A 119,708-nucleotide genomic window follows, 5' to 3' on the forward strand; every position below is an offset into this window, starting at 1 on the left:
ACTGATAAAAAAACTAAAAAGTAATAAAAAGCGTGTTTTTTGAATTAAATACTATAACTTTGTAAAAAAAAATCATAATGAAAGCTTGCTGTAAGAAAATAGTTCCACCCAATGTGTAAGAAATATCTCACTAGTATAAAGAACTCATTTTTTTTTACAGCTTGTTTTATAAACTTTCCGTACAACTTTTAAGCTAATGAGTTTAATTTAGTTTATTGATGATTATAATAATAAAACTGGTTTTACTGTTAAACTTAAATGTTTTATACAAACATTATTTGAAACAATACTATGGACTTTGAATAATTATCTTAAATATAACAAGCTAAGTATAGTTGTCTTTCCTTCGGGTTAAAACAGACAAAATATTCGTACTGAATAATTTCTAGTCTATTTGTTATGAACGCTTGTTTATTTCTGTCAAAAGTAATTTATTTCACAAAACTAACTAAAATTGTCTAAAATATTATATATACTATCATAAAGAACATCTTTATATTTTAGCTTTAAATTGCTTTTAAACTTTTAAACTGAAAGATGTACTTTCAAATTAATAAAAAAAATTAACAAACTTTAAAATCCAAATCATAAGCTTAGTAAATGTTTATTTCAATTAGTATTATTTTTAAAAGATTGCCACCGGTTTAAGTACTTTAAGTAAAAAATGCTGTTCAATTTGAATATTAAGTCGTTTTAGTATAAAGTTTTTGATAAAAACAGGTATTGAATAGGTTTTTCATAATCAACTTCCCTCAAAAGTTTTCCTCATTTTCCTCATTACCATTCGCCTTTTATATTAAATGAGGAGATCATTAGTTCTGGTTTTTAACTGTAAATTCTAATACTATTATTGTAAGTTTCTACATTTTTTTTTTGTTTAGTTTTATCAAACACAGACATAGTTTAATAAAAACCGTCTTAGCCATTCAAATTATTTACTGACTTGGTTTTTTTCAATTCAAAAAGTTTAAAAGTTGCACTTTAAACGTTTTTTTTATAAGATTTTTCATTAACGGTAAGCGTGTGCCAGAAAAGTATGTACTTAGGAGGAAGATATAGCTTCACAGAAATTTATATTTATTAGTTAATACTCGATTCAAAGTTTGTTTAAACTTTTTTAATGTATGTATTTAGTTATGCCGTTATAGTTTTAACGTCAGTTTGCAACTTAAAATTATTTTTTTTATGATTTTAATTTTATACAAGTTTAAAATAATCGATATAGAATTGCTTAAAGCTTTGATAAAGCATTCTATAAAACTAAATATAGTTATAGTTATTTTTTTTTAATTAAATCACCTAAATTAATTAGAAAACATATGCTGTTTGAGTATAAACGTTTTTATTTAATTTTATTACATAACAAATTAGTTTAACAAAAAATGATTCATATAAACAAATTAAACTACAGATTATTACAATAAAGTTTTAGTTTTACAAAAAAAAACAGATAACACTTGGTAAAACGGTTTTTAATAAATATCTTTAATTATATGTTTTATATGTTGTTAATTCCAGGTACTTATTTTTTAAAGACTTATTCAAAACAATAATTCTATTAGATAGTTAATAAAAAGTACTAACAGAGTTTTATTACTTCTTAATAGCTTCGAATACGTTTTATTATATAAGTGAAACATGGTAGAGTTAATTGCAACTTAATGATAAACTCATTTTGAGAATTGAAAGATTTCGAGAGCTACACACTGAAGGGGCTATACAGATAAAACTAAATCAAAAGTTCTATTTAGTTTATTGCTTTACAATGGTTTCTTGCTTGCGCGATGATCACAAGCAAATAAACTAATAAGTAGCAATGGATAAACTTTACATATAGTTTTAGCTTGGAAATTAGGTGAATTACAGAATTATTTGATTTTAAGTAATTTTAAGTTAAGTTAACTAACGATAACATAAAAAAACAACAATAAAAAAGGGCAGTATATAAAAACCAAAAGTATTAAACTAAGTTATACAAAAATGTATAAAAAAAAAATAGGTAAATTATAAATAGAGCTAAACAATTAAAATTTCAAAAAAAACTTCGTAAAGTGCCTACACTTTTCAACCAGTTCAGATTCTCAAATTTAAAAGTTTATTAGACGGTTATTCAAAGTGACACAAAGAAGGAAAACACAAGACTAAGTAGGTACATCCACGAAATCAAAAATGATAGTATTGATCGGAAAAAGTAACACTGACCTTGGGGGTAAAATTTAAATACAATCAAAACTGTTGCTGATGTTAAACATTCTGTTCCACAAAATCTTTATGAAGTAAACAAACTACCACAAATGAAATTAGGCCGAAAACGCCTTGAAACTTCTTTTATTAAAAATGAAGCTTGTGTGTTTGGTGTAATGTCTAGTAAAAACCGAAAATTTTACAATCAGTCAAAAAGTACTCACCTTCTACTAACAAACGATCTGAACATTCTTATCGAAAGTGTGTGATATGAAAAAATATCGTAGCAATGTTTCAAACTGTTCCTTTACGAATGAAAACCTAATGTTTTGAAGGTTTCACAGCAATATTCATTAAATTTATAACCGAAAGCCTTCAGCAAAAAAATATATCCAAAATTAACGTAGCATGGAGGTTTACGACTTCTACAGTATATGAAAGAAGAATCGTCGTACATAATAATGCTGTTTTAAACTATGTTGAATCATATGATCAAGTAGATCATACGTGGTCGAATTTGCAAAACATTAATTTTAGAAGGTTAGGTCACAAAATAGCTGCCGTAAATACCAAATGTTTCGTCGTTCATTCTAGTGCTTACAAATTTACTTCCTAAAAACAACCTTCACTGACTTTTAGAACTTGTTTGCATAACCTTTGAAAGTAATCACAGTTGGCAGCTATTTGTTGCTTTTCACATCAAATGTACAATTAGTTAGTTTACGACTTGGACAACGATGATTGATCAAAAAAAAAACATGTGAAGCAACGAAAAGTTTAGTATTGTTTTCGAGCGTTAAATTAGATTTAGATACATTTGAAGAAAAAAGATAAATTTTATTTGAAAACCAGCAGTGAGATGTTAACATTTTCATTTCGTTCTTTGATTTTTATTAATATTAATTCAGTTATTTGTACAGTTTGTGTGTATTTTAGGTGCTTAAGTTAAAAGTTTTTAGTAGGGTACCGGTGCTATTTTCAGTAAAAATTTATTTTAAAGACTTATTTATATTAATTTTTATTTTTCTGGTCTTTTTATAAAAATAGAAAATTTCAAAAGCATTTAAAACATTTGTGCAATGCTCAATGTTTAAAAGAAACGTTATAGTAGAACATAAATAAAACTTATGAAGTATTGGTTGTACAACATATTGTTGCATTTTAAATGATCAGTTGACAAGAGGGAAAATTTTGTTTATTTATAGAAAACTATGGACTACTAATTTTTAATTTAAAAATAAAAAGTTTTAAGTTGCTTGTTCATGCTTAAGTTTTGTTATATATAAAACGTTCTATACTGCTGAATGAATGCCACATAAGTAAAAACTAGAAGCAAAGATCAAGTCAAATATACGTATTTCAGTAATTTTTTCTGCAATTACATCAGCTTCATATATAAACAGCTGTAGATTGCTACTATAATAGATGTTAATAAATATTGTAATTTAGGCTAGCTATAGATATAATTTATTACATTACTTTCACTGTGAATTTTGACGTGAAGTCACTACGCAAGATTCACTGCATTTAACAAATAACACTTTGATAGTTATGTTATTTCTAAAAATTATAAAGTTTATTTATTAAAAGATTAATATAGTTTAAAGGGGCAACTAAAAAACTTAATTACTAGATTACTGATTATTTTCGATTTTGATTAAAGCATATAAAATAGATGTGTACTTACTGGTTCTGTTCTTTAATTTTTATAATTTTTAAGTCATTTTAAGTTATGGTTTAATTTATTTTGTTACAAACTTTTATAAAGACTTAAGTTTATTTTTATTAAAGAAAACTCAAAAGTATACCATACTATAAACTTAAAACTGTACATGAGTTTTTTTTTCTACCTTTTTATAAACTAGTTTAATATTACTATTAATAATATTTAAAATCAGTTCAAGTATGGAAATTAGTATTATTAATTACTTAACGTCTTAGTGATTTCTAAAACTGCAACATTTGATACATATTCATTGTTTTCAAGTACGTAAATCTATATAAGTTCTAGTAATATGTTTTTTTTTAGACTTAAGGTTAAAAATAAACTATCATATTTGATATATGATTTTAAAATTTGTTATGTGATATTTTTTACTAGTAGTTTAAAAACTTGTGCTTAATATATTACCATAAGTTAAAACTTTTGCAACACTTTAAGTATATTAAAATGTTTTTAACATTTATCTTACGTTAAAGAAAACCATACATTTTAGTGTCAAATAATACTATCTAGTTTGTTATAGGGTTAGACTTAAAAATATTTGAATTAAAAAATCAGCGTGAGTTTATAAACAAAAATTAAATAAAAGAACTTAAAGTACGGTACTTAAGTTGTACTTCTAATCAAGTCAAATACTAAACTTCTATTTTTGTAAAAAGAGAAGGATGATTAACTGTTTAATAAGATCTAATTGATAAAAAAAACAGTTTAAATTTAATAAACTGTTCCGAAATTTACGAAACAATGTTAAAATTAGCCTATGTTTTACAAAAACCCAAATTATATTTCATAATAATCTGATTGTATGAAATTTATGGCTTAAATTTAAGCAGACAATTAATTTAGGTCTACATAATGTTAAATATTCGTATACAAAATTTTAATCAAGTTTAAAAATCTATCACTTTTGGTTTGCAGTTAAATTTGTTTGAATAAAATTATTATAAAGTGTTTTCCAAACAAAAGTTGAGTAACACCACAAAGTTGATTTATAGTTCGGCTACTAAACATTTAATTTTCTAGATTTTTTTTAATCTCAATAATAAAATACTTAATCAAATACTAAAATATTTTAAAACACTAGCACTTAACACTGGCATTTATTAAAGGTAGCTCTTATTTTTATAACATTGAAAAATAAATGTGTATACCGATACTTATTGATTCAAAAACTCTCAGTGCATAGGATAACAACAAGTGAGCTTGACACTCTTTCTATCACTTGAGTATTGCTTTTATTGGTTATAATCAATAAAAAAAGTCAGAAAAAATATACGTTTTAGAACTTTTGAATAAAGAAATACTAAGTACATTCACATTTTAAGCTTAAAATTGCTAAACTCATATTGTAAACCCAAGTATGGCTGTTAACATCATATGAAAACTTTAAAAGCATTTAACCATCCGTGGCTAGAGGTAGCAGTGTAAGTAAAAAAAAAAAAATTACCCGTGCAAAATTGTTTGCTCGTACAATTTTATCTTCGTGCAATTTTATCCTCTCGTGCAAAAGTATCTTCGTGGAATTTTGTCCCCTCGTGCATATCCGATAGCTACCCGAAATATTTAGCGTGCTTGTAACATCTATTGTGCTGCAAAAACAGTTAAACCTTGTGCACGCTCTGCAAACAGAAGCTAACGGAGCGTTTAATCGAAGTAAAATTTTTGCTTGCCTCGACGATTATAAGATGCAAATAAATGAATAAAATTATTCGCTTTTTACTGCGGAATTTTGAAGGTATTTTAAATTAGAAATATGCTGTATCATGCCATTTGTTTTTAAATTTGTTCAAACGTTTACTTTAAACTCGATAAAGCACACAATGAAAACTTATTTAAAGTTTGTCAAAAACAACTTGATGATTATATCTGATTATTTAAATACATACGTAAATTGGAAAGTTACTTTACTTAGTTCGTTTAGGACTTTGAACAAGCAAATAAATATAAACAGAGATAAATATTCTATGAAAACAAGTAATTTTTACAAATAACTATGGTCTTGCACCCTAATTTTAAACTTATAAATTTTTCTCTATATTTTTTGGTATCTACGTTTTCATTTGAATACTGTTTTAATTAAGTTTAGTAGTTTCTTTACTAAAGACTTTGAAAACATTTAAAATTAAGTTGGTTTAAAAAGTTTGTAAATATTATTAAAATAGCATTTACCAATAAAGAATCAAAAAAAGTTTATGATTAAAATAAGTTTGATCTAAAAAATGAACTTATTAATTATTATAAAAAATCTTTTTGACGTCTATCTCAAAGGGTTGTTCATTATTTTAAAAGTGTGTCAAAGGTTTGAGTTAAGTTTAGAATGAACAGTATAACAAGTATGTAAAATGAAAACATTATGCAAAAGTTTAATGATTCTAAAATTAGCTGTAGTTATTTTTTTTTCAAATAGATTATAATAAAATATTTCTTAAAAATAAAGTAATCTACAATGATAGTTTCACAAGTAAAAAGCTTGTAAATAGAAAAATTAAGATTTAAGATAAATAATGAAAATATTATAAATATTTAAAACATTTTTAGAATTTGTCTGTTTAATAAAAAATGTAAAATTACAGCTTTTAAGTTAAATAAAACTAAACTTAAAATATTGTAAGTGTTAGAAAAAAGTTAAAGCCTTAAGCTTGCTTATGAATAAGTATGATAGTGTCTATGATTCTAAATACTACGGAACAAAGTTTTTTAAATAAAGTTTAATAGTCATTAAGATGAATGAACACATTATAATTTAAATAATTATTAAAGTTAAAAAAATTAAGAGGAGCGATTTATAAATATAACTAAAAATAAAGTAATTAAATAAAGTTTAAAAAAATACAATGGTAATAAAAATCTATAAGTTTTTTAAGGAAGGAATCTGGTGTGTCTCATACTTTTTGATGACGTCATAATAGCTCGGAAGGGGAATTTGTTTGCTTTTTCGCTCCATCGTGATGCTATACGGAGGAGAATTTTTTGCTGTAAATTCAGCTTTTTCTTCTGTTAAAAACGGTAAAGAAAAACTTTTCAAATAGTTTAAATATCAAAAAATACACCCATACAAACTCAACATAGAAAAAATAGAAAAAAGCTTGCTTATCAGTTTAAACTAAGTACATGCTGCTTTTTATTTTATTTTATATTTTGTTTTTTATTGGCATTTGTTAGATGGAAAAGTATATTTTTTAAACCATACTTAAAGATAATCTAATTTAAGTTTTACTAGCTGCCAAAGTCTAAGTTCACTAACGTTTTACAACATTTAAAAGCACGATATTCAAAACAAGCTTACTTTCAAGCTTCCGTTTTACTATTTTCAACTGCAGCACAAGTACAACCGAAAACAAAACGAATATGAATGCAGCAACTGAAAATATTGCCGCTCTTTCGAAATCAACGTGGGATTCGTACCTGAAATTTGATTTGATAAAAAATATAATGAGTACCGTTTAAATAGTAATGTAGTAAGTTTATACAAGTTTGATTTATATAACTTATTTTTTCAAATAGATTACTTAGTCATTAATAGTTATAGTAATGTTCTTAGAAATTTGTATAAACATAAAATTATTGTTTATGTTTATGCCTTTTTTTTAAATATAAGATTTTAAAGTTTAAGTAATGTAAGGCAACTACATAAAATGCATTTTTTTTCGTTTACAGTAGCTCGGGATGATTTTTGTTTTTGATTTATCTTTGAAAAAAAAAAAAAAAACATGACATTCATGTTTTATAAAGCTTCGTAAAACTTTTAAATATTATCGATGTTACTTTTTAAGTCGTTCGTAAAGTTTATTTAAAACCTTTTTTTAACATAAAAAGAAAAAAAAAATTCAATAAATCTATTATCTTAGTACGTTTTTAAATTTTATATTTGTTCTAAAGTTGTTTAGGCAAGATGTATTTGGTAAAATATTAGTTTGAAACGAAATACTTTTACCTTTTTAAAGTTATTATTGAGTTTGTAAATAAAGTTACTAAATTATAAATTAATATAAATAAATGTTTGTTATTTGTCAAAATACTGATAAAAGTAGTGGAAATTAGATTACCATTAAAAACTCTTTTATAATATTTTAGTTTAGCAAAAAATGGAAATAGTTATGTGTATCAAACAAATATAAAACTTAACAAACATGTTGTCAATATTTTCATTGCTGGCTAAAGTGGAAGTATTACTTTCCTGCCCCATTTTTTTTTTTAAAACTAAGTTTGTAAATTATAGTTTTTTAAAACAAAATATTGTTTTTTTAATAAAATAAGAAATATTAATATTTTTGTCTTTGTACATGTGTGTCTGTGTAGCTGTTTTTTTTTCATAAAAACTAGTTTTATTCTTCTGTAGATTATAGATAATAAATTCAAAATTTTGTTTTTTATTAAAACTTTAAAAATAAATTAAATTCTATTTTAACTAAACTAAATTAATTTACAGATAAAAAAGGAAACATTTAAAACAAAACTAAGCTGTCATGAAAAAAGTATTCAAACAACAAAAATATAAAGCTTAAAAGCCTATAAAATATTAATTGCATCTTTAGTTAATGTTAAATTATGAATAACTCTTTAAAAAAAGTACTTAAACAAGTTTTAATTTGAATGAAATACTTTGATTCCCTTAATGCACATATCCAACTAAAACTCTTCATGACTTTTTAAATATCATAGAAATAAAACAACTTGAAACAAAATATTTTTCTGTTTAACGTGTTGTTTTTAAACCAAACGTCTATAAAGAGATTTCGTTTTATACTGATAGATTAAAAAGTTGTGGTTCACTGTTGTAATTTACTCTTTGATATTTCCTCTTTTTTTTTTTTTTGATGATAAAGCGTGCAGTATATTGCATGCTTTCTATTCATGAGAAAAAAAAGGAAACTCAAAACTGAAAATTACAAAAATGCGTTGTATCTTGTAAGGCGTTCAATTTTTTTTACGAACAATTGATAAACTCATTTGAAACTTTTATATCTAAATTGCAAAACCAAGTATATACATTTTTCTCTAACATTTAATCTATTGTATTTTCGTATAATTCTTTTAAATATAAAAACAACAAATAGTTCAAAGAAATCAAATCTAAGACACTTTTGCGAACAGTTTTCTACCATACAAAGTTATTGTCTTGCAGAAACAATTAAACTTTATTTTTATTATAAACTACCAGGGTATCTATCTTCGGCTATCTTGAGCAGAATCGAGGTGTAACAGAGGTGTAATAAGCATTAGTATGTACTGCGTAACCATGAACTCGCTTGTTTATTGAACCGTTGGATTGTTGTTGGTGGTGGTGTGGTAATACACATGTTGAAAATAACACTTTACTAAGTTGTGTTTTTCTTTTCTATCGTTTCGTAAATTTAATAGTCGTTTTTTGTATCTTTTAAGGAAAATAAATGTTTTACAATTACATCAACTAAAAAGTTTTTAAAGATATTCTTATTAGCAAAACTGACAGTGTAAAACAATTAAGTTCATTCAATCTAAAGTTCAACTGAGCGTAGATTTATGCATTGAACACGGCAGTTGAAAAGTTTCAAAGCTAAATACATTGTTTTTATAGAGAAGTAATTACTTAAAAAAAGTTTTACCTTTTTTAGACTTGAATACTAGCATATAAACTTCTCTAATAATGATTTGTCTTTTAAAGTTTGGCTTAATGTTAAATGTGTTTTTTTTTCATAGTCGTTGAGTAAAAACTTCAGACGTGGTAAAGATAAAAAGTGTTTTAAACTAACTAAAATTTATTGTTTTAACAGTACCTCTAGAGCTTAACAGTACCAAATTATTTTATTTACTTATTTCAAACTGTTTTTTATGGGAAAATATACTTATTACCTACTATAAAAAAATAAATATCTAAGATAGAACACTAAAAAAAATACTATACGGATGTACAAGTAAAATTCAAACTAAGCAAGCACTGCAAATTCGTTTCTATGCAGATAGTTTTACGGTTTTTCAGTTTTTCTTTGTAATGCTTTGCTTTCAAGTATTTTGCAGTAATAAAATTTTAAGAACTTTAGTATCACAAAAAAAGTTTTTACCAAAGCTAAAAAGTAAAAAAAAAAGTTTTTTAATAAGATTATTTTGGTTTAAACTAGTAAATTCAGCTTAAAAAAAAAACTAATTTAAATAATATTAATAAGTAGCTATTTGAAGTAGCTTGAAGTTTATAAGTTAATTGGACTTTGACAAAGGATTAAAAAAAAAATATTTTGTTTTGAGTATAACAAAAATTCTGTTTTCAGTTGCAAAGTTAAATGAACTGGAGAAGTCGGTTGTTGAGGAGCAACAGAAAAAATTTAAAAAAACTTTATGGTGTTTTTGACGACTCACAATAATAAATAAAAGATCATTTTTATATACTATTTGGTCTAATTTGAAAGAAATTTTAATATCTTTGACTACTATTTTTAATTACTAAAAAAAAAATTAATACTTTTTGTTAGTTTTACTTACATTCAGTTTTGGTGATTAGATATCAAGCTTTTATTACAAATTTAATTTTAATGAAAACTTTTAAACAAAATTCAGTTTTGGTGATTAGATATCAAGCTTTTATTACAAATTTAATTTTAATGAAAACTTTTAAATTAAAATAAAAGAAGATAAACTATTTTACATTACTTTATATATTTAAAGTAAAATGTTAACGAAAATATAACTTCTTATAAAACTTTTATTTTGGCAAAACTTAATTTTTTCTTACGATTTTACTAAACCAACGATCGTTCCTTTTCTAATTCTAAAACTAAAATTAAACTGATTTTATACAATTTTATTCTAAAAACTTATACAGAAATTGTTTAGATACTTTAAAGTTATAAACTTTGTTATAGTAAATTATCAATTTAAAATATATTAAACTAATTAATACAAACTAAAGCTTAGTTTGAGCTTTGAATGTATAAAACACGTTCATTCATTTGAAAGTTAAAGAATAATTTGTTAAATGTTCAAACTACGATGTTTTAGTGTTATACATACATGAGACACTATACACAAAAACTAAGCATATTTCAATATTGTACATTCAAAATTGTGTAGAAGCTTTAATCTTTGATAAAATTTAAACAAATAAAACCTGTTATAAAATTTTTACTTATCTTATATGGAGGCTACCTGTGTCTTTATAGAAAACCTACCCTTACGTAGGAAAAACCTGATTATAGTGTTTCTTTACTTAATGTTTTTTTTGGTGTTTATACTTAATTGATTTTTATCATAATAAGTATTTTGATTATATACTTTTTTAGCAAACTTTGTATGTAATTAAGAATTGTTTATTTTGATTAGATTCAAAATACAAGTTGAAATTTACTCATTCATACTTTGTAATTAATGACGAAAATAAGGTGGAATATATTTGATTTAATATTTTGAGTGTCTTTTATACACTGTTTTAAGAGACAACTGGACTTAAAATCTTTGCATTGTTATTGTACTTTATCAATATGCTAAACTTAAAAACTTAATAGTAGTGAAAACTAGGAGCTGAATTTTTTTTTAGATTATGAGTTGTTACTGTGTTTTGATTAATGTTTCTTTTTATTTCTACAATACTATACGAAATTGAACCAGGATTTAAAAAAGTATTTGATTTGTTTATTTATAGTCGTTCATAGTAGTATTATCATTAAAAAATTTTACAATTAATTTCTCGAAAACTTATATAAAACTTTCTAAAACTTAACCTATTTCAAAATTAATCTAAACAATTAAGATTGTCATGAAAAATATATGCCTTATAAGATTTGCTTAATATAGCACTGAAGGTTATAAACTTCAGTTTTGAATTAGTGTTTTTATAACTAATTATGATTCAAAATTTTTGAAGTTGCTTCATAAAACAATATTATTTATTTTGCAAAACATTCAGACTCAAAAATAAAGATCGCATATAAATTAAAATGAATTTCAAGCGACTTTTAAAATGTTTTTCATTAAAGCAGCTACAAATTAAATAAGTTGATTTTATGAAAGTGTTTAAGTTACTTATATAAAAAAGAAAAAAATCATAAAAGCACACAAAATTTGTCACAACACTCAAGGGATGAGGCTTAGGAAGCAGGAAGGGTTGGAGTAGGGGATTGTTTGTCCCAGGTAGGTGAAACTTTGAGAGGCCATTTGGTGAATTAGGTAGGCCTGGCACAGGGACGCCGAAGCTTCGTCGGTTGACGCGACGACGAACTCGATTTCAGTTTGAGAACCTGTAAGCAACTTGTTGGTTAACTTTTTAATGGTGATTCAGTATAAAAAAATGCTTTGAGGTTTGTAGTTTAGAAATCAAAAAACGCAAAATGTTATCTTTTGAGAATATTATACCATACAGAATAAAAATAACTTTTCACTTTTATTTAACACAAGCTTTTAATAAAAACCTATTTGAAATTAAATAATAAAACGTACCGGATGTGGTGGCAGTGACGCTGTCAACTTGAGAATTTTCAGAAATTTCCGGGGACATCATACCGACGACGAAGTTATTGTACGAGGACGCCAATATTTCTTCTTCTTGACTGCTGTCTACCGACCTCCTGTGACGGCTTCTGCCCGTTCTCAAGTTTGTTCTGTGTTGTTTGGGCTAATGTTAATTAATGTTTAGAGCTATCTGTTGTATTTATAGCTGCCTGTTTTTAACCGCATGCGAATATATAAGTAGAAGTTTACTTAAAACTTAATTATAATTTAAAGGTTAATAATTGTTGCGCTTTTTATAATAGAAAAAAAGTTATTACTATTTTTACCTGTAAGTTCTTTTGACTGCAGTGGTTTCATTTACGTTGTTTTCTGCAGACATCACCTGAATTGTTTTCATTGATTATGTTTATAAACTATTTAAAACAGGTGAGAAGTTTTTCAATCTGCATTTTCTTAAAAAAATAGTTAGGTTATTTTTTTTTACTTTGTGAATATACTGAGGCAAAGAAAAAGTTTACTTTTGAATCCTAGAAATAAAATCATTTAATCTTGTTATATTTCAACAACAGCCTAAAACAATACTCACTTAGATAATAAAATAAATACTAAGTGATTATAAAACATTTTTATACAAAAGAAACAAACTTTAAAAGTTGGGGGGTAAATGACCATGGACGGGTAGATGTTGGGTTCGGTTGCTATGGTAACCTTGAAGTTGTACCTGAAACCCTCCTTGGTGTCCGCCACCCTCATACCCGTGGTAACCGTAGTAGCCATGGTGAAATTATACGAGTCCCCGTCGAGTATCGCCTCTCCGGAATTCCCCGGATCTGCAAACTCAACTTTCACCGACCAACCGTTGCCCTGGTGATTGTTGTTCGGTAAAGTATTATTTGGTTGAATGTTTTTTATTCCAAGGTTGATTTATTTTTAAAATATGGTTTATTGAATATTACAAAGTTATTTGTTAAATTTTCCAGTTATAGTAAATACTTGGTTAAATATTTATTTATTTTAATTAGTTTTTGTATTAAATATTAGAAAGTTTCCATTTTTTTATCAACTAAGGTGTGTATAAATTAAAGGATGAACAGAAATAAAAACGTGCTTTTCTACAACTTTGCTTTTATTTGTTTAAGCGTAAAGTTCTAAAAGACGATTTTTTGTTGTCAACAAACACTTACTATAGTTAGAAAAAGCTTTTATTTTAAAATAAAAATCAAAAACGATAACCTTGTAGCCCATATTAGCGAGTTCTTGACCTTCCGCGTCGACAAGCAGCAGTTCCAGTGTTACATTCGCGTCTTTTCCTATCAAGCTGCTGTTTTTCAAACTGTCTTCGTTGCTCAGTATTGCTCTGACTGTTCTTTCAATCACTGTTATTGGCAAATCGACTTCGCCGAGGTTTATAGTCGTTGGCTCAATTATCTTCAAATTAAGTATATCATTTTTTTAGTATAGCATGTAAATTTAGAGACTTTTAGTAAAACATATTTTCTTCATACTACCAACGCAGTATTAGGTTTTTTACTTTATTTATTAAAAACAATTTGCAAAATTAAAAAATATTAAGGTTAATAAAAAACTAAATCAACTGTTTTTCAAAGTAATTGAAACTTTTTTCATCTGAAATTTTTCAAACTAACATTAAACTTCAACGTGTGGTTTCCTGGGTGTGATATCGCTAGTTGCTTGAAGTCTGCGTATCCCTGATAAAACATATTTAAACTACACGATTGTCAACTTGTTTCAAAAATATTAAGTTGCTTTTTAGTTAAAAAATTTTTAGTTACTTATGAATAACTCTTAACTTTTTGGAGTTTTACTTAAATAATGCCTTATGTCTTTTAGATATACATTCAAAAGAGTATCAAAAAAATTAATAAACTATCACAGCGTTTTTGTTCAAAAAAAGATTTTTTATCTTGTAGCTGGTTGCTGTAGTATGTTGCCAACATATCGTACCTAAATAACTTTTTCAGCAAACACTCACATTTTCGAAAATGACGGTTGTGGGTCCGACCAGTGACGCTGGTACCCCTGTTTCAGGTTCAAGCGACATCTCAGCTTTCCACGTTCCGCCCAACCTAGTAATTTCTGAGTCCTGTAAAAATTTAGATCACCAAATATTGTTATACAAAGATTACATTATGAAAAATTGTTCAAAAGTGGTGTTACTTTGTGATTTAAATCTTTTTTTAGAAAGCGTTTATTGGGCTTATTCAATATGGACCTTATAAAAAAACTTAAGTGTATACTATTAGTTGAGTGTGAAACAAAGAGAAATAAATACAGCATTTTTCTCCACAAACCTCATTATCGAATATGGAAACTCTCGACAGGAAGTTGTTGTTCAGCTCCTCAATGGTCTCCTTCATGTTTTCCACCTGCTGCTTTGCCGGCATCAGAATTTTCGTCTGCACTTCCACGACGTCGCTCGCTGCAATTTGTTATTTCAAACCCTGCTTAATCTTTAACTCATGATTTTCAACTAACAGTTTACAGTTTAACACGGTAGTTGACTATTTGAAAGGCTAGTTCAATCATTTTAAACACTATTGTCAATAACTGTTTAAATAAAGTTATATCATTAAAATTCATGATTAATTTGGTTGTTTTAGTTACAAACACTTCCAATTGTTTTTAATATTGTTATAGGTAACTGTTTTAGTCAATTTTTTCATTTAAAATTTATGACTAATTTATTAATCACAGTAACTATTTGTATAAAAAACAAACCATTGGCAGGAGGAAGGACATCAGCGGTGGACTTTGTTGCTTCTAACTGCAATGAGGACACGTTGAGGGCGTTTGCCAGTTCTCCCGTCTGAAAGTCCTGGATCAGCTGTGGACAAATTTAATGTACATAAAAGTGTTGAAGTTGTGCAAAGGTTACAAAGTACTACAATGTGAAACACATAAAAATGACTTAGTAGTTTACTTTGTCAACTATAAAATGTTGTTATTTAATGAAGGATCTATACATCATTTAAATGTGTAATATAAACAAATAATAGCTTCAAAAATGCTACCGTTTAGAAGTCCTCAATCAGCTGTAATTGCACAAATTAAGTTTGACGTATCGTTCATGAAAGTGCAAAGTTATATTATTAATAGGTGACCAACTACTGCAAATAAGCAATAGACAAAATTGGTTTGGTAAACTAACTTGGCATATTGAAAAAAAAATGAAGAATCTATACACCAATAATGTGTTGTATATAAACAGATAACAGCTTTGAAATGCTACCTGGCTTGTTTTATTATTAAGTTCTTCTGCGATGGACATTCTGTGTTCTTTCGACGAGTTAGTGGTTACATCGCCGGGACTTTTTATAATAGATTCGTCCAAAGTAAATGAAAACTCAACTGTGCCATTTGTTGACCTTGAAACAATTGTATTTATTTTTTGTTTAACTAATTTAAGAAAAAAGTTTAACGGTATTACATTACACGTAAAACTTTTTATTGTAAGTATGATATAATAGTAGAATGTATAACTTAAAGTATAAAGAAAAGTAGTAAGTTTTCTAATATTTTATTAGGAAAAATTATATTGTCTTAAAACTAAACTTGCAAACTTTTTATTAAAAAAAAACAATGTAAGTACCAGGGGCGTCGCGTGGGGTGTTGCACTGCCGCAACTGCACCACCTTGAAATTTTGTAAGAAAAAAATAAGTATCTGTAACGATTTCGTTATTTTTAGAACGAAATCTCTTTTAAAACTCCAATTTTGAAAACGACCATTTTGCCCACTTCACTGCCGCAAACTCTTAGCTGACTGCCGCAAATGAACTCAAAAAAGCAAAATTTCTTCAAGAATTACCGCAAAATCAATATCTTGCGGTAAGTAAACTAAGTTGAAAATTCCCTAAATCAGGACATGCATAAGTATCATCTACAAGCTATTGTAAACATATAATAAAAACAAAGCTAAGCTACTGCAAAGGATTAAACTTGAGTTTATGTACCCACATGATTTTTTTAAATTTAACAGATCACTTCTATTAAAACTGGACAATAAAAGAACAAAACTTGTCATAAATTAAATATTTTGAAAAAAAAAGATAAAAACCTTAAATCATCTTAGTCTAAGAAATTTGATTTTTTATTTTAATCTGCATACATAAACTTAACTATAATTGATCATTGTTATCATAAATTTAATAAAATATTTAATTAAATTATATTTAAATGTAAACTTTAAGTTCTGAAAAAAAAAATTAAGAAAATTATAATAAACTTCTAGTTCACTCTTACAGAAAAATAATCTAGATTTATATTAAATGGAATTTAGTATTATTGAAACAGTCACATATTTAAAAAAAGTAATTAGCCTTAACTTAGAAACTTTGATTACTTAGAGTAGTTTAACATTTTATGAAAATTTATTAAATTTTATATGACTTTTGGTTTAAGTTTTTCATAAACAAAACAAAAATTTTAGATAAAATTGTTGAAATATGGTTGCCTTGCCTCATAATCAGGATAACATAGAAATGTTAAAAACTCAAGATGACCCAAAATAAATTAAAACAGACCAAATTATAAAAATATTCAGGCTGACTAAAGCAGTATTAGTTTTTTACTCTGAAAATAACAAGCTTATTTATAATTAAAAAACAAGTGTTTTACCCCTATGGCCACATGAAAACTAACTAACCAATTTTTTACTGCTATAATGGTTACATATTTATTAATAATCTTTTAAATTCTTGAAAAGTTTAACAGCCTCACCAACTAAACTTTAAAAAGTTGAGCTCCTGAGAAAAATACTGTCATCAAAATGAAAAACATATTAAAATTAAATAAAGAAAAGATACCTACAAAAAACATATTAAAAAACTAAACCTCCAACAATCTTAATCTTAATAAAAATCTTAATGTTTGTAAAAAAAATTGTGCAAAATAGTGAGGGTAAGAGGGGGGGGGGGTATAAGCATTTTTTTACATGTTGTTCTTATTTTAACTTTTTCAGAAAGCTAATAGTTACTCTTTAATAAACTTGAAATTTCCAATTAAACTTTTAGTTACAAGTGGTCAAAGCCAGAGAGTACAATAATTTATTATACAAGGAGCAAACCAAAACAGCAAAAAAATACAATTTTACTTAAAACCTATATTCTCCATCATTCTTAAAGCAATTTTTATCAAACTTTTTCATCCAAAGTTTTATAAAATTTTATACTTTTGTTGAAGAGAAGTTTTAAATTTTTAAGTATCAATATATTTTTATATATACAAAAAAAAATTACTTTTGTTATAACATTTTTTTTCTCAAGTGTTTTAAATATCTATTTTAGCAAACTGTTTTGTTTTATAAAAGAAACATCTAAAGACTTTGAGTCCAACTTATATAAAATTTCTAAAATTTTTTTACTAAGTAATGTAAGTTGTTCTCTTGCAGTTTGTAATAATAATTTGCGAAATAAACTTGCAGTTTGTATATAACATTTTTTTTTGTTTTTAGACTTTTTAATTTCCTTGCCAAGTCTAATAAGACATTTATTATTTTGTTAAGTTAATTATTAATAAAATAACCATTCTTAGTATGATGTTTAATCAAATATTTTTAAATAAAGTTGAGACAAAATAAAGAACTATTAAAGTTGCTGTATTTTTCAATATAATAAAAATTTGTTTTGTCTAATTTTTTTCTACTGTTTAATATTTTCTACTTCTTAAAAATTAATACTCATGAGTGAGCTAACATTTTTAAGTCTTTTAAATTACTTAATTTTTTTTTATATTCCTATATTTGCTTTAATTTTTTAGAGTATTTACCTTTTTTTTTAAAGTTATTTTTTTAAATAATTTTTTGTTTAAAAATAAAACATTTATTTTTAAACAAAATTTCCCAAGTTACATTAGCAATTTAATGTAATTGTTATAGAAAAAAGTCTTTATTTAAGATGAAAAAGAGTTTTAAAGTAGGGTTTTTTTTTTAATTCTGCACCACCTAAAAAAAATACCACGCGACGCCACTGGTAAGTACGTAATAATGTGTATCAGGGACGTGGCTTGGTACGTTTCTGCAAATCTACAGAAACGTATACTTATGTGCGAAAAAACTTGCTTTTGTTTCAGCTTAGCTTGAAAAGACTCTGCTTTCTTAGCTTTTAGTATTCATTTATGCTTAGTTTGCACTCCTGAGAGATAATTTTGACATATATGTACTCTTTAGCATTTTTTGTGTCGTAAAAAAATTGAACAAATTAAATACATCCAAATTGTAACATTTAGCGCGTTAAAGCTTTGTTTTGTCAAAAATCTACAATGCAAAATTAAACCTATTGGAAGCTGTAGCTTCAAAAATCAAAATCATACAATTTTATGTTACAAAAACTTGCATAACTTGTTGTTACTATTGACTACGTTAAATGTTTGATTTTATACGTTTAAATGTTTGAATGAAAACAATATTAATGTTTTTGAGTTAAATTGTGATTTTTTTTAATGAATGTTTTCTGGGTTTACACAAGTGGCATGACATAAATAGTCATATGGGGTGTGGAGCAAAATAAATTGCCTTGTATACAGTTATCACTCGTACTTCAACATTCAATTTTTGATGTATTAGCATAACTGCGTATTTTCAGATTAAATTCAATAATATTAGAGGTAGTTTAAATTGCTTTGTTACCGCTAGGACGTATTATTTCAGATGCTTTAGGTTTTGCAGATTCGTAACTTTTTTGAGCTAGCTACGTCCCTGATGTGTATTAAAAAAAAAACCTCTTATATCTTCCATCTTCACGAACTATTTCGACCACTTTAATTTTATGTTCAGGGATTTCCAAATACCTGCAAAATTTTAAAGTTATATTTAAAACCAACTATTTATTAATAATCTAATTCGCGATAGAGCAAAAAGATGGTTTTTCTAACAGAATTGTTTTTCTTATGAAGCTGAAGCTTTAATTTTGTAAAAAGATATATATAATAACTTAACTAAAAGTAACAATTGATTGAAATATTATACTTCGAAAAATATTTCGTATACTTTTGTGCTATATTACAATCGACTCTTAAAATTTACCTTACTATATAAATCTTACACATAATCATCATGCACTTCAGTAAAAAAACAATTATTTTTAATAATTACTGACATTTAATCTACAATTTAATTTTTTACATTCTATAAATAAAACAAACGAACAGAGCGAGGTTTTTGACCAAATTGGCGCCGAAGAACTCGTCGACCGTGACGGCGGGAAATCCGAACGTGATGACGATGAGGGCGGAAGTTTTGATGTCGATTGCGTCCGAACCCCTAACCACCACGTACAAAATGTCGTTGGCCATGTCCATAAAGTTCGCTCCCGTTGATCCTGTGTATTGTTTTCAGGGTTATTTGGAATTAATGATTTTTTTATTGTTTTTAGCATATAAAGATATTCGTACAACACATTTTAAAACATTTAAATAAACTTATTAAAAAAAAATTTATAAACATATAAAACTGTGATACTTTAAAAGTTAAGTTGTTTATTTTATTGCAAAAACGATGCATAGTTATTTTTATTTTTATATAAGATTTATTGCAGGTATACTTTATTTTATGGCAAACTATATATACACATGTTTATGTATAATATTTTTATTTGAATATATAATAAAATTACCTGCTGAAAGGTCTGGGATTTCGCTTTCGTTTGGTTCAAAGTAATTATCTGCTTTGTATACATCTAACTTTTCTGGTTTCGGGTAGCTATTTAAGAAAAACGTATTAGTCGTACATAAATACAAGAGCATGTTAAATAATCTAAATCTATACTATTTTAACATAAAACTCTACATTTTAGATAAAAAAAAGGTGTAAAACACAATTTATTAACTAGATTCAAATTAAATTAAATGATTTTAGCTATTTTCAGACATATATGACATAAAAATTGATTAAAAATATATTTAAACGTACAAGCATAACTTTAAAACTTGTAAAAAACTAATTGCTCAAAAATACATCTCAAAATAGGTTATCTCTGTTGTTGCTAAAAATTATTTGTTCGTAGTAAGTAGAAATATCTGTTAATTAGACAAACTAAGAAGTCATGCATTCAAACTGACTAAATTCCCAATCTGACGGCTTGAGTTTCATCGGCGTTGATGAGATGGAGCCTGAGGTCGCGCGGCGGGTACCCGGTGAAGTAGAGGTCGTAGTGGGTGTCGGTCGCTATCAGCGCGAAGAAGGTCGACAGCCGCTTCTGGCACGTGTAGCCCGCGCACCAGCCGTGGTCTTGCGGTCCTGAAGGTTGTCAACTTGTTCAAATTAAAAGTTCAGGGAGGTATGAAGTTTTGCAAGCAAATTGCTTTACACCTGCGGTTCTTAACCGTTTTATCATGTTTCACCCCTTTTTGGGAAGATTGTTACCATGTTTACCCATTTTTGGAAAACAACTACCAAGTTTACGTTCAATATACAAAATAGTGTTTAATTTCAGGATTTAAAGGATTTTTTGAACTTTAAGCTTATTAAATATATAAAGTCGTAAAATTTAAAAAGTCTGTTTAATTAAAAAAAAATTACAGTAAGATACTAACTTTAAAACTAAAAATAAATTAATAACTTTTTATTCACATAACTTGTAAAAAAGAAAACTTTACCCATAAAGCAAGAGAATTTACCCCCAGGGGTAAATTTACCCCTGGTTAAGAATCACTGCTTTAGACTATACATTTATTTATTTAGTGCACCAACCATTGGTCCTATGAAAGAAACAAATTAAATATGTTTGTAGTACCAACGGATGTTTTGAAAAGTTAAAATTGTGTTTTTTAGCTTTAGTTTTGTAATTTTTTGTATTTGTGTCAATAGGTGCAAGGCTGTTATTTTTCAAAAACCAACTGTTTCTAAAGCTATCAACAACCCAGGCAACTGACCATTGTTGAGATCGATGTAGCGGTTACCGAGCAACGCCACCGGAGAAAGCCTCCTCAGTTCAGTGTCTTCGTCCATGCTTTCGATCACCAGCATCGTGTAGTCCTTGCCGTTTCCGCTGCAGTCGAACGCCTGCCACTTTTCCTTGTACGTGCAGTTTCCAGTGTTCACTATGCCTGTTGAATTTTGAATGGGCTCAATTGAGCTTTGGTATTAACGTTTCCGCAACTTGATATGTACAGCAATTTTTTGAGACATGTTTGGCAAGTGCAATGGTGGTGCTTAAATTTTACGAGGTTCAAAAATCCTAAAAAACAAATTTTTAAAGTATAAAAAGCATGAAAGCTACATAGAGTTTCAACTTAATTTAAGCAATTAAAAAAATTACATTTTACTAAAAAATTAAAGAAAGAAGCTATTTTACGTTCATCGTTTAAAAACAAAATATAAGGCAACAACTGTTTTAACATACCTCTGTGATCAATTATATCTTCCACGGGTATTCTGCTCCCGTTTGTTCTCGTCAGCATCGTCTTTGGAATCCTGTAATCTCCCAAACCCCTCTGCTTCATCGAATTGTCGTCCCAACCGTATGCGGCCTTTATAACATTAATATTTTTAGATAGTTTTTTTTTGAACTGTATGCAACCCTTAAATTTTATTATCGATTATACAATTGCAGAAAATCATTTACTGCATTAGTGAACGTAAAATAATAAACGTCATTTTCGTGGTAATCTGTAGTTAACAAGACTCTTTTAACACTCATTGATAAAAAAACACCATACTTTTATAACCAACAGCAACCAATAGTAGTCAATAAAAATAGTATGTGCTAACATCGGGAATGATTGATCCCGGTGATCCGAGCAGGGATCCGTCGGTGTCTTTGATCAGGACGTTTTTGTGGGCGTCGCACTCCATGTCCACGCAATCAGACGGATTTATCTTGCTGGGTAAATGCAAGGACGTTATAAGTAGTTTTATGAAACTGTTCAACATTTACAAATAAAGTATTTGTTTAACTTATTTCTATAAAAAGTAATGTAAAAGCGCCTTACTAATGTTTTTATGTAAATGCTAGTTGTCAAGAGCATCAAAATTACAAATAGTCCAATAAATTAAAACTAAATTGTTTTGATTACATTAACAAAAAATTGTTCACAGTCTTTCTACAGTAGTTCACTACTTGTTTAAAAAGGAACGATTTTGATGAAATTATTGTTTAACTAAATTATTCGACAATTAATTAAGACTTACCCAAGACTGGGTCGCAAGTACAGCACGATGGAGTCATCTTCGACGTTTTCCAGTGTTATTTGTGACAAGTAGGTCGGAGGGTAAGCGTCTTCGTTGGATTTGCTCGACTGGAACACCAGGTCCCTAGAACTTTCGGAGTTCTTATTGAAACCGTAGAACGTAGAGTCTGAATAAATAAATGTCTTTGTTTAGGGAATATAAGTAAGTGGAAAGTATATAACTTTTCGTCAAGTAGCTAAACGTCTACTTGAACAATTTAATGAAATTAATCAATTATATAATGAAAAATGGTTATATTTGATAAAAAATGACCAGTTCAGTTGTTCTAATTGATAAATATTTTCTTTCAAATTATTTTTCAAATAACATAAACAAAATATCAAAGTTATCAAAATGAAACATATAGAGTTATAGCACTCGTGAATATTTTCTTATTCTAACACAACACCAACTGTGTATTTCCAGTTTTCCCCTGATTGCCGGGTAGTTCATGTTTTTCAACCAGCCCTTGTCGGGCGCGCCCGTCAGCCCGCTCTGAAACAACGGCAGCAATATTCCTACCTTGCCTCCTGTTTGCGACCTCGGTGGCTTCTTGCTCGCCGTCCTATGAAGTACAATTAATTAATAACAGTTAACTAAATAGTTATTTTTATATAAGTTCTTTTTCAATTTTTAGATAAATAAGTAAAACTTGAACGTTTGAAACTTATTTAATTAAAAGTTTAAGTTCTTTGTCTAGTTTGTGTTTCGATTAATCATTTGTATAATCATGTTTTTGTATTTTTTAGGAATTGAAGTATCAATTTGAACATTTGCAACTTATCTAATTATAATTTAAAGTTTTGAAACAGTTAAACTATTTACTCCAGGGTTTCCCAAAGTGGGCGATATCGCCCCCCTGGGGGCGATTTTAGTATTTCGGGGGGCGATAATTAGCAAGGGGGCGAAAGGGTGGGCGATAACTAGTAAGGGGGCGAAAAGGGGGCGATTTTAAAATTTTGGGTTGTCATAAAATTTTTACTTTTTATTTTGCTATTTTACTAATTTTAGATTGCTATTAAATATTTGACCCTGTGGTAAAACTTAAACAAAAAAGTTTATTGTGTTTATGTAAAATATAGAGAAAAAATCAAGTACTTATGACTCCTGCTTTCAAGTTAATTACATATTTTCAATTATATATTTTTTTAACACTTACATAGATCATAGACGATCGGAACTCATTTAACTATTTTTTAACCTTACATATATGTAATTTAGGATCATAAATGGCTTTTAAAAAACTATGTTTTCTACTCATGATATTTCCAATTGTTTTTTGAAAAGTCATTAAGTGAGACTAAGAAATAAAACTATACAGCCAATTTACCTAGAAAAACCTGGAATTTGACAATTTAGGCAAAAAAAAATTTTAACTTGGAATTTTTAACAATTTCAACATATTAAGTAGTAAAATTTGGATTTGACACAAAAAAGCTATCATATAGATAAAAATATGGATCCCTTCGTGGCAGATCTTTTTAAAGTAAACGACTCACAGAAAACCTTCTCTGACTTACAAACTGGCCTTGAACTTAAAGTAATTTTTTCCAAACAACGAAATGAAAGCTTTTGGACTCAACAAAAACTAAGGCAAAAGTATCCAATCATTTGAGAGGAATTTAGATTGTTGTGTATAGTTTTTCCTTCTAGCTATGTTGTTAAGAAAGCTTTCAGTTTAGTTATCAACATCTTGAGCAAAATATCTAATCTAGATATTTATAAAAGAGGTGACTTAAGGCTCTATTTGACTGATTTAGAATCAGATTAGAAAAACTTGCAAGCATTCATGAACCTCATCCTTCGCATTATATTAGAATTCAGTAGCAGATATTATTTTATGAAGGTTTATTTATTTAATTGATCTTTTAAAATACTTCTTGTTTAACCTGGTTTGTATAGTATTTAAGTAGTCTTTTTATATTAAAATTTTTTTTTAAGTTATTTATTCTATAACAGGTTTGCATAATGTCTAATAAATATTAGTTACGGTAGACTTCCTCTTGAGTTCGCACTTTTTACCCAAAAAAAGTGCAAACTTATACTTTCTTAAACATAACTTAAATAAAGTCTATTACTAATTAAAAATTATTAAAACAAAAAATACACAATATTTAATAGCTTATATAAATCTTTTTTTTTATGAATGTTTGTTTTATGTTTTAGTTGATTTCATGTTCATTCATAACGTTATTGCATATAACATATTTAATTTTATCATTTTGTAAAAAAAATGGTAATAATTTTTGAGTTTACACTTTTTTATTTTGTTCAAAGTTCGAATTGAAGAGGAAGTCTACTGTATTTATAAAATGTTTTATGTTTTAAATATGTTAATAGCTTGATTTGACCTGGTTAATTTTGTAGTTTATATTTGTCGATTTACATTACACTAAAAGTTTTTATAGCATAGTGGTTAAAGTATTTGTTTAAAAGAAATTTATTTGACATATTTTTGTTATTACTTGTTTAATCTGTAGCAATAAAAAAACTTTGATAACCATTAAAGTTTTTATTTCAAAAATTATTTTTGGTTTTAAAAGAGTATAGATTTGATGTCTCTATTTGAAATGACTTAAAATTTTTCATTTAAAAGATATTTAAACTCAAATTTATTTTCTAACTTGATTTATTACTGTTAATAAATCTATATATTAAATAATTTTAAACTATTAATTCAACTTTTTTTGTTTTATTTAATTTTTATATATAAGCAATTAAAATATGTTATTTATTTTAATAGTTGAACACTAGCTTTTAGTTTTTCACTATTTTCTTCTGGTAAGTTATAATAGGCTAATAACTAGAGAAAAAATAAAATTAAACGGTATTAAATAAGCAATCAAAAAGACTGCTACAGTTACAAAAGAAAGCTTAACACAACTAAAAGATTTTTTTAATCAATTACTTTCTGTTCACAAAGTTAACTGTAAAACATTTGATTTTTTTTGAATTTAAATGAAGAAAAAAAAATTAAAATTAAGGTTTAGTTTCTTGAAGGTTATTTTAAGTCAAATACTATTTAATGGTATTCTACTAGAAAACATATAGTTTAAAAAGTTTAGAATTGAATTTTTAATTTTTCAACTTACTTGCTTATAATATATCTCAGCATTGAAATTAATAATTTTACTGCATTAACAGAAGCTATTTATAAACACACTTTTCAAGTGAGATAATCAACCAGTCGGTCAAACTTCCTAAAACTGGATCAGCAATAATGTTTTAATATCTATTTCATTATGTTTAAAAAAATCTGTTCATTCTTTTATAGTTTTTGAATCTCTGATATAGATAATTTAGAATATACCTATTTATTATACCTATTTAATAATTATAAAATAATTTAAGTATTTTGTGCGGCTTAAATAAGTTACTTAGTATTCACTCAAAATGTCCGAAATTCGTTAATTGAGAGATAGTTATAATGTCAGGTTTCAGTTAAGATTTCAGATGGGTAACTTACGGTCCAGATCCAATCAAATTTCGACCCGCCAAGTAACTTGGAACTACTTGTGCAAAATAAACAAAATTTAGTTTTTTGATGCTTATGATTTTGAAATACACTTTCAATTTGATTTTCAGTTACTTTAGTATTTCCTAGATCACAATAATAGTAAATCATAAATCATTTTATCTTAATTATGCTCGAGTTTTTTAGTTTTCTATATGTTATTTTTTTAAGTTATGCAGCCCGCAATTACATTTTTTTAACGAGTTGAAACAAGAAAAGATTTTTTAGTAAATATGAATTGCTGACTACAAAAGTTGTCCACCACTACCCTAAAAGTTTCATTAGTTACAAAACAATTCATATTTAAACAGGATTGATTACTTATTACACAAGGCTTTTTAATATTTAAGTATTTTAATACACTTTACTGGGCTTATAAGAAAACAACAGTACCTTATTTTCTTAAGCCCTGGAAACTACTTTGAACACAGCCCAAAAGTGCGTGTATAAGAAATACCAGACTAAATTACATTTCGAACACAACTTTTTTGGCTCAAAAGTTTGTACTTAAGAGAAAAACTACTTTTTAAAATCGTGGGGGGCGATTATTATTCAAATTTCTGAAAAGGGGGCGATTTAGTAAATGAGTTTGGGAAACCCTGATTTACTCTAACATGTTATAATAACCCTAAAGTTCAAACCTTCAAGAAAAGTTAAATTTTAAATCTTTAGACATATACTTAAGTATATGGTTGCTTTTCTAGTCAAATAGTGTATATTACTAAAACAAGTTTTTATGAAAGCCTTATAACTCAATTTGAAATTTTAAACTAACATTTCGTATACTAAATATACTTAAAATATTGATAATTTTCAAGTCTAAAAGCTTTTACATAGTATAATTCATTTTTTGAAATACCAGATGGTTTTCTTTTAAACACGTCAACTTGTTTTTCGACTCAACAACGCCAACTAACGGTGAAACGTGGCGGATTAATAAACTTCTGTCCGTGCTTTCGTCCATGGTGTCCACGCTCTCGTCGAAATGGTCGCTTCGCCCGATCAGCAGCAAGTTTTCCACTCGAGCGTACTTGTCCTCGTACAGGTGGGAAAGAGACGGAGGTCCGTACACCAGTGGCGTGTAGTCCATGTGCTGTTGGAAATTTTCATTGTTTTTAATTTGAATTTTGACTTATATAGCTTACAGTTAGTGTGTTGTCCTTTATACGGTTTTCAAGTTTGTTAAAGGTTCATACCTTTGGTTTTATAAATGACTTTAAGAAACAACGATTGCTCTATAACTGTATTCTATGGAAGGGTTAGTAGAAAGCTATTAAAAATTTAAATATAAAAACTAATCAAAACCAACTACAAAACTTAAATATTTATTTTGTTAATATATTTTAAAAGTACCAATTTATCTACGAAACTTTACCACACAAAATCTCACCCATGAATCTGCGATGATGGTGTCTTTCAGCACGACGTTGGACGGCGTCTGGTGGTAAACGCCAAAGTCCCAGTTCTTGTAAACTGTGAATCCGTTCAAAATGACGCACTTCATGCTCTCATCCCCCTTGAATATGTGGATTCCGTGCAAGCACCCGTGCGCAACGTTTCCTGTAAAAAGTTTTTTTATTATCAAGTTTGTTAATTATTATTTACCTTTCTTATTATGAACTTTATTGGTTTCTTTGATACATTTGTATTAACTTCTTTTATTTGTTGATAAAAGTGTTTTTTTATTGATATATTTACAAGAATTGAAATTATTTGTCCAATGAAGATCGAAAATTTTAATTTTTGAGTATAATGACTTTTAAAAAAACCGACCGCTCCATTTAGTTTCGGCGTCGCAGTCCTGCCCGTTGGTCCTGTACCCGAGCCTTTCTGACCCGGCCGCCACGTTGTTAACAAGCGTCGTGTTCCTGCCCTCTACCAGCTTGAAGCTCGCGTGCCAATCCTGAATGAAATTCGTGATTAGTGTAAAAATTCTATAATTATGACTGAGTCCAGTTTAAAGTCATTTTTGAAAATCTTGTACAACTCTCAAGTATTTTTACCAGGTTGTTTCTATTTTCGAACCGGTCCCAGTAAGCTCCCCTCAGCATGGCTTGAGCCACCAGGTTGTGCTCCACGACAATGTCATCCCCTCCTATCCTTATACCTGTATCAAAACAACACTAGTCATCTTTTATAACAAATTATATTTAAATTTAAAAGTACTTAGATGTTTTTTTTTGTTATTTCATCGCACTATAGTGTATAACATGCTTAAAAACAACAATTAAGCTATAAAATTAAATCTTGTAAAACAACGAAACAAGTTTTAGCTCAAACCGTCGTGAATCGGCCTGTGTACGATGTTGTTCCTCACTTCGATCCCTTGCGCCCCGAAAACACCGATACCCGTGGAATAGCTGTCGTGGAAACTGCACCCCTCGACGAACGAGGGCCTCGCGCCGAGCACGGGTCCCGTGTTAACCCACGACAACGCGAATCTGGGGTCGTAGGTTTCGGTGAAACCCTCCTGGCCGGCCCTGTGAAACTCCACGTTGGTGAAGCGGCCCCAACCTAAAGTACAAAAAAAGCACCTAATAAACATTATTAATCATTTTAAATATTTCATTAATTATTATACTACTTAAGTTGACTAAAATTTTAAAAATAATGTTCAAAATTCATGAGCTAATATCGCAATTTTTATTTCATGAGGCAAAACTTACATCGAAATTTATTTTTTACTGTTAATCTACATAACGTGAAATTTGTCCTAGTAGCTATTTATATTTAATTATAACAACAAACCAAAGATATCTGTAGCAGCAGGAATAAATCCCACCAAAACGCGAGCTCCAAACGCGTCTTTGTCTATCGTGTCGTATTCTTTTCCTAAAATTTATTATGGTGACGTAATATTTATAAAAAATTAAAATCCATATTTTTGATAACTTTGTAGATAATATTTTAGCGTTTTTTTATGTTCTTTATATTAGAAAAATTAAAAAAATTTAAACTTTCTAGTAATTTATTTAAAATTTTAGAGATATCAAAATAACTACATGTTTCAAGTTAAAGCTGTTTGTATAAAAATTAGCATTTCTATAACAAAAAACTAAAAACAAAATTTAATCAAAACAAAGTATTGTAAATGTATTGTTAGCATGTTTCCGATTATAACTTCAACAAAATGAGACTATTTAGCAAGCTTACTAAAATTTATACGCCCATTGAAAATTATCACCTTCTTCAAAGTAAATTTCTTTCATTAATAAAGCAACCTCTTTTTTCTCAACAAATCAAACTAAACAACTAACCAACAATCTTGATGTTTCTGGTAAGCAGGCCGACTTCAGCTCTCATGTCAAATGTCCTGCCGTTAATAGTGTAAGTTTCTCCCATATGCCTGTGCTCCAACGCCGAGTCCAGTCCCAACACTGCACCCGACTTCGACACGATCACCCGCTTCTCAGTTTGGTTTGACCTTATTCAAATAAATTTATTTGCTTCTTTGTCGTATTAAAAAAATCTATAGAAATTTTTAGTAAGGCTCTCTTTAACTGTTTTAACACAAGACACAAAAGCAGTCAAAAAGCATATAATTAGTTTACTGTAACGTATCAAAAAAAAAATCAGAAAAGTTTAAGTTATAGTTTCCTTAGTTCATATTAAATTTTCACTTGCTTATTCACAGTCTTTGAAATTTGAAAGCTTCGTGTAAATGCATTCAAACAAAACTTAAAATTTGAGTATTTAAATATTGCAATTAAATAGTTTCAACAAATATCTACAGGTAAAAACAGAACAGTTGAATGACTACATCAGCTTATATTTACAAAACAGTAAGAACATACACTTGTGCGATTAACAAAACTAACGCGTAGCTCGTAGTGGTTATAACAATTTCGTCTCCCACGTTCCATTCCACTTCTTCCGTCAGCTTGATGCTGGCACTTCCCGCCTCAACTGTCTCCTCCAGGTTCGTCCAATGAACGTTGTGGTGGATCCCGTGGAAATCGCACCCTCCGAAGCAACCGATCGCTTTCCTGCCCAGTGTTACTCCTGTTGAAATTAATATACTATCAGTGCATATTGTAGAATGTTACTCTTATACTTTTATACTGTTATACAGATAACAGTATAAAAGTATATCAAAGTATAATAAAAGTATAAGAGTAACATTCTACAAACATACTCGTAAGGGTTAAACCTGTGAAAATGCATTTAATTTAAAATGACTAATTATCTTTGATCAGTATGCCTCTGATATTACGAATATGTCTGAACGTCTATCAATTGAAGATACGAAATAACATTTAAATTTATTATTATAACTAAAAAAGAAGAAAATTATATATCATTTAATATAACGGCTATAATTGTACTAATTAAATTTAACATTAACTTAAAATACCAAGCACAAGATATGTATAAAGTATTCTTTTTTTTTTATTAGACACATGTTCAACTGACCTGTGAAGTCGACTTCTTCAACTGTATCAGACCTTTCTCCCGCCAAATTAATTGTCAGCTTTTTCAGGAAAGGATCTTCAGGCACGTGACCGGCAATTAGTCGACCACCCTGGTAGAAAAAACGTTTTATATATTTACATTTGTAGCACTTTAAACACCTCAACCAGAAAACTTATCTTAAAGTTTAATAACGCCTTTTAGGTGTTATTGAGTTAATCAATAAAATTTATCTAATTTTTTAGGAAAATTTGAAAAACATTATTCTTCGTATACGATCAAACTGGTATAAACAGTTGTAGTTTAATCGTTGTAATACTTGACTAACACTTGTTTAATTGAACTGTTTTCAACCAAAATAATAACAAAAATTACACTCAAAAATAAACACTACTAACGGCTCTTTTTCAATAAAAATATTTCAGAAAACAAATTGTAAACACTTCTCACAATTACCGCAATAAAAATTTAATAAAACTAAAAAAAAATAAAAGGTTGACTAACGATAACTTGTATGGTGGTGGCGTTGAAAGTGAACTGTTCGAAGTCGACATCCGGTTTGAACTGGACCACCCCCTTGACGACCAGATGGGTCAGTTCGACCGTTGCCACGTCAACCAGGCACCAGCAAAGGTCGATGCCATCTGCAGACCTGAGGATTTCAACCGTCAACGAGTCTCCATCCGTCTGTGTGAATATAAAAATCGTTTTGAATAACTCAAACGTAAAATAAAACGCAAACTTTTGGACAATACTTTGACTCAGTTATTTATGTACAACTATGTAAAGTTTAAATTTAAGTGGAATAAAAATCTAAAACTATGTACCTTCCTTGTATTGAACACCTGCATATAGTTTGTATTTTTAAACTATGTAATATGTGCTTAGTTAAAAAATAACATAAAAATTTAACAAATCAAGCTAAACTGACGGTAATTTCAACGCACGGGTGTCCCAACTCCCTCTTATTTCTGCCACTGGAGGGAAACGTTATGTTGCTCCAGTTGAACGCGTTCTCGGGGGTTTCCCTTCCCGGCGGCACCGCGTCGCCTCCCACGTCCGGCACGCATCCCGCGTTCTTGCAACTGAAATATTTGTATTTAAATTTGTACTAAACGTAAAAAGAACTTTTCGATTGGAAAGTTCTTCCAGCAAAAGGTCACTGAACAAAAGGTTTAAAAAATGACCCGTTTAACAGTTTAATAATGCAAATAAGTTATGCAAACAAGTTACTAAAACAAACTTTCCGTTACTGAAAATCAAACTTTATAATTTTCACCGACTTATATATAATACAACTGACCGGTAAATGTTTGGTACGACTGCAACGTGCTTTATATTGTCATCGACAACTTCCAAAGCTCTTTTCTCTTTCTTGCCCCCTTCCGTGTTGCCCACCTTGTAGTCCAGGTTCTTCGTCAGCGGGTCGAAGTAGAAGTCCAAGTTTTCGCTGTCGGTCGTCAGTGGCACCGTGTCACCCACTTCCACAGCTGCCGGGCCCAAATCCACTCTAATATTTTGTTATGTATTCTATGATAACAATGTTAATTTTCTTTTCAGTTATACTTTTTTGAGGCTTCTTTCATTTGAACAGAGCTGCGTTGAGGTTTAATATGGTTTCAAATTTGTTTTTCAACTTGTTAGTAATATTTTGCACTATACTATTTTTCAACTTAACAAATACCAATTACATAATAAACTAACACGTCAGGAGCGGATTCGAGTTCATGCCTCATTATGACGTAATCGCCCGGCATGAAGTCGTAGTACTTGGCAGTGTAAGAAATATTGGTGAACCCGTCCGCGCCCCTCCAGTTTATTTCGTGCAACTTTTTACTGTACAACAACGCCATCCAACCTTTAAAAAAATTTTCAATTTTAATTAAATTATTCGATTTTGAAATTATTTCAATTTTTACAAATAATTTTTTAACAGTTTTAAAAATTGTTCTAAACAATTTGCATAAATATTTTATCGTTTCATTTGTTAATATCAAACCTGGTTTGTGGGTCATTCTTTTGGGGGCGTAGGTGACCGAGGAGGTGCCGAACTCGTTAGTTAGGAGAAGATCCTTGGTGAGAAGCGATCTTGGGATGGTCCCCATCATGGCCAGCCTGTGAAATCTTGTCTCTGGAGGGCAGAGTAGAGAAGAGAAACTGCCCCCTGAAAACTCGACACCCTCAAGTTTCTGTTAGAAAAAAATACATCAACATAGAATATTTTGAGCATAGCGCTTATTACTTTTCACATGTTTATTCACTATTCATTTAACCATTTTTTTATTTTTATTTCCTTACATTTCACCTATAAATGTATACACTTTTTTTTTTTTTGAAATTTAAGCAAAACACATTACTAGCCGTTCCAACAAAGCTTATAACAATTGACAAAAAAACATCAAAAAAGAAGTGAAGCGCAAGTAAATGAGCTATGATTCAACAAACCGTGCAGTCGGAAGAGTTGACGATGCCGCTGAGCGGTACCAGCTTGGATCCTGGCGCGGATCCCGTCAGAGATCCATCTTCGTCCTGAAGAACGCCCTCGTGATCAAACTTCCAATGAACTTTTTTGTTCACGTTCGTCCATGATAACCCTGATATTTTAATGAACATTAAGATAGATTATAGGCTAGTTGAAAAAGTTTGCATGATAGGTTGGAAAGTTTTAACAATGAAAGCAGCCATGCTTAGATAAACAAACCTGTATTCATTTTTAAGTCAGTAAACAATCTTTTTGTAAAAACTTTCTAAAACAGCTTATTTTAACCAGTTATACTAAACAGGTGGTGCTTAGTAAAATAATTGGTTCAGTTTAGGCGATTCGACATAAACTCTATAGCTTTGAAAACGATTTTTACAAAACATAAACAATAAAACCTTTCATGACGTAGTAGAAACCGCCGCACAGTTCAGTGCAAGTACCGTCAATTGTTGTCATTTGGAAAGCCACACCTCCCCTGTTGAAGTTGTGAAATTCCACGTCTTCTACCGTCAACCCCGGTGACAGCGGCAACCTCTGTTGTTAAAAGTAATTTTTTCGTTTATTGATTCTGAGCAAAAAAACAATGGATAGGTAGAGAGTTTTAGCTTTTATAAACAAACTCGAATAAAATAGCAAAAGAGTAAATCAAATAAAATCAATTAATAATACTTGAAAAATAAACAATAATTATCGTTTATAAAACAATACATCTTCACATAAAAACTTTCAACCAACACGCCTTTGCAACTTTAAAAGATCATTTTTCAATTTTTTTTTAGTTTTAATAATTTTAAGAACTTAAAGTTTGCTGAAACTTAAAGTAGACAAAACTGTGAGTTCTCAAGCTCACCATGGCAACGCGGGTTTCAAACCCGCTGGGAGAAATGGAGGCGTGGCCCACCATCAGCCCCCCTTTCACCATCGCCCCTTTCTCGTAACCGTACCCGGTGCCCTTGATGAACTTCATGTCGATGGAGGCGGCCTCGTTGTTGACCATGACGAAGTCGTGGAACTGCATGGCGCTGCAGTCCACCCACTCGGCCCCCTTCTCGCTGTTCCAAGTCGTCAGGGAGTGGAACCTGGCCGGTGAGGGGACCGTTCCCGAGCAGCTGAATGGAAAATGGTTAATCAAAATAAGTGATTTTATAATTGTTGAGTTTATTTAACCGTTCCAGAGCAGCTGTGTGACGGAACTTGATCATGTATTGTTAGTATTTTTATGATTCTACTTTTTTTACCCAACACGACTTTAACGATCGAAAAAGCATTAATGAAGCGTGGATTTTGTATTTAAACTTACTTTAAGTTGATATTGAAATTTGAAAAGATTATAAACTTAATTTCAAGGCACCTAAATAGAAGTTTTTTATACAAAAATACAATGAAAGTGTTTTATTTTGGATGATATCTCTTAGGATTTTGTGAAGGTTTAAAAGTTAAAGTGTAATGTAGACATTGATTTTTATCTTTTTGAAATAAGTTGGCAGTAAACTTTATGTTTTAGGTGGTTTCGTCATTGCGCTGCTAAAAAATACGTTCAGGAGTCAAAGTTCTTATTTTATGTTGGTACTTCAAGCAATCATAACTTTTAACCTTAATCTCCTTACAGTGAACATACACGAAACGCTAAATACACTTTTTTCAACGAACAACCAGCCTTTCTCTTGTTCAAACAACAATTACTTCAAACCTGCTGCCGACCACGGGAAAGTACGATTGGAACACCCACAGCCCGAACCACCCGTGCGAGTGTACCGTGTTGTTCCTGAAAATACCAAGTTCCACCTTCTGCTGGCAGACGTCAGGGGTGTAGGAGGGTCCGTCCGGGTTCCTGTGCATCCGGTACCAGAACCCGAAGTGGGTTCCGCCGGCCGCGTGGTTGCCGACTACCGTGTTGTTGGGGTTGGTGACCCAGTACGCGGCTGTTAGGGAGTTATTCAAGTTATTTAACATTTCTTGTATATATAAATGAGTTTTTCAGTTGACAGTTTTGGATGGCAACATTTGTTCGTTTTAAATTAAGACTTTGAAATTAACGTTGCTGCTTTATGATTAGAACAGTTAAAGTCACGATTTTTAGTAAAATATTTAAATGCTTGTCTATGATTATGTTTATTGATTAACGTTTGTTTTATTTGTCGAAACTATTTTTGTTGCAATACTAAATGTTTTAACCATATAACTTTTGAAAAAACTATTTTTACAAAAACCAATTCCGGCAGCCACAATTTTAATTATCATTTTTTTTAAATAAGAAACGCAACAAACCAGGTGTCACGTCATCATTCAATAAAGAAGTGCTCTGCCTGCAGAAAATGGCCAGGTTGAACTGCATCACAATGCCCGTTTCAATTCCGTCCTCGATGAAGAAAGCTCCGCCCATGACGTCGTATATCACCGTTCTGTCTATTAGCAAGTTGTCCGTTCCTGTGAAAATAAAATGCATAAAAACAAAGCCTTGAAGCACTGGTTTAATGACTGCATGTTGTGTGTTTTCATATGCAGTCATGTGTAGCATCAATTAGTGTTTAGAGTGTAGAAAAGTATTGTATCGTTAAAATGCTAAAGAGTTGCAAATATATTAAACAAGGTATAATTAACTTAACACGAACCGTGTATGGCAACAGCCCGATTGAAAGTCTTGTGAATGGCACATCCTCTCACGTACATGCCAGTCACATCCCCCATCAGATGAAAGTGAATTGGGTACCTGCCAGATTGAGCAATAGTTACAAAACTTTAAATTGAAACAAAGTGTTCAAATAAAATAGAAGATCAGATTTGTTTTGAGAATTTTAACTTTAATTTTCATTTCAATGGTTCTACTTATGTTTACAAAGAATAAAAGTTCTTCTCAAAAAGTGTGTATAAAAGACATTGAATGCAACAATTCAAGGTATTCTCGTCATTGGATAAGTAGCAATAAATAAGAGATAAATTTAAAGTTATGTAGTAATAGTAGTAATTGTAATAATATACAATACTATACAGCGTTAACCAAAATAATATATTTAAAATAACTAAAAATTAACAAATTTTGGTCAAGTTTCAATTTACCTTCCCAGCCTGAAAGCCTGCCCGACGTAGGTGAGTTCAACGTATTCGATCCTGGCAACAGCTTCGAAGGAGTTCGCTTCTTTCGCGTGGATCATTACCGACGCTCCGAACTGATCCGAACCCACTTCCTCCCCGAATCTTCCCTGAATTATAAAATATTGTCAGTTGATATAAAAGTTTCTACAAAAATGTCTTCGTCGCAGCAACGCGAAATCGTACGTTGAACTTGCATGAGAATGTTTAGAAATTTAAACTTGTCAAAATGGTTCAGTTAACTAATTAAGCTAGTTTATCATATATCTAATTAATTTATATTATAGTATGTATAATATTTATAATGAAACCATAATTGTGCAAACAAAAATAATTTGATTACAAAGTGTCTTTATTTACTTAAATTATCCATTTTGTTTTCCATTTGTTTCAATAGTATTTTAGTATAAATATTGATTACTTTACACTGACCATTTATTGCGCTAATTACTTTCTTAGTTTTAACTTTTTTTGCTTTTGGGAAATAAATTATTAATAATTTTATGTTTTGTTCTACTGTAAGTTTCTGATGAAAAGTAGAGAAATACGTATCTAACTGTCACAAAAAACTTCAGAGAGTGTTTTATAATTGTTACGTATTTACTTAAAATCTAATAATGTTTAAAAAATATCTTATTAGTTATATAATTGTTATCACTTAACTTACAGATTCACGTTCAGACCACGTACCATACTACAAACTTTAAAACTGTTTTACCTCAGCTTTCCTAAATATTAACAACAGGCTAAGAAGATAAAAAATAGGAAAACATACAGAATGGTAAAAATATCTTTGTTAAAGATATAAAAAAAAACATTACACTATATAGTAAATAAAATGATAATGTGAAAAATTTTCATCGCATTAAGATAAGCTGAAAGATACAAACTCGGCTATAATAAATTATATTAAAACATTGTCAACTCATGCAACAAATAACCTGGAAGCAAGTTTGTGTGGCAAACTCCCCCGTGTCGAAACCTTCCTCGCACGCGGGAACGTCATCCTGCCAAGCAGGGTCGTTCGAGCCCCTGACGACAATGTTCCTTGACAACAGTCCGACCTCGGCTGAAAAAAAAAATTGATGAAAACATTGTTTCTCACCCCAGTGTAGATAAGTAAGCGGGTTATTTTTTACCTCTGAACTCTACGGTGTGTGTCCCGAACGTTTCGTCGATTCCCAAGTGCTCGTATTCCAACGGCTCGTCCAACGTTAAAGTTCTTTTATCTACCGTAAAATGTTGAAATATAAGGTCGTTCAAAGTTTTAATGTGGATGTTGTGTGAAAACTAAACTTTTGAACATCTTCAAAATTTAAATAGCTTATACTTAAAAAAGTTGTTTGTTTGCAAACACGTCTAAACAAGTCAATGTGATAATTTAAAAGCTGCTATTCAGTAAACGTCGACTAGTGAAACAACGCACCGGACGATATTGCTGTTATTTTTCTCTTCTCGTTTTCTATTTGCGAGTGCCTGTGACCGGTCGACGCTATCGCAATTTCGTCACCCACTCGCCAGTTGACAGGGTGCTGAATCGTTATCTGGAAAATATTAAAAAGTTTAACTTTACTAAAAATGTGTAGAAACAAACTGCCAATCAAGACACGTTAAAATTTTCAAACATGGGTTTTTAAATAAATTGAGACGACACAAAGCAGTTATAGTTTCTTCGTAGCGAACATAATATATAAAAATTAAGTGCTTTGTTTAAATATCAACCAATCAAAGTAGAAAACGAATTAACTATATGTGTCCTAGAAGATAAACGCCTAGTTGCGTTTTTTACGCAAAACAAAACTACTCTGCTTAGATTAAGCTTTTGTGCTTGAAATGATTTTAAAGCAAGACTCATAATATAATTTTAGAGATGAGCTTGCCAACAAGTCCGCATTTGAACGCCACACAACCTACATGTTTCAAAAAAGTAAAAGCAAAGATGTCAGTAACTCAAAACAAGCTAAATAAATTAGAAAAAAAAAAGTACAACTTGTAATTGTTTTTCATCATAACACAAAATTTTAAAATCTAGCGTTTTTGTATGAACATCGAACAAAAGCATAAAACTATGCTTTTGTTCGATGTTAAGAACCACATTGTTAAAAAATGTAACTCATACCTGGCTGCTTCCCTTCGCCGCCGTCTCGTCCAGCTTGGACCACGTGAACGGAATGTGCCGGCCGTGCAAGTCCAAAACGCCGTCCCTCACTCCCAGCGTCTTCGCTCCGTATATGGGAAGCTCCGGCGATCTCAGCTGGCCGTACAGCACGATCTCCGTGTTCCTCTCGTAAGGCTCGTCTTCCGTCCCAACCTGAAAGTTTGAAAGTCTTTTTTTTTTCTTTGACTGTGATCGTTTTGAATTGGTTGTTGTAGAGGCTTTAGAGAATTGTAAATTTATAGATTTCGTAAAGGGTTAAATACGCTAAAAACTAAATGTAAAACTTGCAGCTCTTAAAAAATAGTTATAATAATAGAAAATGGTGGCTTTTAAAGAAAGAAATTACGAAACAGCTAACTACCACAAAGCCTTTAAACTTAGCTCAGTTGTCAAACAAACATCAAACCTGCAAGACTCCCCCGTTGGTGATCAGGATGTTTTCTGCGTGCAGCGAAACGTCGTTTTCGTCGTCGAAAATCAACTTTCCTCCGTCAATGAGCAGCATCACCAGAACTTCAGTGTGCGTGTCGAGCAGTACTGTTTTGCCCTGCAAAAATATCACTGCTTGAGTAAACTAAATATATTTTATTTTTGGCCGAACTTTCAATTCAAATTTTATGTCAAAATGAGGAACTTACTTTTTAAAAAAAAATACTTTTTCATTTTAATACTTTTTATTTTTTTTTTAATTTATGGTTGTATAACACCATGGCTTATTATTTTATTATTAATTAGCAGTAACAGCTTTGTCTCTCATTTAAGTATATTTTGCATTAATTTTAGTCTCTAAAACATAGGCTAGTTTATGTTTACATTCAAAAGCTTTAGTATAACATACCAGCCAAACAGACTTTAAATTAATGTCGATAAACTATACTTGTTTGTTAAGTATAAGACTGTATAGCCAATGTGCTACTTATATGATTAAACACTTCACTTTTTTTTTAGAAACTTTCAAATAATGATAATAGTTATACTATGAGTCACAATAACTTTGCATACTTATGCATTTATCAAAAAAACCTATCATTTATTTAATAGACCTATCATTTTTAATTTGTTTTACTGTTGAAGTTAAAAAAACATTTAGCAATTTTTATTTTTCACAACTACATTACAATTATAGGGATGACAAACAAAACAAAAAGCCACTAATCAGCTGAAAACTTATTTCAATTCACTCATTGACTCTGAAACAGCTGAAACGAACTTTAGGAATGACAACGAAGTCTTTGGTGGTTGGCACGGGCGTTCCTCCCCAAGTGAAGGTCGACGACCACGTGTCTATGTAGTAGAAGTAGGCCGAATCCTGCCTCGCTATCCCCGTACCTGACAACATCACTTCCACCTATGTTCGTTTCATTATTTTTCATTGTACGAAAAATTTAAATGTAGGTTTAAACACCTTTTTGTTTCTAACACTCGCTAAGAGCTCGGTATGCTTTAACCAAAAAAATTGCATTCATCCGAGTTAACTTTTTTACAAGCAATCGTTGGTAATCAAAACAACTGCACTAATTTCTTATGTACCGTTGAAACAAAAGTGGTCGCTACTTACTTGAGTTTCAATGGTTCCCTGCTCTCTGGCTCCAGTAATGCACGTGATTTCAGTATCTGAACTTGACTCAATTTCGCAATTAACTCCTCCGATTGTTACGTCGGCTTCCATGGGTGCAGATCTAATAACATAATGTTAAAATTTTTATAAAATGCTGGTGAACTTGTTTTTAAATTTCAAGGTTGAAAAAGTGTACTAAAAGTTGATTTGAACGGATAAAATAACCAAATACTAATGTTTCTTACGTCTAGAAATAGTGCTTTTCATAATTTTCTTTTAGTGAAATTTATCTATCTTACCTATTTTCAATCAAAATCAGTCAAAACACCATCACTTAGTATTAAATAAATTTTATTAACTGCCATTCATTAAATGCAACGATGCAAAACTTTTTAGAACATAAAAATAGCATTTTACTTAAAAACACTTCAACTTTTTTGAACAACGACAAACAGTCCGAAGTTGGTCCCTGTTATAGTGACCCTGGTCCCGCCGCCGGTGCCGCCCCTCTGAGGAGAAACCGCCGTCACCACCGCCGTTTTGTCCTGGTCGTACACGAAAGAGGCTACCGCTGTCAGGTTTCCCGGGCTCGTTACAACGACTTCAGCTTCCACGGATTCTGTTGTTTTTGTATCGGTATGTTTGTGTTAGTGAATAGCTAAAAGTTTAATTTCTATTTTCAAGCTGCCGAACTGTGATTTCAATCACGTTTGTTTTTGTTAAAAAAAAATTTTGCAGCTACTTGATTTCACGCAAAAGTTAAAGCCGCACTATTTTGCCCGCTAAAACTTTCTTGTGAAACTCAGCCCACAAAGTTCTAATGAGCTCGTTGTAAACAAAAACTATCAAAACAGCTCACGAGCCGATTGGTCGTTGCTCATGGCCGGGGTCAGACATGTGATGTACCCGTAAGTGACGCTGGTTATTTCGCACATCCGGCCTCCGATTGTGACGACGGTGTGTTCCGAAAAACCGTCGCCGATCACCGTCACCTCCAGATTGCCTCCGAAACTTCCTGCGAAGCGTTATTTGTTTAAAATTAGTTTGAAAAAAACCTTAGGTAGTGCCTTATAAAAATGTAAAAAGTTTTCAAGTATTTATAATTAATATGTGTTCTACTTCCTATAGAATAATAATCAATTTTGATAATCTTTTTATCAATAGTAGCTGAACATGTTTACAAAATCAAACAGCATATACGCTTATGATAGTTTTGATGGAAAACATTTTAAAGTAAGCATTAAATTATGTACTTTGTAACAGATGTTAAACTATTAATTTTAAAGTTTTTAAAAAAAAGGTAACCGGTATCAGGTGTGATCATGATAATTTTCAGTGTATAGGTGAAAGCAACGTCGACCGAGGCAAGTCCTTTTGACGGTATGTACATCTAAAAAGTTAACAATTAAGCTCGTGCAGACCGTTTTAAATAAACACTAAACGAATTCGAGAAAAACTAAAACAATTTTTTTCTAGTCCCCTATCGCGTCTGCTGCGGCCCAAGGCAGAGTTTCGCAACTTGCCAAAACAACCAAAGCTTTCTCACCCGAACGTCTAGCGGACCAGCTTCGTACTCCTTCAAGGTGGCGACGATGTGCGTGTCGTTGATCGTGGTAATTTTGGCGAAGGGGATTCCCGGTTTGTCGTTGGTCGACAGCACGACGCCGGTCGAGTCGTTGCCGAAGTTGGCGCCGACGATCGTTATCTCGTCAAGCTGGATCCCTGTTTTGTTGAAAACAAAAACGTTTAAGATTAAAGGCAATGAAATATTTTGTTTCAGTCATTGCTATTAGTTTTGCTTTGGTGTAATTTTCTTCAACAATATAACTATGATCGTATGAACATTTTACAATCATACAAACTATGTTGTTATACAACAGCACTTTCAATCAATAGATTAAACGCGAAACACGATACCATCATTGCAACATGAAAGTAATGTTTGAATACCTGACGAGGGTTGGATGCTGGTAACGGCGGGAGTTTCGGAGTCGGAGTAAGTGAACCTGGGCAGCTCGTTGTACCTGATCCCGTTCGAACTCACCTGCACGTTGCCCACCATCTGAGGGGATTTCCCCGTGACGCAAACAATTGTGTCGAGGGTGACGGACTTCACGTGGCAGTCGACGTACTTTATTTTCACCCAGAACCCGTCGTCCTGAACGAATCCGTTTCCTGAAATATATATATATGTACATTTTGTGTGAATTTTTTATGTTGGTTTATCGAGTGGCAGGAAAATATTAATAGATAACGCTCTATAACAAACTGTTGAAAACTAGCTGGCGCTCATTTTTAGCGTAAATTAAACTTTTAAAAAGATAACTATGTATGAGTTGCTAGAAATTTTTTTTTTATGAAAGTATAGAAGATACATTTTTGACAAATTTTTTTTTTCTATTTTAAAGTAAAAAGTCGATTAGCAAAACTGACTGAACTAAGATGATGATAATCACTAATTATTACACCCGAACCTTTTATGATGATTTCGAATTTAGTTTTCATCGGCCTTTGAAAGAACTTTATAAGCTAACTAGCGCTCATTCATTAGTGTAAGCTAACAAACATATTAAACGAAAGTCTTGAAACAGTTATCAGTTTTTAAAACTCATCAAAAATTTATGTTCAAAACCCATTGTTTTATTTTCCGCAACAAGCAAAGATCGAGCTGAAACAGCATTGAGCGCGTTCAAGCGTTGCACCCAAACCTTTTATGGTGATTTCGGTCCCTCCCTCCACGCTGCCCGTGTCCGGCTCCACCGAAAGTATGTCGTTCCTGCTCACCACCTCCTCGCTCAACCCGTCCTCGAACTCCGCCAGACCTGAGTGAGACAATGGGTTCAAAAATTCAAACAAGCTAATGTGTGATACGTGACATTGATTGAAAATACACACGTGATACGTTTGGTACAGTTTTCAATAAAGGCTTGGGTCGTTTAAATTTACAAGAAAAAGAATAAAAAAAATTGAAAGTTTTTTTTCGTAAATTTTAAATATACCTTTTCCTATGATGTGAACTTTTAAGTTATGTGATCCAACTGGCAGTAATGAGTTCAGAGTGCAAACAAAATTTCCATTCGTTACTGCGGCCGGTGTGCACTCATGGTCTTCGCCAATGTGCACCCTTATGTTTGTAGGATCTTCGCCAAAACCTTATTAAAACAACTAGTATAAATAAAAAATGAGTTCAAGCTTTTGTCACTGGTGTTTAAGAATTAAGCGTAGATGGAACAATTTAAAGTTCTGTTTTTATTCTACAGTGTTAGAGAAAATACAACAACTAAATTTTTTAAGTCACTGACTTATAAACTTTGTGAAGTACTACATAAACAAAAATGTAACTTTATTAAGTTAATTATAATTTAAGTTTATAAATGTTTGCTTATGAAGTTTTTTTTACTTATTTAATATGTAGCATTTTATCGCTACCTTATGACTTAACTACAAAAACATATTAACACATGATAAAAAATCAAAGCCGTTCGTAAACACTAAAGGAAAATCTTTAATACCAAAGTGAGCAATTCAACGTCAGCTGTTACAGTAAAAAAAAAGTTTTAATTTTTTACTTTTAATGTTTAAACTTCATACCTGTGCCAGTGACGTTTATCGAGTATGAGACGTAATCGTCCGTCACAATGACGTCGGTGACTTTGGGCGTGGACGAATCTGAATATTCGAACTTTTGATCAGTGTTGTTCACCTGTACTCCGCTGATGAAATGTAGAAACGTTTAAACAATCTTATAACGTTGACTTTTGTTGTATGGATGTTTAGTGTATAGTTTTCAATCTCACAGCAAGTTTATTATTGTAAACTAAACAGTTCTAAGTTTGAAAGTGTAGTGAAGCTTTTAAAAACTAATAAGTCAACAACAGAAAAGCCGAATAATTAAACTAAAACTTTTTATTATATAAACTTTAAAAATAAAATATAGGTTAAAGATTTTAGAATCATAAGTTAAACACAGCTTTAAAATCAAAATATTAAAACTCTCCAGAGACAAAATTGTTAATTTGAATTTAAAAGCAACTGAAAAAAAAATTTTTTTTTTTATTTTCTCACCTCTCAACGACAAAAACATCGAAGGTCTTTTCTCCCGCGAACTCGGGTGTCTCGCATTCAATAGTGTCGTATGAAGCTTGCAGCACGCGACATTCCAACAGGGAACCGATCAACACCCGGCTTCCAGCTGAGAATCCCGAACCCTGACGTTTTTGTTCACTTTTTAGTCATGTTTATATACTAGAAGGTTAGTTTGTTATTATTTTTATAAGAACTTGTTTTAAACAGCCATTTTGCCCGGTTGTTGGAGCACAAATACTGCAAGCAATAGAGCTAACTGTAAAGTTTTAACTGTTTGCATCTTGGCAAAAACCAACAAAATGTTTCAAAAACGGGAAAGCCCACGAACCTGTATGGACAAAACGGTTCCGCCCACTTGCGAACCCTGGCTAGGCAAAACTGTGTCGACTCTGGGGTGAACGACGACGCTCCTCCTCTCCAATTCTCTCGCTCGTATCAGGGAATTTCCCTTTGGTGTGCTCACCACCACCTCGTGCCGGCCTGTGTGACGTCACAACAGAGTTTAAAACAATAAGTTCTTTACTGATAATAGTTTTTTTTTTAAGCTGTTGTTGTTGCTGTAAAAACTTAAAAAGCCCCGTTAGTAAACCATGTTGACTTTAGAATGTTCTGTGAAGTAAGTAAAGAAGATAAAAATTACTGCTGGATAAAAGTTAATGATAATTTTCACTCTAAGTATTAAATATGTCATTTAGTGATCTCTATTTTAAATTCTAAGTTAATTTATTTTCAAGTTATACTTCGTTTTAAAACTAAAAAGTAGTTTTTCATAAGTTCAAAACTAAGCGTGCGCTGGTATTTCAAGAAACAATTTTTTTTTAATACATTTGAAGTCATTTTTTAAAGACAGGAAACAAGTCATTGTTGAAAACGTTTAAAGTTGTAACAAAAAACCCACCAACAGCCAGTTGACTGTCAGAAGGCAGCTGGCACTTGAAACTGTCAATGTATCCCGTCCAAGGTCCACCTTGCACCCGCACCTCAGATCCGCACACCAAGTCCACGCCCCCCACCGTCACGCTCGGACTCTCGTCGATGTTTTCAACTGGTGACATGAAATTTAAGTGTTGCATTTAGTGAATATTATGCTTCAAGTATACATATTATTTATTGCATAGTCTATTTTCAGCACAATTTGTTTTGAAAAATGCTAGTTTAATATGATCTCTCAAAACTAATTTAGTAACGGCAGGGTAGTTTAATGTAACTAGTCAAGGTTTAAAAAGCTTTTGTACCTTCGAACGTGATCTCAGTTTGGCGATCAACAGTTAATGGTGATATAGAGGTTATGATTCCAGTTTGTTCCATGCTAGACTCCACAGTGATATTCTGTAGTTTTATAAACATATATTTTACTTAAAATTTGTAACATATAAATGAAATTTAAAGTTCAAAGCCATGATTAGGTTTTTAATCTTTGATTAGTTTTTTTTTGACATACAGTATTTTAAAATGTTAGTCTCACAACAACCTAGTTTTCTTGAAGCCTTCAAACATTTGTTTTAAGTAAAAAATAAGGTATATGTATTATATATATGTTTTTTCGACTTAATCTTTGTTACAACATACTTTACCTAGAATACTACTTAATAACAACTCTTTAACCAAATATTTCGGTTATAGAACAATACTTCACGTATTATCAGATTATCAGAGATCTTCAGTTGTAGTTAAACTTTAGAAATATAAAGTAATAAATATAGACATCAAGGGTTAAACTAAACTTAAAACTAAATATTTGACGAAGCCATTTTACTATTTATTGTAAAACTCAAACGCAAAACGAACCCCGATCTTCTCAGCTTCGGGGTTTACCCAAACAGTGACGTCATAGCTGATTGGCTGTCGCTCGGTGACGACGATGCTGCCGCCCATTTCGCTCCAGTCCCAAATGAGCGACTTGTAGTAGATGGTGCCCGGCTCCGTCACCCTGTACTTGAACGAACCTGAAAACAATTCATTGTGAGTCGTTTGTTTCTTTTAGTCATCTGACGCTCAATGCAGTTAGCTATTTATCCTAAGGATTTTGGAACTTTGATGTATGTTTTGCTCACATCAACTTTAAGTAAAACCCTACTTTTCTATGTTTGTGCTCAGCAACAACTGCAACCAAAGGTTAATTGTTCAACTGCAATTTAGCTTCAAACGTTTTTACAACAAAAAGCTGAAACGCTTAAGCGCACCGGGCAGTTCAAGCAAAGGCACGAGATTCGGTATTATAAATTTTCAAACCTTTCCTGGTGGGCGGCACGTTGAACCCGTTTCCGTCGTGCTCCTGGGTGACGGGGTCGGAAGTGGTGAAGGGCCCGATGACGACGTACTGGATGCCTTGGGGCAGCTCCCACGCGAACTCGATCTCGTCGCCCACCTGGGCGCGGGTGACCTGCGGGTTCCACGCGAACCCCAGCCCGTAACCTGCGAAAATTCGTTGTTACGCAAGTTTTGTGTAGCAACAAAAAAAGGTTTGGGTTTTGAACTAGAGTTGTTGTTGTTCTATGACAGCGGCTGTCTTTATTCAAATTAGACTATTTTTGAGACAATTGTAGCTTTTTTAAGCAACACAAAGAAACTCTTATGCTAACCGATTTCTTTACTAAACGCGTTTCCAGTCTCAAAACAGCTTTAAATTAGTAAAAATTTACCAAAAGTGTGGCAAACTACTGAGATTGTGACTAACTTTTGTGTGACCCCTGGTTGTCGACTCGGTGGGTTTTGGTGGCGGGCGAAGTAGTGCACTTTGCGATGCCGCTTCCCACGCTGTACAGCTCGCACGGGGAATCCCCTACTTTTACTTGCACGTCATCGGCGAGACCTTCGCCCCAAATTGTCAGCAGCGCCCCGCCCATCACCGACTGCTTCTTCGGCTCCACGTCAGTTATCCTGAACGGGTACTCGATGAGGTCCCTGAAAAGCAGCGTTTTAATTTTTTTTTTTTCATAAAGCTTTTATGCTGAGCAACAACAAAAAAAAAACAATCTAAACCTTTTCTTTTTTATTTTTGTCTTTCTTCAAACAAAATAAAAACTCACTTGGCGACGTGCGGACAGCCGTCGCCGTCTACGTTGACGACGAGCTCGTGGTTGCCTGGCAGCAGCTTTGGGGTGCTCAGCACGATCTCGTCGGCGCTCCAAGTGGTGACATTTGCCGGGACGCCGCCCACCGTCACCGTTCCGTTTGCGCCCAAGTTTTCACCGGATATCGTTATGGTGGTGCCTACAGTGAGTTAAAGTAAAATACTGTTTAAGTTACAGTTAAGCCTATAAAAAATAATTGTTTAAAAATGCGCCCGTGAAAGTTAGTAACACGCACACTGGTTCAAAAGTTAAAAAATTTATAAACAGTTTATTAACTAATACTTCTAACATATTTTTTTTTACATTTCACGAACCCCCTGATCTGGCAGACACTTTCGGATTCACGCCGATCAGTTTCGCGCCCGAGCCGCTGAAATCAGTAATTGGAGGCACTTCCGTTTGCAGGTGGATCCGACCCGCTGAAATAATTTCAATGAACGTGGGATCGGGCAGCGCGCTGACGTCACCCATTATGACGCAGGTCACTTCCGAGAAGTTTTTTGCTATGACGTCACAATCGAACACGTCGCCCACCCGCACGGTGACGTTGCCTTCTGGCGGCACGAGACCTGAAACGTGTTTGTGACGTAACAATGCAGGCCAAATTAGCTGGCATTTAACTTGCGAGCAAAGTTTACTTGTTTAATGATTATTGATCTTTCAACTTAAATTTTAAAAGCTGTCTGTTAGCATTTAAAAGAAAGCCAACATGTTTAAAATCTAAAAATACCAGCATCAGTTTTCATTGAAAAACTTTATTTAATTTTTTCTCTATTCTAAGATGTCTACAAAGAGCATTACTAAAAGTTGTAAACAAAAAAACAATTATTTCATAACTAAAAACATCATTTATAAGTACTTTAAATAAATATCAAACCCTTTCCAGTAATAAAAAGCAAGGTTTGACACCCGTTGCCTGCATCGACTGATTGAATGAATTCTATTCCTCCGGTAACGTTTACTTTGTCGCTGACGGTAAATGTTGCTCTTCCTAAGTTTAAAAACTTAGTGTTAACGACAAGTTATCATTAGTTTTCAATAGAATATTAGTTTTTCTTGATTTTCAGCGTTGGAATAGAAACTCAACTATAAGGCATCAACAAAACATTTATTTGATATAAAAATGGTATAAGTGAAACTGATTGTATTTTTAAAGCTTGTTCTACTGGTCTGCACATCTAACAACAGAAAAATTTGAAAGTTAAGGTTAATTTTTCCGCGTTGCTTGTTTAAACAGGACGCACAGAAGACAAATAAATAGGCTGAGCAAAAAACCTTTTCCCTCGACCGTGAAAACGATCTCTTGGTCGTCTCCGAGCGGGCTATTCATAACTCTGAAATGCAAAAGAGTTTTGTTCCCTTCAGGATTCATTTGCAATAGCAGCAGCTCAACCCCGCCGATAGTGGTCGAAACCGTGTCGGATGTGGTGAATCCAGTGCCTTGAAAGTTGTGTTTTTTTTTAAACTGATTTGTTTAAAAAATCTTTTTCTAATAGATAAAGTTTTAGCTGCTTCAATAAACTAAAAGTTTTTTTTTTCATTTGCGCTAAAAACAAGTGATCACGTTTTACGATTCAATTAGTTCGTCTTTATCAAAACAACGTAACGAAATTTTATTTTTACCTAGCATTCTTAACGAGTCGCCGTACTCAACTTGCCCGTCCGTCCCGTTGTAGTAAGTAACTCTTTCAATTTTGGGGGTCTCCGCTTCCAGCCATTCGAATTGGCACGACGCAGAGTTTTCTCCGTCATGGTCGGCTGAGCACGAAGAAGGAATGTTGTTGATGAAGACTTGCACCTTTGCGATTTTTCGGTTGTTTTTTGTTTAATAGATACAGTAAATAATAAATTTATTTTTTAAAGATCTTGTGAACATGTGCAATCTAACGTTTCTTTTGAAGAAAGATGTTGTGGGCTTTTTAAGTAAATACCTTAAAAAAAAATTAATTGTTTAATATATGCAATCATTTTACTTATGTTAGTAGATGAAATCGTTATAGACAATGAGCAAGTCAATAAACTAATAAAACTCTAAACTCTATAAAAATTACTAGTTTAAAAGTTTTTTTTTTTTGCTTTGTGCGAAACAAAAAGACTTGAAAATACATTATATGTCTATGAGATTTCTTTTTAGAAATGTTATGCATTTGCAGCAGAAAACCTTCAACTAAATCAGCACTTTGACTGTCGTAAATATAGATCATAACAGTATAAACACGTTATAAGTCTAAACTCAAACGCAGCCATATGCTTCTTTTTTACTTATACTACAAAATATTTCAAATACCGTACAAAGCATTTTAACAATAATAACAAGAATCCATCTTAGTAGCAAAAGAGACAAGACAAACCAGTCAGGCTTTATTAACAGCTCAAACGGCTCTGTTCAAACACCGATCAGGCTTTAAACACTGTTGGCGTGAGAACTTGACTGAAACAAAAACCTGCGGCTTGTCGTGGGCGGTTCTGAGGAAGTCGCCGGCGATGGGGGCCAGCCTCAAGTGCCCCCTCTGGTGCTTGTACGTGGACGTTTGCACGTTGTTGCCCGTCAGCCCGCTCCCGTCCACCGCGATCATTTCCTTCCACCCTCCCGGCGACACTATGTTCATCGAGTAGGTGTACCTGTTGGTTGGTCGATGAAAATATCTCGAACTTACTACTGTTCAAGGTAAATGAACACTTACTGAAAAGCGTCGTGTTTGATACTTGAGTTTTAAACGTTTGTTTTCACTTGATAACTGAGTTTTGTTTTCAGGTTTAAAAGCGGTTTGATATTATTGCATATATGTTTAGCTGAAAAGGCTAAACAATTTTCAAACTATGCTTTCTCGTTTATTAATTTACTTTCTAATTTATTACAGTCATTAGTGTTACAATATTGCTGACTTTGGAATCTTTGTATTAAGTTGCTATACAAATTTTTTTAAGTAGCTTAAAAGATTCTTTTTTTTCGTATTTTGTTTATAATGTTGTAAAATTGGCTAAAAAAATTTAAAACACTATGAATACATTTAAAAAGTTAAAACTAGTTTGTTAACAAATCAACTAAGTTTTAACAAAAACATCAACTTTTTGCTACTCTAAAATAAATTATAATTGTTATAAAATTTTAATGTCGTGTTTAAGCTACAAAGTGAAAAGTTTTACTGATTTTTAACCTCAAACTTCAAGCTTTTTATTTTGAAACATTTTTATTTTTATTTCATTTTACAGTTTTGTCAAACAACCTTAGCATTTTATGAGTGCAACTTAGTGTGTTGTTTAAATAAGTAAAATTAAAAGATAACAATTTTTTAGCAAACCCGTAGCAATTGCCCCATCTCCAGTTTTCAACCTTCTCAATTCCGTCCACGTTGTAGACCAGCGTGTGAAAATCTTGGCGGGAAATGTTGGCGGGAATGTTGAGTATCGGCGCAAACTGGTCGTTTTCGAAAGTGACGTCGAAGGTTCCGCCCATGGGAGGGCTCGCCGCTGAAGTACGGGTCACAGTGGCCTGAGCGTTTTTGTTAGAATTAGATTAAACAGTTTATTAAATGGAAAAAATCCTTAATTATGAAAACAGCGGTTAGTGTAAAGAAATATATTGTTGTGCATTCAAGCAAGCTGTTAGGTAATGTTTTAAACAAGAGTTTTCTTGTAAACTTATTAAATACGTAAGTAGCATTGGTTTACTTAAACTTTAATGAATATACGATTCAGTGTATCCAAATCAAGCACATTTTTTATCTTTTCGCCTTTAGTTTGTTTACAAACCCGATATAAACGTTATTACACTTTTTGCGACTGTAAAATTTATCTTTAACCATATTTAATCATACTAATGATAACATTACAAAAACAAACAATATTATCTTACTTACTATAAGTTACAACTATAACTAACTTGGTGTTCAAATAAATAAATCTATTAAAATTATTTAATTAAGTTTAATGTTAACTTTTAAAAGATTAGTTGAGAAAACCATTTATGATTTGCTATTAAAATTGAGGTAGCTTTCTTAATTCAAAACAAGCTATTTGATAGGTTTATTTTCAGAACATATTTTTTTAACTGACAATAAATAACTATTTAAATAAACGTTTGTTCTCTATAAAACATTACTTACACTGTTATTACTGTTTTCATTTCTGTATCCGATTGTCGATGCCTCTTCCGTTTTGTCTCCGAGAAAAGCCAGTTCTTCAAAAAAAGTGTTAGTTTTACTAGTTAGCTGTTTTAATGTATTAGTCGTCTATTAACTTAACTAAAGCAACATTAATAGTATAGCATCAAATATAATTAATTCAGTCTACCTTAAACATTTTTAAATATTGTTTTACAAGCGTGGAAATAAGGTTAATAAATTATTTATATAAAAACAGGAAAACTGTGATTCAAATTGCAAGCCATGGTTAAAAAGTAGATTGTAAACTCGTCAAAACTAAAAAAAAATGCCAAAATACAAATATGCTTATTAAGACAGCAGTTTTCAGTTTCGTGAAAACTGGTACTCACCAAGCAACGGGAAGTTGTAGCCGCAGTCGTGGCTCTTCATGGTGATTTGGAAGAAATTTTCAACTGCGTTGTTCACCACAACTTCCTTCAGCTTCACGTGGGGTATTGCCGGCGGTGATCTTTCGCCCAAAAGTTCTTAATATACAAAACTTAGTTGATTGAAAGAGTAAAAATTTCTATTTTACTTTATCATTGCGTTAGCAAAATATTAAAGTCATTGTTGTTTTGAGATGTTGTACTTTACTTTAAACATGTTTTCTTAATAATGATTTCAACAAACAAAGTTACTCTTTTATCTTTTGGGTAATTTATATAATAACAATGAAAAAAAAAAGTTGAACGATATAAACCTTGAATGGTCGCTTCGTCAGGTGCTTTTCTACCGAAGAAGAGGTTATCCACGTATATGTCTCCCGACCTCTCCAAGATAAACCTTCCAATTCTAAAATCTCTAGCCTCGGTGTACTCTAAAAATTTAATACAACTTATTGTCTTTGAACAAGACCATTTAATCTTTGAAACCATCTTTTTAAACTACACAACAAAAGTAAAAAATTGTATTAATTACAATTAAAGATCACTTACTTCATAAATTAATCACATCCTCAATATTTGTCATTTACTAAAAGTAAATTCTCAAACACTTTTTATAAACTTAAATCGGCAATACACAGCACAATGCTCAACGAATCTCATTATTCAGCGAAATGAACAAATACAGTGACACAAAACAAACGCAACACGCATTTAATACAACAAAACTAAGAACAAAAAAAGCTAATAAAAATGATAGCTAATTTATATTAATTAAAGCTTAATTAAAAAAAGTCACTAATTCACAAATAGTATGAAAGCATGTACAATAGGTTCATGCGCAAACAATCGCTGAAAACACCACTGACTTTCCTCTAAAATTTCTCCAAGGTCCCAGCAAGCGTAAGTCCAGTCTTCTCTTTCCTGCAAACCGGGTAATGTAACGTGCACGTTCTTGTCAAACTCCTGCTGATTCCCCCCTACGCCCTCCTTCATGTTAAACTCCATTCTCACGTAAGACCTTATTTTCCCTCTGTACGCCATGCAGAACTGTGAACAATACTTTATTAGAACATAAGTTAGTTTTTTTGGTCGCTATATATAAAAATCATTGAAGTCTGTAAAAACTTTATTTGTATTTGTTTTTAGTTTACTTCATGAAGACTTTTCAGTTTTTTTTTTGTTTCCAACGTCGTAAATTTTTCATTGTGTTTTCATTGGTATATCTTTTAATTAACATTATCATAAAAATGTTAAAGTATTATACCTTTAAAACAAAACAAACACCTATTATTTTTTAGATATGGTTTATCACAGTTATTCTTACCTTCAATGTCGTATACATTGATTGAAACTTAAAGTAAATGAAAAAGCTGCAGGCCGCTTACAACTTAATACAAGTGTGAAACAAACGTCTTTGTAAATGCTGGTTCTGATTGGTTCATCGTCGTCGTGGAACACCTCCCACAGGTTCCTCGCCGAGTACGTGCCGCAAAAAGAATTTTCCACGACCACCGATCCCTTGCGCGTTTCCTCCGTCTCCTGGTCGCTGTGACGTCATAATACAACTGATAACATGCGTTCAACAACGCAGTTTAGTGCTACTTTTAACTTCAAGTACACAAAACCCAAATAAAGTAACCATCAACTCACTAGAACAGAAACTTGTCTTTTTTCACTCCTTCCAAAGTGAACTCTAGGGGGCAGTGCGGTTCGTAGAGGTACGAAACTGCGTCAATTATTTCCTGCTCCGTGGCGCCATCCACCGGCACTGGCTTTGAAAGGACGCCCTGGTGTTCGAAAGTGATCGTTTTGTAATCGGGGATTCCCGCAACGAGGTTTTCGACGTCGAGGTCTGAAACTCCGGCGGAAGCCGAAACGTTTAGGTAGCGATACCAGTTACCTTAAGATTTAAAAACAATGAAAACTTTCTTTTTTGTAACTAAAATAGTATCTAAATCTAAAATAAATCTAAATGACAGGTTAGCTGAAAATCAGTTTGTTTTTGTATAAAAACGTAAGTTATTATAAGCAATTAGACCACGGTTTCCCAAGTGGGCGATATCGCCCCCCTGGGGGCGACTTTAGTAATTTGGGGGGCGATAATTAGTAAGGGGGCGAAAGGGTGGGCGATAACTAGTAAGGGGGCGAAAAGGGGGCGATTTTAAAATTTTGGGCTGTTATGAGATTTTTACTTTTTTTCTTGCTGTTTTACTAATTTTAGCTTGCTATTAATTATTTGACCCTGAGGTAAAACTTAAACAAAAAAGTTTATTTCATTAATGTAAAAAATAGAAAAAAATCAAGTCCTTATGACTCTTACTTTCAAGTAAATACTGTATTTTCATTCATATATTTCCTTGTTTAACAATTACATATATCATAGATGATTGAAATCCTTCTCACTATTTTATAACCTGACATATATGTTATTTGGGATCATAAATGGTTTGTAATAATCTATGTTATTTTTTATTAACTATCACCTCATGATATTTCCATTTGTTTTTTGAAAAGTCACCAAGTTAGACTAAGAAATAAAACTATACAGGGTTGCCAATTTACCTAGAAACCTGGAAAAACCTGGAACTTGACAAGTTCGGCAAAAAAAAAACCTGGAAAAAATCTGGAATTTTTAACGATTTTAACATATTAAGTAGTAAAATTTAGATTTGACACAAAAAAGCTATCATATAGATTAAAATATGGATCCCTTCGAGGCAGATACTTTTGAAATAAACGACATACAGGAAACCTTCTCAGACTTACAAACTGACCTTAAACTTAAAGTAAATTCTTCCAAAGAACGATATGAAAGCTTTTAAATTCAACAAAAACTAAGGCAAAAGTATCCAATCATTTAAGAGGAATTTAAATTGTTGTTTATAGCTTTTCCTTCTAGCTATGTTGTTGAGAAAGCTTTCAGTTCAGTTATCAACATCTTGAGCAAAAGATCTAATCTAAATATTATAAAGGAGGTGACTTAAGGCTCTATTTTACTGATTAAGAATCAGATTAGAAAAACTTGCAAGCAGTCATGAACCTCATCATTCACATTATATTAGACTTCAGTAGCAGACATTATTTTATGAAAATTTTTTAATTTGATTTGATCTTTTGAAAATTTCTTATTTAACCTGGTTTGTATTGTACTTAATTAGTCGTTTTATAATAACAACTTTATTAAGCTATTTATTCTACAACAGGTTTGCATAATGCCTAATAAATCTTAATTACGGTGGACTTTCTCTTGAGTTCGCACTTTTTACCCAAACAAAAAGAGCAAATTTATATTTTCTTATATATAACTAAAATAAAGTCTATTACTAATCTATTACTAACCAAATATTAATAAAACAAAATATATATAGTATTTGTTAGCTTATATAGATTTGTTTTATTTTGATGAAAGTTTGTTTTATGTTTTAGTGGATTTCATGTGTATTCATTACATTATTGCATATAACATATTGAAATTTGTCATTTTGTAAAAAAAACTGTGGTAATAATTTTTTTAGTTTGCGCTTTTTAATTTTTTTCAAAGTGCGAACTTAAGCGGAAGTCTACTATGTTTATTTAATGATTTATGTTTTAAAGTTGTTAATAGTTTTATTTTGACCTGGTTAATTTTGTAGTTCATATTCGTCGTTTTACATTACACTAAAAGTTTTTATAGCATAGTGATTAATATATTTTTGTTTAAAAAACCTTTATTTGACAGGTTTTTGTTATTACTTGTTTAATCTGTATATAACTTATATAACTATATAACTATTATCTGATTGTAAAATTTTGATAACCATTAAAGTTTTAAATTGTAAAAGATTTTTTTGGTTTTAAAAGAGTATAAATTTGAGATCTCTATTTTAAATGACTTCTACTCTTTCATTTAAAAGTTTCTTAAACTCAATTTTAATTTCTAACTTGATTTATTATTGTTTAAAAAGTTATTATTATATAAGGAATTTTAGACTATTAATACAACTGTTTTTTGTTTTTTCTTAATTCAATTATATTAGCAATTAGAACATACTTAGTTTATTTTAATACTTCAACACTAGCTTTTAGTTTTTCACTATTTTCCTCTTTTAAATTATTATAGGCTAATAGCTAGAAAAAAAAACTTTTTAAACAAAATTAAATAAGCCATCAAAAAGACTGCTACAGTTACAAAACAAAATTTTAACCAAGTTAATTTTTTTTTAATTGATTACTTTCTGTTCACAGAATTAAGTGTAGAACATTGGATTTTTTTTTTAAATTAAATAAAGAAAAAGAATTGTTAGAATTAAGGTTTAGTTCCCTAAATATTATTCCAAGTCAAGTACTATTTCACGGTATTCTACTACGATACAAATAGTTTAAAAAGTTTAAAATAAAATTTTTAATATTACAACTAACTTGCTTACAATATATCTTAGTATTGAAATTAATAAATTTACTGCATTAACTAAAGCTGTTGATGAAACCACTTTTCATGTGAGAAAATCAACCAGTTGGTCAAACTTCCTCAAACTAGATCAGAAATTAACTTTTAATTTTTTTTTTATTATGTGTATAATAAACTGTTCATTTTTTAGTTTTTTTAATCTCTGGTATAGTTATTTTAGAATATGCCTATTTATAAAATAATTTAAGTATTTTGTGCGGCTTAAATAAGTTACTTAGTATTAAATTCTAAATGTCCAAAATTTGTTGTATGAGATATTATTATAATGTCAGGTTTCAGTTAAGATTTCAGTTAGGTAACGTAAGGCTCAGATCCAGTCGCAGGTCCAGTCGAATTTCGACCCGCTAAGTAAATTGAAAACTACTTGTGCATAATAAATAAAATTTAGTTTTTTTATACTTAACATTTTGAAATACGCTTTTATTTCGTTTTCAGTTCACAATATTATTTCCTAGATCACAATAATAGTACATGAGTTTATTACAATTTTGCTCGAGTTTTTTAATTTTCTTATTTGTTATTTTTTTAAAATCATGCAGCCCGCTATTACATATTTTTAACGAGTTGAAACTAGAAAAGATTTTTTTAGTAAATATGAATTGCTGACTACAAAAATTGTCCACCACTGACCTAAAAGTTTCATTAGTTTCAAAACAGTTCATTTTTAAACAGGATATGATTACAGATAACACAAGGCTTTTAAATAATTAAGTATTTTAATACACTTTACTGGGCTTCTAAGAAAATAACTGTAAATTATTTTCTCAAGCCCTGTAAACTACTTTGAACACAAAAGTGCGTGCATAAGAAGTACCAGACTAAATTACATTTCGAACACAATTTTTTTTAGCTCAAAAGTTTGTACTCAAAAGAAAAACTACTTTGTGAAATCAGGGGGGGGGGGGCGATTTTTTTTCAACTTACTGAAAAGGGGGCGATTTAGTAAATGAGTTTGGGAAACCCTGAATTAGACTATGAAAAAAAGACAGTTTTTTTAACATGGCTACCTATATCAGTTTCCTGAAGAAACTTTATTTTCAAAAGTTTAAACAAATGTTATAAAGTGCTTCTGTAAAAAATTGTTTCTTATAGTGACAGTAAGTTATTGATTTATTTGTTTTTACCACTGTAAAATTTAAGCACATTTTTACTGTGGCTGAAATTATCTAACCGTTTTGTACTAATACTATACAACATGTGACAAACCTCTTTTAGATTTAAAAGTAATTGTGTATTCAACTTGCGTTCCATTTACTTCGTTTAATAAAACTTCCACTATTTCGTTGCTCTCAGTGTCTAAAACTTCCAAAGCCTCAATTTTATCTTTCACGAAGTCCTGAGCCAGCCCAACTTCCATCCAGTCTTTAAAAGTGACAAGTTCAACATGCTACCAAACAAAACACTCAAAGCATTAAAAACAGAACACTTATAAAATTTGGCAAAAAAAAAACTGTAGAAAAGCGTCAAAAACTGCCGTGTTTTTACTGGAGACCACTTGCTCTATTTAACTTAAAAGAAAAACATCAAAAGACAACAAACATCTCACAAATCAACAGACCTGTTTGCTTGCCCCCCAGCTCCACTCTGAACAACTCGTTGGAGCAGCCTCCGGTGCAGTTCATGCCGACCTTCACCTGGTCTTCGACGGACGTGCTGTTTTGCTGCCACTCCTCCAGCCGTACCTCCTGCACTTCGTCGTCGACCGTGGAAGACAGGTAGATCGACATCTTGTCCTTCTGCGAAGCGTCTGTGGCGTTGCGTTGTGTAGTTTGTTTAAAACCGCATAAAAAACTATAAAAGTTTTGGATCATTTAGGATAGTCTTATGCACTTTTGGTTGAAATGTTTTGATAGCTTGCACGTTTTGATAAAAATATCAAACTTCTAAATAACTAATATGTTTACCAAAATATGTTTTATTTTACAAATCATAATCCTTCCTAGTATGAGGTGGTGGTTCAACAAATACTTTATTTCAAGCAAATCAACTGACCAAGCTGGTCTTCGGTGAACACCGTGTCGTCTATCCTGACGTTCAGTTCTATTTTCTCGTCGCAGTCGCCACCGGGGGACGCGCTCGCCACGAAATAGTATCCAATATTGGCTGTGAGGTCCATGAAGTCCGACTTCTTTTCTTCTTTTGTGACCTCAACCTAAACAAACGAAAAAAAAATCAGGTATGAAAAAAAAGGTTTTTTAAATAAGCTTTAAACTCTTAGTAGCTTACTTTATACTTTATGTGTCAAACGATAAACAAAACAGATCATGTTATTTAAGAATTTACGAGTCCGGATCCGGTGTCCATGTGCAGTTTGCAGGACGCGCAGTCGCCGGTCGATGAGAAGTAGAACCTGTACTTGGAAGTGGTGGTGGGCCTGAAGAAGCCTGAAGCCCTCGTCATCACAACCCCCGTCACGTTTTCTTGGTGACACAGCTTCGCCTCGTCCGAACGGTATGAGTGGTAGTCTGGTTAGTGAAAAAATGGTTTTATTTTTTGTTTTAACGAGGCATATGTGTGCTCTAAGCAGCAGTCTTGAGAGCTTGATGTAAAGAAGTTCAAGTAAAAAACATGTTGACCTTATGATTAAAATTCAGTCAAAAAACAAAACCGCTTTAAAGCTGTTTAAACTAATCAGCTGCTTATTAACAGTGTGTAAAACTGTTTTAACTTTTTTAAAACAAACGTGACAAACATTCAGAGTCGGTTTCGTTGTACAGCGTGTTCACGTCGGTCAGAATCTCGACCAAAACTCCCCTGCCGCCCATGCGAAGCGTCTGATTGGCCGAATCGGGTTTGGCGGGAGAAACGCAGGTTATTTGCTCGTCCGTGACCTCTGTGACGTCACAAATCTCGCCTCCGACCAACACCTGGTTCGTTGTTTAATTTTTTCAATAATTTAGTTTTTATCATTTCCGCAATAAAATTTACATATTTTTGTTCCGTGCAAATAAAAAAAATATTTGTCAATTGTCCTCAGACTATACCTATCAAAGCATTTTTTAAGCTAACTTTTGCTTTAATACCAGAGTTGTCATCAAAGTACTTTCCTTTAATTGTTAGTTCGAGTCCTCCCGCAGTGCTACCGACATTAGGTTCTACATTTTCCACAACTGGAAAAAAGATAAAAAGTTTAACAAAAACTCCGCATTTGTTTGTAATGATTATGCTTACAAGGGATTAAATAGTCTTTGATTGTATGTTGAGTATCTTATCTTTAGATACTATATTGAACTATAAACCCTATATTTCATAATAATGAAACTACTTAAATTTTAAAATTCAATTGATTTAAAAAAACTTAAAACCTAAAACTAGACTTCAGTCAACCGCGTATAATCAACTGAGAAGTATGGTATCTGTTTGAAAAGTTCAAACTTGTGTAAAGTCGTTACTTCGCTTCTGACAAAACCAATAACCAACGTTTACTATCAAGTTAAACCCAAATAAAAAATCTCAAAAAAAGTGTTCAATTAACCAGCGTGCGTTTTGAACGTGTGTTTCTTGTTAAAACAAACTCAATTAACCCGCATGGGATTGGAACGTGTATATCTTGTTAAAATAAATTCAATTAACCGGCATGGGTTTGGAACGTGTATATCTTGTTATCGGCGCTGACCCTCTTAATCATCTTGTCGAGCCTCGATCTTCCGTACCCACCTACTATGAAGGAGACGTTCTGGTTACCAACGTAGGAAGACTCGATCTTGCACTTGATGAATCCGTCGTTCGAATTCTCACCGTCCAGTTGCAACCCGTAGCTGAAAGTTGTATTCGCAATAAAAAATCTTATTTTTATTTTATTTTTGTTTTTTTCTTCGTAAACTTTAGCCGAGCTCTCACTACTTAGTGCAATAGAAGTAGAGCTTTAATATTATTTTAAATTTTTCTGTCTCAGTAATAGGCATTATTTTTAAATATATTTTTATATATTTTTGTTTTATTAACGTAATCTTATGCTTTCTTGCTGGTTAATTGTAAACCAAGTTTTTGTCAAAATTAAATGTTTAACTTGTCTTTAAATTTTACATGTATAAATCTCGATCTTGGTTGTTATTTCTAGGATAGTGATCATATGAAATTTAGATTAAGAATTTTGTTTAAATGGAATATAATTAATAAAACTGTAGATTAGTTATATAACTAAAAAAAAGCAAACTTAGTTTGTATTGTTTTTCATTTATACTTTTTTATAACTTCATCAAAACTTATTAGCTAAACTATTAATAAAATTTTTACAAATGAAATTTTTACAAATGCTAGGTAAGGAATAGAAAAAAAAATGTCATGCATTTTATACAATGAAACGGAAGTAACTTACACGTATCTTATTCATTCTATTGTGTTTTTAAATGCAAGGCAGAGTTAGGAAATAAACACAGTTAAAAATTGTTTTTCTTTTGTACCTTATAACCGCAAATTTTATGTATTAACTTGTATTGCAGTTTTAGATGTGCATTTCTAAAATTATCTTTTTTTATTTTAAAGATGCAGCAGAAACAGCTGGGAGCTCGACAACGCAACTTGAACAGAAATGTCGCCAGAAGTTAAAATAAAAAAATAACGTTTTAGTAAACGTTAGCATTTCAAGTAACATTTTTAACAGTTCTAACTATAAAACACTTGTTCATAGTACAACAAGCAACTAACAACTCGTCCACCCCTTTATACAGGTTGCAGTCGCCCGAGGTGAGGTAGACCCTGTTCAGCGTCTCCTCGTTGCCGTTGGTGGCGGTGGCGTTGCTGCTCGCTATGATGTCGGTGAAGATCTTCCCGTTGATCCGCAGCACGGACTCGGGGAGCATCGAGTGGGATGACAGGGACCTGACGTACGGCGACTTGTCGTCTTTCACCTTTTAAATTTCACAATAATGTTTATCGAACTAGTTTTACTACTTGCATGCCAATCAACTAACTGCATGTCTGACCGTTATTGAACTCTGCGAACGGCAGTTAAACAGTATTAAATCGTTCACTTATATTCTCTATCAGGGGCATTAGCTAATCAGGGAACGAAAAAGTAAATGGGCAATTAACTACTAAAAAGGCGACATCTAACAAAGGGGGCGACTGTTTTAAAACTTTTGTCATGTGGACAATAATTGAAATGAGCTTGGTGAACCGTGCTTTAAACAAACATTTTTTTTACAAAATCATACTTAATATTTCTACGCTGCTTTCAGCTAACCAGCTTTTTGTTCAATCGTATTTCTACGCGGCTTTCAAACAATATACGCGCTGAAACTGACTTGGAACTTGCAGGTGTGGTGGTTCCACCTGCCCCTGCAAAGCTGCCTGTTCTCCAGCCGGTACCCGTCCACTTCCATCTGTATGTAGTAGGTGTCCTGCCTCATGTTGGGCCTGTATAAGGTTTTTGTGAGCTTTATTCCCAAAGGTGATTGAAAGTTAATAAAAAAAAAGTTATAAATATTAAATATATATAATGTAAATTAGGTTTTTGTAAGTTGTGTTTAAAAGGCTGATTTAAATTGATACATTTATAAACTTAAAATATTTAAGGACAGTTTAATGTAAACTAGGTTTTTAAAGTTGTGCGACCTTTAAAAGTTAAAATAAAAACATATAATAAGTAAATAAGTGTTTATAAAATAAGTCTGTTTAATACATATATTAACGTATTTTGAATTGCACTAAAATGCTAAAAAAGTTTTTTTTTTTTAATTTTTAATGTAATTTTATCTATAGCAACTAATTTTATCATTTCAACGTAAAAGCTGTCAAGTAAGGAAACATAGAAAAACAGTCATGCAGCTAATACAATGGAACGGAAGTAACTTGCACGTATGTTGTTCTTTCTATCGTTTTTTAAATGCAACACAGATCTAGTGATACTTATAGTTTAAAACTAGCACAATTTTGTAATTTATTACAAATGCTAAGTAAGGAAACATAGAAAAATAGTCATGCAGTTAAACAATGGAACGGAAGTAACTTGCACGTACCTTATTTATTCTATTGTTTTTTAAATGCAAGACACAACCTAAAACTAAAATTTCATTAAAAAAAAAATATTTTAATTTTTATTTCGTGAATGTGCATTTTATAAGATTTAAAATCGTATTTTGAAGATGCAGCTCATACAGCAAGCAGTTCAATCAGAAACTCGATGAAAAAGTTTGAGTAAAAAATAAAGCAATATTTTAATTTTCCGTATAACAAACATTTATATTAAGTTCAATTAGTTTAATAAGAGAGCAATGTTAACCTTCTTTAGCTTATCACACGGTCTGGCAAACTGTGGCATGGAAATCATAAACCTGCACCCAGCGATATAATTTTAAGCTAACTCGGATATTTTTATTAAATATTACAGTGTTTTTAGTTCTGTATTGTACTTTAAATTAAGAAAAATAGTACTATTCTTATAAATCGATAACGCTTGTTAAGTGTTTTATGTAGTGCTCTTTAATTTAGATCTAAATAGCAACGTACTTTAGGTTGTAGTCGCATGATTTGTTTTTTGAATCAAAATATCATTTATAAAGTGTTAGGCATTGAGTTGTTAGATTTTAAAATTAAGAAGAGTAAAAAAACTTACTTTTGTTTTGCAAGTAGGCCAGTTAATTTTAAGCTTATTTTTTAACTGTTTGTCATTTAGTAATTTATAGTTGCTGTAACATATTAATAAACCCATTTTATCATTGTGTTTTGATACTATCGCTAACAAGTTTAGACAAGTTGTTTTTGAATGAAGTTCACTCAATCAAAACGTCCAGCTGCACTAAACAACTGCTAACAACGTGAAATTATTATATATATATATAATACTAATAAGTTAAAATTCATATTATGTTGAAACTAACACGGTGTAGCAGACTGCCTGCTGTTCGTCGCTCGCCTCCTGGTGGAACTCGCAGGGATACTCCCTCAACGCCGACACCAGGAACATCTTCGTGCGGGGAGCGTTCGATCCCCAATCCAGCTCCGCGTCGAAATCTGGAATGATGAGTTCTTTTATTTTATACAATCAGTTTGTTTTTATTAGTCCCACAAAAAAATCTTTTTTTTTTCTGAACGTGATAATTAATCTATGATGTAAACATCGAAATCTGAGTGAAAAATGCTTATCTATCGAGTTTTTTGCTCGCCATTCATGTTTGTTAATAATAGTTTTGTGCGATAGAATTATTAGTACAAAATTTTGGTAAAAAATTCTTTGTAAGTTAAAGTGCTACAAAAATCAACAAACAGTTTCAAAACAGCTAGATATAGTTTAATATTTGTGAGAACAAACTTTCTTGTCAAAAAACCGTTAGTTAGCATCTAGAAAATCATTTCTAAGTTAAGAAGTTAAAAAATTAACCATGAACCTTCTCGACAAACGCTTACTGAACCAGCTAGTAGATGTAAAACCTCAAAGCATACAATAGCTTCTAATGTAAAAATTGTTAGTTGTATAGACACTTGTAACTCTCAAAATAAAATACAACAATGTTTTATCTACTCAAAAAAGATTGTACATTGTTAGTTAATAAGACTTTAAAGTCTTACCTTTTTTTTCGATTTGAACATGTTAGCCTTTTGTTTTTGTTTGCTGTAACTAAACACCTTGTTATGTTTAAACTAAGTACCATGTTGATAAAGAGATAACTTTTTAAGTTCTGACTAAAAATATAAAAAAAAAAAACAGTTTGATTAGTTGCTTTTCTTACCTACATTTCACAATTTTAAAGTCTGTAATTACAAATCGTAAATTGTAAAAAACCACCAATAGAGTTTGTTTACTAAAAACTTTTAAATCCAATTCAAAAAATAACTTTTACGTTTAAATATTTTTTTTTAGGTATTTAACTTTTTATTTTGTGTTATAGCACAGGCAGCACTTCACAGCAATTTTTTAAAGAAACACGTCCATAAAAGCTCTAGCACAGTTTTTATTTGAATAAACACGAAGTTTTTTATAAAAAAACAGCATACACAAGTTTATCTGCATTTAAACATATAAATAAGCTATCAAAAATTAAGTGTTATCTTAATATCAAACATAAATATTTATTAATATTAATAAAAAACAAACTGTTTCCGAAAGCGATTATTTTGACTCCTCCGCCATTACCGCCCTCGTGCGGCTCGATGTTGTTTATTTTGATATCTGTGAAAAAATATTAAAAATTAGTTTTATTTTGTTATCTGAGAAAAAAACATTAAAAATTAGTTGAATTTTGATATCTGTGAACAAAATATTAAAAATTAGTTTTATTTTGTTATCTGTAAAAAAAGTATTAAAAATTAGTTGTATTTTGTTATCTGTGAAAAAAATATTAAAAAATTAGTTGTATTTTGTTATCTGTGTAAAAAGTATTAAAAATTAGTTTCATTTTGTTATCTGTGAAAAAAACATTAGAAATTAGTTTTATTTTGTTGTCTGTGAAAAAATATTAAAAATATATGTTTTATTTTCAAATCTGTAAAAAATATTTAGTTTATGTTCTATTTTGTTACCTGTGAAAAAAATTTAAGGTATTGTGTTAGCTGAATAGACAAATAACCATATGTATATGATAAAAAAAGTCTGAATATTGTTTTCTCCAACAAAAAATATATAACTTTTGTAAAAACGATAGTATATTAAGTACGTAAATATAGTGTTTTGAAAAGATTTTCATTTTTTGTTAGTTCAAAACATAGTTGTAAATACATAAACAAACACTAATTGCTTAAACTTACAATTATTTTCCCAATCTAGGCAACACATTTAAAGTTTGAAAAGTTACTTTTTTTTAATTATACTGTATAAAATTGTAAATAAATTTTCTCAACAATCATTTTAGCTTTATTGAATAGGACTATTGTTAATTACATTTGAAAAGGTAACAGTTATTTATAAACCGTCATTTCATTAATAGTTTTAAAATTAAAGCATGAATGGTATTCTTTTTCTGATTTCAATTACCAAATAAACATGAAGCAGTATTTTAAAAAGTTAAAGACAATTGAACTTTTTGTTAATTTTGCTGAAACTTTAATTCTAGCATCTTTTTATACCAAGATTTTATCATGCTTCACAGTATTTTTGTTAAGCGGATATTATTTTGATTTTACTACAAATGAGTAAAAAATTATGCTTGTACACTTGGTACTTTTAGTTATAAACCTAATTGAAGTTCATAAATTGTTTACTAAACCTATTGCTTAAACGAACTATGTTTACAACTTACGAATTTATTAATCAAATCATAAACAGATAGATTTTGTAATAAGTCTTCTAGATAACAGTTTTTATTTGTATTATACTTTAAAATTGAGTAACTCGAAAAGCTCTAAGTTATAAATAAGATAACTTAAAAAAAGAAAAATGTGTAATTTTAAGTTATAAATGATCAACAACAAAACTACTTCCAACAATTAACAAAAACGTTGTTTTTATAAAGTCATATACAAGCATTTATTATGCGGTAAGAAGTTTCCGTTAAAGAATGAATTTTAAGACATTAAAAATAAACGTTAAACAAAACTTTGTTTAACTCTTTTGATTTAATCTTTACTTAAAGCACTAAAGTGATTTTATTTTGAAAACTGTATTAAACTCAATCTTTTATCATAACTCTACAAAATATTAATATAATTTTTTTATTAATGAACAAAACTTTTAATTAAAATTCAACACATAGTTAAACATACTTTTTTGTTGTTTATATAAATTTATCAAAGTCCAGACAGCAGTCAATTTTTCTTTTTTACCAAAAAAAATTTTTTTTTATTGCTTATAACAAAACAAATTAATATTTAAACATATTTCCTAAACAAAACTGACCTGAATATTTTTCTTCCGCAACAGCTTGTAGTGCACAAAAGCAAAGTGCAAGAGTTGAAATTCCTGCTGATATCCAAGCCTTCATTTTATTTCATTTATACTTTTTCGAACGCAAAATAGTTTTTATTTGATATCTATAAAGAACTTGTTCGTCGCTAAACACACAACTAGTTTACAAGCCAAAGTAGCAAAACTTGTAGACAGTTTGAAATGATTATGTTACTTCAGCAATCAAAGCTTGAAAGATTATAAACAACAGCAAGTTTTATGCATTGAGCTTGTGTTGAGTTTATACCAGGAAATACGGATGTATAATTCACTTTTCCGGTGCTGTTGTTGTGTTTTAAACGTTAAATGTAAATTTTGCAGAGATAATTTCAACAGCTTGTATTATTTGTAAAAGTTTTTTAGAGTTGTTAGTAACAGCGTTTTGTCTATGATAGACGTATAAAACATTTTAGGCATAGTGGTTTTAGTTTTTTCAGTGGTTTAAGTTTATTTTAATTAAAAAATATAAAACGTAGTTTGGAGTTTTATGTTTTGTTTATTAATGTATGGTAACTAGATTTTTTGTTTTAGCAAAACAAAACTTTTTGATGTTTTTAAGTTATGCAAGTTATTTAAACAACAGTTAATAAAGTTTTTAATATCATAATCTACTTAAGACTGTAGTTAATTTAAACTGTATCTAAATGGCTTTAGCTAACCAAAAGCATTAATTTTATAATACAAAGTTAAAAAAATGAGTATGATAAAATATCTTAAACAAATAAATTAATGCAGAATATTTTACAAAATAGATAAGAATTGATGTGCAAGTATTTAGTGGTCATATGTGTGCTTCTGACTACACTTTCTACTTGTAGTGGTGAGTAAATGATAATAACTATGTATTTTGGTTTATATTTTAACTTACTAATACAAAAAAAAAATTAGCTCTATTTTACTTTTTTTACTTATAAATACTGAAATCTTCTGATATAATAATTATAAGTTAAAAATTTTTAAAAGGTCAAAATATCACTGCAATTTGTGGAAACAACATCACTATAAGGTATACAATTTTTCCACAATAAGAAAAAACACAATATTATATTAAATATTTGTAAAAATGTTTTATATAAAAACACGTATGTGCATAAAAATTCCTATAAACGTAAAGTTGATTTTAAAAGTATGAAAAAGTATCAAAAAAATACCAATATAATCTTGTTTTTGTTTTGTTCATCTACAAGTAGTTGCTAAAGCATATAAAAACGCAGTGTCATTGGTGATAGCGATTTCCCTGTAGAAAGCTCCGATGTGAGAGCGAACGCATCGGGTCTTGTACTGGGGTATACAGAGTATTGCGACGACAACGGAGTGGCACCTGATTCAAAATGCACGTTTGCTAGAACTTCGCCGGACACTTTCGAAATTGAAATTGACGACTTCAACTCTTGCGGTATTTCAACAGTGTACAAAAGTTATGCAAATTACGTTAGTTTGAATTTAGCTTAACCATTATTACTATGATACTTAAAAAAGTTTAGTAAATTTTCATATTCTTCTAACTTTGAAAGTAGTATTTTTTCAAACTTTATACTAATTGAAACTTTCAGACCGAAGTGACTGTGCTGGTTTCGAGAATTCCGTACTTGGAATCGAGCTCGATCAGAAGGTCAGAGTGTGGGAGGGTCGCAGTGATATGCCGATATGCAAAGACACTGCTGAACGTTACTTACGACAAATCAATTTGTTTAGCTACACAGTAAGGATTTAAGTAGTTGAATTTTTTTATTTAAAGCTAAAAAGAAATGTCACTTTTAAATACCTACTTATTACTTGACTTAAAAACAGTTTGAGACCTGTGTAAACACAGTATTTCTGGTTTAAAAAAACTTATCACATCAAAAAACTAAAATTTGGCCAAATTTTTTTTACAAAATTTTTTCTAGTGTTGTTTTTTGTATAAATAACTCCCACTTAAAGTAAAAAAAAAAAAATTATACACATAAGAATGTTTATGTAAAAATTTATAACTAATTTAAAGTTGAAAAAAAAGTTCTATTTTTTTTACGTGTAATCATGATATCTTTTAAGGTGATTTTAGATATATAATAAAACAAGTTTTTTTTTTTAATTAACAAAATTTATTTTAACCTGACTATGTCAGAGATTTTAATATTTTTAACATGAAACTTCTCTTTACAATATTCAATTTAAAAATTAGTTTTATTTAAGTTTATCTGCTGGGTGTAATTTTTTTTAAATAAACAGATGCTTTCTGCACAGTTCTAAGTGCCAATATCTTACTTTTTATTTTAACAGTGACCTCATAGGAGCAAACGTAACATCAAGCGCAAATATAAGTGACATTGGCCTGTACTTAATTGAGGGTCCAGGAACTGGTTCTGCTGCAGGTACCGACGTATCCGCCGGTAAAGTTTACAGTCTGACAGATACAGTTTACGTTGAGGCGAGAATAGCAAATCATACGGACAAATTCGTGTCAACGGTTAGTGCACATAAGACTTGAATTTTTTCGTCAATGTTTAATTTCAATTATTTCTAGTTGTACAACTGCTTCGCATCTGAAACAGACAATTACGACGATAACTACGAGCTGATTGGAAGTAACGGGTAAGAAATGCTTTTGAGACAAGTCGCGTTAATCCTATTAAACTTTACTTCAATAAGCTTTGATGTAGTTTTGTTGCGAGTATTAAAACGCTTATTTTTAGGTTCTGTACCAACTTTTCTTTTTAATTTTGCACTGTTTTCTTTGTTCTGTAAACAAAACTTTCCGCACCAGCTGCGGCAACGTCGCGGACGGCACGGTGCAAGTCGACAACGGCACGACCCCGACCACCCCCAGGTACTTCCCCTACTTCAGCTTCGAGGCTTTCGTGTGGACGAGTTTTGAAACGGAAATTTACGTCCATTGCGAGGTCGACGTGTGCTTGGAGGGCGACAGCGCCTGCGTGGCTGACATGACAGTGAGTTACTAACTTGTGGTAAACTTTCTTATAAAGTAGTAGCATTTGTTTGTTAAACGATAAAACAAAAACTCATTGATTTCAGGCTCTACAAATACACCATTTAAACTGTCAGAATACATTACGATTGCTTTAACTTGCAGCATTTTACCAAGCAACAAAGTTTTAAAAAAATTCCGCGATAATTAAATAACAAGACTTATAGATTTCAAAACGAACTTAACTTAATATTTACCGCGCAATGTTGCTTTTATGTTCAGAATACACTTATTATTTATAATACAATTCGAACCGTTAGCTGTTGTAACCTATTTTATACAGTTATGATAAAAACTTAAACTACAATAAGTATAAATTAAATTTTATAAGTTTTTTTCTTAACTTACAGACATGTCCTACTCTGATGAGTCGCTACCGAAGGGAAGCTAGCAGTTTAAAAACAATGTCACTAAGGTCGGGACCAATCAGAGTAAGGAGGGCCAATGCTGTGAAAAATACACTTATCGGTGAAATGTCTATCAATATATAAATCACTAAGTTAAATTTGTATTTTATGCAATAAATATTTAAAATAGCTTAATAAAAATATTTTAAAAATTTGCTCTTGCTTTTTGATAAACTCAGTTTTGCAAAACTAATGTTTAATTTAAACTACGGCAATATAAAACAAAAACAAATTAAAGTTTAACTGTTGTACAATTTATAGTTAACTTAAATTTATTTTAAAAACTCATGCTTTAATTGATAACAACATTTATGTCATGTTAAATTTTTAAAAGTTTTTAGAGCATGTATGCACTTGTTGACTTTTCATGTTCAACTATGTTAACCACTTTTATAATATTTAATAAATATAAATTGAAGAATTTTTTTGTTTTGATTTTTTATTATATGCTGTATTTAAAGTTGTAAATCAGCAAACTTTAAATTGTTTTTTTTTTTTGTTTTTAAAACTTTTAATTTTAATTTGTATTAAAATAGTGCAAAAACAAAAAAAAACAAATTTGCACAACAGTATATAGTAATCATTTAGAAACCTTAAATAATTACACCAAGAAGTATAACACAAGTATAAAATATTTTAATAAAGCTTCTTTGTTTTTATGTGTATTTTTTTTTCTTCGTTTTTAAACGCATACTATGTAAACTTTTTTGGATGAAAAAAAAGTTTTAGTTAAACAGTTAAATTCTACTTAGTTTCAAATAAAAACATTTAGTCAAAATCAACAGAATTAGTTGCTTTTATTCACAAAGTATTTTTATTTTATTAAATCTATGAAAGTAAACGTACAAGTTTGTATTCTTTAAATAAAAAAACTGAAATATTGACAATTAATTTAATAATAACTAGCTTATAACTTTTTAGACTTTTACTTTTTTAAATACTTTAAATTCAAAACAGTATCGGCTAGTGTCTACCAACTATTAAGTAATATTTTATTAGTATTAGTAAACTTGATATAGCAAAAAGTACAATTGAATTATACAAAAATACGCACTTTAAGAGACCGCGTAAGGTACAAATTTAGTCTTAAAATGCGTGGGATAAAAATTTTTGATGAAAAAAAACTTGATTATAAGAAGACAAAAGTATAAAATTTTTTCGCAACAATCCTATAAAGTGAACTAGAATAAATCGTATTTTTGTTGAAAATAAGATTATATTAGCTACTATTCGTTGTGAAAAGGGTAACATTTTCAAATCTTAGTGATACGCACTTTTGCCTGGGTCTAAGGTTTATACCTTATCGATGTCCAAAATGTGTGTTAAATAGCTTAATTTATTTAAAAAGTGTTAAGTATTTTTATTTAACATTTTTTACATTCCCAAATTATAAAAGTAAACTATTTAACATTTATTTTGAATAAAAACTAATGTTTTCAACTTATAATCTACTTTAAATTCCCTGGGACGTAGTAAAATAAACAACAACTGAAAAACGATGATAAGAAATTCTAGTTAAATAATAATAAACTTCAATATTAAGATCTTTTTAACGAATTTGTAATACCAAGAGCTTTTTGCATTATAATAGAAGATAGTGTTAATAGTTTTGAAGTCAAATGTGTTATTAAAAAGGTAGGGGCTGATTTATACACATAAAAGTATTTTTTTTTAATACAGAATGAACAATTTATAACTGTCAATAAAAAAAAAAGAAAGTCATCTACATAAATTCATTTTAATAATTTATTTTTATAAAAGTAAAATTTAAATTAGAATTTAGTTTTATATCATCTTAAAACTTTCGGATAAATTAAGTTTATGTAAGCCAAGCTTTAAAAAAAAATATTTTTTTTAACTTGTTGTAGTAAGTCGTCAAAAAATTTAAAGTTCTATTAAGTAAGACAAAAAAAATGTTTTTTTTTTCTTTATTGTAAGTCATCAAAAACATCATAAACATTTTTAAATTTTCTCCTTTGCTCCTTAACAACAAACTTCTCCAGCTCGGTTTCTTCGCTCCGGTCCCTTCTCAAGTGCATCTCGCTCCAATACACTTCTTCCAGCTGCCAAAACCTCGCGTTGGACCAGCTGGTCAGCGGCCTTTCAAGGCAATTCGTTCGGTCGAACCACCAGCCGGCCTTGTGGTGACCGGCGCAGTCCCAACTCCCAAAACCGTCCACGTCCAAGTAGGGAGTGCTGAAGGAGGAATTGTTCGGTATCAGTTCGGTCGAGAACAAATAATTATAAATCTTCGGCTTCACCGAATCGTATGTGATCTTGTGGAAAGGCGACCTGCCCACTTTCACGCCCCGAAAGTAAAAGTAGCGGGTGTACCGCGTTCCGAACCACAGGGCGTTCACGCTCAGCCTCAGCGTGTACTTTCTCCCGTCGACCGCCGTCACCTGGTTCATTCTCCTCAGCCCGAGCCAGTACTCGCCTCGCTTGTTGCCGAAGCCCGTCTGGTAATCGGCGTGCGCGCGGAAGCGGTCCCTGTCGAAGACGTTTTCTCCATAAAATCCCTCCCGCTTCTTGCGCATCACCAGCAAGTACTCGTCTTTATTGCAATTAACTATGACGTCACTTTTGGCGAACGTCACGTGGTAGTCGCCTCCAGCGTAACTGCTCTCGTTCAGCCCGCGGTACTTCAGCTTGATCGGACTTTCTCCCTCGGTTACGTCATTCGACACGTAGAGCATCTGCTCGTTCCTGTTCGTCACAAAGTCTCTGACGTCGCTGCAGTCGCGCGCCTCCTCCCCGAAAAAGCTCTCGTCGTTGTAGCCCGCGTAGCAGAAAGCTTTTCTCCCCGCTCTCCCGTCGCCCTTGTACAGCGTCTGCGCTCCTCCTCCCTGCGTCATCGGATGCATCAGCGCGCTTTCCCGGCAGCTCCTCAGTTTTTTCCCGCTTCCCAGCTCGTCTTTCGTCAGCGTGCGCTCGATGCTCTTCGCCGCGCGCATCGCGTACGAGTTTTTAGTGAAGAAAAGTTTTTCCGAAATTCTCTTGTTCGTCTGCTGCGTCGTTTCGAAGATGTTTTGAGCTGAACCATGAATGGCAAATAAAAATAAGAAAAATATTTGAATTAAACTCATTTTGAAGAAACAAAACTCTGCTTAGCTTTTACAAAAGTCTGTTTAAATCAGTTTTTAGAACTTTTTTATAGGTTAAGTTTAGCAAACGAAATCTAAATGCCTTTTTTTTTGTTATTATTTCTACTTTAATTAACGTTATCTTATTTTATATTACATACAATGCATAGTTCACATTATGAGAATAGCTTTGTACTGAAAACTAGTTTGTATTAAACACATATAAACTATCATTGTCTAAAAAGCTATACAGCAACAATAAGCTTACTTTAATAAATTGAAACTAAGCTAATATATTAGCAAATTTGTGTAACTCAATAAAAAACTACTTTTGTTTGGTACATTTGTAATACTTACTACTTAACTATTATTACTTTAACTATAACTTAGCTTAAGTTGTATTTAAGTTTGTTTACGCTAAAACTAGACTTATTTTTGTAATTAACTTATATTTTAAAATATTCTGGTAAAAGATGTTTAAAAAAAAAAACTTACAACAACTATACCAAAATCAAATGTTTGGTTTATGTTTAAGAGTACTTAGGTATTTACTACAAAAAATACATAGACTTATTATGCCCATAAACTGTTTTAAACTTAATAAAACAAGAACTCGTTCAGTTTTTTTATATATCCTATTCTTGCAATTTAACAATTGTCAACAGTAAAAGAAGGAAAAGAACTATAATTTTGAGACGTTTATTATAATAAACAAATTCAAAACAAAAGGATTTAAAAACTGTAAGAATATTTTTAATTTTTAAAGCACCGTATTATAACAATATAACCTTGAAATTGAAACCACAGTTTAATTTAAGTTAATCCTAAGCACACTTTTAAACTTTTATTCCAATATATTTTCGTTTTTATTTGTTTAGTACACAAATAAAATTTAGTCGCTAGCTAAGTTGTTAATTGCATAACTATTTCACTTAAAAGAAAAATAAATTAATCATTTGACAAAATATAAACTGTTGCAATATATCAACCACAAGAAATATTCCTAGTTATTGAGAAGCTGTGTATTAGAATAAATTGAAAACTGATGACTTATTTAGAAATAGTCTCCTTCTATGATATACAGTGAGGATTACACGACTGAAGATCTAAATCGTAAAAATACGTACTTTTACTAAATATGTACTGTTTATATGAACTCAAATGAATTTAAATGAACTTGTTTTGTTTTAAGTTCTAAAAATTGTTAGTATATATTCATTAAACTGTAAACAAAATTTGTGTTAAACTAAAGAAAATATGAAAATAAACATTTTTGGTTCTTTAATAAAGTTCAAACTAGTTACAAAATTTAAGCTACTTCGAATAACCGTTTATTAATATTAAACTAGCTCACCTTTTTTTGTTAAGTATCATTGCAAGTTTAAACCTAAGTAGTCTTACTTAAAATTTTTTTTTTATTTTTTAGCTTCTTTAAGTTTTTTTTTTTAGTTTTCTTAGTAGTACTAACGATAAGGTAGTTTTACTACCGCAATAAACTTTAAAGCAGTGCTCTACAAAGAAAAAATGAAAATGTCTAGTTACATGAGTTTAAACTCTAATTCTTTTGATTATACTGATGTTCTGATCTATCAATGCTTTTCATTAACAAGGCATAAAAAGTTAAAAAAAATTTTTAGATAGTATAATTTCTAAACCTAACAAATCAAAAATGAATTCTGGTGGACAAAAGGTTAAACTGTATCCGTGGATTATGACGCGATAACCGAAAGGATTTTCCGTACACTAGATTTTTGAACAAAAGTTGCTATTTAATAAACTTATAAGTTTAAAGCGAAAAATTTCAAATTTTCAATAATTAAGTTTTTTACAAACTCTATTATTTTATAATTACTTAAAAGTATTAAATTTTAAAGTAAAAACGAAATTTTTAGTCTATAATAAAAAAAATACTTATTTATTTTTGACTTTAAGAAAAAAGTGTATGTTTATAGTTTTTGTAAACCTTCTAACTAACAAAAAAATGGCTTGTAAATTAATTTGTAGAAAACTCAGTTTTGTAACTCATAGTTTGTATCCGCTGACATTTAATACTTTATCACGTTTTAGCTCGTTGCCACTACACAACTTGATCAATCGACACTTACCTGTTACCTTTGCAATTTTCTGATTGTGCTACTTAATTAAAAGCTAACTACGTTTTAAGTTAAAACTCAATTAAGCTTTTAAAATAGTGACAGTACGTATGTAGATTATCATTTGAAGTTTAAGTTCACTTACTATAAAGAAATTAAAAGAATAAAGTCTAAATTAAAAATTTCTGACAGTTGTAAGAAAGTATTTTAATATTTATCATTTTAGTCAAAAAGATACGTATATTTAACTCTTAAACGTATTTAAGAGATAGTTACTGATAATGAAACTATTTTACATCAAACTACTATTTGTTGCGGTTTTCAGTCATAATGTTGATTGACTTTCACATTTATTTTATTCATTTCACATTTGTTTTGTAGAAAAAAAGTTTATAAATGTAGAAATTAAAAATAAATAGATTCATCTAAAAGTAGTAATGAACACACATTCTTTATTTTTAAATGTTAAAAAAAGTAATGATTAATATAAAAACTTGTTTGTTATTAAGTTTTATTTTAGTAAACAATCCAATCATTTAAAATTTCTATTGCTTTAATAGAAAAAGTTTTTATGTAAATAATTTTTTAAGGTGTTTTTTGATCATATGTAAACATTAGAAGTTTATGATAACATAGTTAGTTTAGGTTTGATGTTTGAAAAGTACGCAATTTGGTTGAACTTATAATTTAAGCTAATTTTAAAGTATGTAAACACACGGAAAACTTATGTGGTTGTCATAGCAAATATTATCATGTTTTGTAAAACTGTTTTAAGCTTCAGACCAAGTCATAACAACCAAATCTAAATAAGGTAAAACCTTATAACTAGTTATTAAAACAAAGTAACAAGGCCTTTTATTCAACATTGAATTACATTAAAGCTTTAATCTTTTCATTGTTAACTTTTTTTAGGCAGTAATTTGAGTAACTACAAGCTATGTTCGATGAACAAAAACACTTTATAAACTTTGATAATATTTATATTAAATTAACTTCCAAAAAAGCTTTTTACTAGAACAAAACAAAATACTAACTTCATATTTACTTTTTATGAAAGTTACTAAATTTTAACTTGATATGCAAAACAGTTTTCTTTATGAAAAACTAAATTATCTATAACTTGTTATCAAGATTTTCTTTCAAAAAACTAGTTGATAAACAATTTCTTTTTAAACCGAAGTGAAGTTTTAAAGCTAAAAATATATTTGTATACAAACCCATTAAAAAAAAATTTTTAGTGTGTTGTGAGCTCGTAACTTCAGTTAGTTTGTCTGTAAATACAGTGTTTACTTTTTAGAAACATAAAGTCTTTTATGGTTATTTAAAATTACAAGCATTTTTTAACCCAAAGTATAGTTTAAATATATGTTTGAAATGATAAACATTTTTTACAAATTGTTTAACAAACACTTTTTCTTATTATTATCAAAGTATTTTCTTATCACAGTTATATCAGTGAACTAAAATAAAACAACCCAAGTAATATACTTTAGGTTTTTCATTAAGATTAATTTAATTTTTGTTTTTCAACGTATGCAAGTATATCTTACCGTTACAAACTAAAAACTTTAATGCTAAATATTCTTATTGTTTAGTAGTTTGCTATATTTTTAAACAATTTGTATCGATATACTAAATTGTTTTTCCTCTTAGATAAAATATGTTTTTATATAATTTTCGACATATTAAAAGACTAGAAGCTAAATTTTTATGTTGTTGTAAACTTAAGTACAACATTTTTTTCATAAACATGCTTTAACGCATGTGAAAATTTCTGGTTTAAATCTAAATTAGCGCTTTCACCATGGGTAGTTTAAAAATAAAAAAGCTTTAGTGTGCTAAGTATTTTAATTACTTTTCAAAGAAAAAACATAGTATAGTTGTTTAAACTTGATAACATTTTTTTAGACATGTACTATAATAAGTAAAAATGTTGCAATAACACTTTCAAAATTAATATCTAAAAAACTAAGCCGAAACTCCAAGGTCGTTTAAAACCAATTAATAAAAACTACAAGCAGCGAAGTTTTAAGGTGGCTTTTTCAAAATCCGAGAAAGTCAAGGGCTGGTGCGAACAATGGAAAGTTGAGAGAGAGCAGAAGAAAGCGCAAGGGTCTGGTTGGCAAGCCAAGTGGAAAAGCACAACGAATAATAATCACTCTTGAAGAGTTTTTTTCCAAGTACGAACAAGAAGACAAATTTGTTTTGTTTTTTTAGTTGGTAAATAAAACAATATACTGATAAGAAGATTTTTTGTAGAAGACATGATTTTAGGCAGCAGAACGTTTTCGATTTTGTTCGTTCTGGCTTTTGCCTTCAGCTCGACTTATGGTCAAGGTTAGTTTTGGTTATTTTTATTTGACTAGAATGTAATAATTTATATGTTTTAGTATTTTGTTTATCAGAAAACTTTAGGAAAAAATATCAACTAGCTTCTAATTTTTATTTTTGTTAATTTAAATTATTAATTTGTATACTTTTGTTATAATTCCTCAAAAACTCTTTACTTTAAGTTATGTAAAATAATTTTAAAACTAATATAACAAAAAGTAATGAAAAATTATAGTTTATGAATTTGAAATATTTTGCTTATCTAGTGCTTATATTTGAATATACGTAAACTTTAACTGTAAAGCTGTGTTTTTTTTTTTTATTATTAAAACATTAAAATTAAGTATAAAAATATGCTTAAACAAAGTTTTTCTCCATATTAGTACTCGTTGTAGTTATGGAAACCAATATTTGCTGTTACTTTGTTTCTGCACCCTACGTAATAATGATACGACAAATTTTCTTTATTCACCCTACCTTTATAAATCTAATTTTCTTTTAACGAACACAAAACGAATGAACAAACTTTGTTTTCTTAAACAACAAAAGCGCAAGAAATAAATGTACATAGGCTTGGTTCTATTGTGTTGCAAAATGTTTTTTGTTATGTTATTTGTTTACTTGTGAATAATGTGTTTCTAGTATAAGGGCTAAGTCATTGTACGTATAACTTTTCAAAAACTTATAAAAATAATTTAAAGGTATACAACATATAAATTAAAAAAATTTAAAACTTGAACCCGTTAATTATATAAGTTTGTTTTTAAAATCAGGCTAAAAAAGTAAACTCGAATATTATCCAAAAATTTTAAATGTTACATACAAATTAAATGTCAAGAGTATATAGGTTGTATACTGAAAACGATCATAAACTTTAAAACCAATTTTAAAATGTTATTGTGTTTGAGAAAAAAAATTTTTGTAGTTATACATCATAAGGCAGAAAACTAAATACAAGTTTTTATTTTCTAATGTAAAGAAAATTAACCATTTGTATAAAATCTAAAGTCAAAAACCTTAATTTGGCAACGATTGCAATATGCATTTAAATTTTATGAAACAAATAACATTATTCTATAACTAAAGCAAAACATAAGAAATAAATTTTGCACTGCTTAGCTTTTAGTTAGTAAATTACTTATTAGTTTTATGAAAGTATTTTTATAGTACTTAAAGTATTTCAAATAACTCGTCTACAAAACGAAAGCTCTTAAGTTTTTTTTTTATGTTACTAAAGTATCGAAAACAATTTACATTTTTTTTTAAACTCTTGTTCGTTTGTCCTTTGAATTGTTTAATTAACATGTAAAAACTGCTGACCCGAAAACTTTCTTTAAGACAACTTAAAGTTTTTAAAAAACACTTCTAACGGAAGTAGATCATAAATTAATTTAATTTCAAAAAGCAAATCAACTATAATATGAACAAGTATCAAATGTTTTTCAAGTGTTCTAATTACATAATTAAGAAAAAAAAACTATTATCTGTTTCACTTTGTGCAATAATTTAAATAAAATAGTATATCGTTATATACACTTAAGTTTTTCGAAAAACATTGAAAAGTAGTTTTAAGGTATGAAAAGTTTCAAAAAAATTGTCATTACACAAACATTTCCCAGCTTTAGTATCTTATTACATAAATATTGTTAAAACAGTTTATAAACTTAAACAACTTAAACAAAAGTATACATGTTAATTTTAATGACATCTTTAGTTTTCGTTTGCTTACTAAAACTTAAAACAGAAACTTAATTAACACAAAACTTTTTAAACTCAAAGTCAGTTACTTACTGGTCGAACGCTTTCATATTATTTTTTGAAACAGTCACTAGTTTAACCTAATTTTAAGCAATTTCAAACAACCAATAACATATTATAAAACAGTTTAGGCAAACTAATAACTGATAGCATTATATTTTAACAGTAAACAGTGGAAGCAACAGCGTGGTGCTGGTTGTGGATCAGTGCGATTCGACTTGTCTGCAGCAAGTGCTCAACCTACTCAACCAGGCAGCCAATGAAACCGATAGCAACTTCACTATAGCTGGTTAGATTGCACGCGTTTGCTGCAACAACTAAAACTGTTTTGTATAAGTGCTGTCATGTATCATTAATCAGTGTAGAGTAAAATTTCAAGTTTAATTTTTCTAGTTTAAAATTTATTCGTGTTTTATAAATGCAAACTCCTGTAATTGTGTTGTAAAAAAGTTGAGAAACTAGAACTACTTAAAAGTTGTAATTAAAACAGAAGTTACGACAAAATTTTAGTTTCAAACCATACTCTACTTATATTTTGAACAATTTAGACTAAGAAAAATATACTTTATTTAATAAAAGCTTTTTTTTAAAGTATACTCAATTACAAACAACATAACTTAATAGATAATGTAGTTCCGTAAAATTGTTTTATTTTTTTAATTGATACTGTATGTGAGTTATCTAATTTAATTGCTAACAACCTAAAAAATTAATCCTTAAAAAGTTTTTATCAAACTATAAGTTCAAAGAACTAAAAATAATGTTTTATAAAACTTTATGTACCTTAGTAATTTTTTTATATGCCTTAAAGTTCTAAGGTACAAAAGTAGTTAAATACACAATTTTTTTTTATTCTTTCATAAATTTACACTATTAAAATGTTTTCGATAATTAAGAAAATTAAAGTATTAAAAAGAATGATTACTTATAAAAAAGTTCCCTTATCTCAAAAACAAAATTTTAAAACATTTTTATACTGTAAGCAGATCTAAATTGCAATAAAAAACTTTATTCTCACATTAGATACTTTTTTTTTCTAAACGATTAACAATGTGGAATGTGCAATGAAATAAGTATAACATAAAATGTTGCAAAATAAGCAAAACGTGAGTGTTCGAATGAAAAGAAAACTATTAATCAAATATTTAAAGACAACTCAAATTTGGATGTGTAAAATGAATAAAAAAATATATAATGTAAAACACCTACAAATGTTGCAAAAAATGATTCATGTGTATGAAAAAGTGATGTCAATTTTTATGTACAGTACAAATTACTTAGATTTGAATAAGTTTAAAGTGTTGCAAAGAAATATTGATCTGTATGAAAAAATGCATTAACAACTAAAAAAGTGATATTAACATTGTTTCGACGCTTGAAAAACCGTCAGATTTGGATGAGTGCGCTTTCGTTGAGCGCGGAAACTGCTCGGAGTTCGCCCACTGCAACAACACTTTCTCAACTTACTTTTGCGAGTGCAAGGCAGGGTTCACTGACACGAGCGAAGACGTTGTCAACTTGCCGGGAAGAAACTGCACTGGTGCGCATGTTTTGTTTGTATGAATAAGTTGTATGTGTTAAATTAACGTTGGTTAAAATTAAAGCTTGTTAACTGTTTGATAAGTTTGCATGCATATAACTGTATTAATCAGGATACTTCTATGATTTTATTATGTTAAATTTTTGTTTAAAGTAATGTTAACCATTTGTTTTAATAAGACAAAATTAAAAAAACAAATATTTTTGTTGGTAAAAGAAATTTAATGTATTCAATGTATTTAAATGCATAAAAGTATTGAAACTATAGTAACTTAAAAATAAAATATATGAAATTATTAAGTTGAAATTCTTGTTTTTATTTCCATTGAGTTGTTGAAGAAATTAAACACTTTTGAATCTAACGTTATATGTTTTAATGCATGCGCACAAATTTTGAAACCAAAAAATAATAAAAAAGAGCTCTGAAGATTTTAAATGATTCCTGTAACGACCGCAGAACCAAAATAAATAAAAAACTGCTTGAACATTAAAAATTTGTAAAGTTATTTTTAATCGCTTCAACTTATACAAAGATATCAACGAGTGCCTGTCCAGCCCGTGCTTGAACGATGACCGATTGTGCGTGAACACCAACGGATCTTACGAGTGCGTGTGTCCCCAGGGATTCCAGGACCTCGTCCCTGGCGATCCTACTTCGGATTGCGTTGACACCGACGAGTGCCTGGATAACACAAGGTATTAAGAGTTTTTTATTTTATATTTATTTTATGATTTTTTTTTTTCAAAATAACCGGAACAAAAAAGTAGGCAATATTAGGTATTAAGTTTTAATGGTGAATGTTAGTTCAAAACTGTACAAGCGTTAAAGATTTTAAACATTTTAATTTTTTCAGGAAAAACAATATACAAACAAGTCAATGAGTAACTTTAGGTTTTTCAGTTAAAAATTAGTATCAGTTAATTGTGTAAGCTACTTCAACTTAACTAGTCTAGAGCTATTCTGCAGAGCTTCTATTTTAATTTACAGCAAAATTATATTACTTCAAAAATATAAGCTGTTAAAAAAGTCAGTTGAACTATCTATTAGAAAATGAATTAAAACAATTTCACAGCTGCGTCGCCAACTCAACCTGCCAGAACTCGATCGGCAGCTACAGTTGCGAGTGCGACGACGGTTACCATGGCGACGGGGTGCAGCAGTGCGATGACGTGGACGAGTGCAGCAGCCAGCAGGGGGCGTGCGTGGGCACCAACGAAGTTTGCACTAACACTCCGGGGTCGTTCGAATGCGTCTGTGACCAGGGATACGACCGAGTCGAGGTGAACGGAACTTTCAGCTGCGTGAACGTGAACGAGTGTGAGTTGGGTAGGGATGATTGCAACAGGACCACTGAGGTTTGCGTCGACGTCCAAGGAGGATTCAGATGCGAGTCAGTTTGGATTTATTGTTTTAGGACAAGTACTTTGTAGTTATAGGAAATTTCGGCGCCATTGTGAAATTATTAAGTTTTGAGTTAGTCTGTTAAATGTCAGTCTTTTCAAGCGTTGAAAATACAAAATTTAGTTTGATACTTGTCAATTTAGGTTGAGCCGTAAAATTGTAATTTTGTTACAATGTTATACCTTTTTTGCTTGAAATTCAAAATATTGTTATTGAAACGGATATTTTAAATTTATATTAAACACTTTTTCTTAAAATTTTAAAGTATCATGTTTCTAAATTTAGATATAATTATTTTTTGTGAAACATGTGTAGTTGAAAATAATTGTTTATATGTCTTAACATTATTATCTATAGATATAGTTTACATGTTTTTAATAAAATAATTTCAAACATTTTTTAAGCTACCACACCTATCTGCTGCCACGCTTCAGTAAAACTGCGTATAATGAAATAATTCCACGCCCTGATGAACATATATGCCAAAATATCATTTTCTAAATTTAAATTTAGCGCACTGTCACGTAAAAGCAAACTCTGAAATTTTAATTCAAGTATGAGTTTAACGTTTTTTTGAAGTAACCTTTCGTAAAAATAAGTAAAACAAATACACAAAAGTTTCAAATTTTGTTAATTAGCATTTGACAAGCTACATACAAATGAAGATGTAGTTTAAGAAAGTAGACAATTGTTACAAATATAGCTTCTTAAATGTTAATTTACTAAATTTAGAAAACTTTGTTGAACTTGTTTGCTTTTATTTAACTTTAAAACAGGAACCACCAAGCAACCCATTAAAACCAAATAAAATATATATTAAAAGATGATATGTTATTGCAAATTTATTAATAAAAAAACGATCGTATAGATTAATGATTTATGTAAAATATAAACTGTTGGTTTAAATATTTATCACTTTAATCTTATTCCAACAATTTTTTACCTAAAAAGCAAATAGTTTGAATCTTAGTGAGTTAAATATTATAATATACTAAAATAAAATAACAACGAATAAACAGGTTTGCCGACGGCTTCTCGTTTCTACAATTATTTTTTTTTAAATTTATATACTTTTATTTTCTTCCATTTTTTCATTAAATGTTTTTTCAATAATATTCGTCTAATTATTAAAAAACATTAAGAGAAACGTAAAAAATTTAAGGCATTACTTGTTCCCAACAGGTGTGCCGACAGCTTCTCCAAAAAGCTGAAAATTCTTATATCATAATACTAGTAATCATTTTTGTCGAATTTTAATTTAAATTCTTCGTTTTTTTTAACAAAAAGCCTATTGCAAGTCATCGTTTTTCTAAAAATGAAACTCATACAACAATGCATCATCTATGTTTTGTACGACACGATAACGCAAAGGTTCTTTCGTGCACCAGCTCCTTAAACCGAACTTTTTTGAGCGCTTTGCCATTTTTGTCGTTAATTATGCAATACTTATACTTCAATTATACATTTTAAATAACAACACCATTTAACACTCTACTTCAAACAGGTGTGCCGACGGTTTCTCCTCGCTCACCAGGGAGCTGTGCGTCGACATCGACGAGTGCGAGATGGGGGGATTCTGCCCTCCGACCCACGCGTGCGTCAACGCCTTCGGCTCGTTCGACTGCGTCTGCAACTCCACCGACTGCGACAACTCGACCCACGCGTGCGACCTCGCCGACACGTGCGCCGGCAACTCGGTGTGCGTCAGGGTGGGAGCCGGACACAAGTGCGCGTGCTTGGAAGGTAAATTGTTTTAATTGATATATTTTTCTTTAGATTTTTTTGACAAAATTTAAATAATTTATAAATTTTATTTAATTTTTCTTCGCAGTTTGGTTTGATCATCTATAAAATAGTTTAAAAGCCAAGTATATTAGAAAAAATATAACTTATTTCAAACATTTAAGTTATGATCTAACCAAACTAGCTTTAAAAAAATTGACATCAGCGTATTTGAAAGCTAATAAAAAAATTCAAGTTATTGTGATTCATCCACACACTAATCAAAAATTTAAATTATCAAAATCAGCCCTTAATCCTCCGTTTCAAACCCACAGGTTACGCGCTGAACGTGAGCGGCGGATGCGAGAACATCGACGAGTGCAACGCCCAGCTCTCCTTGTGCTCCAGCGCGGCCAACTGCACCGACACCGACGGTTCATACACGTGCGAGTGTCGGGACGGGTACACGGGTGACGGGTTCAACTGCGAGGATTTGGACGAGTGCCAGGGAAATCCCTGCGGCGAGAACGCCACCTGTATTAACCTATCAGGCAGCTTCGTGTGCGACTGCCGGCCCGGGTTTGAGGGAGACGGGTACAACTGTTTCGGTTTGTTTTTTTATTGAAATTTTGTTTTTTTTGAATTTAAACGCTAAATGAATAAACAGAGAGAAACGAGTGCGAGGTCGACCCTTGCGACAACGGTGCCACTTGCGTAGACAGAATAAGTTCTTACGAATGCCTTTGCCCGCCTGGTTTCAGCGGACAAAATTGCTCTGAAGGTAAGTTAACAAACCCTGTTTTTTTTGAACACTTTAAAACTTCTACTATTTTTCAGAACTAGTCTGCCAGCAAGAGTGCCATTGCAACGCTCGTTGCGTGTTAGGAGAAGACAACCGGCCCAAGTGCGAGTGCATCCCCGGCTTCTGCGGAAACGGTACTTCGTGCAAAGGTATTAAAAGTTCTAACCTAAATTTTCAGCTATTTTTTCCACACTAACTAAAACTTAATGCATTTTTACTTTAATAGCCGACATCCCTCTTCCGATGATACTCGCCCCGCCTTTCCCTGTCGACTTCGATGAAGGCAGCAGCCCCCCACCCGCCATGCTTCCTCCATTCCCGGACTTCGACGACGCAATCACAGCACCGCCGCCCATCACTCTCCCGCCTCCGTTCCCCGAAGACATGGATGAAGGTGGTGAACCCGTTCCACCTATACTGCCTCCGCCCTTCCCCGAAGACGATGGCGAAAGCGAGAACGCTGGACCTGTTCCTCCCATCCTTCCACCTCCGATGCCCGAGGACGATGTACTGAGTGATAACAGTGGCCCGGTGCCACCAATATTGCCACCACCGATGCCAGAAGAAGAAGTTGAGGACTCGAAAGACACTCCGCCGCCGATCATTCTTCTGCCACCACCATTCCCAGATGATGAACCGTCAAGCGATAACAGCGGACCGGTTCCACCTATACTACCACCACCCATGCCAGAGGACGAAGTTGAAGAATCCAAGGATCAGCCTCCACCAGTGATCTTACTACCACCTCCCTTCCCTGAAGACTTGGGAGAGAGCCAGACCAGCGGCCCAGTACCACCAATCCTGCCACCACCCATGCCAGAGGACGAACCGGAAGAGTCTAAGGATCAACTACCACCAGTGATCTTACTACCACCTCCCTTCCCTGAAGACCTAGGTGAAAGCCAAAACAACGGTCCTACTCCTCCTATTTTGCCACCACCCATGCCTGAGGAAGAACCTGAAGACTCTAAGGATCAACCTCCTCCGATCATTCTTCTACCACCTCCGTTCCCAGAGGACTTAGGAGAGAGTGAGAACAATGGACCAGTTCCTCCTATTCTGCCACCTCCTATGCCTGAAGATCAATCTGAGGAGTCCAACGATCAACCTCCACCGGTTATCTTGTTACCACCTCCGTTTCCTGAAGACCTAGGAGAAAATGAAAATAGCGGCCCTGTACCACCAATACTGCCTCCTCCTATGCCTGAGGATCAACCTGAAGACTCTAAAGACACTCCACCACCAGTGATTTTGTTACCACCACCCTTCCCTGAAGACATAGGAGAAAGTGAGAACAACGGCCCAGTACCACCAATATTGCCACCACCGATGCCTGAGGATGAAACCGAAGAGTCCACAGGGCCACCACCAGTGATCTTGTTGCCACCTCCGTTCCCTGAGGATTTGGACGACGGCCAGAACAACGGTCCAGTACCACCGATCCTACCACCACCCATGCCGGAGGACGAAGTTGAAGGATCCAAGGATGAGCCACCACCGATTATTTTGTTGCCGCCACCGTTCCCAGAAGAGTTGGAAGACAGCAGCAGCGTCGCGCCTCCGCTTGTGCCACCACCACCTCCCCAGGAGGACGAGGAAGACGAACCACTTCCGCCCTTCCTGCCGCCGCCTCCGTTCCCCGAAGACGCATTCGTGGTTTGTGCTTTAAGTTGTTGGTTTCTGAGAAATAAGAAAGCATAACTGGAAATGTTAAAAACTTTCAAGTGTAGTTTAAACAGTTTTTCGAGATTCATACAATGTGAACTTGTTTCACATACTCACTTATAAGCATTAATATAAATATAAACTGTTTTATCGGTTTTTCAGTGTGAAGACGGTGAAATCTTCGACGACAACATGTGCAAATGTATAGGTAAGAGAGCGTTTATTAAGTTAACACATTTAAAACGAACTTTGTCAAATTAAATCAGCTTTTGTTATATTTTCAAACCACCATTGCCGTGTTCATCTAAACTCTTTTATATTCAGTTGTCGACGGTTGCCTGGCCCAAGGTGAACCTTGCAACGACGATGAGGTCTGCGTGGAAAGTTCTGGAAACTTCACTTGCGAGTGTCAATCTAACTTTGTTAAGTTCAATGGAACCTGCACTGGTAAGTTCGACCTGCGTTCAGTTTTTATGCATAAATTGACTGATTGCATATAGTTTTTTTTAATATATTGCTTTTTTCTTATTAGTTTTTGTCAAAATACTTTTACTGGATTTAAAATAACTAATTTATAAAAAAAAAACTGTTTAATATAATCTTGCTTGAATAGTTTAAATCATCCTAACAAACTGTTAGTAATATGTTGTTTAAGTCTTAACTCTTAATCTTTTAGTACAAAGCTACATTTGGTTTCAGTTTAACTAAGCAAATAATTTAAAAATGTAGAAGTTAGCTGTTTGACGCACCCTGATGCTTGCAATGAAAATGAACAATGCGCTTTGAGTCTTGAAAGTGGAAACTATACTTGCGTCTGTCCTCAAGGGTTCACCAATGCCAGCGGAAACTGTAACCGTAAGTAAAGCTTACCATGCAGTAGAGTACTTTGAAATACAATTGTTTATAAAAAGACTGCTCTATGCGTTTTAAAAATTTTCAAATCAGGGTTTTAACTTTTAACTTATATCCAGCTACATGCGCTGAGCTGAGTTGCACGGCAGTTGAAGAATGCTTCGACACTCAAATCGGCGGTCAGTGCGAATGCCAGCCCGGCTACGAACGAGACGAGAACAAAATATGCCAGCGTGAGTGATAAAACGTTTTTTTTTTGTAAAACCGAGAGATTTCCTTTTTGTATACAATAAAGCTTTTATAAGCCTTCTAAAAGTGTCTATGAGTTCGAGTGGGATATCACATTATAAACAACATTATTCCTTTTTTTCTTGCAAAACTAAAGTTAAGTTAAAAAAATATAGTTTTTGTTTTGTTTACTTTTATGAGCGCTGTTTAAATGGAAGTTAATGAGTAAAATGTTTTGGTTTTACATAGATTGTTTACGATAACTAAGCTAAGAGACTGAAATAAATTAGTTGTCGATGGATGCGTTGCAAACGGTCTTGAGTGCAGAGAAGATCAAATTTGTGTTGGAAACCAAATATCTGGAAATTACACTTGTTCATGCAGATCTAACTTTGTTGAATTTGAAGGAGTTTGCACTCGTAAGTTAATACTATTTTAGTTTTTAATTGTACTTTTATTAAAAATACTTTAAATTTCAGCTGTGAGTTGTCAGACACAGCCTGATGCTTGTAATGCAAACGAAGAATGTTTTTTGAATATTGAAAGTGGAAATTATACTTGTGTTTGCCCGCAAGGATTTACTACCTTTAATGGAATTTGTAACCGTAAGTAAAATTTCGATACAGTAAAAAAAAATGTTTTAATTCATCTAAAAAAAAAATTAAACACATAAATGTATAACAATACAAGTTTTGCTTATATTTTGTTTAATAACATAGTTATTATGTATTAAGAGAAACTAAATGAGTATTTTGCTGTTTGAGCTATAAATGTAGTTAACATTTGTTTAAACATTATTAGCAGTAAACATTTTTTAAACACTTTAATATAAAGATACGCTATTTATTTTAACAACAAAACACTTAAGTTTTTAGCGATCATCATATAACTGTTTTAAATTGATCAAAAAGGTTTATAGTTGATAATTTTACAGCAACTTGCTTGAATGTGAATTGTTCCACAAATGAAAATTGTGTTGATCTTGAAAATGGTGGACAATGTCAATGTAACGATGGTTACGAAAAAGATGAAGCTAATATCTGTCAAAGTTGGTTTTTTAAATTTTTCTAAACTTTACAGTATATAAGTTTTAAAGTTTTAGTTTGATTTAAAACAAAAACAAACAAATACTATAAAAGTTTTTGTTTTTGGCAAACCTGAAGTATGTATAGCTAAATCTAGATACTGTTAAACGTTTTATGAGTTTTTTAAAAACACTAATTACATTTTAAAGTTAAAAATTAAAAAAATAATAAAAACTATACTAAATACTCCTTAGTATAGGAAGCAAACATTCCATACACTTTGAACTTTTGTTACATAAACTATTTTAAAGCAGATATTAGTTTTATCTACAAAATTTTATTTTTATTAAGCTCTTATCTTAATGTATCATAAATTGACACGTTTTATAACTTTATAACTTTAGTTCATATGTATGTACTAATTTATGATGCAACCAATAAAAGTTAATATATTCATCATCTCCAGTTGTTGACGGATGCGTTGCAGACGGTCTTGAATGCAGACAAGATCAGATTTGTATTGGAAACCAAATATCTGGATACAACTGTTCATGCAGACCCAACTTTGTTGAATTTGAAGGAGTTTGCACTCGTAAGTTAATATTATTTTAGTTTTTAATTGTACTTCTATTAAAAATATTCTTAATTTCAGCTGTGAGTTGTCAGACACATCCTGATGCTTGTAACGCAAATGAAGAATGTATTTTGAATATTGAAAGTGGAAATTATACTTGTGTTTGCCCGCAAGGATTTACTACCTTCAATGGAAACTGTAACCGTAAGTTAAACAAAAATATAGAACTTTTACAGCTAATGTAGTGAGTTTTAAATTCATGAGTTTTTATTTATGTTAACACAAAGTTATACTCTGATAATCGTACTAAGTGCCTTTCAAGCTTAGATTATAAACATATTTTCTTGTAGTTAGTTTTGTTTGTTAGTAAATCACATGAATGCTATATCTGTTTTAAAAGAAAATTGAGTTCAAAATTATATAAAAATGATGTGTTTCCAATTGATTACTTCTGTGTAATAGCAACAATATTTTTACAGCAACTTGCTTGAATGTGAACTGTTCTACAAATGAAAATTGTGTTGATATTGAAAATGGTGGACAATGTCAATGTAACGATGGTTACGAAAAAGATGAAGCTAATATCTGTCAAAGTTGGTTTTTAAAAATATTGGGCTCTCTAGCTTAAATTTAGCTGTAGCTTTTAGTTTAATTCTTAAGGAACAAAAAATGTTTTCAAGACTTCTTAATATTTAATCAATCCAAAATTTAACTCACAAACTATAAATCAATAAATATACACTTATAGATAATATAAGTTTTGTTTTGTACTTTAATATTAATGTAACACTGACTATATCAAAACAGTTGTTGACGGATGTGTTGCGTTTGGACTGGAATGCAGACAAGATCAGATTTGTGTTGGAAACCAAATATCTGGATACAATTGTTCATGCAGATCCAACTTTGTTGAATTTGAAGGAGTTTGCACTCGTAAGTTAATATTATTTTTCATTCTTAATTGTACTTCTATTAAAAATGTTCTAAATTTCAGCTGTGAGTTGTCAGACACATCCTGATGCTTGTAACGCAAACGAAGAATGTATTTTGAATATTGAAAGTGGAAATTATACTTGTGTTTGCCCGCAAGGATTTACTACCTTTAACGGAAACTGTAACCGTAAGTTAAACAAAAATATGGAACTTTTACAGCTAATGTTGTGTGTTTAAAACTAATGAGTCTATATTTATGTCAACACTAAGTTATACTTTGATAAGTTTCTTTCAAGCTTAAATTATAAAAATATTTTCTTGTAGTTAGTTTTGTTTGTTAGTTAATCACATGAATGCTATATCTGTTGTAAAAGAAAATTGAATTCAAAATTGTATAAAAATGATGTGTTTCCAATTGATTACTTCTGTGTAATAGCAATAATATTTTTACAGCAACTTGCTTGAATGTGAATTGTTCCACAAATGAAAATTGTGTTGATCTTGAAAATGGTGGACAATGTCAATGTAACGATGGATACGAAAAAGATGAAGCTAATATCTGTCAAAGTTTGTTTTTAATTTTTTTAAATTTATAAGTTTTTAAATTTTAGTTTTATTTAACAAAACGAGATTTTTTTTATGGCAAACCTGAAAAATATAAATCTCAGTTTAGATACTGTTTAACGTTTTATGAGTTTGTTAACTTAAGTTAGTTTTTATAGTTTTATATAGAAAATTAACTACATTAGTAAAATAAAAAATGACTTAGATTAAATAACAATCCTAAATATGTAAAGTAATATTTATACACTTTAACTTTCAGTTCGTGAACTACTTTATAACAAGTGTAAGCTTTATCTATATAATTAGTTTTTCCTGCAAAACTTTTCATTTAATTAAAAAAAGCTATTTCTTTAACTTATTTACCTTAGTAAACATGTATTAACTGATTTTTTTATGCAACCTACTAAAGTTGTGCTGTATCTTATCTTCTCCAGTTGTTGATGGATGCGTTGCAAACGGTCTTGAATGCAGAGAAGATCAGATTTGTATTGGAAACCTAATATCTGGATACAACTGTTCATGCAGATCCAACTTTGTTGAATTTGAAGGAGCATGTACTCGTAAGTTAATGCTGTTTTTCGTATAGTACTTTTATATAGTTGTAGTTTTTAAGCATGCAGGTAATTTTTAATTGAGTCATAATTTAAAACTAGTTAACTTTTCAAAAAAATGCATTAGAAAATTAAACCTTTAGTTTAATTGTAAGTTATATGTAGTTGAGAGCTGCCAGACCAACGTCGAAGCTTGCAACATGAATGAAATTTGCGAATTGGTAGATGAAAGTTACACATGCGTCTGCCCACAAGGATTCATTGTTGTCGACGAAAGCTGTGTCGGTGAGTAACACCTTCCAATGTAATTACAATGTCTTATTGCATCTAAAAAACTATTATAATTTCATTCAACCTTATTTTATGAAATAGTTTATAATTTTGTTTACCTTTTAAAATCGACAACTAGAGTTCTCAGCTTTAATTCAAATGTATAAAAACTAATCTAATGTTTCAAAGTATACCGTTGTAAAGTTCTGTAACGATACTCTTTGTAACTTTTAGAAGTCTATATAACAATTTGATTTTTGATAGCAACAGATTAATACTAACATAACTTTTTTAAGTATACAGTTATAAAATTCTGTAATATAATTCTTTTAATTTAAAAACGTATAAACAACAAACATGTTTTGATAGCAACATGCGCAAAGACGAACTGCTCTTCAGTAGAAACTTGTGAAGACACTTCAACTGGAGCGCAATGTGTCTGCAACGACGGTTACACCCGCAACCAAACTTCTGGCCTTTGTCAAAGTGAGTTGACAAGCTATGGCTGTGTTCAAAAATAACTTAGATTTTTATGTACTTAGTATATTATCTGTACTTAAGTTTTGATGCTAAACAAACTTTAAACGAATTTTAATTGTCTTGTATTTCTAACTTTTTTTGTTTCAATTATATACATTGTATTTCATTAACGTTTTTTCTTAAATTTATATTTAACAAAGGAATTGTAAAAGTTTCAAAGTCGTTTTTCAGTTTTGGTTTAAAAGTTCATTTGAAATTCGTGCGTGGTTTTACGCAAAAATAACTAACTATTTAAAAACGATTTTTCATTATTGTATTCGTTTTTGTCAAGTAAAATATTTTAAACGGTAAAAATGTAACTACTTTTTAAAAAAAAAATAACTTTCTTCAATAAACTAAAGCTAACTAAAACTCTTGAATCGGTGGTTACAACATTTTCGGACAAACTTAAAATGTAACTACTTCTTATAAGGTGAAAATACTTAATTTTTAGTATCTGACGGCTGTGTTGCCGGTGGGTTCCCATGCGGAACCAACCAGGTTTGCACCGAACAACAAGCAGGAGTTTACACTTGCGAGTGCCAGCAAGGATTCCTGCGCGGTGACAACGACACCTGCATTGGTTTGTGATAGCTTTCCTTGAGAAATAATACTAGTTCTAAATATATTAACTAATAAAAGATTTTTGTTTTTACTTTCTAACTATTTCAATTATCAAAAAAGCGGAACTATCAAACAGCTTAAAAAGTACACGGCTGTCAGTTATAGAACTAGTGTTTTTATATTAGCTTTTGCAAATTGAAATTAAAAATTTCAAGAAATCATATCTTGCAACGAGCTGAACTGCGAGAGCCTGGCAAACGAGGAGTGTGTTGAGAACAGCGACGGTCAGGGCAGGTGCGTTTGTTCGAGCGGCTACGAAAGAAATCAGCTCGGTGGCGCTTGTACCGGTGAGTTTTTAATTATTATCAAAAAAATTGTTATGTATTTTCTATTTACGTGCAGTAAAACTAAAAAGCGTTGAAAATCAGTTTGAATTTAGTTTTGTTTCTTTACTCTTGCAAATGCATACAAAGCTTTTTCAAACAAGCCACTAACGAGGGCCGCCTCAAGTTTTCAAACTTTTATGCTTACATGCCAAACTTTCTAACCGAAAACCTATTTTTGAAACAACAATTTTATTGTTTTACAATGTTATTTTATAACGAACAGACATAGACGAGTGCAACGATCAGATACTGAACACTTGCGACCAGTTAGCGACTTGCGTCAACAAGGCAGGCTCCTTCTCTTGCCAGTGTCCCTGCGGATACGTTGACGAGTTTGGAAACGGAACTAGCTGCTGTTAGTATGAAACAAAATATTTATTTTAAGTATACATATTATAAATATATGCTAATTAAACAAAAATAAAAGCAGTTTATATTGAAAACCATCAATAGTACGTTAAGTAGTTCTAACAGTATTTTTAGACAGTATTTTTTTAAGTTAACTTGCATCTGTACTACATTAAAACAATTATTCATAAATTTTAACTTATACCTATCGCAGATGAAAACAGTTGCTTGAGTGCTGGGGATGTTTGCGACCACACATGCGTTCCTTTCAACGGCGGGTTCAATTGTGAGTGCGACGAGCATTTCGACCTTGTTGGAAACGGAACGTGCCAACGTGAGTGATTGTTGCTTATAAGTATGAAGGGTGTAAAAATTTGATATATTTAATAAGTTCAAAGCTGCAAACGATTTTATTGACGTCACAATTCCCTATGAGCTTTCTCTTTAAAACTTTGAGCTTTTTGCATACTTGGGATCTTTAATGTAGTTTATTAAGGTTAAGCTGCAGATATTTAATAAATTAAATAGTTTCTCAAAACTGCATAAGGTTACTATAAAAATGGTTTACTAAAGAATTAAACAGACTTTAACTTGTTGTTAATCAACTACATCTACCAGCATTAAGAAGTTCACTTTATACTGTAAACGTCACGAGAAGAAAATAAAATCAGAAATTCAATAAATAATAAACCACCAGGTGTTAATTTGAATCTTAAGCTCGGTGTTTTAGATAGTATAAAACAAAAAACGTGAAAATTTATTAGTATAAACCACAAAAAAAACTATTTAGTTTTACTAACTGTAGATAGTATTTAGTATTTAAAAGACTTAATGATTTGTTTAAATTACTGGTTTTAAAAGAGTTAAGAATAATACAACTTAGTAATAAAAATTTCAAAAAAAAAGAAAAATTTTAAACCCAAGTTTTGATTAACACTGATGTTTTACTGACAATCGCTCTGTTGTGTTGGTACTCACAACTCATCTGACCAAAAACTGTAACTTTTCACAGCGGTCAACCCATGCTCCGAAGTGTCGGCTGCGATGTGCACCAACAGCGACTGCTACCTTCTACCCGATGACTCGCCCCAGTGCAGGTGCAGGCCGGGGTACCAGGAATCCGAAGTTCCCGGGTTGTGCGTCGAACAAGACGGGTGCGTTGCCAACAGCTTCTGCGACGAGTCTTCATCCGTGAGTTGATAAAAAAGAATATTTTTGTTAAATTTTCTTCTAAACTAGCTTTGAAAAAGCAAGTTTTATAGATGCATCACCAAAAGTAGTTACTTGTTATTGCTTGACAAACGGAGTATCTAAAAAACTTCTTGCATTCAAAAAATTGAATATTCAAAAACACTCAAACACCAAATGCTAAATACAACAGGTTTGCGAAGACACGGACTCGGGTTTCGAGTGCCAGTGCCGACCCGGTTTCGTCCCCACGCTCGCGGCGCCGAACTACTGCTGCGTGCCGGGCGCCAACCCCTGCCTGGACTCCCCGTGCGGCAACGGAACCTGCCAGTTCTCCTTCAGCAACGCGAACATGTACGAGTGCACCTGCGACGACGGGTACCAGGGAGACAACTGCGAACGGGGTCGGTCCGACAGTTTTGTTTTCAACGAGCGTTTTGTTTAAAAGCTAGCTTGAGAAAAAAATAAAAGAAATTTTTAGTAGATGCTGTCGTCAATGCTATCATTATAGTTTGACATAAGTTATCAAAAAAAATGATTCCTAGTCCATTTATTTTATTTAATGTTTTAGAAGTTTTTTCGAACATGTTGATATTTTTATTTTATTTAACTCAATATTAGGATTTAATTCTTTGTTCCTAATTTTGTTGTTAATTATTCAGATATTGATGAGTGCTCCCAACTGCAGTCGACTGAAATAAGAATTTGTGGAGAGTACGGTGAATGCATGAACACGATTGGTTCATACTTCTGCTCTTGTCAAGACGGCATCACTGGTGAAAACTGCGAGGTAGCTTTGGTTTTCAAATTATTTTTTTATTTAGATGACTGAATCTTTGAAATCCTCTTTTTACAATGTAATCAGTATTTAAGAACCACACCATCCTTAGTTATTAAAAATAAAAAAGTTTAAGGAAACAAAAGATATCGTTTTGAGTAAATCATTGATGGCTAAAAAAAATTCCTAACCCTTTTTTTATATTAACAGGAAGACATCAACGAATGTTTGGACGATTCGCTGAACAACTGTTCCGAGTTTGCCGTTTGTAACAACACGACCCCAGGGTTCACTTGCTCGTGTATTGACATGTACCAAGTGCCCAGCAATGGTCCTTTCGACGGATCAGTCTGCCAACGTTAGTTTGTTTACTTAAGTAGGTAACAATGGAAACACAATATATGGATTTAGAAAAGTGTATCTGTTAAATAACTTTCTTGTCAATTTCATAGTCGAGTAAGCTAGTTTAGGTTTTTGACTTAAACTGTACTAAATATGGTCAAGTTTCTAGTTTAGACTTAAATAGTTATACTTCGGTCGTTATTATTGTTCTTAATAACGCATGCACTTTGAAAAAATAATTTATGATATTATTGCAGCCATCGAACTGCAGCCATTCGGACCAATGTTCGGCGATATTTTGCTCGCCAAAGGAGCCTTCAGTCCCGATGCTTTGACGCCCTTGTTCGTCAGTCAGACCGGAATACCCGTTGGTTCAACTACCTATGAGAGGTGAAAATAAAAATATAAATTTGTTACGCGTTATTAAAACTTTTATCTACTACATCTTTTATTTCAAACAAAATTGAAATCTTTTTTTGAGGTTTAGAGTTTTTAAATACTGGAACATAAGTGACCAGCAGTTATACAATAAGATAGTAATAAAACTAGATATATTTCGAGCAATTCTCATCAGTAGAATATAAAGCAAACAAGATATAAGACTTTACTAACTTATATAGTAACCAAGTAATCATAAAGTAATTAAGGATTAACAAAAGACAAAAGCAATTAGTAGCAGCTAAAATCATTTAAGTTTACTTACGTTTTAATTAATCTACATTGAAACTAAACTAAAGTTTAGTTGTTGTTACTGTTTTTGTTTGGTAATATCTTATGTTATTTTAACCTTTTAAACAATCAAGTTGCTTTTCTTTGTCATACGTTTTTTAGTAAAAACATTATTATTTTATCTATACAATAATATTTTTCAAACGCTATCTTTTATTGATCAAACAAAACTTATCATTTAAACAATACGAATGCTTTATTATGTCGTTAAGCCGACATTGTATAGCTGGCCTATAAACTTAAAACTAAGTTTATATTTTAAACTATCAAACATTTTCCTATAAATATAAATTCTTATAAACAGTAACAACAAAAATTAAAAATGTCAAATTAAAAAAAAAATTAAAGGTTGTATTTTTCGTTAATCTATTTATTTAAAACAAACAGGATTTACTTCTCATCGAACGGGTTGTTCGTGCTCCAGCCGGCCATCACCTCCACCGCCCAGTTCACCTACTTCGGCCCTCCCGCCGTCTTCTCGAGCGTGCAGGAGTTCAGGGACTTCGTTCCGACCAACCAGAACGCCCTGGTCGCTCCCTTCTGGTTCAGCATGGACTACTCGGGTCAGGACAGCAGGATCTACTACCAGTTCATACAGAGGGGCAGCGCCGACCAAGGTAGTGACTTTATATTTACTCTTGATAAAGTTTTCAAACTAATGACAAGGTAGTATTTTACAGTCAGTGCTAACTCTGTCAAGAAAAACTATGTGTTCTAAAAAGATTAAAATGTCAAGATGATACTTGAGTAAAACATATATTTTAAAACTAGCAAATAACAACTTGTTAATACTTTGTTTAATTTTAGTTGAAAAAGTTTTATGGATTCCGCTCTACTCTTTTTAAGTTATATACAGTAAAAACAATTAATTTAACATGTGAGTACACTAAGACTAAATAATTTAAAGTTACAAAGACAAAAAAAAAACTTTTATTGTAGCCGCTTTAACTCTGATGGATAATCTCAGAGACACTATTCGATTGAGCGCTGAAAATGAGACTTCATTGTTGAACTTTATTCCTCTTGAAGTTTTCAAGATCACAGTTGAGAAACTTTCTTACTTCTCCGATGACTTCCGACTACCAACCGACACTGTAAGTTTTATAAAGAAACTTTAAAGGTTAAAAATAATTTAAGTGTGCTACTAAACTTAGTTTAATATAAAATTTAGCACAATGTATAAGTGTATGTAAAAAACAGTAAAACGTATAAAATTAAAACAGAAAACTGCAAATTATTCTAATACTTCTTATTACCCAGGGTATAACCTACCAAGCGTTCCTTGTGACCGACGGACAACGCTCGTTCATGATAACCAGGTACTTGGACATGAACGCGAACAACATCTTCAACAAGCAGGCCTCCATCGGTTACGTCACTCCGAACAGCAACGAACTGCACCCTGCCGCTTTGACTTCAATCATCAACAGACCCGACCTTTTCACAGAGGAAAGCACAGGTAATGATATTCATTGTAATAATTAGACATATTAATAATCTATCTAGTAGCAATTATATCGGAAAAAAAAACAACTTCAAATTTTTTCATTATTGTTTTCAATTCATTATAAAAAATACATCAATCACAGGTGTCAAGGGAAGGATCGTTCTGAGGTTGGACAGCTTGGGCGACGTCGTCCAGGAAAGTCCCGAGCAAAGATGCCAGAGGTGGTTCGAGTCAGAACCCGATCCGTCAGAATGGCTTTTTGAGAGAACCGTAAGTTTGATGTTTGACTAAAACTGTTTCCTTAATTTTATTGTTTACCTTTTTCTAGAGATAGTCATTGCTGCTTTATAAGTTAGTTCAAATTAATGGCTGCAAAAAAGAACTACATTTAAAATATTAAAAACGGAAAGTTTTTGTACATGACAAACAAAACAGTTTTAAATTTTGTTCTGTTTTGAAGTTATAAGTATATACTTTGTGTTCTTATTGTAAATAAAAAAACCTTAAAGTATATTTTAGAAATAAGCAATTTAAATAATTTATTATAAACACCTAGGCTTGCCCACCAACCATATTTGACGTTTCAATGGACTTTTCGTTTGTTCGCCCGACCTACCTGACGGCTCCTGGACTCAGCGATGAAGTAAAAACAACCCTTCAAACGTGGACTGGTTTGTAAGACTGCTTATTCAATAATCACTAGCAATAACAATATTAAAATTATAACTTTTTATAAAAGTACATATTTACCAAACTTATTAAACTTTTTATACAAATATCACTAACAATATACTAACATTTCCTACTTCGCAGGTTCAAACTGCTTCGTGCAGCTGTTCGGAGTCAACCCCGCAACCTGCTGCTACGACCAGGTGTTCGGAAGTCTCTTGACGGGGGGATACCCGTTTGGAGGGGGACACTTCGCCAGGAATCCGGTTCCTACGCTGTCGTACTTCGACTACACTGATGCCGTCGTTCAAGCCAGCATCGGTAAGTTTTTGCATTTTATAAATTAGGATAAAACAGAATACATTAAGGGCGAAGTGTGGAATAGATCAATGGAGCAGTTGCTTTAATTACAAAAATTAAAAGAATTACAAAAATTACAAAAATTAAAAGAAAACAGTTCACCTTTTTTTCTGATGTAAACTTGAGCTAGAACTCCTATTTCGATTAAAATATTCATTGAATACTTTTGCACCACAAGCTTAAAATAGTCAACTTAAATCATACTGTTAAGAGTTTTTAGTTGTGTACAAAATGAGTTGTGATAAATTGAATTACAACCGGTTATTAACAGAGTCTGACGTTCAACCTGGAATTGACTGCTGCGTGAATTCTGAAAACCCGATCTGGTGCTTAAGATACCAGCAAAAACGACCATCAACTTCTTCTTTCGGATATTCAAGATCACGATTCGGTAAGTTTTATGTTTTAGATAAGCCATAACTACAAATTATTTAAAATTAAGTAAAAAGCTTAAGTAAATATTTTTATCAATTATTGTGTAAAACGTTTTTCCTTCCGCATAACCAATAAAACAAAAACTGACTGTGAAAATTAAATTAAAGCTTTTGGGTTCCTCGATCCGCAGATGATCACTTTGGACGACGTCAAGTACCAATACTCTGGAGTTGGAGAATACACTCTGTCCACTAACAACCAGGGATTCGATGTTCAGGTTGGTCATATAAACTGTTCATATTTATTCAAATTGCTTGAAAATAAGCTGTAAATTATATCTTAACGCTACTCTGGTTTTTCAAAATCTCGAAAACAAGATTTCTTGTGTTTATAAAAGTTGAAACTATTAATATTTTATTAAGAACTAAAACTTGAATAAAAATAATGCAGGCTCGCATGACCAAGAGCTTAGACGACGCAGGAAACGAACTTAACACGACGGTCTTCACGTCTGTAGCTTTCAGCTTACCTTACGAAGGTGGCTCTATGGTTGTTCAGGTCGATCTCGACAATTCGGAAACGAACGATTTCGACAACATGTCGGTTTCAATTGATCGAGTGAGGTTCAATTCGACTCAAGTTGCAAATTTGAATGGTGGATGTAAGTTGTAAAAATCAATTAAAATCATAGACAATTTTCTATTTAATTTAAAATTTTAGTTTTGACACAACCGACGGGAGGAAATATCATTGTTTACTTTGTATCGACTGAAGTAGCTGGGAACCCAGCATTATTGGTACTTACTAACAACAACAGCATTCCTCGAATAGCAATATACGCTACTGACAACAGACTTTCAATTCAAGTTTCTGCTCCTAACGACGTCACTTTAAGTGGTCTTTATGGTAAGTATTCGTTTTCAGCGGATAAAATACATGTTTATACTTGTTTAGGTTCGTAAATCTACTTCGTTGTTAAAGTATAGAGAAATACATGCAAAGTTTTAAATAAACGCCTTTTTACACTCATACATACTTGAAGGTTTCGCCGACGACATGGTGTCAAACGACTTCACGTTGAGGAACGGAAGCGTGTTGGATCTTTTAAGCGTCAGGTACATGCCACTAATGTCACCCAGCTCCGATGAAGAACAGAGGTGGAATAACTACATTAGTGATGAGTGGGTGGTCAGCTCCAGGATAAGGAGATTCGCCGAATCATGTGAGTTAAAGCTTTTCCTGAACATATGACTTTTCCCATAATAGTTATTTAATTTAGACTTATTATATATGAATAAGTAAGACTTAGTGTTTGTGTTAGTAAACATTATTGAAGTAGATAAAATATGTGTTTTAAATGATAAACATTGAAAAGCGTTCTAAATTTTAGTTATTAATAATCAACATTTAACCAGTTTACTAAAAATGGTTAAATTTTAAAAACATAATAATTATATTTTTTGTACCTAATAGGGCGAGTTGCAGAAGCAGAGTCATTGTTTACATACACAACCGGATCTTACGCCAGTTTCAACGATCCCAGCTTCCAGCAAGCGGACATTGTATCCTTGCTTAGATCCGTCGATCAAACTTTCCTTGATCCTGCTATTGCTAGCTGCAACTTTGATGGAAGTTTTGTTGAGGTTAGTATGTTCAAGCGTTTTTAAAATCTATAACAAATTAGCATAAAAAATTGTTACAATGAAAAATTTTCAACTAAATATTTAACTTTGATATGGTAATGTATCTAACTCTACATTCTAGTTAGTTATAAAAAATTGATAATGTACTTTTTTTAATGCTAGCTGATCAACAAAGTTCCAACTTAAATTAACAGGGAAGCGCATCATACAAGTTCACCGGTTGCATTTACACCTTGCTCAACACAAACGATTTGTCACGTGCTTCGAGCATCATCGCCGAAATAACCACCAATGAAGAGCTGAGTAGCGGTAATTAGTTAGACGTGTTAAAAATTAACTTAGAACAAATGTATGTTACGTTCTGCTAACAGATTATTTTATTAAAATGAAGAACATGCTATAAAATAAAAAAGTCACCAAAATAAGTTTGATAGAAAGATTTTTTTTTCATTTTAATAACTTACTAAATTTCTCTCTAAACATCAATTACTCTTTTCAGACAAACAGCTGTAAACAATTTATTTTGTTGTTCTTGAAAGCATTTATCGTTTTTCTGCTGATAAATAAATAATTAACGCTATAATTACAAAATTGAACAGCTTTTAAAATATTTGAAACTATAGTTTATATGTATAAAAAATCGCTAATTTCTAAACTGAATCATAAATAATTATTAAACTTTAAAAAAATAGACAGTCTATGTATCATTAACGAACTGAACTTTGAACTTGACTCAAGAGAATATCTATCATCAATTTCTTTCCAGGCAACACGGCACCATCGTTTGATGCTGAGAGAATCACGATTCGAGTGAAAGTCGGCCAACTGTTCACGCTTCAGTTGAATGCTTCTGACCCTGATGAAGGTGACGTCATCACTTACCTCATGACTGGCGACGCAGCTTCGGAAGCCACTCTCAACTCGACAAGTTAGAACTTGCGACTTGTACTTTTGTTTAAAAAGTAAATAACAAAAAAAATAAATTTATTAATTTCTTTCATTATATTTTAAAGCAAACTCAGTTTCCATAATTTCTCCTCTAGAAGTGAGACAATTTTATTAGTTTTCAAAAATCAAAACATTTAACAATAAAATATAGGCTAGTTTCAGTTTAACTTACAACAAACCTTACTATAAAACGTTAAAACAAATAAAAACATTTAAACGATTATTATTAAAAAAACAATTTCAATTATACTATTTTGATTATGAATGTATTCTTTAAGGTGGTCTCTTCTCATGGACTCCCGTCTCATACGCAACGCCAACAAGTCCACTGACCTTCTACGCTGCTGATGCGAGAAACCAAACTACAAGACTCATTGTCATAACTGAGCTTTGTGGATGCGAGAACGGAGGAGGTTGCAACTTTGAAACCCTCGTCATCAATCAAGCTGACTTCAGGGTTGGTTGAAAAAATTACACCAATTTTAAAGTTTTTTTCTGTGTGGGGATAACTTTGTTTTAACATGTTGACTTAAATTTACACTTAATTAGTATAGTGTTAAAGTTAAAACATTAGTTATTAGTTTTCATAAATGTCATTCAAACATCTTATTGTTTTCAAACACAATGTACATCAGTAATGCATCATAGTTCATTTTATTTCACAAAGAAAATATTAACAACCCGATATTAAATTCCAGCTTGCATCTTGCGATTGTCCCGAGGATTTCGGGGGCGCTGTGTGCAACGAAACAATTTCAGGGTGCTCTATAAACCCCTGCTACCCCAATGTTACCTGCACCGACACCGCAGGGGGAAGGGAGTGTGGAGCTTGCCCGGACGGATTCTCCGGTAATGGTGCAGTCTGCTACGAAGATCGTTAGTTTTCTATCGTTTTGTATATAAATATATGTATATACAAATTTGTCTAAAGCTTTTATGAAAAAAAGATAAGAAAAAATAGTTTCGTAAACCATCATTCTAATAACTTTATTATATAAAGTATTTCATTTAAGAAGACAATACACGATTTTCACTAATAGTATCAACAACTTTAAATAAAAAACAAACAAACTAATAGCAGTTTTGTCAACCGACCAAGCCAACAGTTAAAACTTACCGTGCAATTTTTACTCACAGCTTGCTTGAGCAACCCGTGCAGCCAGGAGTGTAAGCCGGAGAACGTCGTGGCAGGAACTTTCGCTTGTTCCTGCCAAACCGGATACCAGCTGGCAGGCGACAACGTGACGTGTGATGACGTCAACGAGTGTGACGCAACGCCGTGCAGCAACTCAACCGAAACTTGCTTGAACACCATCGGCAGCTTCCAGTGAGTTTGTTGTAATGGCTCTTAGAAAACTATTTACTGCTTGAATAGGACTAAAATTTGAAGATTATATTGATACTCTTTTAAAATACTGGTAATGTTTTAAAGTTTCTATTAGTAAGAATTTTTAACAAATCATATTTTTTTACCGAACTATAAACAACAGATATCATTTGTCTAAGTTAAATTAACAAGCAATAATGTTAACTTTGAAAGATAAACCAGTTTATTTTGTGTTATAATAGACTGTCTTTGGAAAAATACTTATTTACAAACACTCTGCACAGAATAATCAAAAACTTGTGCAACAAAGTGTGTCTTAAACAGTCTTATAATTTATTTAGGTGTCTGTGCCGTCCAGGATACAACGTATCAGCAATGGAAGAATCATGTGTTGATATTAACGAGTGTCTTGAAGACCTGAGTGAGTGCAACATCGCAACAACTTCTTGTGTGAACGAACCCGGAACTTACTCGTTAGTACTTGTAAACTAGTTAACATCATGTTCATTATTTAAGTTTTATCTTTACACAATGTCAGTGTACAGCAAATCATAAAGTAGCTTTATGTATGTTTGTGTGCATCTTTAAATTTTATTTTCTATACTTATTTAACAATACTTTTCACAGTTGTAAATGTTTGGACGGATTTGTGCCTTCATCGAGCAATCAGACTTGTAACGACATAAACGAATGTGAAAGCAACGTCACAAATACTTGTAATCCATCCAACAGTGAATGTAACAATCTACCTGGCTCTTTTGAGTACGAGAATTTGTAAATTAAAAATAAGTTTTGTAAATGATTTATTTAGGTTAAACTTACGAAATAAAGGACATTACTATATTTTGTAGACGTTTTCTTTCTTTTTAATCAAAAAGACCAAACATAGTGAGTTTCTTTTTAAACTATTTAAAAAAATATAATGTTATATATTACATTGAAACAAAAAACACAAAATTAATGTAAACATTTACAGTTTTTTAAAAACACAAAAGTCTACATATTCAATTTATACTTGAAATTCAATTATCTAATGTCAACTCAGGTGTGTGTGTTTGGAAGGATATACGAAGGACAATGTGTCTGAAACTTGCGTTGATATTGACGAGTGCGAACTTGAAAAGTGCGGAACCGCAATCTGCATCAACTTTAGTGGAGGATACAAGTGTGTTTTAATTTTTACTAAAAAATCTTTATAATTAAATCTATTAAAATATTTAAAATAATTTTAAGTAACAACCTTGTGTTTTTTATAGTTTTCAGTACTTACATATAGTTTAAATTTAAAAGTAAGTTCTTTAAAATGCTGGTCAGTTTTGTAGTACGTAGAAATAATAAAAGTATCAAAATCCAAGTTTTCTTGCTTATAACATGCTAGCAGTTATTTTATACAAAAACGCCAATATATTCCAGTTGCACATGTATCGAGGGATTCACCTTCAATGAAACAGCCCTCAGTTGCGATGACAACGACGAATGTGTGGTTGAAAACGGTGGATGCAGTCATATTTGCACTAACTCACTAGGTTAGCTTATAAGTTGAAACAAAAGTTAAATACTTTTAATTAAGAGAAAACCTCTTGTAAAATATATTTTACAAAAAGGTACTGCAAACTTATTTAGTTGTTCAAATTTTTGACAAATTTCGTTGGCATCGATAGTACATTTTTTTGTAGTATATTAAAATAGTTAATTCCTTCTTTTTTATTTTGATTACCCTAGACTAAATTAAATTTAAGTCTTATTTTAAAATACAACCGACAATACAAATGTTTTGCAGGTTCTTTCGATTGTAGCTGTCCAGAAGGGCTGAGGCTTTCTTTGGACATGAAGACTTGCACAGACGTTGACGAATGCGATGGATCTCCTTGTCAGCAATTATGTGCAAACACTGAAGGTTCGTTAGTTTAAACAAATACTTGTAAAACGCTTATATTAAGTAATTTTAGCTATGAGTTATATAAACCGTAACATTTTTCAAATAATAAAATAATATTCTTTGCATAATTATAATTTTGTGGTAAAAGTCCTTATAAGACCCGAACCAACTAACCTAGGACCTATATAACAAAAATAAATACTAACAACTTGCATTAACGTTTCAAGGTTCTTACGTGTGTTCGTGTGAGGACGGGTTCCTGCTGGTTGATGGCGTGAACTGCGAAGCAAACGTCACGTGTTCCAACGATGAAGCGCAATCATGCGTGAATGCGGCATGCAAGAGGAATGAGGAAGCTGAAGTCGTATGCGTCTGCAATAATGGTACGAATAGTTTGAACAACTTAGATTAGATATAGTTCGAATTTTTAAATCTTCAATAATGCAGAATTTAAGTACTTTTTATTGATTTTGCTCAGTGTCGAGTGAAAATTTAGTTTTATTTAGACTAATAGATATTTTTTAGATAACAATGGTTTTATTAAATTTGTGTACTTTCAAGAATAAAACTTTTAAGAATTCAACACTAATTATGTCTTACTATTAGTCCTTATAAACCTGGTAAAGGTTTTAAAACTTTCTTCTTTTATCTTTAAAAAAAATAAGTTCAAAATTACACTACATTTTCTAATACATACTACCATTTTTAGTTTTAAGATAATAAAACTTATCTATAAGTAACTAACTAAGCAAACTCCTTTTACTATAAGATTATGTATGTTTGAGTTCTTTCAATCGTAACAACACCATGATAAAATAATTTTAAAGGGTACGAACAAGTGAATGCAACATTCTGTCAAGACATCAACGAATGTAACGGTAATAACACTTGCGATGCAAACGCACTGTGCACAAACACTGATGGTTCTTATGAGTAAGTTTGCATTTTCTTTTGCCGGACAAAAACACTCTGTTGTTTTTAAATTAATTGACTGTTTAAAAAATAATATCAAAAACTATTCTAACTTAATTTTTCCGGTTCTAATTTTTTGAACATTGCTAGTTTTTTAAGAAAAAGTTGTTTAAACGTTAAATGTTTATTGGAATCAACTTTTAAGGTGCCTTGTTTTGGTACTGATTTCCTTAACCATTGCTCATATGTATAAGTAAAATATTCTAATGATGCCGAAAAATAAAAATATTTAAAAAAAATCACAGGTGTCAATGTAACGAGTACTTTGCCTCTCGGTCTGAACCAAGCGGAAGGGTTTGCACAGGTAAGAGCAGCAAAAACGCCGTTAAACTTTAACAAACTAATAAGTTGTACATGCTATTTTACAAAAGGCTAGTAGATGAACAAAATTGAATACATTTAATTTTAACAGAGCTCACGCCGCCAGTGGTCGCTGTTCCGGTTGTGGTTTACAACAACGTCACCATCACGTGGAGCTCCGTGTCCGTCGGACAGTTCTTCGAGTGAGTTTCAAGAAATAATATTTTCCACCAGTTAAGTTATTAGGAGGTATGAATTTATTTTTTTCAGCATCTACCTGCAGCTGGACGGAATTGAAACTCGCCTGTTCGAGCAGAGGCTCAACTCGACACAGACTTCGATCACCTTCACCGGTCTCGACCTCTCTTCAACGTACAGATGTAAGCCTTTTATTTTGAATCATTTTATTTTAACTAAGTTGATTAAGAAGCCTTAAATGCATAAAACGAAAACAGTTTTATTAAAAATCGTGATTTTTAAAATAACTAAAATATTGTTTAATAAGCTACTTTATTTTTATCAGTTTTTATTGTGACTGCTTTTGGTGAAGCCTTGAGCAGACCCGCTCAGCAGTCTTTCAAGACTCCCGAAGGTCTCAGTCCACCGACATTCGAGAGCATTAACCTTGTTGAAGATGTTACTAGCAATAGTATCACTGTGAGTTTTAATAAATGCTTGTATCTTTACTCCTTTTTGGTGATATACCTTTTTATTTTTTCTAGAAATTTAAAAACCTTCTCTGATGTTAAAATTTGTTAGTAGTTCACTTTAAACAAGAAAAATCAAGTTTGTTGCATTTATTTATGTTACTTTTTTTTTCATTCTCGCTTTAGGTGAGCTGGGTACTTTCGGAAACATCTCCTGCTATAGGATTTAGATTGAATGTTACAGAGGAAATTTCAGGAGATCTAGTCAGACAAACCGGTCCTTCCATTGGCGCTAAATCCGTTAGTTACAACGCTTCTATGCTACTATGTTGCTAATAAATTAGTTATTTTTATTCCTAGTATACCTTCGATGAATTGAGTCCTACAACTCTGTACCGTTTCTCAATTGCAAGTTACGTTGGGGAGGAAGTTAGTGAAGTTAGAACAGTCACACAGTACACAGGTTTTTAATATTTTTCTGGTTTTTAGTTTTGTTTTATTTCGTAAAAAAAAATTGGCAAAAACTTTTGCAGTTAATCCTTTTAATATCTTGATATTTGAAGAAGTACTTTTAGCCAGTTTCAATTGTCTTACTTTCACTTGTCATTAAAATACAAACTTTTAAATAATAACTTGAGAATTTATTTTCAGACTTGCTCTTCATGCAGTACAGCTAAATAGTTTATTTAAATTATCCAAACAGCTCCCGAGGCACCGACGAATCTTGTCATAACAACTGACTCGGTCGTTTACACGAACGCTCAGCTGTCATGGTCAGCACCAGTTAACGGTAGCGTTGACAGTTACCTGGTCAGTACAAGGCCCGAGGTTGAAGTTTCTGTAGGTAAGTGTATGATGTGTGAGTCACTTAAAAAAACTAGTAAGGAATTTTCGATTCATTTAACTTTTCCTAAAAACTTTTATTATAAAGTATTATTTTATAGTTCAAAAATTTTTATATAGTGTTTTTTTACTTCAAGAGTTTTGTTTTTTTTCAAGTATATTGAATCAATGAAATCAATTTCAACTACCTTATAAGAAAATTTATTCAAATATTTTTTCAGACAACAACTCGAGAACAGCAAGTATCGTTGGTCTTGTGCCAGGCCGAACTTACTCCTTCACCGTTACTTCTTTTTTCCAAGGAATTGAAAGCGCGGGCGCAGTACTAACACGTGAGATTTTTTTTAAAGTAAAATCTAAGCTTATCCAAAATATTAAAACACACAAAGTTATTTACAACGTAAAACACTAATTGATTCGTATATTGACTTTCTCAAACTGCAAAAAACGTACTACTTATACGAAAACGTGCTTAAATAAACAAAAACAACGAGTTGTTAATCGGTTGGATAATTTTAACCTACAACTGTAAATACACATTTAACAGATGTACTTCCAGTTACACCCACTCCTGTTACAACTACTCCGGAAACAACAACAGATGGTAAGTTTTGGCAAGTAAGAATAACAAAACAGAGTCTTTAGAGAAATCGAAGAAAAAATGTACAATTTATACTTTAAATAAATGAATTAAGCAATTGTTTGAACTTAGTTTAAAAACATTGTTCTAGAAAAAAAAAATTTAATGTTGGGGTTCTTTTGTGATGAATAAGACAATTTGAAAAATTAAAAGTAAAAACAGTTGCACAAAAAACAAACTAATATCTTTCAATTTCACAATATAAAAGTCAACAACTTAAACTAATGTTCAGTTATACATTAGTATTCAAACTTTATATAATAGACATAAAAAAAAAACAATTATGAGTTTAATTTTAAGTTTAAAAATTAATCATAAAGAATTAAAAATGAACTTAAAAACAAGTGTAGTGATAATTAACGCCTTCAAAAAACTTTACACCTCATAATGACAATAGGACCTATTATAATCACAACAACTGAGGATCCTTTGGTTACCACGACAACTGAAGAACCTGTTGTTACTACGACAACTGAAGAGCCTATTGTTACTACGACTACTGAAGAACCTGTTGTTACTACGACAACTGAAGAGCCTGTTGTTACCACGACAACTGAAGAACCTGTTGTTACTACTACAACTGAAGAACCTGTTGTTACAACGACAACTGAAGAACCTGTTGTTACTACGACAACTGAAGAACCTGTCGTTACTACGACAACTGAAGAGCCTGTTGTTACTACGACAACTGAAGAGCCTGTTGTTACTACGACTACTGAAGAGCCTGTTGTTACTACGACAACTGAAGAGCCTGTTGTTACTACGACAACTGAAGAGCCTGTTGTTACAACGACAACTGAAGAGCCTGTTGTTACCACAACAACTGAAGAACCTATTGTTACTACGACAACTGAAGAACCTGTTGTTACTACGACAACTGAAGAACCTGTTGTTACTACGACAACTGAAGAACCTGTTGTTACTACTACAACTGAAGAACCTGTTGTTACAACGACAACTGAAGAACCTGTTGTTACTACGACAACTGAAGAGCCTGTTGTTACTACGACAACTGAAGAACCTGTTGTTACTACTAACACTGAAGAACCTGTTGTTACAACGACAACTGAAGAACCTGTTGTTACTACGACAACTGAAGAGCCTGTTGTTATAACGACAACTGAAGAACCTGTTGTTACTACTACAACTGAAGAACCTGTTGTTACAACGACAACTGAAGAACCTATTATTACTACAACAACTGAAGAACCTGTTGTAACTACTACAACTGAAGAACCTGTTGCTACTACAACAACTGAAGAGCCTGTTGTTACTACGACAACTGAAGAACCTGTTGTTACCACAACAACTGAAGAGCCTGTCGTTACTACGACTACTGAAGAGCCTGTTGTTACAACGACAACTGAAGAACCTGTTGTTACTACGACTACTGAAGAACCTGTTGTTACTACGACTACTGAAGAGCCTGTTGTTACAACGACAACTGAAGAACCTGTTGTTACTACGACTACTGAAGAACCTGTTGTTACTACGACTACTGAAGAACCTGTTGTTACTACGACAACTGAAGAGCCTGTTGTTACCACGACAACTGAAGAACCTGCGGTTACCACGACAACTGAAGGTACTGGTTAAGACTAAGGATGCACTTGCGGCTGCATGAAGAAGTATTGGCACACTTACTACAAAAGCTTGGTATCAAAATTAATAAAATCTAACAAAGGATTATTACAGATTGTTTGTTTTAACCACTAACAAAAGTTTTGTGTTCGCACTGATAAGCATGAATTTTTAGATGGCTAGTTTTAACTTTGTTTAACTTTGCCAGCTTAAAGTTGTGTTTTTACTAAAAAGTAGTTGTTAGATTTTTTTTGTTAACATAGATTAGTTTTACAGGTTTACTTCGTTGAAAGAGCGCTAGTGTATAGTAAGCTTTGACAAACATAAAACAACATTGATTACACTAACACTACAATCAGTCTTAACATATTTTCTAAAATTATTTGCTTTTTATACTCGTGACCAACCAAATGTTTGTTACAACTTAATGTATGTTTGTGTTCATGTGCATATCAAATTTGTTGTAAACACTTGCTTTTAAATGCATCCATGAATTGTGAAAAATAAGTATCTATGACGTTTAAGTTTTACTATCTACTTTTCAATCTTTTTTAATGATTTAGTAAAAAAAATTATATTAAATTTTAAATAAATTATCTAAAACAAAAACTCCAAACAGTCTACATATTAAGTTTGTTCATGTTCTTGAAACAATGCATGTTTTTATAAAATTTTGCTTAAATGAAAAATTTTTGTTTCCATAAAAAATAATAATACACAAATACTGCAACACTGAAAAGCTACTTGAAACTAACAACAAAACAAAACAAACAAAGCTAAATTTTAAAATAGTGAATTTTTTTTTTAATATATATAATAATTAATATATATATAATATTTTTAAAGATATTCTTCTGTGAATTTTAACAACGTTGATTAAATTGTTTGCCAAAATCAAAAAATTAAGTGTAATTGCAAGTCTGTCTGTGTTATGTTCTACTTGTACTATTTTAATAAAGTTTACACTTTTTTTTCTGTGCACACCTAACCTTACAAAAACATCTTAGTAACTCCGGCTCCAGTCGTCTGCTCAGGATTTGAAGTTGCCCTCAACGGAACGTGTGTCGGTAAGTTTCACTTTTAACTATTTTTCTTAAACTTAAAACAATCACTGTCAACTTTGATGCTTGCAGAAACAAGCCGGTTCGAACTCACCATTACTTTCGATTCGACTTTCGACGAATCTCTCACAAACAGCAGTTCGAGCGGATACCTCGATTTCCTCGCCCGCTACAATCAGCTGGTAATAAACTAGAAAAAATATAACCTAGATATATATTAAAATCATTAACGTTTTTATTGCTGTAAAACATAAAGTCTAATCGACAGCTTTAATTTGTGTGTACAAGCAAACTAAACTTCACTGTGCAGTCTATTGAACAAAAGTAGAAAAAAACTTTTGAATAAAACATATAAATTATACTATTATTCGGACTGTCACTCTAACTTCCTTACTATACGACAAAAACTAAAAACAGGTGAAACAAATACTCGACACGCTCAACCTCAGCTACGTCAGCATCGACTCCGTGACTCTGTCGAGCGGAAGCGTCATAGCAACGTCTGACGTCATGGTCGTCAACGACGATTCGTTCACCACCACCGATGACGTCATAAGAAATATCAACGAGACGTTCGTCAACGACCCGGCTACTTCCGGTTTGGCAGCCAGCATCAACGCGGTCGCTGTTGGCGTCATGGGTTTGTAACTATATATCGTCTATTAGAACTTGTGGTTCTTAATAATTTATTTTCTAGTTCTGTTTTGCTTTCGTAAGCGTTAACCTAAACCGATAGAGCTGTTTATATAAACAACTAAACTAAATACATTCAAAACTTATAATGAATAAAATTAATATTCGAAATCTATTCAGTTTCAAAAAATAAGATTTTTTACTGTTCGCTACTAAATCTAAAACGTTTCCAGCAATTGACGAGTGTTCAAGCTCTGATGCCAGATCTACGTGCAACTCAACTTTCGCCCAATGTTCCAACACAGACACCTTCCCTAATTTCGCTTGCAGCTGTAAGGATGGGTACACAGACCTTGATACCACCAACCCCGGTACAAAGTTGGTAAAGTTTTTGCTTTTTATTGCTATTTTTTTACCTATTGTTTAAGACTGCTAAGTTAAGACCTGTTAAGTTTGGTATAAAGTAAAATCTGTAATACTATTACTTTTTTGATCAATACTACTTTTTATAGATTATTTTTATTTATTTTGTACTTGTTTAGAAAGTTATAATAAGAGGTTGAAACGTAAGCAAAGTCTTTATTAGATATAAAGTTATAAGATAAAATATTAAAGTGCTTTATTTTCTAAGCAAAAATATTTTGTGAGTTCAAAAACTATTTTAGAATGCACATTTAAAACAAAACTTATTATTCAGCTGTGAGCTGACGCCCGTTGCAACAACATCAGAACCAGTAGAAACAACATCAGAACCAGTTGTAACAACCACTGCACCAGAAGCGACACCTTTTATCACTACAACTACTCCACTGAGATGTCCTGATGGGTTCCGTGACAGAGACCCAGAAAATCCCGGAACAGAGTAACTTACATTATTTTTTGCGTTAAAGTTATTAAATTTTTGTTCTATCATGGCGTATATACTTATGACATTGTTTGTTTTGATAAGAATTTTTAAATATAATTAAGTGCCTTTTTAATTCTAAACAATTGAAGTAAGTTAAAGGCATTTTGAGTAGTATTTTTCCACTTGTAACCAGTGTATATAACTAGCTTTGTATACGCGAACAACTCTAAAACTTTGCCATGCACTTTATTTACTACGAGCACTAAACATAAACGCTTATGAATCAAACTGTCAAACAACTTTCAGCTGCGAGGATCAGTGCTTGTTGGACGGAGCTGACTACTGTCAGAACGGAGCGACTTGCACGAGGAGGCCCGCCGAAGAGAACCCGGTGTGCGTGTGCGGTACTTGGTACACTGGCGACCGTTGCCAGTCACTCAGTGAGTTCAATTGGACTTTGATAACTTTTAAATTAATTAGAAAAATCCTAAAGTATTTAAAAGAGTAAGTCATTGAATTTAAAAACTGTTATAAGCAAAAAGAATCAGGCACACTTGTGACCGCTGAAAGCTATTTTATTGAGTGTTTTTGAACATAATATTTAGAACGTGTTTTATATAAAATAACTTGTTCCAAAAAACATAAAATCTTTAACTAGTTTGGAAATAAAATAAGTTTGTGAAAAAACACTTGTGAACTAACTAAACGTATATTTAGTAAGTACAGCCGCCCTATGGACATTTGGAGTCAGAGGTCAGAATTTTTTTGTGTGAAATCATCATTCACACATTATAGATAAATTCATTAAGTTTATCAAACATACATACATATATATATATATATATATATATGTATACATCTATATATCACATTTTGTCATTAGTTCGAGCATTTGAGTTTAGGGACTTCACCTAGCCTACAAATATTCATATAGTATAAACGTATTAAAAGTAAAGTAACTAAAAAAAAATAATTTCGTTTACGTTTTAAAAGCTTAAATGCATATGCTGCTAAAAATTATTTTTGAAATGATGTAAAACTAGATAGTTAATCTAAAATATGTTTGAAATTGAATAAATTTCAACAAATTTACTTTAAACTTTATAAGAATAAATTTATCTTAAATATCTTCTGAGCTTTTTAATAACATAACGATCACAGTTCTTTTTTGGGTTTTTATTAACTAAAGAGTGCTTGTTTCATTTTGTTACTAACCCACTAACATTTCTTTTATAAAATACTAAAAGCATTCTATAAAACCTTTTGATAATGTAAAAAAGTTAGCCGTTTAACATTTTTTCTTCTATTATTTTAAACTTAAAAAAAAGTGATAAGTGAGACGCTATAAAGCTGTAAACGCATATACTTGTTCTAAATCAATGTACATTTTGACTAATTAAAGGAACTGTGCACGTTTAAAACGATTGCTTCAGCTTAAAATCAATTATTGTGTTTTTGCTTTTAGAGTCTCGCTAATCATCTAAGCTTTTTAATGATGCGAGAAACTATTTTTTTAAACTTTTATTTACTATTTTCTGCATACTACTAAAACATTTTGTTCCTTTTTTAAATTTTACTGTTTTTGTTAACATTCATTTACTTACTAACAAATATTGTATTTAAGTGTTAGATTTTTTTGTGTGTTTTAAGTTTTTTAAAACATATATTTAGTTTTTGCTTTAAAAAAATAAATTAGAAAATTTTTAAATCTTTGACCTCTTTTTGTTTGTTTTAACTTTTAAACACATATAATCAAATTTTTTTTGTCTTACACTTTCAATTTTTTTTATACTAAATGCACGTTTTTTATAACTCTTTTTCTTACGACTAACAAAACTTTCAATTTTCTCGTTGACCCTACAGACCCCCTGCTGATCGGGCTGATATGTGGACTGGTGGTAGCTGTGGTTGTTATTCTCATGCTCACTGTTGCCGTCTGCACCAAGTAAACACAAAACTTCCAAAAATTCCGCCAAATTTGTAGTGGCATAGATGCTATAGTGCTTTGATTGAATTAAATTGCTCTACACTTTAGAAAGTCTTGTAGATTTAGTGCATGTTGTTTTGAGATTTTACTATTTACTTACAATTATTTTTTAACATTTAATTTGTTTAAAAATTATTCTAATAAAGTAATCATAGATCTACTTGCAATAATTATGATAATTACTTTCTTTACTGTTATATACTTTTTCATTTTAAATAAAATCGTACTGAAGAACCAAAAAACTAAACCAAAAGTTAACAAAAGGAATAAAGATAATTTTTACTAACAATCTTATTTCTAAGGTATTAAAAAAATACAATTTTCGCGACAGACGACGGCTTATAAAAAATAAAGATATTTGTTTTAACCAAATACCAAAAACTACCAAATAGGTTTGTTTGAGTGTGTATTTTTCAAATTTGAACTTTGTCTTTAAAAATGCAAAGATTGTAGTTAAACCCATATTTTTGAATATATATAATTTGTGCAAACATTATTATTATTTTATGCATAGAAAAAAAAACTTTTATTGTAACAAAAAGTTTTAATGCAGTTTAGTAGCATGAATTAGTAATTGTCACAAAAAAAAAATTGAAAACTTAAGTTTGTTAAAAAAAACTAGTAGCTGTTTTTTCTTTAGTATTTTTCAAAGTTTTTAAACATTGTAGTATTTTTTATAGTTAAAAATAATTAATTGTTAAATCCACTTGTAGCAAATGGTTTTACATAATACAAATGATAAAAAATGTTTTAATTTTAAATTACAACATCTTTTAAGTCATAGTAACAGAAAATTCATACAAAACTTAAAATATCTTCTATTTGACATTTTTTAACCTGAAATAGTTATAAAACCGTCTTTAACAACTTTATTTTTCATATTTCACCAGTATTAAAAAAGCAGTTTAGCATAGCATTAAAAAAAAAATTTAGTAGTTTTTATTTATTTTTACCTACTTATTTGTATCATATATTATATGTTGCATATACTATAGGTGTGTTGCATATACTGTAGATTTAAAAAAAATTCACAACAAGTCTAAATTAAATAATAAAAATATTTAGCAAGCTTTTAGACGTACAAAACTAAATTCCATCCCCACATCACTTTCTGTTTTTTTATTTAAAAGCAGCTAAACACGAAATAATTATTAATTATAGTAAAGTATCAATGGTTGTTTATTTTAACAAACTCTTATGATTCTTAGCTTTCAAAGTACAAAAAAAAATTCTTGTTGACTATTTCTGAAAGTTATTTTGTTGTAAAATTTTAGTAAGTTTAATTAAGCTTTGTATCAATTTTTTCATAGAAGAAAAATCTCAATAATTTTTAAACACAGTATTTTTTTCTCCACCAGACGGCGCGCTCGTAGCAGGAGTAGTTATTGGAATCCTGGCAGGAATTATCGTCATCGTGGCCATTATGGTGGTAGTGTGGGTTCGGGTTATTCGGACCGATTCCACCGCCTTCCTGCATGATGACACCACCAAACAGAGAGCTCAGCTTTACAGGTATGTTTGTTATATATACATATTTTTTTTTGGATTGTTTCGATGACTTTGTATATGTTTTTATGGTGTTTTTTATCATCTTTTTAATTTTTATATTTTTTCAGTTTGTATACAAAATGTTTTATAAGTCTTATACTCAATTGTTAAGCAATATAAATCCTTTTGTTTGGCTGAAGAACTTTTGACCAATTTAAAGTGACAAAATCAAAAGTTGTCAAAAGCTTAAGAAATTTTAAGATAAACGGTAATAATTAGAATTATGTTTTACCATAAACTTAGCTTAAAATTTTAAAGTTATTTTTTGGAGTCAACTAAAAAATATTGATTGTAGGCAAAACCGTTAACTTAAATATAGAAAATTTAATTTAAACTCAAACAATTATTAGAAAAGTTTTTTTTTAGGCCAGCCGATATCAACGAATCAGGAAACGTCAAAACTGTTTCTCATCGTGACCTGGTGTGAACGAGCTTTTGAATTTACAACAATTCCCACTAATTCTGTATATATCTAAATTTCAATAAAATTGCACACTTATTCACGACTCATTTTTTTATAAGTAAAGTGTTAGTACATTTTTAAAATGAGCTAACCTATACGAAAAAAAGGAAAAAACTAAAATTAACTTTTCTATAATTAAAAAAAAATTTGTCTTTCCTAAAACTTTAAATACTTATAAAAAATAAACATTTTCTTGTTTTACTAAGTTTTGTAACTGTATAGTACTATACTTCTAAGATTCTAACATTTATGTTTTCAAAAGTATAAAAAAAAACTTCTGACAACCTGCAACTTACTTAATTTGTTAAAAGAAACAACTCCCTTGGTAAAAAGTGATGTTTTTGAATTTTGTTTGAAACAAAAACTTGATTTCGTATAGCTAAAATAGCTCAGTTAGGAAGTTTATAAACTATTGCTTTGATTCTTCTGAAAGTAGAACATTTTAAGCAAAGTATTTTTGATTTAAAAAATACTAAAGTTTTTCAATAAAGAAAAATATAGCAAATTATTATGTTTGCACTAAGGCGTAAGTAAAATTTTACTTTGAGCCCATTTAAAAATGTTCATTTAATAACCTATAGATCAGGGTTTCCCAAAGTGGGCGATATCGCCCCCCTGGGGGCGATTTTAGTAAGTCGGGGGGCGATAATTAGTAAGGGGGCGAAAGGGTGGGCGATAACTAGTAAGGGGGCGATTTTAAAATTTTGGGCAGTTATAAAATTTTTACTTTTTATCTTGCTTTTTTACTAGTTTTAGCTTGCTATTAAATATTTGACTCTGAGGTAAAACTTAAACAAAAAAGTTTATTTTGTTTATGTAAAATGTAGAAAAAAAACCGATTGCTTATGATTCCTACTTTCAAGTAAATTACATATTTTCATTCACGCCGTTAGTTGAAATAAAGTTTTAGCACAAGAACATCTGTGGTATTTTCATTCAGATATTTTTTTACTCAAAAATTACATAAATCATAGACGATCGGAATCCATCTCGACATTTTTTAACCTGAGATATATGTTATTTGTTATCATAAATGGTTTATAAAAATCTATGGTGTCTATTATTAAGTATCACCTCATGATATTTCCAATTTTTTTTTGAAAATTTACCAAGTTAGACTAAGAAATAAAACTATACAGGGTTGCCAATTTACCTAGAAACCTGGAAAAACCTGGAGTTTGACAATTTAGGCAAAAAAAAACCTGGAAAAATCTGGAATGTTTAACAATTTTGAATTATTAAAAAGTAAAATTTCGATTTGTCACAATAAAGCTATCATATAGATAAAAATATGAATCCCTTTGAGGCAGATCTTTTTAAAGTAAACGACTTACAGGAAACGTTCTCAGACTTACAAACTGACCTTGAACTTAAAGTAAATTTTTCCAAAGAACGATCTGAAAGCTTTTAGACTCAACAAAAACTAAGACAAAAGCTTCCAATCATTTAAGAGAAATTTAGATTGTTCTTTATAGCTTTTCCTTCTAGCTATGGTATTAAAAAAACTTTCAGTTCAGTTATTAACATTTTGAGCAAAAGATTTTATCTAGATATTTGTAAAGGAGGTGACTTAAAGCTTTATTTTACTGATTTAGAATCAGATTAGAAAAACTTGCAAGAATTCATGAACCTCATCCTTCGCATTATATTTGAATTCAGTAGCAGACAGCATTTTATGAAAGTTTTTTTATTTTTTTGATCTTTTAAAATACTTCTTGTTTAACCTGGGTTTGTATTGTATTTAAGTAGTCTTTTTATATTAAAAATTCTTTTAAGTTATTTATTCTATAACAGGTTTGCATAATGCCTAATTAATATTAATTACGGTAGACTTTCTCTTGAGTTCGCATTTTTTACCTAAAAAAAGTGCAAATTTATATTTTCTTAAGTTTAAGATAAAAAAAAGTCTAACACTAACTAAGTATCAATAAAACAAAAAAGAATATAATATTTTACAGCTCATATAGATCTATTTTTTAAATGAATGTTTGTTTTATGTTTTAGTTGATTTCATGTTTATTCATAACATTATTGCATATAAAATATTGAAATTTGTCATTTTGTAAAAATAAATGATAATGCATTTTTGAGTTCGCCTTTTTTCGATTTTGTTCAAAGTGCGAACTTAAGCGGAAGTCTACTGAAACTATTAGATGGTTTATGTTTTAAAAATGTTAATAGTTTTTTTTGACCTGGTTAATTTTGTAGTTTATATTTGTCGTTTTACATTACACTAAAAGTTTTTAAAGCATAGTGATTAAAATATTTGTTTGAAAATTATTTATTTAATCTTGTTTAATCTGTTTATTTAATAAATAAAAAAATCTTGATAACCATTAAAGTTTTTATGTCAAAAAAGATTTTTTGGTTTTGAAAGAGTATAGATTTAAGGTCTTTATTTGAGATGACTTAAAATTTTTCATCAAAAAGATTCTTAAACTCATTTTTATTTTCTAACTTGATTTATTATTGTTAAGAAATTCATATATTGAGGATTTTCAAACTATTAATACAACTGTTTTTTGTTTTATCTTAATTCAAAGTATCTTAGCAATTAGAATGTGTTGTTTATTTTAATATTTCAACACTAGCTTTTAGTTTTTCACTATTTTTCTCTGATAAATTATTATAGGCTAATAGCTAGAAAAAAAAATAAACACAATTAAATAAGCCATCAAAAAAAATGCTACAGTTACAAAACAAAATTTTAACCTAATTAACAGTTTTTTTTTAATTGATTACTATCTGTTCACAGAATTAACTGTAAAACATTTGATTTTTTTTAAATTTAAATTAAGATAAAAATTTTTGTTAGAATTAAGGTTTAGTTTCCTTAAGGTTATTCCAAGTCAAATACTATTTCATGGTATTCTACTACGCAACATATATTTTAAAATGTTTAAAATTAAAATTTTAACTTTATAGCTAACTTGCTTATAATATATCTTCGCATTGAAATTTATAATTTTACTGCATTTACTGAAGCTGTTGATGAAACTACTTTTAATGTGAGATAATCAATCAGTCGGTCAAACTTCCTCAAACTAGATCAGAAATTATGTTTTAATATTTATTTCATTATGTGTAAAATAAACTGTTCATTCTTTTATAGTTTTTTAATCTCTGGTATAGTAATTTTACAATATGCCTGTTTATAAAAAAAAAATTAAGTATTTTGTGCGGCTTAAATAAGTTACTTAGTATTAACTACTAAATGTCCAAAATTTGTTATATGAGAGATTATTACAATGCCAGGTTTCAGTTAAGATTTTAGATGGGTAACGTACGGTTCGGATTCAGTCAAATTTCGACCCGCTAATTAACTTGAAAACTACTTTCTGAAAAATAAATAAAATTAGTTTTTTGATACTTAATATTTTGAAATACGCTTTCAACTTGGGTATCAGTTCACAATAGTATTTCTTAGATCACAATAATACTAAACATTTTATTACAATTTCCCTCCAGTTTTTTTATTTTCTTATACGTTATTTTTTTAAATTATGCAGCCCGCAATCTTATTTTTTAACGAGTTGAAACTAGAAAAGACTTTTTAGTAAATATGAATTGCTGACTACAAAAGTTGTCCACCACTAACCTAAAAGTTTTATTAGTTTTGAAAGAATTCATATTTAAAAAGGATTGATTACAAGTTACTAAAGAATTTTTAATAATTAAGTATTTTTATACACTTTACTGGGCTTATAAGAAAATAACTGTAGATTATTTTCTAAAGCCCTGTAAACTACTTTAAACGGGAACGGGTCACTTTTGCACGAGCGTCACTTTTGCACGAGCGTCACTTTTGCACGAAGGGACACTTTTGCACGAGCGTCACTTTTGCACGAGGGGTCACTTTTGCACGATGGGACACTTTTGCACGGAGACACCTTTGCACGAGCGTCACTTTTACACGAGGGGACACTTTTGCACGGCGTCACTTTTGCACGGTCGTCACTTTTGCACGAGGGGACACTTTTGCACGGCGACTCTTTTGCACGCAGGGTCACTTTTGCACGAGTGGACACTTTTGCACGGCGACACTTTTGCACGGAGGGTCACTTTTGCACGAGGGGACACTTTTGCACGGCGACTCTTTTGCACGGCGTCACTTTTGCAAGAGGGGACACTTTTGCACGGCGTCAGTTTTGCACGAGGAGACATATTTTCACGGCGACATTTTTACACGATGACAATTTTTTTGGCAGCTTTCTTGCACAACGACACTTTTGCACGGA

At 31.0% G+C, this 119,708-nt stretch overlaps 3 protein-coding genes across 10 annotated transcripts; 1 reads left to right on the forward strand and 2 right to left on the reverse strand.

Moving 5' to 3' along the window:
• Positions 1–6,554: 6,554 nt before the first annotated feature.
• LOC145830035 (uncharacterized) lies at positions 6,555–8,231 on the reverse strand. Its single transcript, XM_082937931.1, has 3 exons — positions 8,038–8,231; positions 7,194–7,312; positions 6,555–6,901 (listed from the first exon to the last, which is right to left on the reverse strand). The coding sequence occupies exons 1-3, from the start codon at positions 8,091–8,093 to the stop codon at positions 6,756–6,758; spliced, it is 321 nt and encodes a 106-aa protein (XP_082794057.1). The 5' UTR covers positions 8,094–8,231; the 3' UTR covers positions 6,555–6,755.
• A 3,719-nt stretch (positions 8,232–11,950) lies between these two features.
• On the reverse strand, positions 11,951–61,210 carry LOC145828785 (fibrocystin-L-like). The gene is made up of 84 exons (XM_082936535.1): positions 61,106–61,210; positions 60,507–60,709; positions 59,433–59,617; positions 58,869–58,969; positions 58,552–58,726; positions 58,143–58,324; positions 57,852–58,011; positions 57,418–57,606; positions 57,066–57,221; positions 53,063–53,312; positions 52,823–52,958; positions 52,279–52,459; positions 51,727–51,843; positions 51,377–51,511; positions 50,988–51,061; positions 50,184–50,374; positions 49,326–49,503; positions 48,505–48,679; positions 48,157–48,321; positions 47,759–47,872; positions 47,196–47,450; positions 46,837–47,020; positions 46,485–46,711; positions 46,040–46,222; positions 45,596–45,753; positions 45,043–45,136; positions 44,706–44,852; positions 44,136–44,287; positions 43,787–43,929; positions 43,313–43,434; positions 42,721–42,873; positions 42,430–42,543; positions 41,672–41,896; positions 41,268–41,443; positions 41,027–41,111; positions 40,581–40,736; positions 40,155–40,340; positions 39,722–39,825; positions 39,374–39,511; positions 38,570–38,710; positions 38,125–38,316; positions 37,428–37,549; positions 37,145–37,227; positions 36,947–37,074; positions 35,973–36,115; positions 35,528–35,625; positions 35,184–35,342; positions 34,606–34,837; positions 33,766–34,024; positions 33,311–33,449; positions 32,879–33,027; positions 32,433–32,622; positions 32,138–32,291; positions 31,737–31,943; positions 31,365–31,518; positions 30,938–31,120; positions 30,437–30,545; positions 29,842–30,025; positions 29,281–29,447; positions 28,772–28,855; positions 28,304–28,537; positions 28,027–28,130; positions 27,797–27,926; positions 27,414–27,583; positions 26,941–27,116; positions 22,923–23,074; positions 22,471–22,636; positions 22,051–22,162; positions 21,683–21,809; positions 21,213–21,386; positions 20,400–20,577; positions 19,955–20,040; positions 19,489–19,660; positions 19,062–19,130; positions 15,576–15,711; positions 15,065–15,170; positions 14,638–14,765; positions 14,319–14,429; positions 13,972–14,034; positions 13,559–13,753; positions 12,971–13,189; positions 12,652–12,707; positions 12,314–12,474; positions 11,951–12,114 (listed from the first exon to the last, which is right to left on the reverse strand). The coding sequence occupies exons 1-84, from the start codon at positions 61,208–61,210 to the stop codon at positions 11,951–11,953; spliced, it is 12,840 nt and encodes a 4,279-aa protein (XP_082792661.1).
• A 15,213-nt stretch (positions 61,211–76,423) lies between these two features.
• LOC145829919 (uncharacterized) lies at positions 76,424–115,506 on the forward strand. Of its 8 annotated transcripts, none has more exons than XM_082937795.1 (79): positions 76,424–76,567; positions 78,486–78,608; positions 79,710–79,859; positions 80,392–80,554; positions 80,932–81,249; positions 82,765–83,003; positions 83,318–83,590; positions 83,650–83,763; positions 83,820–83,933; positions 84,011–85,440; positions 85,612–85,657; positions 85,774–85,896; positions 86,179–86,304; positions 86,421–86,534; positions 86,820–86,948; positions 87,009–87,134; positions 87,464–87,577; positions 88,021–88,146; positions 88,207–88,332; positions 88,608–88,721; positions 88,936–89,061; positions 89,123–89,248; positions 89,515–89,628; positions 90,060–90,185; positions 90,342–90,461; positions 90,816–90,932; positions 91,420–91,548; positions 91,745–91,876; positions 92,139–92,270; positions 92,478–92,597; positions 93,276–93,454; positions 93,645–93,855; positions 94,114–94,241; positions 94,440–94,587; positions 94,829–94,961; positions 95,688–95,917; positions 96,240–96,394; positions 96,561–96,759; positions 96,890–97,017; positions 97,304–97,418; positions 97,561–97,737; positions 98,048–98,167; positions 98,319–98,428; positions 98,602–98,812; positions 98,872–99,057; positions 99,194–99,373; positions 99,625–99,794; positions 99,989–100,103; positions 100,561–100,722; positions 101,021–101,199; positions 101,441–101,618; positions 101,880–102,069; positions 102,411–102,542; positions 102,697–102,831; positions 103,115–103,234; positions 103,483–103,595; positions 103,850–103,966; positions 104,176–104,331; positions 104,776–104,881; positions 105,166–105,224; positions 105,333–105,423; positions 105,491–105,600; positions 105,744–105,877; positions 106,054–106,167; positions 106,228–106,330; positions 106,571–106,711; positions 106,932–107,042; positions 107,258–107,314; positions 107,748–108,935; positions 109,939–109,998; positions 110,065–110,174; positions 110,410–110,632; positions 110,859–111,003; positions 111,323–111,487; positions 111,779–111,912; positions 112,190–112,225; positions 113,336–113,417; positions 114,818–114,971; positions 115,374–115,506. In XM_082937795.1, exons 1-78 carry the CDS (start codon positions 76,495–76,497, stop codon positions 114,936–114,938), a joined length of 13,050 nt encoding a protein of 4,349 aa, XP_082793921.1. In that variant the 5' UTR covers positions 76,424–76,494; the 3' UTR covers positions 114,939–114,971; positions 115,374–115,506. The 8 variants fall into 8 exon arrangements, with proteins under 8 accessions (XP_082793921.1, XP_082793923.1, XP_082793925.1 ...); XM_082937797.1 differs by having other exon boundaries at positions 107,748–108,906; positions 109,937–109,998; XM_082937799.1 differs by lacking the exon at positions 112,190–112,225.
• The last annotated feature ends 4,202 nt before the right edge of the window (positions 115,507–119,708 follow it).

This window comes from Thalia democratica, chromosome 2 (assembly GCF_965202585.1).
Source record: "Thalia democratica chromosome 2, ktThaDemo2.hap1.1, whole genome shotgun sequence".
Lineage (NCBI taxonomy): Eukaryota > Metazoa > Chordata > Thaliacea > Salpida > Salpidae > Thalia > Thalia democratica.

What these genes read in the sequence shown, in the direction of transcription:
- LOC145829919 (XM_082937795.1), top strand. Translation starts at nt 76,495, where the DNA reads ATGATTTTAGGCAGCAGAACGTTTTCGATTTTGTTCGTTCTGGCTTTT. An exon ending in TGAAGCTAATATCTGTCAAA is followed by an intron (nt 88,722 to 88,935) that starts GTTGGTTTTTAA and finishes ATATCAAAACAG; the next exon opens with TTGTTGACGGATGTGTTGCG. An exon ending in AAGGAGATTCGCCGAATCAT is followed by an intron (nt 99,374 to 99,624) that starts GTGAGTTAAAGC and finishes TGTACCTAATAG; the next exon opens with GGCGAGTTGCAGAAGCAGAG.
- LOC145828785 (XM_082936535.1), bottom strand. Translation starts at nt 61,210, where the DNA reads ATGAGGCAGGACACCTACTACATACAGATGGAAGTGGACGGGTACCGG. An exon ending in GTTCACCGAAGACCAGCTTG is followed by an intron (nt 57,607 to 57,851) that starts GTCAGTTGATTT and finishes GCAACGCCACAG; the next exon opens with ACGCTTCGCAGAAGGACAAG. An exon ending in ACAGCAATATCGTCCGGTGC is followed by an intron (nt 37,228 to 37,427) that starts GTTGTTTCACTA and finishes GGTAGATAAAAG; the next exon opens with AACTTTAACGTTGGACGAGC.
- LOC145830035 (XM_082937931.1), bottom strand. Translation starts at nt 8,093, where the DNA reads ATGGGGCAGGAAAGTAATACTTCCACTTTAGCCAGCAATGAAAATATT. An exon ending in AATGAAAATATTGACAACAT is followed by an intron (nt 7,313 to 8,037) that starts GTTTGTTAAGTT and finishes ATCAAATTTCAG; the next exon opens with GTACGAATCCCACGTTGATT. An exon ending in AGTAAAACGGAAGCTTGAAA is followed by an intron (nt 6,902 to 7,193) that starts GTAAGCTTGTTT and finishes CGTTTTTAACAG; the next exon opens with AAGAAAAAGCTGAATTTACA.